Source organism: Electrophorus electricus, chromosome 7 (assembly GCF_041902795.1).
Source record: "Electrophorus electricus isolate QZ-2024a chromosome 7, ASM4190279v1, whole genome shotgun sequence".
NCBI classification, from domain to species: Eukaryota; Metazoa; Chordata; class Actinopteri; order Gymnotiformes; family Gymnotidae; genus Electrophorus; species Electrophorus electricus.
In genome coordinates, this window is record NC_137503.1 from 35,913,233 (window position 1) to 36,037,500 (window position 124,268).

A 124,268-nucleotide genomic window follows, 5' to 3' on the forward strand; every position below is an offset into this window, starting at 1 on the left:
TTCTATGTCACAACTCGTATCGAGTAATTTCTTCAAATACGTACTGCACTTAGTAAAATGCAGCTCTGGAAAAGAGACCAGGTCTCACTGCACCTGAATAAAAACAGCAGTTTTCTTAAGTTTTCATTAGGTAAGTGTGGATCTGGTATCATACATGTAGGAAGGTAAGTAAGTATATTAGTGGTTTCAAGGAGTAGTTTGTGTATGTGTCCATGTGTTATTCATTGTTGTCATGAAGGTGAGTTAACTGTACCTTTTTGGATCCAGGGGGAATTTTCTGTAGGGATGAATACAGCTGTGAATTAAAAAAAAAAATGTAGTTATGGATAAATAAAATGTCATTTGGGTTTAGTAGTTTAGGCATACCAGTTGCATCAATTCTTGGATATTTTCAGGAGGTGATTGATGGGATTTGATTCTTCAGACTCTGAACTTTCGTGATTTGTCGGTCGAATTTGAAGTTGGTATTGAGAGTTCTAATAAGTTTACCAATGCTTCCGCATATGACTTTGGTTGTCCAAAAGGTTTGTTAGTTTGCTTGGTCAAGATTTGGTTAATTGATGTGAATAGTGCAGTAACATCAACAAGACCATCGTTTCCTTTTCATCCACTTTTATTCCTTTTATTCCATTTTTTTCAGAGCTCTTTGGATAGATTGTATGTAGCAGTTCCGGGAAGGAAAATTATTGGTTACAGTGGGATGCCTTCTTTATTAATCTTTTGCCCTCCATATAACTGTGCAATATTACTTTCATTTGCTTTCATCTTCCAGTGTTCGTTTGGTTTTGTGACTTTCTAGCAGTTTTTAAGAGATGTGTTGATCTTGTTAGTCAACCAGACTGTAGAGTCTTTGTTGATGGGCCTATAGGTTGTGGTGTCATTGAGAAGATCCTTTACATTTTGAATATAGCCCGTTTTGTTCATGATGACACTTGCTCGTCCTTTATCGGCTGGCAGTATGAGTATGCTTTTGTCCTTCCTCATGTTTAGTGTGTTTTTGCTCAGTCTTGGTGAGTACATGCATTGTGTGTTGGTGGTATAATGTTGGTGCTATGATTTGTTGTATTTTGTGATGTTTCTTCTGGTATATTCTTTGATTTGACTGTGTATTCAAAGTCAGCCAAGCATTCTCTTTGTTGCCTCCTTGACATTGAAATTTAATCCTTTGATGAGGACTGACTGTTCTATTGTAGAAAGGGGTCATTGGGAGATGTTTGATCCATACATCTTGTTGCCCGTTTTTAGGTTCACTAGCCATTTTTGATGGTTTCATTTTCAATGCCGACCTCTTCTTCTCTAATATTATTAGTTTATAGTTCTATTGCATTTTCCAGTTGTGGTAGCAGTTCTGGGCCAAGTAATTATAAACAAGCATTATTTGTTTGTTGACATTCTCATACTTTTTCAGTCGGTTGTGTGCATCAATGATGAGCATGCGCAGCTTTAGTTTTCCATTTTGTTTCACTATTGTCCATGTTTGCGGGTGGTTGATTGGCGTGTGTGTTGGATACTCTGTGAAAGTGTATGTGTTGGAAGCATTCATGCAGAAAAAATAATTGCTCACCCGATGAAGCTTGCCGGCAGTGGAAGTTCTCCAATCATCCAGCGTTGAGAGTAACGCACCCAAGTGAGTTGGAAATCCAGTTAAATATTGGTAATTCGGCTTGATTAGTTTGATGTTGTGGAGTTCTTCAATCTTGGCATTTTGGCTGCAAACCAGTCGAGGTGACATCTTTCATCACCAGAAGAGGTGACATCTTCAGTGCTAGTATCATTGTGTGTTTGGTCCGTGAGTTCTTGCCATATTATAAGTTTGTATGTGGACCATGTTCGATACTTGAATGCCATTGGTTGCTGTTTTGGTCGTTGATTGGCTGGTTAACTGGGTCTACAGCCCGGTCTGGGTCGCAGGTTGTAGGCTGACATCTCATTGGTTGATGGATTTGATGTAGGTCCCTGGTCTGTTTTCTTAGTGCTAAGCACTGATTGGTGGGCTAGCCAAATGCTGGTTGTTGAGCAGGGAAGCAGGCATCTCACTGATTGGCCTGAGTACTGAGAACTGAATCTTGATTGTGCTCAATAGGTCAACCATACTGTTTGTTTCAAGTTTCAAGTTTCAAGTTTCAAGTTTGGTTTATTCATCACATACATAGTCATGCACAGTATAACTCGCAGTGAAATGGTGGAGAGTGCTCTGTCCAAACTGAGGAAAAGAAAACAGGGGTGCATAGAGAAAAATATATATATGCAAGATAAATATATATATTCTATGTATGTACAAAATATATTAACAATGTATGTACAATATATGTATATTATGATTATATACACAATGTACAATGTATATGGTTGGGTATATATGTACACAATCTACAGAATGTACAGATCCATTTTGTATAATAACATATCTACAGTTGTTGTGTAACAAGGTAATTGAGTATAAATATATATATATATATATATATATATATATATATATATATATATATATATATATATATATATATATATATATATATATATATATATACAGATGTACAGATATACAGTTATGTTACATGGTGGTGGTGGTCCCCACAGTTTATCAGTTTCCCTGATTCAGGGCCCGAATGGCCTGTGGGAAGTTTGATGAATATTTGTCCCTTTTAATTTGATGCCCAAGTCATTTGACTTGAGGTGTACTTAAATATTCTTTTTTTTTTTGTCTGGATCATGGGTCTCACCTTTTTTCACTTTTTTTTCTCTCCTCTCCCTAGGTTTCTCCAAAGGTTGTTTGTAGTAGACAGATATTTCCAACTCACTGGATAAGTCTGGTGAGAAAGAAGCCTCCCTCTAGTTATCATTTTAGGGTTGGGTTTCTCCACAGGGTGTTTGGTGTAGGCAGACGTCTCCCCATCAGTGGAAAGGTCTGGAGTGTAAGCACACAACTCTCCCTTGGTTGACCACTTTGCTCCCTTTTGTCACTACAAATCTGGCACTCTAAAGAAGATAAGGTAGGTTTCAGGTAAGTATAAACATTAGGTGAATGTACACATCATAGTTATGTAACTTATTTACCTCTTAGTTGAGCCATCATGAGTGATTTATTTTGTGCTGCCTTTAAAAAACATTTCTTCAGCTTTGTGACCTCATCAGTGTCTTCGGTTGCTCAAAGTTTGTGAAATTTTGCCATCTTTTTTGCTTCCTGTACTTTTTCTTTAACTGCAGTGACCTTTAAGTTTGAAAGATGTTGAGGGTTAACAAGTCATATTTATTAGCTGTTAGTAATTATGAAGAGTAGAGAGAACGTTTTGGGATTACCTCAAGTTTGTGAAAGTGTAATAAATGCTGATCTAGTCCAAGAAGATCTCTGACTGTGCACATGGGGGCAGCCTACAGCCCTGCTGCATTTGTGATACAAACATCTGTGGTTCTGAAAGCTGGTGATGAACAATTCTGAATGTTACGATGTTTCCATCAGTAGTATTTATGTAGTCTGAAAGCAAAATTACATAAATTCTATCAGCAAGTTAGAAAAGGAAAGGAACAATGAGGGGGTTCTTTGGACAGGTGTGTGTGCTAAAAAAAAAGAAAAAACACAGCAGAATAACTTACAATTTCTGTGAAAGGAGTACAACTTTTTAATGGCATTTTAGAACATTTACATTAATTTTTGTGTCCAGTTATGGAAGGCCTGCCCCCCTGGAGAACTCTAGAGCTCAGGTAAAGACCAGACTTGTATTTACAGAAGGTTTACAGAATCTTTGAAGGAGTTGTAGGGAATTTTACAATTCACTGGCTTTTTGTTGATATTCTAGTGAACTTTTGAATTGTGTGATTGAACTGTAAAATGTTTAATAAACAGTTTTAGGTTCAAGTCTTCTTCCTAGCAGTTCCTCATCTTCTCAACCTCAGCAGTCTTCTCCTTTTCTTTTTCAACATTAGGGACTAATGGTTCTTTTGGGGTTGTCCTTGACCTGCTTGCTTTCAGGTAAAGTATCATTTTTCTAAAGAGGAAAACAAATTCCTCTAGAGGATGTAACACTGAGAGGATTTATTGGTGCCTTATGTATGTACCTGAGGTTGACCTACTGAAAATTGAATCATCGGTCTATGTTCCTTTTTGCTGAAGAAATATTGTCCAATGACTTTCAGTGATGCTACAGGAAAATGACAATTTCTCTTTAATCTCATATTACAATTGTGTAAAGGTTCAGTCTTTTATATTATAGTTACATAAATGTTAAACTTACCAAAGTGTTTGAGGAAGGATGATGCTCTGCTTGATTATTACCCTGCAGTGAAGAGAGAGAAGCATTTTTGAGTTCTATTCATCTTTAACATTACATAAATGGTATTAAACTTATTTCTATGGAGTTTTAGATAATTGATATTTTTTCTATTCACTGACATCCTTGTAGATACACTGGCAGATCCTTAACAGAATATTTCTATACTCACAAAAATTCTTTAATTTTAAAATATTTATGTAATTTTTCAATAACATTAATTGTACTGACAGGGTTTATGATCTAATACCAAAAAAATGAATGTTTTTTTCTTTTTCCAAGAGCACCATCAAGTGGTAAAAGAGGATTTACATGTAATGGAGATTTACATTAGATTTATGTGTGCATCAAAATTTTGTCATTTTTTACTAGAATATCAACAATATTTTGTCACAAAGTTAGTATTTGGCACAAATGTTAGGTTAAAGAACAGCCTGTAAGGGTTTTCTTAAAATGTAATCGTGAGAACTCCTCTGTCCAAGTGTTGGACACCAAAAATGCCTGATAATTTCTATCAACATAAGTGGAAAATGTATGTATTTCATCTGTTTTTAAAAGTAATATTTTTTTTGTTGTTGTAGGACTTATTTCTCACCGCTAAGTGGCAATGTTATGTAATATTTTGTCCTTTATAGATAAAATACTTTTTTTCTGTACACTGGCAGAAATATTATAGAATCTTCATATGGAGTTCTAGAGAATGTCCAAATTTCTCATTTTGGACTCAACCTGAATGGGTTTGGAGTTGGGGGTTTCTCATCGACTGTCAGAAGTTGAGAGCTTGGGTTACTCATTGTATGGTTTAAAGGCGGCTTTTAGGTTTGCAGAAGGAGTAGGAGCACCACCCATGCCTGCCTGGGCTCTTTCCTCTCACTTACCCATCTTCCCTATTCTCACTTCACAAGATAGAAGGTGGGGCAGGTGTGGGGATGTAGATGGGATGTTTCTGATGTCAGGGGTTTATGTGGTTGGTTGGGGTTAGAGGTCAGGTTATGTATTTGAGGGCTTTACAGTGATTATTTTGTTAATTTACAATGGCAACACTTCACCACAGAACAGCCAGGCTTCTACCATCTGCACTCGCCCCACCGCCGTCTCTTTGTTAGCTATGGGGGAGCCTAGCCTACTTTTGGTAGCAGAGAAGCGCCTGGTGTTGTTCAAAACCTGGGGATCTAAATTTTAAGCCTGTACAGTTGCAGGGGAATTGGATGTAGCATGGCTGAGAAATAAGAATTTAAAGTCAAATTGCCCTTTGCCCTTTACCCTTATTGAGTTTGTGTGTGAGAGACGTGCTATGGAGCCTGTTTTTTGTGCACAAAGGGAGGGCTAGTCTCCTGGCACAAAACGGTTTTATCCTTTAATATCTGCAGGGTCCCTGGGAGGAGAAGCTTGAAGGTGGGCTTGTTGGAAAGGTCTGCATCTAAGCACTTAGCCTGTAGAGCATCTGATTTGGAATTAGTTTTCCCACTACCATTTAAAAAAAAAAATGTTCATGGGATAATCACACCACTTGTGTCTGAGGCTTAATTTCTCTCCAGTCCTTAGGTGGGAAGATGTGGAAATGTTATAGTAGGCTTTCATGGCATTTTGTATGGAACACAGGTTCTTTTTCACAATATAAATGGTTCACAATTGTTCAAGAAACCTAGCAAAATAATCACGGACACACACAGCAGGAGCAGACAGAGATTCACTTCTCACAACACTTGAAGAGTGCCAAGTATGGAGTGTGCAAATAATAACATATTCGGACTGTATCTGAGAAACTTGTGTAGAGAGTTGCAGATAGCAAACAACAACAGCAGATTAAATACCTCATGCCAGTCTTTATACTTCTTTAAACAGTATGTTCTCAACATATTCTTTAATGTTAGGTGAACGTGTCAGAGCACTTTGGTCCTCCACGTGGTAAGCACTGGAGAATTGGTGCTGTATACCAAATTCATGTGTCACCTGGGATAACAGGTTTCACGTAAAGTTTGTGCCTTGGTCAGCCATCACACCTGTTACCTTGCAATCTGAAGGTAGTGCAAAATTTAATTACAGCTCTCCTTACTGTTTTGGATTTTAGGGATTGAAGGGGCATAGCCTTGGGCTACCTGCTGGTAACACACATTTCTAGGCAATAGGTATAATTACCAGAACAGGTCTTTGTTGAAAGCCCCACACAATCAACCACCACCTTTTCCAAAGGGCTCACCAACTGCAGAAATGGGGCACAGAGGAGCAGATGGAATGACCTGATTTGGTTTTCCAGGCCAACTGGCATGAATGGCAGTGTACAACATCACTCCTAATCGATGGCCAAAAGAAATGTCGAATTTGTTGAGTGTTTTTTCTGAAGCCTAGGTGTCCAGACAGGGGCTGGTCATGTGATGTGTGATCAGTATAACACAGGAACAACTACCTGGGCTTTGGAGTTGCACTCCTCATTGGAGTGAGACTGACCCCATGTCCTTAAAAACACCATCTCAAATGAATTGCATGCTCTGATAACCTGGCTTTGTTTTCACTGTCAACTAATTTAAAGTAAGGTCAGGGATTCGTTAGATCTCTGAGTAGCAGCTAAATCAAACGGACTCATCAGATCAGGTAACGTGGGGGTGGTTGAAGTGCACACAACGTCGTCGGCCACATGAACAGACATAACTACTTCTGGATCATCGGTTAGCTTCCCCATAAACTTATGAGAGAGACACATCACTTAACCTATGTACCTGAGCACGGGTTAGCACACAAACAGGAAAATGGTCGGAGGTCTCTGATGCTGACTCAGTAACAACAGGGTTCTCTATCAATTACAGCACAGGGAACACACCACCACCAGGGATATCATTTCCCAATATAAAGGAAATGCCACTAACTGGCAATTTCAACCAAACTGCTACCTTGACTGGCTTAGTATATTTGCTAGTGCTCAAATACATTTTATGCAATGGGAGTCTGAGTACAGCTTGCACTAACACATCACTACCGTGCTATGTATCAGTGGAAAAAGGTAAGATCTTGTCTAAAACCAGAGACACAGCTGCCCCTGTATCCCTTAAACCCTTGAGAGGCTGCATCCTTTCATCTGTCTGGGAGAGATACATAAAACCATTAAAAATAAAGGGTCTGAAAACTGGCTCAACAAGTAAGGTTGAGCATGAAGGCAAGGTACTTACAGCATTTACCTTTTTCGCCATATTCACAGTACGCAAATTTAGAGTAGCACAATTGGCTGTGCTCATGACACTTAAAAACACTCGTGTCCCAGAGACTCATGGTAGTCACGTTAGGAGTCAAGGTGTTCTGAAGCTTTGATAGCCTGGCTGTATTACAGCTGTTGGATAAAATGGAAGCAAACAGAGTTTTAGGGGTAAGAACAAATTCATCAGCCAACATAGCTGCCACAGAAAAACTACACCCCTTCTGTTCATTCAAATACACCTTTACATTTTCCCTAAGACAGTTCTTAAATTATACTGCCAAAATCAGCTCTTTGAGCTGTTCAAAAGAGGCAACATTGCTGGCTGCTTTTCTCATTGCTCTCTTTGCTACAATGGAGAAAAAGAAACTCCTTATTTGTCTCCCTCCCTCCCTTCCACCATCACAGAATGAAATAATAGAAAAGTACTGTAAAAACTGATTTAAAACAAAGTTCTATATGTGGTCAAATAGATGGTGAACAGTCACAAAAACTATAATGTGTCAAGAAAGGTGTTTTTATAAAAACAAAATCAAGCCACAGGGCCATTTACCATCAATGAATCTCCAGATGTTTTACAGTGCTATTGAGCTTTAAGGGTCTTGCTTAGGGGCCCAACAGCAGTATCCTGTCAGTGGTAAGACTTGAACTGGCATCCTTCTGATTATTCATCAAGTACCTTAACCACAGAGTTACCACTGCATTCGGCTGATTGCTACTGTTCTGAAAGGTAAAGGCTTCTCTTTTTTAAGTAAGAAGCGGTCTTGATGGCTAAGTGATAAAGTAATCGGACAACTAATTCACTTTGTTTAATCAAATCTTGTCAGTCTTACCCTAGAAAATCCTATTTTGGCTTTTGGACAATGGGGGGAAAAGACACATTGAGTAGGACAGTGAAACACTGTATCTGCTTACATACAAACAAACACACATCAGTTACATATTCCAAGAGCCTGTTGCCAAGAGCCATAACAAGAGTCTCTAGTCTCCCACTGGACCCCTTGCTTTTCTGCTTGATGTCTGTGTTCAATTCATCAAAATGTTGCCTTAATATGGCTGGAGAGGGAACTGGTCTAAAACATTACAATAGGTAAAAAACAAATATCACAAAGTAAAATGTTTTATTTGCCAACATTAAAATAATGTCATTTTTTGTTCAAATACTAAAGCTCTGCAGAAACTGAAAATCAAGGCTGCTATTAATATCATGCACACATACAATCTAAAGTTTAAATGATGTAGCAGTTTTGTCCAAGTGCCATTGTAAACTGCCTTAGTTCACATTTCTCTCTATGACAAATGACTGCAGCATGCAGGTGCACTAAGCCTAGTGGGTTAGTTTGGCCTCCTGTTTCTCGTATGACATTGGAATGTGAGGTTGGCTGACCAACCCTCTCCAACAGGTCACATCAATTCAAACTTTCACTTTCATTAAACATCTGCCATCATTAGGTGTTGCACTGGCCCACATGAAAGCCATCCATGGGAGTAGGTGCCATGCACAAAGTCATGCACACATTCAGTCTAATGATGTAGCAATTTTGTACAAGTGCCATTGTAAACTGCCTTAGTTCACATTTCTCTCTATGACAAATGACTGCAGCATGCAATGCCTGAACATCCCTCTCCTTTTTCTGTATGCTATGTGATGCAATGACTGCTGATTTTTATGAAAACATATTTCCATCACACTGTCTCTGTAAGATACCTGAAAATACATAACAGATATGTGCATATGGGTATGCAACTCAACTACAGTGCTGACTCATCTGCCTTCCACAGTCCACAGATGCAGCAGAGCTCCCGAGAACGGTGATAGATGAGGGCCAGGGTTACAGACAGCCCCGCAGGCCCAACAGGGACTCATCACTGGGATCAAATTCAGCTCACTCTCCTTCCTGTGCACACCTCCAGTGGTCAGCCAAGTTTTGCTCAACACAAGGCACACACAGCACCGAAGCTTCGTATGATTAAATGTTTGACTGTGAAGGTCAACACCTTCTCAATCAGCCCACAATGTAGCATTAACAAAACTACACATCTAAGGGAAGAGAGAAAAAGAAAAAAGACAAAGATCATATTGTAGTATTACCGTCTGAAAATGATGCACAGACAGGTGCATCTCCATAAATGAGAATATCATCGAAAGTTAATATATGTCAGTAATTCAATTGAAAAAGTGAAACTCTTATATAGATTAATTACACACAGAGTGATCTATTTCAAGTGTTTATTTCTTTTAATGTTGATGATTATGGCACACAGCCAATGAAAACCCAAAAGTCGGTATCTCAGAAAATTAGAATATTATATTGGACCAATTAAAAAAATATTTTTAATACATAAATGTTGGCCTTCTGAAAAGTATGTACAATATATGAACTCAATACTTGGTTGGGGCTCCTTTTGCATGAATTACTGCATCTATGCGGCGTGGCAAGGAGGCGATCAGCCTGTGGCACTATTGATGTGGCAGGTGTAATGGAAGCCCAGGTTGCTTTGATAGTGGCCTTCAGCTCATCTGCATTATTGGGTCTGGTGTCTCATCTTCCTCTTGACAATACCCCATAGATTCTCTATGGTGTGTAGGTCAGGTGAGTTTGCTGGCCAATCCAACACAGTGATTAAACCAGGTATTGGTACTTTTGCCAGTGTGGGCAGGTGTCAAGTTCTGCTGGAAAATGAAATCTCTGTAAAGCTTGTCAGCAGAGGGAAGCATGAAGTGCTCTAAAATGTCCTGGTAGACGGCTGCGCTGACTTTGGACTTGATATAACACAATGGACCAACACCAGCAGATCACATGGCTCCCCAAACCATCACCGATTGTGGAAACTTCACACTAGACTTCAAGCAGCTTGGATTGTGTGCCTCTCCACTCTTCCTCCAGACTCTGGGACCTTGATTTCCAAATTAAATGCAAAATTTACTTTCATCTCAAAACAGGACTTTGGACCACTGAGCTACAGTCCAGTTATTTTTCCCCTTGGCCCACTTCTGACATTGTCTCTGGGTCATGAGTGGCTTGACACAAGGGATGTGAAAGTTGTAGGTCACGTACTGGATACATCTGTGTGTAGTGGCTCTTGAAGCACTGACACCAGCAGCAGTCCACTCCTTGTGAATCTCCCCCAAATTCTTGAATCACCTTTTCTTGACAATCCTTTAAAGGCTGCAGTTATCCCTGTTGCTTGTGCACTTTTTTCTACCACACTTTTTCCTTCCACTCAACTTTCCATTTATATGCTTGGATACAGCACTCTGTGAACAGCCAGCTTCTTTAGCAATGACCTTTTGTGGCTTACCCTCCTTGTGGAGGGTTTCAATGACTGCCTTCTGGACAACTCTCAATCAGCAGTCTTCCCCATGATTGTGTAGCCTACTGAACCAGAGGGACCATTTAAAGTCTTAGGAAACCTTTGCAGGTGTTTTGTGCTGATTAGCTGATTAGAGTGTGACACCATGAGTCTACAATATTGAACTTTTCCACAATAATCTAATTTTCTGAGATACTGACCTTTGGGTTTTCATTGGCTATAGGCCATAATCATCAACATTAAAAGAAATGAACGCTTGAATTAGATCGCTCTGTATGTAATGAATCTATATAATATATGAGTTTCACTTTTTGAATTGAATTACTGGCATAAATTAACTTTTCAATGATATTCTCATTTATTTAGATGCCCCTCTATAAAATTAAAAGCAGTTTGTGAGAATTTCAAGTCACTTCTACTCATGTCAAACACATTTGTGTTTGTTCTTTCCAGCAGGATGGATGTCATATTCTCTGTTGGAGGTTGTTCACCTGTAACTCCTCTGTAAATCCAGAAAGAATGAGACTTAAGAACAATGCAACTTCTTTTGTGCCAATCACCTAGGTGTAGGCTCCACTAGATTTTGCTGTTTCTTTATATCTATGAAATATTTGTTAGATAGTTCTACATATACACATTAATTGGGGAAAACAGTACAGACTTTGGTAAATGTAGCTTTAAAATTGTGTTGTAGATTACAGCAGACATAAATAAAGTATTCACATGTATGCAAACCATTCATGAAAATATTCAATCATGTTCCTGCATTGACCAATGGAGAACATGATCTGACACTAGAAAAAACAGTAGTCATCCATCCGCAAATCAATTCTTTATAAAAAATTGGATAAAGCATGCATTTCTGTTGGACTTCACTTACATTTCCAAGAAGTCATTGCTATGGAAATGCATTTGTGTTTAAGTATGAGCACTTGATCAAAGTGCTGAAAGAAGAGCCTTTCTAAAGAATACTACATAAGGCCCAAGACAGCCACATTTTTAATTACATTTTATTTTGGCAGAGTTGGATTGTGATTCACAGTCCACACACACTATGGTGGCTGGGAAGACACATCGCGCTGCAAATACATAAAGCACATTCATCAAAATGACAAAACATGGGCCACATTTCGGAAACGCGGTGAAATTCAGAAAATGCATGCAACTTCAGAAACACTGCAAATTCATTTACAACACAACAGAAGTGCTGTTTTCAGAGGACACGAAGTGGGGGTGGTCTTCAATGAGACCAGCGGGAAGCAGCAACAACTAAGTGAAAAGTATGTTTTTCGGTTACCACAGTTTTACCAATTCAGGCTCTGTTTAAATACTTGGCTAGCTAGCTAAAATAGCTAGCTACTATTTTACAATCCCATTCAACCTAATGAGATGCTGCATAATACAACTCTGGTTTCTGGCTAAATACCTACAATTAGAGTGTTTTGTATGCATGTATCTATAAGCATCACACTTCAGATAAGATAAGAACAAGATGGTTGACCAGAATGACCAATGGCCAAACTAGTTGCCCAGTATAATCAGATTGAGATTTGACCAGTATGACCCTGCTGCTCGATCATACTGATTGAATAGCTTGGTCAAGATGTTTAGGCCGCTGGGTCCGCTGTCTAGTTGGAAATTGTAGTGTATCAGCTAAACCATCAAACTTGAACCAAACATAGCCTTTTCTGGTCTACCAGTTTATTCAGTTGGTTTCACAGCATAAGGTACATCTGTTGCCTGGAAGTCCAGCTTTTCAAATATCTTGACCATATTAGATCATCTGACACCAGCAAATTAGTTGGATTTTGTAGCTAGGGCTGTAGCATGCCTGTTACTGAGGTCACAGTTTACCATAGATATACACATAACTATTCTAACAGTGCAAAAAAATAATAATAGAAAAGTAATAACAATTTAGGTATTTAAAGAAAACAATAGAATTCATGAAATAGAATGTCCCTACAATTTGCACATCCTAAAGACATCGCCTATTCTAAACTGTAAATATTACAATGTCAATGTTCATTCCAGAATGTTTGGTCAGTGTACTCTTGTATTAAATGTTGCATACACTTACAGAGCATTATATTTCCATTTTCTTCTGTTTTCAGATCACAATGTTTTGTCGTTTCTGTTGCTTCAGATTGGAACAAACACCAGTTTTGCAGCTCTTGTGGATGTAATGTACAGTTTTTAGAAGAGGCCAAATCTGCACTGTCTATATCTACAGATGGAGACTGTGGACCATCTCATGGCACCTGTATAGGTTTAATAAGTTAATACATGTGCCATTGTCAAAGGTACTGTTTTGTGCAGCATGAATAAGTGAGCTAGTAACAAACCTCTCACAGGTCATTTTCGGTGCAGGCTGTATGTATATATTATACATTTCAGTGTATTATACATGTATATATTATACATTTCAGTGTATAAACCATTGATGTAATTAAACCAAAAATTATCTGTATACTACTTGCTCAAAGACTAAAGCTAACAGTATGTGTTTGGAAAATAGGTGGTGTTGAGGTAACTAAAAAAGGCTTAACTAAATTTTTATTTTACTAAATCTAGGCCCATATTCTTAAAGCTTCTCAAAGTATGAGTGCTAACCTAAGATCATATTTTTGTCTTATTTACAACACTGACATAAACAAATCCTAGATCAGCTTTGAGAAGCTTGATGAATATGTACCCCGATTAAATCATCTCCATATAATATTTAAATGCTTATTGTAAAATTATTAATGAAAATATAACTTAAGATCAGTTATTTTTAAGGTGAATTTTAGAAAATTCTTAGTGTATGAACATTATCTTCATGAATTAGATATCCAATGCTACATCTGTTAGTGAGCTACAATTGTGCACAGATAAACTCAAGCCTGCTCCAGACCACAGGATGTTTCCACTTCATGAAGATACTGGCATACAAGGAGAACATCATCCATGATTATATTAAATGATATTTCATCTATTGCAACCATTTCTCCATTCAGAGGTATTTTTATGTGTTGTGTTCTGTGTTCATATATTGTGTGATGTATAGGTATACTTTGCACTTTGTTGTGCTTAGCTGAGAATTTCCTTGTGTTGTGTACAGCATCAGCATAACAACCATACTGGAATTATTAGTTTTCATTTTCTCTATTTTCAGTAGATGCCAAGGAAAAGCCTTTGCACATATAATAGAGGTGTTTTTGCAAGAAATCAAACAAAGATCATGTAACTTTTGCTATGCTTCTCACTATGTTACAGTATCTATAAATATATAAATGTAAAAAAATATATGTTTTTTATTTATTAATATTATATATATATATATATTTTAATTTATTTGTTTATTTTTTTGTCTTCTAAGATTTTTTCAGTTCCTTTTTGTATTTACTATTTCAGCAGGTGCTCATGCATTGGTTTAACAGTGTCTAGAATGTTGGCTAAATGTTATTTTTTATGTGTTTATAAGTTATTGTATGCTATTTTGTTTCTATATTTTAGAACAGCATCCATTACTCTTCAAGCCTTTTATGTACTATACTGAAACCAAGCTGACTGCAGATGCTATAGAAAACATGTGAAGCTTGGAGATTGGAGAAACTACCTCCTATATGTACAGGGTATTAAATGTTGGACTATTACGATATGAACAGGTTCTTAAGAAGTGGATGTGGATCCTTAATTTTAGACTTTTTGAGGGATTGTGGCAGTTTTTTTGTTCCTACCTTGGAGTGAATGCGTAACATGTTGTGTCAGATGGAAATAAATCAAATGTGGGTTGTTAACTACCAGAGAACACCCTGCAAGACACCTGCCCTCAATGTGTGATTTGAGGGTTGATATTAGTTATAAGATTTGAACTGTGTACTTCAGTATTACCCACATCCTTTGTTTTTTTTTCAGCAGCCTTTGCCCATTTACTTTTAGAAAACAAGATGGGCCTCTCCTTTCTGGATGTGCTGATGTTCTGAATATCAGCACATCCTGAAAAGTTAAAGGAGGTTCCTGCAGCAATAAGTACCTGGGCAAGTACCTGTGAAAACACAATCAAAACCCCAATCTCACAAAGTGATGAAGACTTTCAAGAAGCTTTGTAATCCAGAATTCTTCTGGGTTTGGCTTTCCGTAAAGGAAAAAAATCTAAGGAAAACCAAGATTCACTTTAAAGTTACCTCTTACTAAGAAGGATTGATCAAATGGTTTATATTTTGTTGTTCTAAATAGCTATAAGTGGGTATAGACATACATTTGTTTTGGCTGTGTTCAACATAAGGATACAAGTACCTTTTTCATTTTTCAGTTTTATATACGTGTCATTTTTTTATGTTTAATTCTTTTTTGGCATTGAGTGAAAGCACTTGTAGACATATATATATATATATATATATATATATATATATATATATATATATATATATATATATATATATATGTATGTGTGCAGTAAGTATATAAAACTGAACCTATATAAAATCTATTTTAATTTCATCTATATTTTAAGGAATTGCATAAAAGCACTTGTAGAGGTATTGATTTATGTTGGAGAAAACTGCTAAAGTTTACCAGCAAATTTTTTCAAGTTATACTAAAGACGTTTTTAAAATCTGAAACCTTGTTATTTTACCTTAAAGTCCAGACAGACTGTTCAGTGTGATGTAACCATCTCCTGCCTTTGCAAGTCCTCAAAATGATGCAGAATTTCATCATCATCTCCACAAGGAGCACACAAGGGAGTTCTGAGCCTCAGGAAATCCTTTAGGTTCAGGTTTGATGGTTTAGCTGATACACTACAATGACCAACTAGACAGCAGGTCCAGCAGCATAAACAATTTGACCAAGATATTTTACCTGTATAATCCAGCAGCATGAGCATACTGGTCAAAACTCAATCTGATTGGGCCACCAGTTTGGTTATTGGTCATGCTGGTCAATTATCTTGTTCTTATCTTATCTGAAGTGTGATGCTTATAGCTACATGTATACAAAACACTCTAATTGTATGTATTAAGCCAGAAACCAGAGTTGTATTATGCAGCATCTCATTGGGTTAAATGAGATTGTAAAATAGTAGCTATCAAGGCAGGTATTTAGACCGAACCTGAATTAGTAAAACCGTGGTAACTGAAACATTTATTTTACAATTGGTTGTTGCTGCTGCCCTAGTTCTTAAGTGTGATATTTATAGTGCATACAAAATGTGATTTGACATAAATAATTTAATTGTAGGTATTTGGCTAGAAACTAGAGTTGTATTATACAGTTTGTTATTAGGTTGAATGGAATTGTAAAATAGTAGCTAGGGTGACCTCTGTGTTCTATCCCACTCAACTTAACTTTTGCTGGGCAGGGGTGCATCAGCAGGGAGTAACAATTACTTTTAGCACGTCTAGCTTGAGTCCTATTGATTTTTCCTCCACAATTTGGCATAGTCGGCAGGATTGCACAGCTCCGTACCCTGCAACTGAGAGGGAGACATCCCTGAGGAAAAAAGATAAATATCCTCATCTCCAAAACCCCATATTTGAAGGGAAAAAGGAGTTCCAGAGGCGGGATCTGGACTTCTGCAATCAACCATAGAGTGAACCGAGGGTAAGGCAGATACGGTGGCTGTTGTAGGGAGGTCTGGGACCTCGAGGGTCTGGGACCTGGCGCAGTGTGATGACACTGGGGCAAAAAGTGTAGACTCCAAAAAGTGGACTGTAAGGAAACAGTGGCACTGGAGTCCCCTCCCATTGATGGACACAAGTGGTAAAGAGTTAACTCCGACGAGCCGCGGATCAGGGCCACTTGGGAAAGTTTGTTTTAGTATGGAGGATGACAGTGTCAGTGTTGTGCGGATGACCGAAGCCAACTGACGTAGAGTAAGTAGTAAATAACTTTCTAATATTGGTATGAAATTGATTGTTTGATGCCTCTGATTGTGTAGAAAAAAAGAAAAAGAGTAATATTATTATTAATCTGTAACACCAATAACACATTTTATTGATGTTTTGATTTTGATTTTATTATTGATGCAGTGATGGGTAACAATAAAAGTAAGACACCAAAAGCTGAAACAGCTGCACCATCAGGGTGTCAGCCTTGAAAATGGAAGTCACAGTTATGTACAGACATGAGAATAAATATGGACCAGACGTAACGGCTCAAATAGCATTATGGAGTAAATGTGGGTTTCCATTGGGAGGTTGTATGGGGATAAATAAACTAAGACGTATACAGTATAATTTGAGGGAGGCAGAAAAGAAAAGACTAATTACAGTCAATTAGGGAGCATGGGAGAATTGGATGGGGGAGGCAGAAGAGAGAGAAAGGAAAAAGAGGGAGGGGGATGTTAACCCCATGTTTCAGATGCTTCAGTCCGTGCAGGTTTCCAAGGTTGAAAACTCCTGCCCACCTATGCCTCGCGCTCCACCGGTAGCAGCGACCCCTGCAGTGCCCGCCCCACCAGCTCAACCGCCAGCCGAAGAGGAATGAGGGGCTGTGACAGGAGCTGCAGCACCGGGAATGAGCCAAGAGCCAAGGCAACTCAGGCCGAGGCCAAAGCAAGACACTCTGGCGATGGTGACGCAAGACTATTCCAAAGTCTCTCCCCCAGCCTACCCAGGATGACCCAGACCTTATGACGATCCCATTGCAGCCGTGCTTCATGAACGGTCTGCAAGACGAAATCAGAAAAGAGGTATGCAAGCTATGTGTCGGGTGGAAAATGGCCCACATGAGCACTATCGAGTAGTATGCCATCCACTCTGAAAAACAGCTGAGAACTGTATCAGAGAAAAAACAAACAAGGAAAGAGAATGAGGCACAATGTATCAAACTGTCACAGGACAAAGAGGCAGAGGCCGTGGTCGAGGACAAGGCCGTGGAAGAGGAAGAAGAAGAGGGGGCTATGAGCAGGACAACATTGAAACAGATGACTGATGCTACACATGTGGAAAGAAAGGGCACTTCGCAAGAGACTGTAAAACATGGAAGGAGATGGGCTGTAATGAGGAAGCAGACTAAGGGGCAGAGTTGGGGATGGGTCAACCGCAGCTACAGATAAGAGCGCACACACACACACATCATGCACACAGCACCCTCCCAGTACACACACACCACATTCTCTCTCCCTCATATCTGAAGTATACCGCACCTCCTTAGTCGTGTTTGCCACAACTATCCCTAACAGTGCAGGGTATACGTATGTCATTCCTGGTGGATGCAGGCACTGCTAAATCTGTAATTCAGGCTAGGGAATTAGACATTCCGTTATCTGGGAAAACATTGACTACAGTAGGGGCCACTAGACACACTGCCCTAGAACATTACTCACACCATCTCCCTTGCCAAACTGAAGGGGGTTGAAATTTCACCCATGCATTCTTTATGTCCACAATGTGTCCAGTAAATCTGATAGGATGAGTTTTCATGCACAAGCTATGCATCATAATCAAGTCCAAACCAAAGGGCCTAAAGGTAATCGAGCCAACAGCGCAACAGATGTACTCTGACAAAATTGAACCACTGTACTCATACTAGTGGCTGATTGCGCAGGAACCCACCAGAACTGACTATGTCAGATATCCTCAAACAAAGTGAACAAAAAGGTGTAGAAGTAATGAAACTAGAAAATCTGCACTGTACCGCATCTGTGTCCAGAGGCCTGATCATGAATATGAAAAGGAGTGGTTTGGCAAGGAGCTCCCAGCAGAGGCAATTTGTCTTGATTATGTGTATTGGGGAAAGGGGAAGTGTGCAGCCTCAGTGATACTAACTGAAGGGCCACCTACTCACCAAAAGGAGTGTTTTGCCATGGTACTTTCACATCCTCATGTGTCAATCACAAAACCAAGAGGCCTCAAATAGGAAAATTTGGGGCCTTGGGTAAGAGCAGAACAGGAAGGTACATGGGAAATTAATGAGCAGGGAGAGGAGGTAAATAGCTGCATGGGAACAAGAAGACAAAAGGTGCAATTTACCCTCAAGGTTAAAAGACATGTAGAGGTGGTAGAAAAACACAAGGGAAAGCAGGAACAGGCTTCCATTCCTCTTCCTGAATCCCCCCTCCTAAGAAAGGTTCCTAATGTGTTGTGGGCATGAGGGAAGAATGATGTAGGGTTGATTAAAGGGGTAACACCAGTAAAAATCACAACTAAGTCAGATTACAGGCCCAAGCAATGTCAGTATGCCCTGAAACCAGAAGCCATAGAAGGCATTAAACCAGTGTTCAAAGACCTCCTGGATGCAGGAGTGATAGTGCCATGCCCAGATTCACCTGTATGAACACGAATTTTCCCTGTTAAAAAACTAGGTCGTAATGAATTGAGGTTTGTACAGGACCTCTAAGCAGTCAATACAGCAATTAGACAAAGAGCAACAAACGTCCCAAACCCGCACAAATCCTCTCATCTATACCAGACGATAGTAAATGGTTCACCATCGTGGACCTAGCTAACGCATTTTTCAGTATTCCAGTGCATAGGGATAGCCAGTATTAGTTTGCCTTTCAGTTCGAGGGAAAAACTTATACGTTCACACGCTTGTGTCAGGGGTATTTTGGAAAAAATACTGCTTTGTTATTTGCGTGTATTGTGTTTTCTAAATGGGTGCAAGTGTTTCCTACAAGGAAGCAGGACGTTGAGGTGGTGGCAAAAGCTTTGTTGACCGAAATTATTCCCAGGTGGGGAATTCCCAACAGAATCTCCAGCGACAATGGTACCCCATTCATGATTCAGGCATTATACATGCTAAGCAAATACTATAGCATAGACATGTGCCAGCATTGTGCCTACCACCCTGCTAGTGGTGGAGCAGTGGAAAGGGAAAATGGCACACTCAAATCCAAATTGGCAAAAACATGTAAGGAGACGAGCCTGGCATGGAGTAAGACGCTCCCACTGGTGCTCATGAGCATGAGGATGGTGCCAAAAACAAAACATGGTCTTAGCCCATATGAGATTCTGTTAAGATGCCCACCAAATGCAGGATTTGGAGGAATGGGAGCAATTAACCAGCTGGAAGGAGCCATATCTGATGTCATGCTTTCTTGTTGTGCTAGACTGCAGGAATCTCTTTTTCAGGTCTGGTTCCAGGTACTGCAGAAGCAGACAGACCACTCCATGACCTGAAATCTAGAGACTGGATGGTGATTAAGGACCTTAGAAGAAGCCGGTGGAACAAACCACGGTGGCTGGGACCAGCGCAGGATCTCCTGACTACTCACACTGTTGTTAAAGTCCAAGGAAGGAAAACTTGGATGCACGTATCGCATTGTAAAATAGCTCCTGATCCTGAAGGGTGATAAAGTAACCAATCTAAGGGGGGAGCAGGGAGGAAAACGCCATGTGCTGCCCTCTCGTCCTGAGCGTCAGTAACCTCAAACTGTCGGGAAATTCGGTGCAAGGCAACCAGGGCACAGTGGAGACCGGGGGTGGGGGATAGTGAGTAGTGACCTCAGGATTTTCAGTCAAAGAAAAGATTGAATTGGAAAATGTTATTCCAGAAATAAATGATCTACCAAAGAGCTAACATGCTGTTAAGAGTTGTGTTCAAATGTACTCTCAGCAGGAGACCATCCCTTACAGAGTCTTGAACTTGATCAAATTAAGAAAATGAAATATGATAACTGATATTTATGAGATATATACGAATGTGATTTAAATGCACTGAAGTTGGAAGGCAATACATGATATTTTTAAAAATGAGAACTCATGGCAGCCACCAATAGTTGAATGGGAGATCTCTTGAACCAAAATCAAATACTCTACCACTTTGATATACCATCAACCTACTTCAAAGCTGAGGAAACTCAGGTTATCAAAAAAGCAATCTCTGGGTACTCGAAAGAAATATATTTTCACAGAATGCACACTAGACCTATTAGTCTGAAAAAAAGAAGAAAATGTCACAAGATATCTACAACGGAAGGTATTCAAATTTTTCCAAGTTGAGACTATCAGTGAGTAAAAGTTGCATAGTGCATATGAAAATATCAAATAGGCACAGGTTGTCTCAATCTTGCTGCAAGAGAGCATCAAGAAGTGACATAAGAATCTGCAGATCTGCAGACAGCATTCACGAACAATGAGCTATACTTCTATAAAAGAGCAGTGTTCAGGATTGATTTTATCAACACACCAGGGCGTATTCAGTGGTGACATTTGTATAAATGTATTAAAATAGCAGAAGATATCTATATCTGACTTCTAAGTTATTGCATTTTTTCGTTAGGCTGCACTGTAATTGCAAAATCGTTTCAAGCGCATGTTCCAATGTTAAGCAGAAAATAGGATTCTGAAGATTTTGATGAAATAGCAACCAATTATGCAGTAGTGACCTCTGGATTTCCAATCAAAGTAAAGATTGCATTGGAACATCTTATTCCTGAATCAAATGATCTTTCACTGATCTCATGTCCTGTTAAGGGCTGTTTTTGTTTATACTCCCATGAGCACATCATCCCTTACAGAGTCCTGACCTTGATCAAATTTAAAAAATGGAATATGCTTACTGACACTGAAGTTACTGGAATTTTTTTAAATGTTATATAAATGCACTAAAGTTGCATGGCAATACATGATATTTTTAGAAATAAGAAATCATTGCAGCCACAAGGGGGCACCCAGAGTTGAACTGGGGACCTCTTGATCTGCAGTCAAATGCTCTACCACTGAGCTATACCCCCATTGAAAGGCATCTCTGAGGTCACTCAATTGACCGCAAAAGCAGTACTTGGGTGCCCAAGTGCATGTTCCAATGTCAAGCAGCCAAAGGGATTGTCAAGATTGCATTGAGATAGCATGCAATTATGCAGTAGTAACCTCAGAATCATCAGTCAAAGAAAAGATTGAATTTGAACATTTTATTCCAGAATCAAATTGTCTGCCACTGAGCTAACATGCTGTAAAGAGTTGTATTCACATTCACTGTCATGTGGACATCATCCCCTACTGAGTCTTGAACTTGATCAAATTAAGAAAGGGAAATATGATTACTGACTGAAGTTACTGGTCTTTTTGGGAATGTGATGTAAATGCATTAAAGTTGCGTGTTGGATGGCAGTACAATATATTTTTAAAAAGCCCTCACCTCAGACACTACGAAGCACCCAAAGTTAAACTGGAGACCTCTTGAACCAAAATCAAATACTCTACCACTAAGAAATTCCATGAACATACTTCAAAGCTGAGGAAGCTCAGGATACCAAGAAAGCAATCGCTGGGTACCCCAAAGAAATATATTTTCACAGAATGCACATTACATCGTTTAATCTGAAAAAGAGAAGAAAATGTGACAAGATATCTGCAATGGCAGGTATTCACATTTTTCCGAGTTGATACTATCAGTGAGTAAAAGTTGCATAGTGCATACCGAAATGTCAAGGAGGACCAGGCTATCTCACTCTTGCTACAACTGAGCACCCAGAATTGACCTGCTCATCTGCAGACAGCATTTATGACCACTGGGCTATAATTCTTTTAAGACCTGTGTTCAGGATTGATTTTATCAACACACCAGGCCTTATTCAGTGGTGACAATTGTGTAAACGTATTAAAATAGCAGAAGATATCTATATTTGACTTCTAAGTTATTGTATGTTTTCCTTAGGGTGCACTGTAATTGCAAAAGTTTTGTCAAGCAAATTTTCCAAAGTCAAGCAACCAATAGCATTCTGAAGATTTTGATGAAATAGCAACCAATTATGCAGTAGTGACCTCTGGATTTCCAATCAAAGTAAAGATTGCATTGGAACATCTTATTCCTGACTCAAATGATCTTTCACTGATCTCACGTCCTGTTAAGGGCTTTGTACGTTTATACTCCCATGAGCACATCATCCCTTACAGAGTCCTGAACTTGATCAAATTTAAAAAATGGAATATGCTTACTGACACTGAAGTTACTGGAATTTTTTTGAATGTTATATAAATGCACTAAAGTTGCATGGCAATACATGATATTTTTAGAAATAAGAAATCATTGGAGCCACAAGGGGACACCCAGAGTTGAACTGGGGACCTCTTGATCTGCAGTCAAATGCTCTACCACTGAGCTATACCCCCATTGAAAGCCATTTCTGAGGTCACTCAATTGACCGTAAAAGCAGTACTTGGGTGCCCAAGTGCATGTTCCAATGTCAAGCAGCCAAAGGGATTGTCAAGATTGCATTGAGATAGCATCCAATTATGCAGTAGTAACCTCAGGATCATCAGTCAAAGAAAAGATTGTATTTGAACATTTCATTCCAGAATCAAATTATCTGCCACTGAGCTAACATGCTGTAATGAGTTGTATTCACATTCACTGTCATGTGGACATCATCCCCTACTGAGTCTTGATCTTGATCAAATTAAGAAAGGGAAATATGATTACTGACTCTGAAGTTATTGGTCTTTTTGGGAATGTGATGTAAATGCATTAAAGTTACGTGTTGGATGGCAGTAGAATATTTTTTTAAAAAGTACTTCACCTCAGACACTAGGGAGCACCAATTGTTAAACTGGAGACGTCTTGAACCAAAATCAAATACTCTACCACTAAGAAATTCCATGAACATACTTCAAAGCTGAGGAAGCTCAGGATAACCAAGAAAGCAATCGCTGGGTACCCCAAAGAAATATATTTTCACAGAATGCACATTACATCTTTTAATCTGAAAAAGAGAAGAAAATGTGACAAGATATCTGCAATGGCAGGTATTCACATTTTTCCGAGTTGATACTATCAGTGAGTAAAAGTTGCATAGTGCATACCGAAATGTCAAGGAGGACCAGGCAATCTCACTTTTGCTACAACTGAGCACCCAGAATTGACCTGCTCATCTGCAGACAGCATTTATGACCACTGGGCTATAATTCTTTTAAGAGCTGTGTTCAGGATTGATTTTTTCAACACACCAGGGCTTATTCAGTGGTGACAATTGTGTAAACGTATTAAAATAGCAGAAGATATCTATATTTGACATCTAAGTTATTGCATGTTTTCCTTAGGGTGCACTGTAATTGCAAACGTTTTCTCTAGCAAATTTTCCAAAGTCGAGCAGCCAATAGCATTCTGAAGATTTTGATGAAATAGCAACCAATTATGCAGTAGTGACCTCTGGATTTCCAATCAAAGCAAAGATTGCTTGGGAACATCTTATTCCTGAATCAAATGATCTTTCACTGATCTCACGTCCTGTTAAGGGCTTTGTACGTTTATACTCCCATGAGCACATCATCCCTTACAGAGTCCTGAACTTGATCAAATTTTAAAAAATGCAATACGCTTACTGACACTGAAGTTACTGGAATTTTTTTGAATGTTATATAAATGCACTAAAGTTGCATGGCAATACATGATATTTTTAGAAATAAGAAATCATTGGAGCCACAAGGGGGCACCCAGAGTTGAACTGGGGACCTCTTGATCTGCAGTCAAATGCTCTACCACTGAGCTATACCCCCATTGAAAGGCATTTCTGAGGTCACTCAATTGACCGCAAAAGCAGTACATGGGTGCCCAAGTGCATGTTCCAATGTCAAGCAGCCAAAGGGATTGTCAAGATTGCATTGAGATAGCATCCAATTATGCAGTAGTAACCTCAGGATCATCAGTCAAAGAAAAGATTGTATTTGAACATTTCATTCCAGAATCAAATTATCTGCCACTGAGCTAACATGCTGTAATGAGTTGTATTCACATTCACTGTCATGTGGACATCATCCCCTACTGAGTCTTGATCTTGATCAAATTAAGAAAGGGAAATATGATTACTGACTCTGAAGTTACTGGTCTTTTTGGGAATGTGATGTAAATGCATTAAAGTTACGTGTTGGATGGCAGTAGAATATTTTTTTTAAAAAGCACTTCACCTCAGACACTAGGGAGCACCAATAGTGAAACTGGAGACCTCTTGAAACAAAATCAAATACTCTACCATTAAGAAATTCCATGAACATACTTCAAAGCTGAGGAAGCTCAGGATACCAAGAAAGCAATCGCTGGGTACCCCAAAGAAATATATTTTCACAGAATGCACATTACATCTTTTAATCTGAAAAAGAGAAGAAAATGTGACAAGATATCTGCAATGGCAGGTATTCAAATTTTTCCGAGTTGATACTATCAGTGAGTAAAAGTTGCATAATCCGTACCGAAATGTCAAGGAGGACCAGGCTATCTCACTCTTGCTACAAGTGAGCACCCAGAATTGACCTGCTCATCTGCAGACAGCATTTATGACCACTGGGCTATAATTCTTTTAAGAGCTGTATTCAGGATTGATTTTTTCAACACACCAGGGCTTATTCAGTGGTGACAATTGTGTAAACGTATTAAAATAGCAGAAGATATCTATATTTGACATCTAAGTTATTGCATGTTTTCCTTAGGGTGCACTGTAATTGCAAACGTTTTCTCAAGCAAATTTTCCAAAGTCAAGCAACCAATAGCATTCTGAAGATTTTGATGAAATAGCAACCAATTATGCAGTAGTGACCTCTGGATTTCCAATCAAAGTAAAGATTGCTTGGGAACATCTTATTCCTGAATCAAATGATCTTTCACTGATCTCACGTCCTGTTAAGGGCTTTGTATGTTTATACTCCCATGAGCACATCATCCCTTACAGAGTCCTGAACTTGATCAAATTTAAAAAAATGCAATATGCTTACTGACACTGAAGTTACTGGAATTTTTTTGAATGTGATATAAATGCACTAAAGTTGCATGGCAATACATGATATTTTTAGAAATAAGAAATCATTGCAGCCACAAGGGGGCACCCAGAGTTGAACTGGGGACCTCTTGATCTGCAGTCAAATGCACTACCACTGAGCTATACCACCATTGAAAGCCGTCTCTGAGGTCACTCAATTGACCGCAAAAGCAGTACTTGGGTGCCCAAGTGCATGTTCCAATGTCAAGCAGCCAAAGGGATTGTCAAGATTGCATTGAGATAGCATGCAATTATGCAGTAGTAACCTCAGAATCATCAGTCAAAGAAAAGATTGAATTTGAACATTTTATTCCAGAATCAAATTGTCTGCCACTGAGCTAACATGCTGTAAAGAGTTGTATTCACATTCACTGTCATGTGGACATCATCCCCTACTGAGTCTTGAACTTGATCAAATTAAGAAAGGGAAATATGTTTACTGACTCTGAAGTTACTGGTCTTTTTGGGAATGTGATGTAAATGCATTAAAGTTGCTTGTTGGATGGCAGTAGAATATTTTTTTAAAAAGCACTTCACCTCAGACACTAGGGAGCACCAATAGTTAAACTGGAAACCTCTTGAACCAAAATCAAATACTCTACCACTAAGAAATTCCATGAACATACTTCAAAGCTGAGGAATCTCAGGATACCAAGAAAGCAATCGCTGGGTACCCCAAAGAAATATATTTTCTCAGAATGCACATTACATCTTTTAATCTGAAAAAGAGAAGAAAATGTGACAAGATATCTGCAATGGCAGGTATTCAAATTTTTCCGAGTTGATACTATCAGTGAGTAAAAGTTGCATAGTGCATACCGAAATGTCAAGGAGGACCAGGCTATCTCACTCTTGCTACAAGTGAGCACCCAGAATTGACCTGCTCATCTGCAGACAGCATTTATGATCACTGGGCTGTAATTCTTTTAAGACCTGTGTTCAGGATTGATTTTATCAACACACCAGGCCTTATTCAGTGGTGACAATTGTGTAAACGTATTAAAATAGCAGAAGATATCTATATTTGACTTCTAAGTTATTGTATGTTTTCCTTAGGGTGCACTGTAATTGCAAAAGTTTTGTCAAGCAAATTTTCCAAAGTCAAGCAACCAATAGCATTCTGAAGATTTTGATGAAATAGCAACCAATTATGCAGTAGTGACCTCTGGATTTCCAATCAAAGTAAAGATTGCATTGGAACATCTTATTCCTGACTCAAATGATCTTTCACTGATCTCACGTCCTGTTAAGGGCTTTGTACGTTTATACTCCCATGAGCACATCATCCCTTACAGAGTCCTGAACTTGATCAAATTTAAAAAATGGAATATGCTTACTGACACTGAAGTTACTGGAATTTTTTTGAATGTTATATAAATGCACTAAAGTTGCATGGCAATACATGATATTTTTAGAAATAAAAAATCATTCCAGCCACAAGGGGGCACCCAGAGGTGAACTGGGGACCTATTGATCTGCAGTCAAATGCTCTGCCACTGACCTATACCACCATTGAAAGCCGTCTCTGAGGTCACTCAATTGACCGCAAAAGCAGTACTTGGGTGCCCAAGTGCATGTTCCAATGTCAAGCAGCCAAAGGGATTGTCAAGATTGCATTGAGATAACATCCAATTATGCAGTAGTAACCTCAGAATCATCAGTCAACGAAAAGATTGAATTTGAACATTTTATTCCAGAATCAAATTGTCTGCCACTGAGCTAACATGCTGTAAAGAGTTGTATTCACATTCACTGTCATGTGGACATCATCCCCTACTGAGTCTTGAACTTGATCAAATTAAGAAAGGGAAATATGATTACTGACTCTGAAGTTACTGGTCTTTTTGGGAATGTGATGTAAATGCATTAAAGTTGCTTGTTGGATGGCAGTAGAATATTTTTTTAAAAAGCACTTCACCTCAGACACTAGGGAGCACCAATAGTTAAACTGGAAACCTCTTGAACCAAAATCAAATACTCTACCACTAAGAAATTCCATGAACATACTTCAAAGCTGAGGAAGCTCAGGATACCAAGAAAGCAATCGCTGGGTACCCCAAAGAAATATATTTTCTCAGAATGCACATTACATCTTTTAATCTGAAAAAGAGAAGAAAATGTGACAAGATATCTGCAATGGCAGGTATTCAAATTTTTCCGAGTTGATACTATCAGTGAGTAAAAGTTGCATAGTGCATACCAAAATGTCAAGGAGGACCAGGCTATCTCACTCTTGCTACAAGTGAGCACCCAGAATTGACCTGCTCATCTGCAGACAGCATTTATGATCACTGGGCTGTAATTCTTTTAAGACCTGTGTTCAGGATTGATTTTATCAACACACCAGGCCTTATTCAGTGGTGTCAATTGTGTAAACGTATTAAAATAGCAGAAGATATCTATATTTGACTTCTAAGTTATTGTATGTTTTCCTTAGGGTGCACTGTAATTGCAAAAGTTTTGTCAAGCAAATTTTCCAAAGTCAAGCAACCAATAGCATTCTGAAGATTTTGATGAAATAGCAACCAATTATGCAGTAGTGACCTCTGGATTTCCAATCAAAGTAAAGATTGCATTGGAACATCTTATTCCTGACTCAAATGATCTTTCACTGATCTCACGTCCTGTTAAGGGCTTTGTACGTTTATACTCCCATGAGCACATCATCCCTTACAGAGTCCTGAACTTGATCAAATTTAAAAAATGGAATATGCTTACTGACACTGAAGTTACTGGAATTTTTTTGAATGTTATATAAATGCACTAAAGTTGCATGGCAATACATGATATTTTTAGAAATAAAAAATCATTCCAGCCACAAGGGGGCACCCAGAGGTGAACTGGGGACCTATTGATCTGCAGTCAAATGCTCTGCCACTGACCTATACCACCATTGAAAGCCGTCTCTGAGGTCACTCAATTGACCGAAAATGCAGTTCTTGGGTGCCCAAGTGCATGTTCCAATGTCAAGCAGCCAAAGGGATTGTCAAGATTGCATTGAGATAGCATCCAATTATGCAGTAGTAACCTCAGAATCATCAGTCAAAGAAAAGATTGAATTTGAACATTTTATTCCAGAATCAAATTGTCTGCCACTGAGCTAACATGCTGTAAAGAGTTGTATTCACATTCACTGTCATGTGGACATCATCCCCTACTGAGTCTTGAACTTGATCAAATTAAGAAAGGGAAATATGATTACTGACTCTGAAGTTACTGGTCTTTTTGGGAATGTGATGTAAATGCATTAAAGTTGCTTGTTGAATGGCAGTAGAATATTTTTTTAAAAAGCACTTCACCTCAGACACTAGGGAGCACCAATAGTTAAACTGGAAACCTCTTGAACCAAAATCAAATACACTACCACTAAGAAATTCCATTAACATACTTCAAAGCTGAGGAAGCTCAGGATACCAAGAAAGCAATCGCTGGGTACCCCAAAGAAATATATTTTCACAGAATGCACATTACATCTTTTAATCTGAAAAAGAGAAGAAAATGTGACAAGATATCTGCAATGGCAGGTGTTAAAATTTTTCCGAGTTGATACTATCAGTGAGTAAAAGTTGCATAGTGCATACCAAAATGTCAAGGAGGACCAGGCTATCTCACTCTTGCTACAAGTGAGCACCCAGAATTGACCTGCTCATCTGCAGACAGCATTTATGATCACTGGGCTGTAATTCTTTTAAGACCTGTGTTCAGGATTGATTTTATCAACACACCAGGCCTTATTCAGTGGTGACAATTGTGTAAACGTATTAAAATAGCAGAAGATATCTATATTTGACTTCTAAGTTATTGTATGTTTTCCTTAGGGTGCACTGTAATTGCAAAAGTTTTGTCAAGCAAATTTTCCAAAGTCAAGCAACCAATAGCATTCTGAAGATTTTGATGAAATAGCAACCAATTATGCAGTAGTGACCTCTGGATTTCCAATCAAAGTAAAGATTGCATTGGAACATCTTATTCCTGACTCAAATGATCTTTCACTGATCTCACGTCCTGTTAAGGGCTTTGTACGTTTATACTCCCATGAGCACATCATCCCTTACAGAGTCCTGAACTTGATCAAATTTAAAAAATGGAATATGTGACAAGATATCTGCAATGGCAGGTATTCACATTTTTCCGAGTTGATACTATCAGTGAGTAAAAGTTGCATAGTGCATACCGAAATGTCAAGGAGGACCAGGCTATCTCACTCTTGCTACAACTGAGCACCCAGAATTGACCTGCTCATCTGCAGACAGCATTTATGACCACTGGGCTATAATTCTTTTAAGAGCTGTGTTCAGGATTGATTTTTTCAACACACCAGGGCTTATTTAGTGGTGACAATTGTGTAAACGTATTAAAATAGCAGATGATATCTGTATTTGACATCTAAGTTATTGCATGTTTTCCTTAAGGTGCACTGTAATTGCAAACGTTTTGTCAAGCAAATTTTCCAAAGTCAAGCAACCAATAGCATTCTGAAGATTTTGATGAAATAGCAACCAATTATGTAGTAGTGACCTCTGGATTTCCAATCAAAGCAAAGATTGCATTGGAACATCTTATTCCTGAATCAAATGATCTTTCACTGATCTCACGTCCTGTTAAGGGCTTTTTACGTTTATACTCCCATGAGCACATCATCCCTTACAGAGTCCTGAACTTGATCAAATTTAAAAAATGGAATACGCTTACTGACAGTGAAGTTACTGGAATTTTTTTGAATGTGATATAAATGCACTAAACTTGCATGGCAATACATGATATTTTTAGACATAAGAAACCATTACAGCCACAAGGGGACACCCAGAGTTGAACTGGGGACCTCTTGATCTGCAGTCAAATGCTCTACCATTGAGCTATACCCCCATTGAAAGCCATTTCTGAGGTCACTCAATTGACCGTAAAAGCAGTACTTGGGTGCCCAAGTGCATGTTCCAATGTCAAGCAGCCAAAGGGATTGTCAAGATTGCATTGAGATAGCATCCAATTATGCAGTAGTAACCTCAGGATCATCAGTCAAAGAAAAGATTGTATTTGAACATTTCATTCCAGAATCAAATTATCTGCCACTGAGCTAACATGCTGTAATGAGTTGTATTCACATTCACTGTCATGTGGACATCATCCCCTACTGAGTCTTGATCTTGATCAAATTAAGAAAGGGAAATATGATTACTGACTCTGAAGTTATTGGTCTTTTTGGGAATGTGATGTAAATGCATTAAAGTTACGTGTTGGATGGCAGTAGAATATTTTTTTAAAAAGTACTTCACCTCAGACACTAGGGAGCACCAATTGTTAAACTGGAGACCTCTTGAACCAAAATCAAATACTCTACCACTAAGAAATTCCATGAACATACTTCAAAGCTGAGGAAGCTCAGGATAACCAAGAAAGCAATCGCTGGGTACCCCAAAGAAATATATTTTCACAGAATGCACATTACATCTTTTAATCTGAAAAAGAGAAGAAAATGTGACAAGATATCTGCAATGGCAGGTATTCACATTTTTCCGAGTTGATACTATCAGTGAGTAAAAGTTGCGTAGTGCATACCGAAATGTCAAGGAGGACCAGGCTATCTCACTCTTGCTAGAACTGAGCACCCAGAATTGACCTGCTCATCTGCAGACAGCATTTATGATCACTGGGCTGTAATTCTTTTAAGACCTGTGTTCAGGATTGATTTTATCAACACACCAGGCCTTATTCAGTGGTGACAATTGTGTAAACGTATTAAAATAGCAGAAGATATCTATATTTGACTTCTAACTTATTGTATGTTTTCCTTAGGGTGCACTGTAATTGCAAAAGTTTTGTCAAGCAAATTTTCCAAAGTCAAGCAACCAATAGCATTCTGAAGATTTTGATGAAATAGCAACCAATTATGCAGTAGTGACCTCTGGATTTCCAATCAAAGTAAAGATTGCATTGGAACATCTTATTCCTGACTCAAATGATCTTTCACTGATCTCACGTCCTGTTAAGGGCTTTGTACGTTTATACTCCCATGAGCACATCAACCCTTACAGAGTCCTGAACTTGATCAAATTTAAAAAAATGCAATATGCTTACTGACACTGAAGTTACTGGAATTTTTTTGAATGTTATATAAATGCACTAAAGTTGCATGGCAATACATGATATTTTTAGAAATAAAAAATCATTCCAGCCACAAGGGGGCACCCAGAGGTGAACTGGGGACCTATTGATCTGCAGTCAAATGCTCTGCCACTGACCTATACCACCATTGAAAGCCGTCTCTGAGGTCACTCAATTGACTGCAAAAGCAGTACTTGAGTGCCCAAGTGCATGTTCCAATGTCAAGCAGCCAAAGGGATTGTCAAGATTGCATTGAGATAGCATCCAATTATGCAGTAGTAACCTCAGAATCATCAGTCAAAGAAAAGATTGAATTTGAACATTTTATTCCAGAATCAAATTGTCTGCCACTGAGCTAACATGCTGTAAAGAGTTGTATTCACATTCACTGTCATGTGGACATCATCCCCTACTGAGTATTGAACTTGATCAAATTAAGAAAGGGAAATATGATTACTGACTCTGAAGTTACTGGTCTTTTTGGGAATGTGATGTAAATGCATTAAAGTTGCTTGTTGAATGGCAGTAGAATATTTTTTTAAAAAGCACTTCACCTCAGACACTAGGGAGCACCAATAGTTAAACTGGAAACCTCTTGAACCAAAATCAAATACTCTACCACTAAGAAATTCCATTAACATACTTCAAAGCTGAGGAAGCTCAGGATACCAAGAAAGCAATCGCTGGGTACCCCAAAGAAATATATTTTCACAGAATGCACATTACATCTTTTAATCTGAAAAAGAGAAGAAAATGTGACAAGATATCTGCAATGGCAGGTATTCAAATTTTTCCGAGTTGATACTATCAGTGAGTAAAAGTTGCATAGTGCATACCAAAATGTCAAGGAGGACCAGGCTATCTCACTCTTGCTACAAGTGAGCACCCAGAATTGACCTGCTCATCTGCAGACAGCATTTATGATCACTGGGCTGTAATTCTTTTAAGACCTGTGTTCAGGATTGATTTTATCAACACACCAGGCCTTATTCAGTGGTGACAATTGTGTAAACGTATTAAAATAGCAGAAGATATCTATATTTGACTTCTAACTTATTGTATGTTTTCCTTAGGGTGCACTGTAATTGCAAAAGTTTTGTCAAGCAAATTTTCCAAAGTCAAGCAACCAATAGCATTCTGAAGATTTTGATGAAATAGCAACCAATTATGCAGTAGTGACCTCTGGATTTCCAATCAAAGTAAAGATTGCATTGGAACATGTTATTCCTGACTCAAATGATCTTTCACTGATATCACGTCCTGTTAAGGGCTTTGTACGTTTATACTCCCATGAGCACATCATCCCTTACAGAGTCCTGAACTTGATCAAATTTAAAAAAATGCAATATGCTTACTGACACTGAAGTTACTGGAATTTTTTTGAATGTTATATAAATGCACTAAAGTTGCATGGCAATACATGATATTTTTAGAAATAAGAATTCATTGGAGCCAAAAGGGGACACCCAGAGTTGAACTGGGGACCTCTTGATCTGCAGTCAAATGCTCTACCATTGAGCTATACCCCCATTGAAAGCCATTTCTGAGGTCACTCAATTGACCGTAAAAGCAGTACTTGGGTGCCCAAGTGCATGTTCCAATGTCAAGCAGCCAAAGGGATTGTCAAGATTGCATTGAGATAGCATCCAATTATGCAGTAGTAACCTCAGGATCATCAGTCAAAGAAAAGATTGTATTTGAACATTTCATTCCAGAATCAAATTATCTGCCACTGAGCTAACATGCTGTAATGAGTTGTATTCACATTCACTGTCATGTGGACATCATCCCCTACTGAGTCTTGATCTTGATCAAATTAAGAAAGGGAAATATGATTACTGACTCTGAAGTTATTGGTCTTTTTGGGAATGTGATGTAAATGCATTAAAGTTACGTGTTGGATGGCAGTAGAATATTTTTTTAAAAAGTACTTCACCTCAGACACTAGGGAGCACCAATTGTTAAACTGGAGACCTCTTGAACCAAAATCAAATACTCTACCACTAAGAAATTCCATGAACATACTTCAAAGCTGAGGAAGCTCAGGATAACCAAGAAAGCAATCGCTGGGTACCCCAAAGAAATATATTTTCACAGAATGCACATTACATCTTTTAATCTGAAAAAGAGAAGAAAATGTGACAAGATATCTGCAATGGCAGGTATTCACATTTTTCCGAGTTGATACTATCAGTGAGTAAAAGTTGCATAGTGCATACCGAAATGTCAAGGAGGACCAGGCAATCTCACTCTTGCTACAACTGAGCACCCAGAATTGACCTGCTCATCTGCAGACAGCATTTATGACCACTGGGCTATAATTCTTTTAAGAGCTGTGTTCAGGATTGATTTTTTTCAACACACCAGGGCTTATTCAGTGGTGACAATTGTGTAAACGTATTAAAATAGCAGAAGATATCTATATTTGACATCTAAGTTATTGCATGTTTTCCTTAGGGTGCACTGTAATTGCAAACGTTTTCTCAAGCAAATTTTCCAAAGTCGAGCAGCCAATAGCATTCTGAAGATTTTGATGAAATAGCAACCAATTATGCAGTAGTGACCTCTGGATTTCCAATCAAAGCAAAGATTGCATTTTAACATCTTGTTCCTGAATCAAATGATCTTTCACTGATCTCACGTCCTGTTAAGGGCTTTGTACGTTTATACTCCCATGAGCACATCATCCCTTACAGAGTCCTGAACTTGATCAAATTTAAAAAAATGCAATACGCTTACTGACACTGAAGTTACTGGAATTTTTTTGAATGTTATATAAATGCACTAAAGTTGCATGGCAATACATGATATTTTTAGAAATAAGAAATCATTGGAGCCACAAGGGGGCACCCAGAGATGAACTGGGGACCTCTTGATCTGCAGTCAAATGCTCTACCACTGAGCTATACCCCCATTGAAAGCCATTTCTGAGGTCACTCAATTGACCGCAAAAGCAGTACTTGAGTGCCCAAGTGCATGTTCCAATGTCAAGCAGCCAAAGGGATTGTCAAGATTGCATTGAGATAGCATCCAATTATGCAGTAGTAACCTCAGAATCATCAGTCAAAGAAAAGATTAAATTTGAACATTTTATTCCAGAATCAAATTGTCTGCCACTGAGCTAACATGCTGTAAAGAGTTGTATTCACATTCACTGTCATGTGGACATCATCCCCTACTGAGTATTGAACTTGATCAAATTAAGAAAGGGAAATATGATTACTGACTCTGAAGTTACTGGTCTTTTTGGGAATGTGATGTAAATGCATTAAAGTTGCTTGTTGAATGGCAGTAGAATATTTTTTTAAAAAGCACTTCACCTCAGACACTAGGGAGCACCAATAGTTAAACTGGAAACCTCTTGAACCAAAATCAAATACTCTACCACTAAGAAATTCCATTAACATACTTCAAAGCTGAGGAAGCTCAGGATACCAAGAAAGCAATCGCTGGGTACCCCAAAGAAATATATTTTCACAGAATGCACATTACATCTTTTAATCTGAAAAAGAGAAGAAAATGTGACAAGATATCTGCAATGGCAGGTATTAAAATTTTTCCGAGTTGATACTATCAGTGAGTAAAAGTTGCATAGTGCATACCGAAATGTCAAGGAGGACCAGGCAATCTCACTCTTGCTACAACTGAGCACCCAGAATTGACCTGCTCATCTGCAGACAGCATTTATGACCACTGGGCTATAATTCTTTTAAGAGCTGTGTTCAGGATTGATTTTTTCAACACACCAGGGCTTATTCAGTGGTGACAATTGTGTAAACGTATTAAAATAGCAGAAGATATCTATATTTGACATCTAAGTTATTGCATGTTTTCCTTAGGGTGCACTGTAATTGCAAACGTTTTCTCTAGCAAATTTTCCAAAGTCGAGCAGCCAATAGCATTCTGAAGATTTTGATGAAATAGCAACCAATTATGCAGTAGTGACCTCTGGATTTCCAATCAAAGCAAAGATTGCATTGGAACATCTTATTCCTGAATCAAATGATCTTTCACTGATCTCACGTCCTGTTAAGGGCTTTGTACGTTTATACTCCCATGAGCACATCATCCCTTACAGAGTCCTGAACTTGATCAAATTTTAAAAAATGCAATACGCTTACTGACACTGAAGTTACTGGAATTTTTTTGAATGTTATATAAATGCACTAAAGTTGCATGGCAATACATGATATTTTTAGAAATAAGAAATCATTGGAGCCACAAGGGGGCACCCAGAGTTGAACTGGGGACCTCTTGATCTGCAGTCAAATGCTCTACCACTGAGCTATACCCCCATTGAAAGCCATTTCTGAGGTCACTCAATTGACCGCAAAAGCAGTACTTGGGTGCCCAAGTGCATGTTCCAATGTCAAGCAGCCAAAGGGATTGTCAAGATTGCATTGAGATAGCATCCAATTATGCAGTAGTAACCTCAGGATCATCAGTCAAAGAAAAGATTGTATTTGAACATTTCATTCCAGAATCAAATTATCTGCCACTGAGCTAACATGCTGTAATGAGTTGTATTCACATTCACTGTCATGTGGACATCATCCCCTACTGAGTCTTGATCTTGATCAAATTAAGAAAGGGAAATATGATTACTGACTCTGAAGTTACTGGTCTTTTTGGGAATGTGATGTAAATGCATTAAAGTTACGTGTTGGATGGCAGTAGAATATTTTTTTTAAAAAGCACTTCACCTCAGACACTAGGGAGCACCAATAGTGAAACTGGAGACCTCTTGAAACAAAATCAAATACTCTACCATTAAGAAATTCCATGAACATACTTCAAAGCTGAGGAAGCTCAGGATACCAAGAAAGCAATCGCTGGGTACCCCAAAGAAATATATTTTCACAGAATGCACATTACATCTTTTAATCTGAAAAAGAGAAGAAAATGTGACAAGATATCTGCAATGGCAGGTATTCAAATTTTTCCGAGTTGATACTATCAGTGAGTAAAAGTTGCATAGTCCGTACCGAAATGTCAAGGAGGACCAGGCTATCTCAGTCTTGCTACAAGTGAGCACCCAGAATTGACCTGCTCATCTGCAGACAGCATTTATGATCACTGGGCTGTAATTCTTTTAAGACCTGTGTTCAGGATTGATTTTATCAACACACCAGGCCTTATTCAGTGGTGACAATTGTGTAAACGTATTAAAATAGCAGAAGATATCTATATTTGACTTCTAACTTATTGTATGTTTTCCTTAGGGTGCACTGTAATTGCAAAAGTTTTGTCAAGCAAATTTTCCAAAGTCAAGCAACCAATAGCATTCTGAAGATTTTGATGAAATAGCAACCAATTATGCAGTAGTGACCTCTGGATTTCCAATCAAAGTAAAGATTGCATTGGAACATCTTATTCCTGACTCAAATGATCTTTCACTGATATCACGTCCTGTTAAGGGCTTTGTACGTTTATACTCCCATGAGCACATCATCCCTTACAGAGTCCTGAACTTGATCAAATTTAAAAAAATGCAATATGCTTACTGACACTGAAGTTACTGGAATTTTTTTGAATGTTATATAAATGCACTAAAGTTGCATGGCAATACATGATATTTTTAGAAATAAGAATTCATTGGAGCCACAAGGGGACACCCAGAGTTGAACTGGGGACCTCTTGATCTGCAGTCAAATGCTCTACCATTGAGCTATACCCCCATTGAAAGCCATTTCTGAGGTCACTCAATTGACCGTAAAAGCAGTACTTGGGTGCCCAAGTGCATGTTCCAATGTCAAGCAGCCAAAGGGATTGTCAAGATTGCATTGAGATAGCATCCAATTATGCAGTAGTAACCTCAGGATCATCAGTCAAAGAAAAGATTGTATTTGAACATTTCATTCCAGAATCAAATTATCTGCCACTGAGCTAACATGCTGTAATGAGTTGTATTCACATTCACTGTCATGTGGACATCATCCCCTACTGAGTCTTGATCTTGATCAAATTAAGAAAGGGAAATATGATTACTGACTCTGAAGTTATTGGTCTTTTTGGGAATGTGATGTAAATGCATTAAAGTTACGTGTTGGATGGCAGTAGAATATTTTTTTAAAAAGTACTTCACCTCAGACACTAGGGAGCACCAATTGTTAAACTGGAGACCTCTTGAACCAAAATCAAATACTCTACCACTAAGAAATTCCATGAACATACTTCAAAGCTGAGGAAGCTCAGGATAACCAAGAAAGCAATCGCTGGGTACCCCAAAGAAATATATTTTCACAGAATGCACATTACATCTTTTAATCTGAAAAAGAGAAGAAAATGTGACAAGATATCTGCAATGGCAGGTATTCACATTTTTCCGAGTTGATACTATCAGTGAGTAAAAGTTGCATAGTCCGTACCGAAATGTCAAGGAGGACCAGGCTATCTCACTCTTGCTACAAGTGAGCACCCAGAATTGACCTGCTCATCTGCAGACAGCATTTATGACCACTGGGCTATAATTCTTTTAAGAGCTGTATTCAGGATTGATTTTTTCAACACACCAGGGCTTATTCAGTGGTGACAATTGTGTAAACGTATTAAAATAGCAGAAGATATCTATATTTGACATCTAAGTTATTGCATGTTTTCCTTAGGGTGCACTGTAATTGCAAACGTTTTCTCAAGCAAATTTTCCAAAGTCAAGCAACCAATAGCATTCTGAAGATTTTGATGAAATAGCAACCAATTATGCAGTAGTGACCTCTGGATTTCCAATCAAAGCAAAGATTGCATTGGAACATTTTATTACTGAATCAAATGATCTTTCACTGATCTCACGTCCTGTTAAGGGCTTTGTACATTTATACTCCCATGAGCACATCATCCCTTACAGAGTCCTGAACTTGATCAAATTTAAAAAAATGCAATATGCTTACTGACACTGAAGTTACTGGAATTTTTTTGAATGTTATATAAATGCACTAAAGTTGCATGGCAATACATGATATTTTTAGAAATAAGAAATCATTGGAACCACAAGGGGGCACCCAGAGTTGAACTAGGGACCTCTTGATCTGCAGTCAAATGCTCTACCACTGAGCTATACCCCCATTGAACACCATTTCTGAGGTCACTCAATTGACCGCAAACGCAGTACTTGGGTGCCCAAGTGCATGTTCCAATGTCAAGCAGCCAAAGGGATTGTCAAGATTGCATTGAGATAGCATGCAATTATGCAGTAGTAACCTCAGAATCATCAGTCAAAGAAAAGATTGAATTTGAACATTTTATTCCAGAATCAAATTGTATGCCAATGAGCTAACATGCTGTAAAGAGTTGTATTCACATTCACTGTCATGTGGACATCATCCCCTACTGAGTCTTGAACTTGATCAAATTAAGAAAGGGAAATATGATTACTGACTCTGAAGTTACTGGTCTTTTTGGGAATGTGATGTAAATGCATTAAAGTTGCTTGTTGGATGGCAGTAGAATATTTTTTTTAAAAAGCACTTCACCTCAGACACTAGGGAGCACCAATAGTTAAACTGGAAACCTCTTGAACCAAAATCAAATACTCTACCACTAAGAAATTCCATGAACATACTTCAAAGCTGAGGAAGCTCAGGATACCAAGAAAGCAATCGCTGGGTACCCCAAAGAAATATATTTTCACAGAATGCACATTACATCTTTTAATCTGAAAAAGAGAAGAAAATGTGACAAGATATCTGCAATGGCAGGTATTCACATTTTTCCGAGTTGATACTATCAGTGAGTAAAAGTTGCATAGTGCATACCGAAATGTCAAGGAGGACCAGGCTATCTCACTCTTGCTACAACTGAGCACCCAGAATTGACCTGCTCATCTGCAGACAGCATTTATGACCACTGGGCTATAATTCTTTTAAGCGCTGTATTCAGGATTGATTTTTTCAACACACCAGGGCTTATTCAGTGGTGACAACTGTGTAAACGTATTAAAATAGCAGAAGATATCTATATTTGACATCTAAGTTATTGCATGTTTTCCTTAGGGTGCACTGTAATTGCAAACGTTTTCTCAAGCAAATTTTCCAAAGTCAAGCAACCAATAGCATTCTGAAGATTTTGATGAAATAGCAACCAATTATGCAGTAGTGACCTCTGGATTTCCAATCAAAGAAAAGATTGCTTGGGAACATCTTATTCCTGAATCAAATGATCTTTCACTGATCTCACGTCCTGTTAAGGGCTTTGTACGTTTATACTCCCATGAGCACATCATCCCTTACAGAGTCCTGAACTTGATCAAATTTAAAAAATGCAATATGCTTACTGACACTGAAGTTACTGGAATTTTTTTGAATGTTATATAAATGCACTAAAGTTGCATGGCAATACATGATATTTTTAGAAATAAGAAATCATTGGAGCAACAAGGGGGCACCCAGAGTTGAAATGGGGACCTCTTGATCTGCAGTCAAATGCTCTACCACTGAGCTATACCCCCATTGAGAGCCATATCTGAGGTCACTCAATTGACTGCAAAAGCAGTACTTGGGTGCCCAAGTGCATGTTCCAATGTCAAGCAGCCAATGGGATTGTCAAGATTGCATTGAGATAGCATGCAATTATGCAGTAGTAACCTCAGGATCATCAGTCAAAGAAAAGATTGAATTTGAACATTTTATTCCAGAATCAAATTATCTGCCACTGAGCTAACATGCTGTAAAGAGTTGTATTCACATTCACTGTCATGTGGACATCATCCCCTACTGAGTCTTGAACTTGATCAAATTAAGAAAGGGAAATATGATTACTGACTCTGAAGTTACTGGTCTTTTTGGGAATGTGATGTAAATGCATTAAAGTTGCTTGTTGGATGGCAGTAGAATATTTTTTTAAAAAGCACTTCACCTCAGACACTAGGGAGCACCAATAGTTAAACTGGAAACCTCTTGAACCAAAATCAAATACTCTACCACTAAGAAATTCCATGAACATACTTCAAAGCTGAGGAAGCTCAGGATACCAAGAAAGCAATCGCTGGGTACCCCAAAGAAATATATTTTCTCAGAATGCACATTACATCTTTTAATCTGAAAAAGAGAAGAAAATGTGACAAGATATCTGCAATGGCAGGTATTCAAATTTTTCCGAGTTGATACTATCAGTGAGTAAAAGTTGCATAGTGCATACCAAAATGTCAAGGAGGACCAGGCTATCTCACTCTTGCTACAAGTGAGCACCCAGAATTGACCTGCTCATCTGCAGACAGCATTTATGATCACTGGGCTGTAATTCTTTTAAGACCTGTGTTCAGGATTGATTTTATCAACACACCAGGCCTTATTCAGTGGTGTCAATTGTGTAAACGTATTAAAATAGCAGAAGATATCTATATTTGACTTCTAAGTTATTGTATGTTTTCCTTAGGGTGCACTGTAATTGCAAAAGTTTTGTCAAGCAAATTTTCCAAAGTCAAGCAACCAATAGCATTCTGAAGATTTTGATGAAATAGCAACCAATTATGCAGTAGTGACCTCTGGATTTCCAATCAAAGTAAAGATTGCATTGGAACATCTTATTCCTGACTCAAATGATCTTTCACTGATCTCACGTCCTGTTAAGGGCTTTGTACGTTTATACTCCCATGAGCACATCATCCCTTACAGAGTCCTGAACTTGATCAAATTTAAAAAATGGAATATGCTTACTGACACTGAAGTTACTGGAATTTTTTTGAATGTTATATAAATGCACTAAAGTTGCATGGCAATACATGATATTTTTAGAAATAAAAAATCATTCCAGCCACAAGGGGGCACCCAGAGGTGAACTGGGGACCTATTGATCTGCAGTCAAATGCTCTGCCACTGACCTATACCACCATTGAAAGCCGTCTCTGAGGTCACTCAATTGACCGAAAATGCAGTTCTTGGGTGCCCAAGTGCATGTTCCAATGTCAAGCAGCCAAAGGGATTGTCAAGATTGCATTGAGATAGCATCCAATTATGCAGTAGTAACCTCAGAATCATCAGTCAAAGAAAAGATTGAATTTGAACATTTTATTCCAGAATCAAATTGTCTGCCACTGAGCTAACATGCTGTAAAGAGTTGTATTCACATTCACTGTCATGTGGACATCATCCCCTACTGAGTCTTGAACTTGATCAAATTAAGAAAGGGAAATATGATTACTGACTCTGAAGTTACTGGTCTTTTTGGGAATGTGATGTAAATGCATTAAAGTTGCTTGTTGAATGGCAGTAGAATATTTTTTTAAAAAGCACTTCACCTCAGACACTAGGGAGCACCAATAGTTAAACTGGAAACCTCTTGAACCAAAATCAAATACACTACCACTAAGAAATTCCATTAACATACTTCAAAGCTGAGGAAGCTCAGGATACCAAGAAAGCAATCGCTGGGTACCCCAAAGAAATATATTTTCACAGAATGCACATTACATCTTTTAATCTGAAAAAGAGAAGAAAATGTGACAAGATATCTGCAATGGCAGGTGTTAAAATTTTTCCGAGTTGATACTATCAGTGAGTAAAAGTTGCATAGTGCATACCAAAATGTCAAGGAGGACCAGGCTATCTCACTCTTGCTACAAGTGAGCACCCAGAATTGACCTGCTCATCTGCAGACAGCATTTATGATCACTGGGCTGTAATTCTTTTAAGACCTGTGTTCAGGATTGATTTTATCAACACACCAGGCCTTATTCAGTGGTGACAATTGTGTAAACGTATTAAAATAGCAGAAGATATCTATATTTGACTTCTAAGTTATTGTATGTTTTCCTTAGGGTGCACTGTAATTGCAAAAGTTTTGTCAAGCAAATTTTCCAAAGTCAAGCAACCAATAGCATTCTGAAGATTTTGATGAAATAGCAACCAATTATGCAGTAGTGACCTCTGGATTTCCAATCAAAGTAAAGATTGCATTGGAACATCTTATTCCTGACTCAAATGATCTTTCACTGATCTCACGTCCTGTTAAGGGCTTTGTACGTTTATACTCCCATGAGCACATCATCCCTTACAGAGTCCTGAACTTGATCAAATTTAAAAAATGGAATATGTGACAAGATATCTGCAATGGCAGGTATTCACATTTTTCCGAGTTGATACTATCAGTGAGTAAAAGTTGCATAGTGCATACCGAAATGTCAAGGAGGACCAGGCTATCTCACTCTTGCTACAACTGAGCACCCAGAATTGACCTGCTCATCTGCAGACAGCATTTATGACCACTGGGCTATAATTCTTTTAAGAGCTGTGTTCAGGATTGATTTTTTCAACACACCAGGGCTTATTTAGTGGTGACAATTGTGTAAACGTATTAAAATAGCAGATGATATCTGTATTTGACATCTAAGTTATTGCATGTTTTCCTTAAGGTGCACTGTAATTGCAAACGTTTTGTCAAGCAAATTTTCCAAAGTCAAGCAACCAATAGCATTCTGAAGATTTTGATGAAATAGCAACCAATTATGTAGTAGTGACCTCTGGATTTCCAATCAAAGCAAAGATTGCATTGGAACATCTTATTCCTGAATCAAATGATCTTTCACTGATCTCACGTCCTGTTAAGGGCTTTTTACGTTTATACTCCCATGAGCACATCATCCCTTACAGAGTCCTGAACTTGATCAAATTTAAAAAATGGAATACGCTTACTGACAGTGAAGTTACTGGAATTTTTTTGAATGTGATATAAATGCACTAAACTTGCATGGCAATACATGATATTTTTAGACATAAGAAACCATTACAGCCACAAGGGGACACCCAGAGTTGAACTGGGGACCTCTTGATCTGCAGTCAAATGCTCTACCATTGAGCTATACCCCCATTGAAAGCCATTTCTGAGGTCACTCAATTGACCGTAAAAGCAGTACTTGGGTGCCCAAGTGCATGTTCCAATGTCAAGCAGCCAAAGGGATTGTCAAGATTGCATTGAGATAGCATCCAATTATGCAGTAGTAACCTCAGGATCATCAGTCAAAGAAAAGATTGTATTTGAACATTTCATTCCAGAATCAAATTATCTGCCACTGAGCTAACATGCTGTAATGAGTTGTATTCACATTCACTGTCATGTGGACATCATCCCCTACTGAGTCTTGATCTTGATCAAATTAAGAAAGGGAAATATGATTACTGACTCTGAAGTTATTGGTCTTTTTGGGAATGTGATGTAAATGCATTAAAGTTACGTGTTGGATGGCAGTAGAATATTTTTTTAAAAAGTACTTCACCTCAGACACTAGGGAGCACCAATTGTTAAACTGGAGACCTCTTGAACCAAAATCAAATACTCTACCACTAAGAAATTCCATGAACATACTTCAAAGCTGAGGAAGCTCAGGATAACCAAGAAAGCAATCGCTGGGTACCCCAAAGAAATATATTTTCACAGAATGCACATTACATCTTTTAATCTGAAAAAGAGAAGAAAATGTGACAAGATATCTGCAATGGCAGGTATTCACATTTTTCCGAGTTGATACTATCAGTGAGTAAAAGTTGCGTAGTGCATACCGAAATGTCAAGGAGGACCAGGCTATCTCACTCTTGCTAGAACTGAGCACCCAGAATTGACCTGCTCATCTGCAGACAGCATTTATGATCACTGGGCTGTAATTCTTTTAAGACCTGTGTTCAGGATTGATTTTATCAACACACCAGGCCTTATTCAGTGGTGACAATTGTGTAAACGTATTAAAATAGCAGAAGATATCTATATTTGACTTCTAACTTATTGTATGTTTTCCTTAGGGTGCACTGTAATTGCAAAAGTTTTGTCAAGCAAATTTTCCAAAGTCAAGCAACCAATAGCATTCTGAAGATTTTGATGAAATAGCAACCAATTATGCAGTAGTGACCTCTGGATTTCCAATCAAAGTAAAGATTGCATTGGAACATCTTATTCCTGACTCAAATGATCTTTCACTGATCTCACGTCCTGTTAAGGGCTTTGTACGTTTATACTCCCATGAGCACATCAACCCTTACAGAGTCCTGAACTTGATCAAATTTAAAAAAATGCAATATGCTTACTGACACTGAAGTTACTGGAATTTTTTTGAATGTTATATAAATGCACTAAAGTTGCATGGCAATACATGATATTTTTAGAAATAAAAAATCATTCCAGCCACAAGGGGGCACCCAGAGGTGAACTGGGGACCTATTGATCTGCAGTCAAATGCTCTGCCACTGACCTATACCACCATTGAAAGCCGTCTCTGAGGTCACTCAATTGACTGCAAAAGCAGTACTTGAGTGCCCAAGTGCATGTTCCAATGTCAAGCAGCCAAAGGGATTGTCAAGATTGCATTGAGATAGCATCCAATTATGCAGTAGTAACCTCAGAATCATCAGTCAAAGAAAAGATTGAATTTGAACATTTTATTCCAGAATCAAATTGTCTGCCACTGAGCTAACATGCTGTAAAGAGTTGTATTCACATTCACTGTCATGTGGACATCATCCCCTACTGAGTATTGAACTTGATCAAATTAAGAAAGGGAAATATGATTACTGACTCTGAAGTTACTGGTCTTTTTGGGAATGTGATGTAAATGCATTAAAGTTGCTTGTTGAATGGCAGTAGAATATTTTTTTAAAAAGCACTTCACCTCAGACACTAGGGAGCACCAATAGTTAAACTGGAAACCTCTTGAACCAAAATCAAATACTCTACCACTAAGAAATTCCATTAACATACTTCAAAGCTGAGGAAGCTCAGGATACCAAGAAAGCAATCGCTGGGTACCCCAAAGAAATATATTTTCACAGAATGCACATTACATCTTTTAATCTGAAAAAGAGAAGAAAATGTGACAAGATATCTGCAATGGCAGGTATTCAAATTTTTCCGAGTTGATACTATCAGTGAGTAAAAGTTGCATAGTGCATACCAAAATGTCAAGGAGGACCAGGCTATCTCACTCTTGCTACAAGTGAGCACCCAGAATTGACCTGCTCATCTGCAGACAGCATTTATGATCACTGGGCTGTAATTCTTTTAAGACCTGTGTTCAGGATTGATTTTATCAACACACCAGGCCTTATTCAGTGGTGACAATTGTGTAAACGTATTAAAATAGCAGAAGATATCTATATTTGACTTCTAACTTATTGTATGTTTTCCTTAGGGTGCACTGTAATTGCAAAAGTTTTGTCAAGCAAATTTTCCAAAGTCAAGCAACCAATAGCATTCTGAAGATTTTGATGAAATAGCAACCAATTATGCAGTAGTGACCTCTGGATTTCCAATCAAAGTAAAGATTGCATTGGAACATGTTATTCCTGACTCAAATGATCTTTCACTGATATCACGTCCTGTTAAGGGCTTTGTACGTTTATACTCCCATGAGCACATCATCCCTTACAGAGTCCTGAACTTGATCAAATTTAAAAAAATGCAATATGCTTACTGACACTGAAGTTACTGGAATTTTTTTGAATGTTATATAAATGCACTAAAGTTGCATGGCAATACATGATATTTTTAGAAATAAGAATTCATTGGAGCCAAAAGGGGACACCCAGAGTTGAACTGGGGACCTCTTGATCTGCAGTCAAATGCTCTACCATTGAGCTATACCCCCATTGAAAGCCATTTCTGAGGTCACTCAATTGACCGTAAAAGCAGTACTTGGGTGCCCAAGTGCATGTTCCAATGTCAAGCAGCCAAAGGGATTGTCAAGATTGCATTGAGATAGCATCCAATTATGCAGTAGTAACCTCAGGATCATCAGTCAAAGAAAAGATTGTATTTGAACATTTCATTCCAGAATCAAATTATCTGCCACTGAGCTAACATGCTGTAATGAGTTGTATTCACATTCACTGTCATGTGGACATCATCCCCTACTGAGTCTTGATCTTGATCAAATTAAGAAAGGGAAATATGATTACTGACTCTGAAGTTATTGGTCTTTTTGGGAATGTGATGTAAATGCATTAAAGTTACGTGTTGGATGGCAGTAGAATATTTTTTTAAAAAGTACTTCACCTCAGACACTAGGGAGCACCAATTGTTAAACTGGAGACCTCTTGAACCAAAATCAAATACTCTACCACTAAGAAATTCCATGAACATACTTCAAAGCTGAGGAAGCTCAGGATAACCAAGAAAGCAATCGCTGGGTACCCCAAAGAAATATATTTTCACAGAATGCACATTACATCTTTTAATCTGAAAAAGAGAAGAAAATGTGACAAGATATCTGCAATGGCAGGTATTCACATTTTTCCGAGTTGATACTATCAGTGAGTAAAAGTTGCATAGTGCATACCGAAATGTCAAGGAGGACCAGGCAATCTCACTCTTGCTACAACTGAGCACCCAGAATTGACCTGCTCATCTGCAGACAGCATTTATGACCACTGGGCTATAATTCTTTTAAGAGCTGTGTTCAGGATTGATTTTTTTCAACACACCAGGGCTTATTCAGTGGTGACAATTGTGTAAACGTATTAAAATAGCAGAAGATATCTATATTTGACATCTAAGTTATTGCATGTTTTCCTTAGGGTGCACTGTAATTGCAAACGTTTTCTCAAGCAAATTTTCCAAAGTCGAGCAGCCAATAGCATTCTGAAGATTTTGATGAAATAGCAACCAATTATGCAGTAGTGACCTCTGGATTTCCAATCAAAGCAAAGATTGCATTTTAACATCTTGTTCCTGAATCAAATGATCTTTCACTGATCTCACGTCCTGTTAAGGGCTTTGTACGTTTATACTCCCATGAGCACATCATCCCTTACAGAGTCCTGAACTTGATCAAATTTAAAAAAATGCAATACGCTTACTGACACTGAAGTTACTGGAATTTTTTTGAATGTTATATAAATGCACTAAAGTTGCATGGCAATACATGATATTTTTAGAAATAAGAAATCATTGGAGCCACAAGGGGGCACCCAGAGATGAACTGGGGACCTCTTGATCTGCAGTCAAATGCTCTACCACTGAGCTATACCCCCATTGAAAGCCATTTCTGAGGTCACTCAATTGACCGCAAAAGCAGTACTTGAGTGCCCAAGTGCATGTTCCAATGTCAAGCAGCCAAAGGGATTGTCAAGATTGCATTGAGATAGCATCCAATTATGCAGTAGTAACCTCAGAATCATCAGTCAAAGAAAAGATTAAATTTGAACATTTTATTCCAGAATCAAATTGTCTGCCACTGAGCTAACATGCTGTAAAGAGTTGTATTCACATTCACTGTCATGTGGACATCATCCCCTACTGAGTATTGAACTTGATCAAATTAAGAAAGGGAAATATGATTACTGACTCTGAAGTTACTGGTCTTTTTGGGAATGTGATGTAAATGCATTAAAGTTGCTTGTTGAATGGCAGTAGAATATTTTTTTAAAAAGCACTTCACCTCAGACACTAGGGAGCACCAATAGTTAAACTGGAAACCTCTTGAACCAAAATCAAATACTCTACCACTAAGAAATTCCATTAACATACTTCAAAGCTGAGGAAGCTCAGGATACCAAGAAAGCAATCGCTGGGTACCCCAAAGAAATATATTTTCACAGAATGCACATTACATCTTTTAATCTGAAAAAGAGAAGAAAATGTGACAAGATATCTGCAATGGCAGGTATTAAAATTTTTCCGAGTTGATACTATCAGTGAGTAAAAGTTGCATAGTGCATACCGAAATGTCAAGGAGGACCAGGCAATCTCACTCTTGCTACAACTGAGCACCCAGAATTGACCTGCTCATCTGCAGACAGCATTTATGACCACTGGGCTATAATTCTTTTAAGAGCTGTGTTCAGGATTGATTTTTTCAACACACCAGGGCTTATTCAGTGGTGACAATTGTGTAAACGTATTAAAATAGCAGAAGATATCTATATTTGACATCTAAGTTATTGCATGTTTTCCTTAGGGTGCACTGTAATTGCAAACGTTTTCTCTAGCAAATTTTCCAAAGTCGAGCAGCCAATAGCATTCTGAAGATTTTGATGAAATAGCAACCAATTATGCAGTAGTGACCTCTGGATTTCCAATCAAAGCAAAGATTGCATTGGAACATCTTATTCCTGAATCAAATGATCTTTCACTGATCTCACGTCCTGTTAAGGGCTTTGTACGTTTATACTCCCATGAGCACATCATCCCTTACAGAGTCCTGAACTTGATCAAATTTTAAAAAATGCAATACGCTTACTGACACTGAAGTTACTGGAATTTTTTTGAATGTTATATAAATGCACTAAAGTTGCATGGCAATACATGATATTTTTAGAAATAAGAAATCATTGGAGCCACAAGGGGGCACCCAGAGTTGAACTGGGGACCTCTTGATCTGCAGTCAAATGCTCTACCACTGAGCTATACCCCCATTGAAAGCCATTTCTGAGGTCACTCAATTGACCGCAAAAGCAGTACTTGGGTGCCCAAGTGCATGTTCCAATGTCAAGCAGCCAAAGGGATTGTCAAGATTGCATTGAGATAGCATCCAATTATGCAGTAGTAACCTCAGGATCATCAGTCAAAGAAAAGATTGTATTTGAACATTTCATTCCAGAATCAAATTATCTGCCACTGAGCTAACATGCTGTAATGAGTTGTATTCACATTCACTGTCATGTGGACATCATCCCCTACTGAGTCTTGATCTTGATCAAATTAAGAAAGGGAAATATGATTACTGACTCTGAAGTTACTGGTCTTTTTGGGAATGTGATGTAAATGCATTAAAGTTACGTGTTGGATGGCAGTAGAATATTTTTTTTAAAAAGCACTTCACCTCAGACACTAGGGAGCACCAATAGTGAAACTGGAGACCTCTTGAAACAAAATCAAATACTCTACCATTAAGAAATTCCATGAACATACTTCAAAGCTGAGGAAGCTCAGGATACCAAGAAAGCAATCGCTGGGTACCCCAAAGAAATATATTTTCACAGAATGCACATTACATCTTTTAATCTGAAAAAGAGAAGAAAATGTGACAAGATATCTGCAATGGCAGGTATTCAAATTTTTCCGAGTTGATACTATCAGTGAGTAAAAGTTGCATAGTCCGTACCGAAATGTCAAGGAGGACCAGGCTATCTCAGTCTTGCTACAAGTGAGCACCCAGAATTGACCTGCTCATCTGCAGACAGCATTTATGATCACTGGGCTGTAATTCTTTTAAGACCTGTGTTCAGGATTGATTTTATCAACACACCAGGCCTTATTCAGTGGTGACAATTGTGTAAACGTATTAAAATAGCAGAAGATATCTATATTTGACTTCTAACTTATTGTATGTTTTCCTTAGGGTGCACTGTAATTGCAAAAGTTTTGTCAAGCAAATTTTCCAAAGTCAAGCAACCAATAGCATTCTGAAGATTTTGATGAAATAGCAACCAATTATGCAGTAGTGACCTCTGGATTTCCAATCAAAGTAAAGATTGCATTGGAACATCTTATTCCTGACTCAAATGATCTTTCACTGATATCACGTCCTGTTAAGGGCTTTGTACGTTTATACTCCCATGAGCACATCATCCCTTACAGAGTCCTGAACTTGATCAAATTTAAAAAAATGCAATATGCTTACTGACACTGAAGTTACTGGAATTTTTTTGAATGTTATATAAATGCACTAAAGTTGCATGGCAATACATGATATTTTTAGAAATAAGAATTCATTGGAGCCACAAGGGGACACCCAGAGTTGAACTGGGGACCTCTTGATCTGCAGTCAAATGCTCTACCATTGAGCTATACCCCCATTGAAAGCCATTTCTGAGGTCACTCAATTGACCGTAAAAGCAGTACTTGGGTGCCCAAGTGCATGTTCCAATGTCAAGCAGCCAAAGGGATTGTCAAGATTGCATTGAGATAGCATCCAATTATGCAGTAGTAACCTCAGGATCATCAGTCAAAGAAAAGATTGTATTTGAACATTTCATTCCAGAATCAAATTATCTGCCACTGAGCTAACATGCTGTAATGAGTTGTATTCACATTCACTGTCATGTGGACATCATCCCCTACTGAGTCTTGATCTTGATCAAATTAAGAAAGGGAAATATGATTACTGACTCTGAAGTTATTGGTCTTTTTGGGAATGTGATGTAAATGCATTAAAGTTACGTGTTGGATGGCAGTAGAATATTTTTTTAAAAAGTACTTCACCTCAGACACTAGGGAGCACCAATTGTTAAACTGGAGACCTCTTGAACCAAAATCAAATACTCTACCACTAAGAAATTCCATGAACATACTTCAAAGCTGAGGAAGCTCAGGATAACCAAGAAAGCAATCGCTGGGTACCCCAAAGAAATATATTTTCACAGAATGCACATTACATCTTTTAATCTGAAAAAGAGAAGAAAATGTGACAAGATATCTGCAATGGCAGGTATTCACATTTTTCCGAGTTGATACTATCAGTGAGTAAAAGTTGCATAGTCCGTACCGAAATGTCAAGGAGGACCAGGCTATCTCACTCTTGCTACAAGTGAGCACCCAGAATTGACCTGCTCATCTGCAGACAGCATTTATGACCACTGGGCTATAATTCTTTTAAGAGCTGTATTCAGGATTGATTTTTTCAACACACCAGGGCTTATTCAGTGGTGACAATTGTGTAAACGTATTAAAATAGCAGAAGATATCTATATTTGACATCTAAGTTATTGCATGTTTTCCTTAGGGTGCACTGTAATTGCAAACGTTTTCTCAAGCAAATTTTCCAAAGTCAAGCAACCAATAGCATTCTGAAGATTTTGATGAAATAGCAACCAATTATGCAGTAGTGACCTCTGGATTTCCAATCAAAGCAAAGATTGCATTGGAACATTTTATTACTGAATCAAATGATCTTTCACTGATCTCACGTCCTGTTAAGGGCTTTGTACATTTATACTCCCATGAGCACATCATCCCTTACAGAGTCCTGAACTTGATCAAATTTAAAAAAATGCAATATGCTTACTGACACTGAAGTTACTGGAATTTTTTTGAATGTTATATAAATGCACTAAAGTTGCATGGCAATACATGATATTTTTAGAAATAAGAAATCATTGGAACCACAAGGGGGCACCCAGAGTTGAACTAGGGACCTCTTGATCTGCAGTCAAATGCTCTACCACTGAGCTATACCCCCATTGAACACCATTTCTGAGGTCACTCAATTGACCGCAAACGCAGTACTTGGGTGCCCAAGTGCATGTTCCAATGTCAAGCAGCCAAAGGGATTGTCAAGATTGCATTGAGATAGCATGCAATTATGCAGTAGTAACCTCAGAATCATCAGTCAAAGAAAAGATTGAATTTGAACATTTTATTCCAGAATCAAATTGTATGCCAATGAGCTAACATGCTGTAAAGAGTTGTATTCACATTCACTGTCATGTGGACATCATCCCCTACTGAGTCTTGAACTTGATCAAATTAAGAAAGGGAAATATGATTACTGACTCTGAAGTTACTGGTCTTTTTGGGAATGTGATGTAAATGCATTAAAGTTGCTTGTTGGATGGCAGTAGAATATTTTTTTTAAAAAGCACTTCACCTCAGACACTAGGGAGCACCAATAGTTAAACTGGAAACCTCTTGAACCAAAATCAAATACTCTACCACTAAGAAATTCCATGAACATACTTCAAAGCTGAGGAAGCTCAGGATACCAAGAAAGCAATCGCTGGGTACCCCAAAGAAATATATTTTCACAGAATGCACATTACATCTTTTAATCTGAAAAAGAGAAGAAAATGTGACAAGATATCTGCAATGGCAGGTATTCACATTTTTCCGAGTTGATACTATCAGTGAGTAAAAGTTGCATAGTGCATACCGAAATGTCAAGGAGGACCAGGCTATCTCACTCTTGCTACAACTGAGCACCCAGAATTGACCTGCTCATCTGCAGACAGCATTTATGACCACTGGGCTATAATTCTTTTAAGAGCTGTATTCAGGATTGATTTTTTCAACACACCAGGGCTTATTCAGTGGTGACAACTGTGTAAACGTATTAAAATAGCAGAAGATATCTATATTTGACATCTAAGTTATTGCATGTTTTCCTTAGGGTGCACTGTAATTGCAAACGTTTTCTCAAGCAAATTTTCCAAAGTCAAGCAACCAATAGCATTCTGAAGATTTTGATGAAATAGCAACCAATTATGCAGTAGTGACCTCTGGATTTCCAATCAAAGAAAAGATTGCTTGGGAACATCTTATTCCTGAATCAAATGATCTTTCACTGATCTCACGTCCTGTTAAGGGCTTTGTACGTTTATACTCCCATGAGCACATCATCCCTTACAGAGTCCTGAACTTGATCAAATTTAAAAAATGCAATATGCTTACTGACACTGAAGTTACTGGAATTTTTTTGAATGTTATATAAATGCACTAAAGTTGCATGGCAATACATGATATTTTTAGAAATAAGAAATCATTGGAGCAACAAGGGGGCACCCAGAGTTGAAATGGGGACCTCTTGATCTGCAGTCAAATGCTCTACCACTGAGCTATACCCCCATTGAGAGCCATATCTGAGGTCACTCAATTGACTGCAAAAGCAGTACTTGGGTGCCCAAGTGCATGTTCCAATGTCAAGCAGCCAATGGGATTGTCAAGATTGCATTGAGATAGCATGCAATTATGCAGTAGTAACCTCAGGATCATCAGTCAAAGAAAAGATTGAATTTGAACATTTTATTCCAGAATCAAATTATCTGCCACTGAGCTAACATGCTGTAAAGAGTTGTATTCACATTCACTGTCATGTGGACATCATCCCCTACTGAGTCTTGAACTTGATCAAATTAAGAAAGGGAAATATGATTACTGACTCTGAAGTTACTGGTCTTTTTGGGAATGTGATGTAAATGCATTAAATTTGCGTGTTGGATGGCAGTAGAATATTTTTTTAAAAAGCACTTCACCTCAGACACTAGGGAGCACCAATAGTTAAAATGGAAACCTCTTGAACCAAAATGAAATACTCTTCCACTAAGAAATTCCATGAACATACTTCAAAGCTGAGGAAGCTCAGGATACCAAGAAAGCAATCGCTGGGTACCCCAAAGAAGTATATTTTCACAGAATGCACATTACATCTTTTAATCTGAAAAAGAGAAGAAAATGTGACAAGATATCTGCAATGGCAGGTATTCAAATTTTTCCGAGTTGATACTATCAGTGAGTAAAAGTTGCATAGTGCATACCGAAATGTCAAGGAGGACCAGGCAATCTCACTCTTGCTACAACTGAGCACCCAGAATTGACCTGCTCATCTGCAGACAGCATTTATGACCACTGGGCTATAATTCTTTTAAGAGCTGTGTTCAGGATTGATTTTTTCAACACACCAGGGCTTATTCAGTGGTGACAATTGTGTAAACGTATTAAAATAGCAGAAGATATCTATATTTGACATCTAAGTTATTGCATGTTTTCCTTAGGGTGCACTGTAATTGCAAACGTTTTCTCTAGCAAATTTTCCAAAGTCGAGCAGCCAATAGCATTCTGAAGATTTTGATGAAATAGCAACCAATTATGCAGTAGTGACCTCTGGATTTCCAATCAAAGCAAAGATTGCATTGGAACATCTTATTCCTGAATCAAATGATCTTTCACTGATCTCACGTCCTGTTAAGGGCTTTGTACGTTTATACTCCCATGAGCACATCATCCCTTACAGAGTCCTGAACTTGATCAAATTTAAAAAAATGCAATACGCTTACTGACACTGAAGTTACTGGAATTTTTTTGAATGTTATATAAATGCACTAAAGTTGCATGGCAATACATGATATTTTTAGAAATAAGAAATCATTGTAGCCACAAGGGGGCACCCAGAGTTGAACTGGGGACCTCTTGATCTGCAGTCAAATGCTCTACCACTGAGCTATACCCCCATTGAAAGCCATTTCTGAGGTCACTCAATTGACCGCAAAAGCAGTACTTGGGTGCCCAAGTGCATGTTCCAATGTCAAGCAGCCAAAGGGATTGTCAAGATTGCATTGAGATAGCATCCAATTATGCAGTAGTAACCTCAGGATCATCAGTCAAAGAAAAGATTGTATTTGAACATTTCATTCCAGAATCAAATTATCAGCCACTGAGCTAACATGCTGTAATGAGTTGTATTCACATTCACTGTCATGTGGACATCATCCCCTACTGAGTCTTGATCTTGATCAAATTAAGAAAGGGAAATATGATTACTGACTCTGAAGTTACTGGTCTTTTTGGGAATGTGATGTAAATGCATTAAAGTTACGTGTTGGATAGCAGTAGAATATTTTTTTTAAAAAGCACTTCACCTCAGACACTAGGGAGCACCAATAGTGAAACTGGAGACCTCTTGAAACAAAATCAAATACTCTACCATTAAGAAATTCCATGAACATACTTCAAAGCTGAGGAAGCTCAGGATACCAAGAAAGCAATCGCTGGGTACCCCAAAGAAATATATTTTCACAGAATGCACATTACATCTTTTAATCTGAAAAAGAGAAGAAAATGTGACAAGATATCTGCAATGGCAGGTATTCAAATTTTTCCGAGTTGATACTATCAGTGAGTAAAAGTTGCATAGTCCGTACCGAAATGTCAAGGAGGACCAGGCTATCTCACTCTTGCTACAAGTGAGCACCCAGAATTGACCTGCTCATCTGCAGACAGCATTTATGACCACTGGGCTATAATTCTTTTAAGAGCTGTATTCAGGATTGATTTTTTCAACACACCAGGGCTTATTCAGTGGTGACAATTGTGTAAACGTATTAAAATAGCAGAAGATATCTATATTTGACATCTAAGTTATTGCATGTTTTCCTTAGGGTGCACTGTAATTGCAAACGTTTTCTCAAGCAAATTTTCCAAAGTCAAGCAACCAATAGCATTCTGAAGATTTTGATGAAATAGCAACCAATTATGCAGTAGTGACCTCTGGATTTCCAATCAAAGCAAAGATTGCATTGGAACATTTTATTACTGAATCAAATGATCTTTCACTGATCTCACGTCCTGTTAAGGGCTTTGTACATTTATACTCCCATGAGCACATCATCCCTTACAGAGTCCTGAACTTGATCAAATTTAAAAAAATGCAATATGCTTACTGACACTGAAGTTACTGGAATTTTTTTGAATGTTATATAAATGCACTAAAGTTGCATGGCAATACATGATATTTTTAGAAATAAGAAATCATTGGAACCACAAGGGGGCACCCAGAGTTGAACTGGGGACCTCTTGATCTGCAGTCAAATGCTCTACCACTGAGCTATACCCCCATTGAACACCATTTCTGAGGTCACTCAATTGACCGCAAACGCAGTACTTGGGTGCCCAAGTGCATGTTCCAATGTCAAGCAGCCAAAGGGATTGTCAAGATTGCATTGAGATAGCATGCAATTATGCAGTAGTAACCTCAGAATCATCAGTCAAAGAAAAGATTGAATTTGAACATTTTATTCCAGAATCAAATTGTCTGCCAATGAGCTAACATGCTGTAAAGAGTTGTATTCACATTCACTGTCATGTGGACATCATCCCCTACTGAGTCTTGAACTTGATCAAATTAAGAAAGGGAAATATGATTACTGACTCTGAAGTTACTGGTCTTTTTGGGAATGTGATGTAAATGCATTAAAGTTGCTTGTTGGATGGCAGTAGAATATTTTTTTTAAAAAGCACTTCACCTCAGACACTAGGGAGCACCAATAGTTAAACTGGAAACCTCTTGAACCAAAATCAAATACTCTACCACTAAGAAATTCCATGAACATACTTCAAAGCTGAGGAAGCTCAGGATACCAAGAAAGCAATCGCTGGGTACCCCAAAGAAATATATTTTCACAGAATGCACATTACATCTTTTAATCTGAAAAAGAGAAGAAAATGTGACAAGATATCTGCAATGGCAGGTATTCACATTTTTCCGAGTTGATACTATCAGTGAGTAAAAGTTGCATAGTGCATACCGAAATGTCAAGGAGGACCAGGCTATCTCACTCTTGCTACAACTGAGCACCCAGAATTGACCTGCTCATCTGCAGACAGCATTTATGACCACTGGGCTATAATTCTTTTAAGAGCTGTATTCAGGATTGATTTTTTCAACACACCAGGGCTTATTCAGTGGTGACAACTGTGTAAACGTATTAAAATAGCAGAAGATATCTATATTTGACATCTAAGTTATTGCATGTTTTCCTTAGGGTGCACTGTAATTGCAAACGTTTTCTCAAGCAAATTTTCCAAAGTCAAGCAACCAATAGCATTCTGAAGATTTTGATGAAATAGCAACCAATTATGCAGTAGTGACCTCTGGATTTCCAATCAAAGAAAAGATTGCTTGGGAACATCTTATTCCTGAATCAAATGATCTTTCACTGATCTCACGTCCTGTTAAGGGCTTTGTACGTTTATACTCCCATGAGCACATCATCCCTTACAGAGTCCTGAACTTGATCAAATTTAAAAAATGCAATATGCTTACTGACACTGAAGTTACTGGAATTTTTTTGAATGTTATATAAATGCACTAAAGTTGCATGGCAATACATGATATTTTTAGAAATAAGAAATCATTGGAGCAACAAGGGGGCACCCAGAGTTGAAATGGGGACCTCTTGATTTGCAGTCAAATGCTCTACCACTGAGCTATACCCCCATTGAGAGCCATATCTGAGGTCACTCAATTGACTGCAAAAGCAGTACTTGGGTGCCCAAGTGCATGTTCCAATGTCAAGCAGCCAATGGGATTGTCAAGATTGCATTGAGATAGCATGCAATTATGCAGTAGTAACCTCAGGATCATCAGTCAAAGAAAAGATTGAATTTGAACATTTTATTCCAGAATCAAATTATCTGCCACTGAGCTAACATGCTGTAAAGAGTTGTATTCACATTCACTGTCATGTGGACATCATCCCCTACTGAGTCTTGAACTTGATCAAATTAAGAAAGGGAAATATGATTACTGACTCTGAAGTTACTGGTCTTTTTGGGAATGTGATGTAAATGCATTAAATTTGCGTGTTGGATGGCAGTAGAATATTTTTTTAAAAAGCACTTCACCTCAGACACTAGGGAGCACCAATAGTTAAAATGGAAACCTCTTGAACCAAAATGAAATACTCTTCCACTAAGAAATTCCATGAACATACTTCAAAGCTGAGGAAGCTCAGGATACCAAGAAAGCAATCGCTGGGTACCCCAAAGAAGTATATTTTCACAGAATGCACATTACATCTTTTAATCTGAAAAAGAGAAGAAAATGTGACAAGATATCTGCAATGGCAGGTATTCACATTTTTCCGAGTTGATACTATCAGTGAGTAAAAGTTGCATAGTGCATACCGAAATGTCAAGGAGGACCAGGCTATCTCACTCTTGCTACAACTGAGCACCCAGAATTGACCTGCTCATCTGCAGACAGCATTTATGACCACTGGGCTATAATTCTTTTAAGAGCTGTATTCAGGATTGATTTTTTCAACACACCAGGGCTTATTCAGTGGTGACAACTGTGTAAACGTATTAAAATAGCAGAAGATATCTATATTTGACATCTAAGTTATTGCATGTTTTCCTTAGGGTGCACTGTAATTGCAAACGTTTTCTCAAGCAAATTTTCCAAAGTCAAGCAACCAATAGCATTCTGAAGATTTTGATGAAATAGCAACCAATTATGCAGTAGTGACCTCTGGATTTCCAATCAAAGAAAAGATTGCTTGGGAACATCTTATTCCTGAATCAAATGATCTTTCACTGATCTCACGTCCTGTTAAGGGCTTTGTACGTTTATACTCCCATGAGCACATCATCCCTTACAGAGTCCTGAACTTGATCAAATTTAAAAAATGCAATATGCTTACTGACACTGAAGTTACTGGAATTTTTTTGAATGTTATATAAATGCACTAAAGTTGCATGGCAATACATGATATTTTTAGAAATAAGAAATCATTGGAGCAACAAGGGGGCACCCAGAGTTGAAATGGGGACCTCTTGATTTGCAGTCAAATGCTCTACCACTGAGCTATACCCCCATTGAGAGCCATATCTGAGGTCACTCAATTGACTGCAAAAGCAGTACTTGGGTGCCCAAGTGCATGTTCCAATGTCAAGCAGCCAATGGGATTGTCAAGATTGCATTGAGATAGCATGCAATTATGCAGTAGTAACCTCAGGATCATCAGTCAAAGAAAAGATTGAATTTGAACATTTTATTCCAGAATCAAATTATCTGCCACTGAGCTAACATGCTGTAAAGAGTTGTATTCACATTCACTGTCATGTGGACATCATCCCCTACTGAGTCTTGAACTTGATCAAATTAAGAAAGGGAAATATGATTACTGACTCTGAAGTTACTGGTCTTTTTGGGAATGTGATGTAAATGCATTAAATTTGCGTGTTGGATGGCAGTAGAATATTTTTTTAAAAAGCACTTCACCTCAGACACTAGGGAGCACCAATAGTTAAAATGGAAACCTCTTGAACCAAAATGAAATACTCTTCCACTAAGAAATTCCATGAACATACTTCAAAGCTGAGGAAGCTCAGGATACCAAGAAAGCAATCGCTGGGTACCCCAAAGAAGTATATTTTCACAGAATGCACATTACATCTTTTAATCTGAAAAAGAGAAGAAAATGTGACAAGATATCTGCAATGGCAGGTATTCAAATTTTTCCGAGTTGATACTATCAGTGAGTAAAAGTTGCATAGTGCATACCGAAATGTCAAGGAGGACCAGGCTATCTCACTCTTGCTACAACTGAGCACCCAGAATTGACCTGCTCATCTGCAGACAGCATTTATGACCACTGGGCTATAATTCTTTTAAGAGCTGTGTTCAGGATTGATTTTTTCAACACAACAGGGCTTATTCAGTGGTGACAATTGTGTAAACGTATTAAAATAGCAGAAGATATCTATATTTGACATCTAAGTTATTGCATGTTTTCCTTAGGGTGCACTGTAATTGCAAACGTTTTCTCAAGCAAATTTTCCAAAGTCAAGCAACCAATAGCATTCTGAAGATTTTGATGAAATAGCAACCAATTATGCAGTAGTGACCTCTGGATTTCCAATCAAAGCAAAGATTGCATTGGAACATCTTATTCCTGAATCAAATGATCTTTCACTGATCTCACATCCTGTTAAGGGCTTTGTACGATTATACTCCCATGAGCACATCATCCCTTACAGAGTCCTGAACTTGATCAAATTTTAAAAAATGCAATATGCTTACTGACACTGAAGTTACTGGAATTTTTTTGAATGTTATATAAATGCACTAAAGTTGCATGGCAATACATGATATTTTTAGAAATAAGAAATCATTGGAGCCACAAGGGGGCACCCAGAGTTGAACTGGGGACCTCTTGATCTGCAGTCAAATGCTCTACCACTGAGCTATACCCCCATTGAAAGCCATTTCTGAGGTCACTCAATTGACCGCAAAAGCAGTACTTGGGTGCCCAAGTGCATGTTCCAATGTCAAGCAGCCAAAGGGATTGTCAAGATTGCATTGAGATAGCATGCAATTATGCAGTAGTAACCTCAGAATCATCAGTCAAAGAAAAGATTGAATTTGAACATTTTATTCCAGAATCAAATTGTCTGCCACTGAGCTAACATGCTGTAAAGAGTTGTATTCACATTCACTGTCATGTGGACATCATCCCCTACTGAGTCTTGAATTTGATCAAATTAAGAAAGGGAAATATGATTACTGACTCTGAAGTTACTGGTCTTTTTGGGAATGTGATGTAAATGCATTAAAGTTGCTTGTTGGATGGCAGTAGAATATTTTTTTAAAAAGCACTTCACCTCAGACACTAGGGAGCACCAATAGTTAAACTGGAAACCTCTTGAACCAAAATCAAATACTCTACCACTAAGAAATTCCATGAACATACTTCAAAGCTGAGGAAGCTCAGGATACCAAGAAAGCAATCGCTGGGTACCCCAAAGAAATATATTTTCACAGAATGCACATTACATCTTTTAATCTGAAAAAGAGAAGAAAATGTGACAAGATATCTGCAATGGCAGGTATTCAAATTTTTCCGAGTTGATACTATCAGTGAGTAAAAGTTGCATAGTGCATACCGAAATGTCAAGGAGGACCAGGCTATCTCACTCTTGCTACAACTGAGCACCCAGAATTGACCTGCTCATCTGCAGACAGTATTTATGACCACTGGGCTATAATTCTTTTAAGAGCTGTATTCAGGATTGATTTTTTCAACACACCAGGGCTTATTCAGTGGTGACAATTGTGTAAACGTATTAAAATAGCAGAAGATATCTATATTTGACATCTAAGTTATTGCATGTTTTCCTTAGGGTGCACTGTAATTGCAAACGTTTTCTCAAGCAAATTTTCCAAAGTCAAGCAACCAATAGCATTCTGAAGATTTTGATGAAATAGCAACCAATTATGCAGTAGTGACCTCTGGATTTCCAATCAAAGCAAAGATTGCATTGGAACATCTTATTCCTGAATCAAATGATCTTTCACTGATCTCACATCCTGTTAAGGGCTTTGTACGATTATACTCCCATGAGCACATCATCCCTTACAGAGTCCTGAACTTGATCAAATTTTAAAAAATGCAATATGCTTACTGACACTGAAGTTACTGGAATTTTTTTGAATGTTATATAAATGCACTAAAGTTGCATGGCAATACATGATATTTTTAGAAATAAGAAATCATTGGAGCCACAAGGGGGCACCCAGAGTTGAACTGGGGACCTCTTGATCTGCAGTCAAATGCTCTACCACTGAGCTATACCCCCATTGAAAGCCATTTCTGAGGTCACTCAATTGACCGCAAAAGCAGTACTTGGGTGCCCAAGTGCATGTTCCAATGTCAAGCAGCCAAAGGGATTGTCAAGATTGCATTGAGATAGCATGCAATTATGCAGTAGTAACCTCAGAATCATCAGTCAAAGAAAAGATTGAATTTGAACATTTTATTCCAGAATCAAATTGTCTGCCACTGAGCTAACATGCTGTAAAGAGTTGTATTCACATTCACTGTCATGTGGACATCATCCCCTACTGAGTCTTGAATTTGTTCAAATTAAGAAAGGGAAATATGATTACTGACTCTGAAGTTACTGGTCTTTTTGGGAATGTGATGTAAATGCATTAAAGTTGCTTGTTGGATGGCAGTAGAATATTTTTTTAAAAAGCACTTCACCTCAGACACTAGGGAGCACCAATAGTTAAACTGGAAACCTCTTGAACCAAAATCAAATACTCTACCACTAAGAAATTCCATGAACATACTTCAAAGCTGAGGAAGCTCAGGATACCAAGAAAGCAATCGCTGGGTACCCCAAAGAAATATATTTTCACAGAATGCACATTACATCTTTTAATCTGAAAAAGAGAAGAAAATGTGACAAGATATCTGCAATGGCAGGTATTCAAATTTTTCCGAGTTGATACTATCAGTGAGTAAAAGTTGCATAGTGCATACCGAAATGTCAAGGAGGACCAGGCTATCTCACTCTTGCTACAACTGAGCACCCAGAATTGACCTGCTCATCTGCAGACAGTATTTATGACCACTGGGCTATAATTCTTTTAAGAGCTGTATTCAGGATTGATTTTTTCAACACACCAGGGCTTATTCAGTGGTGACAATTGTGTAAACGTATTAAAATAGCAGAAGATATCTATATTTGACATCTAAGTTATTGCATGTTTTCCTTAGGGTGCACTGTAATTGCAAACGTTTTCTCAAGCAAATTTTCCAAAGTCAAGCAACCAATAGCATTCTGAAGATTTTGATGAAATAGCAACCAATTATGCAGTAGTGACCTCTGGATTTCCAATCAAAGCAAAGATTGCATTGGAACATCTTATTCCTGAATCAAATGATCTTTCACTGATCTCACGTACTGTTAAGGGCTATGTACGTTTATACTCCCATGAGCACATCATCCCTTACAGAGTCCTGAACTTAATCAAATTTTAAAAAATGCAATATGCTTACTGACACTGAAGTTACTGGAATTTTTTTGAATGTTATATAAATGCACTAAAGTTGCATGGCAATACATGATATTTTTAGAAATAAGAAATCATTGGAGCCACAAGGGGGCACCCAGAGTTGAAATGGGGACCTCTTGATCTGCAGTCAAATGCTCTACCACTGAGCTATACCCCCATTGAAAGCCATTTCTGAGGTCACTCAATTGACCGCAAAAGCAGTACTTGGGTGCCCAAGTGCATGTTCCAATGTCAAGCAGCCAAAGGGATTGTCAAGATTGCATTGAGATAGCATGCAATTATGCAGTAGTAACCTCAGAATCATCAGTCAAAGAAAAGATTGAATTTGAACATTTTATTCCAGAATCAAATTGTCTGCCACTGAGCTAACATGCTGTAAAGAGTTGTATTCACATTCACTGTCATGTGGACATCATCCCCTACTGAGTCTTGAATTTGATCAAATTAAGAAAGGGAAATATGATTACTGACTCTGAAGTTACTGGTCTTTTTGGGAATGTGATGTAAATGCATTAAAGTTGCTTGTTGGATGGCAGTAGAATATTTTTTTAAAAAGCACTTCACCTCAGACACTAGGGAGCACCAATAGTTTAACTGGAAACCTCTTGAACCAAAATCAAATACTCTACCACTAAGAAATTCCATGAACATACTTCAAAGCTGAGGAAGCTCAGGATACCAAGAAAGCAATCGCTGGGTACCCCAAAGAAATATATTTTCACAGAATGCACATTACATCTTTTAATCTGAAAAAGAGAAGAAAATGTGACAAGATATCTGCAATGGCAGGTATTCAAATTTTTCCGAGTTGATACTATCAGTGAGTAAAAGTTGCATAGTGCATACCGAAATGTCAAGGAGGACCAGGCTATCTCACTCTTGCTACAACTGAGCACCCAGAATTGACCTGCTCATCTGCAGACAGTATTTATGACCACTGGGCTATAATTCTTTTAAGAGCTGTATTCAGGATTGATTTTTTCAACACACCAGGGCTTATTCAGTGGTGACAATTGTGTAAACGTATTAAAATAGCAGAAGATATCTATATTTGACATCTAAGTTATTGCATGTTTTCCTTAGGGTGCACTGTAATTGCAAACGTTTTCTCAAGCAAATTTTCCAAAGTCAAGCAACCAATAGCATTCTGAAGATTTTGATGAAATAGCAACCAATTATGCAGTAGTGACCTCTGGATTTCCAATCAAAGCAAAGATTGCATTGGAACATCTTATTCCTGAATCAAATGATCTTTCACTGATCTCACGTACTGTTAAGGGCTATGTACGTTTATACTCCCATGAGCACATCATCTCTTACAGAGTCCTGAACTTAATCAAATTTTAAAAAATGCAATATGCTTACTGACACTGAAGTTACTGGAATTTTTTTGAATGTTATATAAATGCACTAAAGTTGCATGGCAATACATGATATTTTTAGAAATAAGAAATCATTGGAGCCACAAGGGGGCACCCAGAGTTGAACTGGGGACCTCTTGATCTGCAGTCAAATGCTCTACCTCTGAGCTATACCCCCATTGAAAGCCATTTCTGAGGTCACTCAATTGACCGCAAAAGCAGTACTTGGGTGCCCAAGTGCATGTTCCAATGTCAAGCAGCCAAAGGGATTGTCAAGATTGCATTGAGATAACATCCAATTATGCAGTAGTAACCTCAGAATCATCAGTCAAAGAAAAGATTGAATTTGAACATTTTATTCCAGAATCAAATTGTCTGCCACTGAGCTAACATGCTGTAAAGAGTTGTATTCACATTCACTGTCATGTGGACATCATCCCCTACTGAGTCTTGAACTTGATCAAATTAAGAAAGGGAAATATGATTACTGACTCTGAAGTTACTGGTCTTTTTGGGAATGTGATGTAAATGCATTAAAGTTGCTTGTTGGATGGCAGTAGAATATTTTTTTAAAAAGCACTTCACCTCAGACACTAGGGAGCACCAATAGTTAAACTGGAAACCTCTTGAACCAAAATCAAATACTCTACCACTAAGAAATTCCATGAATATACTTCAAAGCTGAGGAAGCTCAGGATACCAAGAAAGCAATCGCTGGGTACCCCAAAGAAATATATTTTCACAGAATGCACATTACATCTTTTAATCTGAAAAAGAGAAGAAAATGTGACAAGATATCTGCAATGGCAGGTATTCAAATTTTTCCGAGTTGATACTATCAGTGAGTAAAAGTTGCATAGTGCATACCGAAATGTCAAGGAGGACCAGGCTATCTCACTCTTGCTACAACTGAGCACCCAGAATTGACCTGCTCATCTGCAGACAGCATTTATGACCACTGGGCTATAATTCTTTTAAGAGCTGTGTTCAGGATTGATTTTTTCAACACACCAGGGCTTATTCAGTGGTGACAATTGTGTAAACGTATTAAAATAGCAGAAGATATCTATATTTCACATCTAAGTTATTGCATGTTTTCCTTAGGGTGCACTGTAATTGCAAACGTTTTGTCAAGCAAATTTTCCAAAGTCAAGCAACCAATAGCATTCTGAAGATTTTGATGAAATAGCAACCAATTATGCAGTAGTTACCTCTGGATTTCCAATCAAAGTAAAGATTGCTTGGGAACATCTTATTCCTGAATCAAATGATCTTTCACTGATCTCACGTCCTGTTAAGGGCTTTGTACGTTTATACTCCCATGAGCACATCATCCCTTACAGAGTCTTGAACTTGATCAAATTTTAAAAAATGCAATATGCTTACTGACACTGAAGTTACTGGAATTTTTTTGAATGTTATATAAATGCACTAAAGTTGCATGGCAATACATGATATTTTTAGAAATAAGAAATCATTGGAGCCACAAGGGGGCACCCAGAGTTCAACTGGGGACCTCTTGATCTGCAGTCAAATGCTCTACCACTGAGCTATACCCCCATCGAAAGCCATTTCTGAGGTCACTCAATTGACCGCAAAAGCAGTACTTGGGTGCCCAAGTGCATGTTCCAATGTCAAGCAGCCAAAGGGATTGTCAAGATTGCATTGAGATAGCATGCAATTATGCAGTAGTAACCTCAGAATCATCAGTCAAAGAAAAGATTGAATTTGAACATTTTATTCCAGAATCAAATTGTCTGCCACTGAGCTAACATGCTGTAAAGAGTTGTATTCACATTCACTGTCATGTGGACATCATCCCCTACTGAGTCTTGAATTTGATCAAATTAAGAAAGGGAAATATGATTACTGACTCTGAAGTTACTGGTCTTTTTGGGAATGTGATGTAAATGCATTAAAGTTGCTTGTTGGATGGCAGTAGAAAATTTTTTTAAAAAGCACTTCACCTCAGACACTAGGGAGCACCAATAGTTAAACTGGAAACCTCTTGAACCAAAATCAAATACTCTACCACTAAGAAATTCCATGAACATACTTCAAAGCTGAGGAAGCTCAGGATACCAAGAAAGCAATCGCTGGGTACCCCAAAGAAATATATTTTCACAGAATGCACATTACATCTTTTAATCTGAAAAAGAGAAGAAAATGTGACAAGATATCTGCAATGGCAGGTATTCAAATTTTTCCGAGTTGATACTATCAGTGAGTAAAAGTTGCATAGTGCATACCGAAATGTCAAGGAGGACCAGGCTATCTCACTCTTACTACAACTGAGCACCCAGAATTGACCTGCTCATCTGCAGACAGTATTTATGACCACTGGGCTATAATTCTTTTAAGAGCTGTATTCAGGATTGATTTTTTCAACACACCAGGGCTTATTCAGTGGTGACAATTGTGTAAACGTATTAAAATAGCAGAAGATATCTATATTTGACATCTAAGTTATTGCATGTTTTCCTTAGGGTGCACTGTAATTGCAAACGTTTTGTCAAGCAAATTTTCCAAAGTCAAGCAACCAATAGCATTCTGAAGATTTTGATGAAATAGCAACCAATTATGCAGTAGTGACCTCTGGATTTCCAATCAAAGCAAAGATTGCATTGGAACATCTTATACTTGAATCAAATGATCTTTCACTGATCTCACGTACTGTTAAGGGCTATGTACGTTTATACTCCCATGAGCACATCATCCCTTACAGAGTCCTGAACTTAATCAAATTTTAAAAAATGCAATATGCTTACTGACACTGAAGTTACTGGAATTTTTTTGAATGTTATATAAATGCGCTAAAGTTGCATGGCAATACATGATATTTTTAGAAATAAGAAATCATTGGAGCCACAAGGGGCACCCAGAGTTCAACTGGGGACCTCTTGATCTGCAGTCAAATGCTCTACCACTGAGCTATACCCCCATCGAAAGCCATTTCTGAGGTCACTCAATTGACCGCAAAAGCAGTACTTGGGTGCCCAAGTGCATGTTCCAATGTCAAGCAGCCAAAGGGATTGTCAAGATTGCATTGAGATAGCATGCAATTATGCAGTAGTAACCTCAGAATCATCAGTCAAAGAAAAGATTGAATTTGAACATTTTATTCCAGAATCAAATTGTCTGCCACTGAGCTAACATGCTGTAAAGAGTTGTATTCACATTCACTGTCATGTGGACATCATCCCCTACTGAGTCTTGAATTTGATCAAATTAAGAAAGGGAAATATGATTACTGACTCTGAAGTTACTGGTCTTTTTGGGAATGTGATGTAAATGCATTAAAGTTGCTTGTTGGATGGCAGTAGAATATTTTTTTAAAAAGCACTTCACCTCAGACACTAGGGAGCACCAATAGTTAAACTGGAAACCTCTTGAACCAAAATCAAATACTCTACCACTAAGAAATTCCATGAATATACTTCAAAGCTGAGGAAGCTCAGGATACCAAGAAAGCAATCGCTGGGTACCCCAAAGAAATATATTTTCACAGAATGCACATTACATCTTTTAATCTGAAAAAGAGAAGAAAATGTGACAAGATATCTGCAATGGCAGGTATTCAAATTTTTCCGAGTTGATACTATCAGTGAGTAAAAGTTGCATAGTGCATACCGAAATGTCAAGGAGGACCAGGCTATCTCACTCTTGCTACAACTGAGCACCCAGAATTGACCTGCTCATCTGCAGACAGCATTTATGACCACTGGGCTATAATTCTTTTAAGAGCTGTGTTCAGGATTGATTTTTTCAACACACCAGGGCTTATTCAGTGGTGACAATTGTGTAAACGTATTAAAATAGCAGAAGATATCTTTATTTCACATCTAAGTTATTGCATGTTTTCCTTAGGGTGCACTGTAATTGCAAACGTTTTGTCAAGCAAATTTTCCAAAGTCAAGCAACCAATAGCATTCTGAAGATTTTGATGAAATAGCAACCAATTATGCAGTAGTTACCTCTGGATTTCCAATCAAAGTAAAGATTGCTTGGGAACATCTTATTCCTGAATCAAATGATCTTTCACTGATCTCACGTCCTGTTAAGGGCTTTGTACGTTTATACTCCCATGAGCACATCATCCCTTACAGAGTCTTGAACTTGATCAAATTTTAAAAAATGCAATATGCTTACTGACACTGAAGTTACTGGAATTTTTTTGAATGTTATATAAATGCACTAAAGTTGCATGGCAATACATGATATTTTTAGAAATAAGAAATCATTGGAGCCACAAGGGGGCACCCAGAGTTCAACTGGGGACCTCTTGATCTGCAGTCAAATGCTCTACCACTGAGCTATACCCCCATCGAAAGCCATTTCTGAGGTCACTCAATTGACCGCAAAAGCAGTACTTGGGTGCCCAAGTGCATGTTCCAATGTCAAGCAGCCAAAGGGATTGTCAAGATTGCATTGAGATAGCATGCAATTATGCAGTAGTAACCTCAGAATCATCAGTCAAAGAAAAGATTGAATTTGAACATTTTATTCCAGAATCAAATTGTCTGCCACTGAGCTAACATGCTGTAAAGAGTTGTATTCACATTCACTGTCATGTGGACATCATCCCCTACTGAGTCTTGAATTTGATCAAATTAAGAAAGGGAAATATGATTACTGACTCTGAAGTTACTGGTCTTTTTGGGAATGTGATGTAAATGCATTAAAGTTGCTTGTTGGATGGCAGTAGAAAATTTTTTTAAAAAGCACTTCACCTCAGACACTAGGGAGCACCAATAGTTAAACGGGAAACCTCTTGAACCAAAATCAAATACTCTACCACTAAGAAATTCCATGAACATACTTCAAAGCTGAGGAAGCTCAGGATACCAAGAAAGCAATCGCTGGGTACCCCAAAGAAATATATTTTCACAGAATGCACATTACATCTTTTAATCTGAAAAAGAGAAGAAAATGTGACAAGATATCTGCAATGGCAGGTATTCAAATTTTTCCGAGTTGATACTATCAGTGAGTAAAAGTTGCATAGTGCATACCGAAATGTCAAGGAGGACCAGGCTATCTCACTCTTACTACAACTGAGCACCCAGAATTGACCTGCTCATCTGCAGACAGTATTTATGACCACTGGGCTATAATTCTTTTAAGAGCTGTATTCAGGATTGATTTTTTCAACACACCAGGGCTTATTCAGTGGTGACAATTGTGTAAACGTATTAAAATAGCAGAAGATATCTATATTTGACATCTAAGTTATTGCATGTTTTCCTTAGGGTGCACTGTAATTGCAAACGTTTTGTCAAGCAAATTTTCCAAAGTCAAGCAACCAATAGCATTCTGAAGATTTTGATGAAATAGCAACCAATTATGCAGTAGTGACCTCTGGATTTCCAATCAAAGCAAAGATTGCATTGGAACATCTTATACTTGAATCAAATGATCTTTCACTGATCTCACGTACTGTTAAGGGCTATGTACGTTTATACTCCCATGAGCACATCATCCCTTACAGAGTCCTGAACTTAATCAAATTTTAAAAAATGCAATATGCTTACTGACACTGAAGTTACTGGAATTTTTTTGAATGTTATATAAATGCGCTAAAGTTGCATGGCAATACATGATATTTTTAGAAATAAGAAATCATTGGAGCCACAAGGGGCACCCAGAGTTCAACTGGGGACCTCTTGATCTGCAGTCAAATGCTCTACCACTGAGCTATACCCCCATCGAAAGCCATTTCTGAGGTCACTCAATTGACCGCAAAAGCAGTACTTGGGTGCCCAAGTGCATGTTCCAATGTCAAGCAGCCAAAGGGATTGTCAAGATTGCATTGAGATAGCATGCAATTATGCAGTAGTAACCTCAGAATCATCAGTCAAAGAAAAGATTGAATTTGAACATTTTATTCCAGAATCAAATTGTCTGCCACTGAGCTAACATGCTGTAAAGAGTTGTATTCACATTCACTGTCATGTGGACATCATCCCCTACTGAGTCTTGAATTTGATCAAATTAAGAAAGGGAAATATGATTACTGACTCTGAAGTTACTGGTCTTTTTGGGAATGTGATGTAAATGCATTAAAGTTGCTTGTTGGATGGCAGTAGAATATTTTTTTAAAAAGCACTTCACCTCAGACACTAGGGAGCACCAATAGTTAAACTGGAAACCTCTTGAACCAAAATCAAATACTCTACCACTAAGAAATTCCATGAACATACTTCAAAGCTGAGGAAGCTCAGGATACCAAGAAAGCAATCGCTGGGTACCCCAAAGAAATATATTTTCACAGAATGCACATTACATCTTTTAATCTGAAAAAGAGAAGAAAATGTGACAAGATATCTGCAATGGCAGGTATTCAAATTTTTCCGAGTTGATACTATCAGTGAGTAAAAGTTGCATAGTGCATACCGAAATGTCAAGGAGGACCAGGCTATCTCACTCTTACTACAACTGAGCACCCAGAATTGACCTGCTCATCTGCAGACAGTATTTATGACCACTGGGCTATAATTCTTTTAAGAGCTGTATTCAGGATTGATTTTTTCAACACACCAGGGCTTATTCAGTGGTGACAATTGTGTAAACGTATTAAAATAGCAGAAGATATCTATATTTGACATCTAAGTTATTGCATGTTTTCCTTAGGGTGCACTGTAATTGCAAACGTTTTGTCAAGCAAATTTTCCAAAGTCAAGCAACCAATAGCATTCTGAAGATTTTGATGAAATAGCAACCAATTATGCAGTAGTGACCTCTGGATTTCCAATCAAAGCAAAGATTGCATTGGAACATCTTATACTTGAATCAAATGATCTTTCACTGATCTCACGTACTGTTAAGGGCTATGTACGTTTATACTCCCATGAGCACATCATCCCTTACAGAGTCCTGAACTTAATCAAATTTTAAAAAATGCAATATGCTTACTGACACTGAAGTTACTGGAATTTTTTTGAATGTTATATAAATGCGCTAAAGTTGCATGGCAATACATGATATTTTTAGAAATAAGAAATCATTGGAGCCACAAGGGGCACCCAGAGTTGAACTGGGGACCTCTTGATCTGCAGTCAAATGCTCTATCTCTGAGTTATACCCCCATTGAAAGCCATTTCTGAGGTCACTGAATTGACCGCAAAAGCAGTACTTGGGTGCCCAAGTGCATGTTCCAATGTCAAGCAGCCAAAGGGATTGTCAAGATTGCATTGAGATAGCATCCAATTATGCAGTAGTACCCTCAGGATCATCAGTCAAAGAAAAGATTGAATTTGAACATTTTATTCCAGAATCAAATTATCTGCCACTGAGCTAACATGCTGTAATGAGTTGTATTCACATTCACTGTCATGTGGACATCATCCCCTACTGAGTCTTGAACTTGATCAAATTAAGAAAGGGAAATATGATTACTGACTCTGAAGTTACTAGTCTTTTTGGGAATGTGATGTAAATGCATTAAAGTTACGTGTTGGATGGCAGTAGAATATTTTTTTAAAAAGCACTTCACCTCAGACACTAGGGAGCACCAATTGTTAAACTGGAGACCTCTTGAACCAAAATCAAATACTCTACCACTAAGAAATTCCATGAACATACTTCAAAGCTGAGGAAGCTCAGGATACCAAGAAAGCAATCGCTGGGTACCCCAAAGAAATATATTTTCACAGAATGCACATTACATCTTTTAATCTGAAAAAGAGAAGAAAATGTGACAAGATATCTGCAATGGCAGGTATTCACATTTTTCCGAGTTGATACTATCAGTGAGTAAAAGTTGCATAGTGCATACCGAAATGTCAAGGAGGACCAGGCTATCTCACTCTTGCTACAACTGAGCACCCAGAATTGACCTGCTCATCTGCAGACAGCATTTATGACCACTGGGCTATAATTCTTTTAAGAGCTGTATTCAGGATTGATTTTTTCAACACACCAGGGCTTATTCAGTGGTGACAATTGTGTAAACGTATTAAAATAGCAGAAGATATCTATATTTCACATCTAAGTTATTGCATGTTTTCCTTAGGGTGCACTGTAATTGCAAACGTTTTGTCAAGCAAATTTTCCAAAGTCAAGCAACCAATAGCATTCTGAAGATTTTGATGAAATAGCAACCAATTATGCAGTAGTGACCTCTGGATTTCCAATCAAAGTAAAGATTGCTTGGGAACATCTTATTCCTGAATCAAATGATCTTTCACTGATCTCACGTCCTGTTAAGGGCTTTGTACGTTTATACTCCCATGAGCACATCATCCCTTACAGAGTCTTGAACTTGATCAAATTTTAAAAAATGCAATATGCTTACTGACACTGAAGTTACTGGAATTTTTTTGAATGTTATATAAATGCACTAAAGTTGCATGGCAATACATGATATTTTTAGAAATAAGAAATCATTGGAGCCACAAGGGGGCACCCAGAGTTGAACTGGGGACCTCTTGATCTGCAGTCAAATGCTCTACCACTGATCTATACCCCCATTGAATGCCATCTCTGAGGTCACTCAATTGACCGCAAAAGCAGTACTTGGGTGCCCAAGTGCATGTTCCAATGTCAAGCAGCCAAAGGGATTGTCAAGATTGCATTGAGATAGCATGCAATTATGCAGTAGTAATCTCAGAATCATCAGTCAAAGAAAAGATTGATTTTGAACATTTTATTCCAGAATCAAATTGTCTGCCACTGAGCTAACATGCTGTAAAGAGTTGTATTCACATTCACTGTCATGTGGACATCATCCCCTACTGAGTCTTGAACTTGATCAAATTAAGAAAGGGAAATATGATTACTGACTCTGAAGTTACTGGTCTTTTTGGGAATGTGATGTAAATGCATTAAAGTTGCTTGTTGGATGGCAGTAGAATATTTTTTTAAAAAGCACTTCACCTCAGACACTAGGGAGCACCAATAGTTAAACTGGAAACCTCTTGAACCAAAATCAAATACTCTACCACTAAGAAATTCCATGAACATACTTCAAAGCTGGGGAAGCTCAGGATACCAAGAAAGCAATCGCTGGGTACCCCAAAGAAATATATTTTCACAGAATGCACATTACATCTTTTAATCTGAAAAAGAGAAGAAAATGTGACAAGATATCTGCAATGGCAGGTATTCACATTTTTCCGAGTTGATACTATCAGTGAGTAAAAGTTGCATAGTGCATACCGAAATGTCAAGGAGGACCAGGCTATCTCACTCTTGCTACAACTGAGCACCCAGAATTGACCTGCTCATCTGCAGACAGCATTTATGACCACTGGGCTATAATTCTTTTAAGAGCTGTGTTCAGGATTGATTTTTTCAACAACACCAGGGCTTATTTAGTGGTGACAATTGTGTAAACGTATTAAAATAGCAGATGATATCTGTATTTGACATCTAAGTTATTGCATGTTTTCCTTAAGGTGCACTGTAATTGCAAACGTTTTGTCAAGCAAATTTTCCAAAGTCAAGCAACCAATAGCATTCTGAAGATTTTGATGAAATAGCAACCAATTATGTAGTAGTGACCTCTGGATTTCCAATCAAAGCAAAGATTGCATTGGAACATCTTATTCCTGAATCAAATGATCTTTCACTGATCTCACGTCCTGTTAAGGGCTTTTTACGTTTATACTCCCATGAGCACATCATCCCTTACAGAGTCCTGAACTTGATCAAATTTTAAAAAATGCAATATGCTTACTGACACTGAAGTTACTGGAATTTTTTTGAATGTTATATAAATGCACTAAAGTTGCATGGCAATACATGATATTTTTAGAAATAAGAAATCATTGGAGCCACAAGGGGGCACCCAGAGTTGAACTGGGGACCTCTTGATCTGCAGTCAAATGCTCTACCACTGAGCTATACCCCCATTGAAAGCCATCTCTGAGGTCACTCAATTGACCGCAAAAGCAGTACTTGGGTGCCCAAGTGCATGTTCCAATGTCAAGCAGCCAAAGGGATTGTCAAGATTGCATTGAGATAGCATGCAATTATGCAGTAGTAATCTCAGAATCATCAGTCAAAGAAAAGATTGAATTTGAACATTTTATTCCAGAATCAAATTGTCTACCACTGAGCTAACATGCTGTAAAGAGTTGTATTCACATTCACTGTCATGTGGACATCATCCCCTACTGAGTCTTGAACTTGATCAAATTAAGAAAGGGAAATATGATTACTGACTCTGAAGTTACTGGTCTTTTTGGGAATGTGATGTAAATGCATTAAAGTTGCTTGTTGGATGGCAGTAGAATATTTTTTTAAAAAGCACTTCACCTCAGACACTAGGGAGCACCAATAGTTAAACTGGAAACCTCTTGAACCAAAATCAAATACTCTACCACTAAGAAATTCCATGAGCATAGTTCAAAGCTGAGGAAGCTCAGGATACCAAGAAAGCAATCGCTGGGTACCCCAAAGAAATATATTTTCACAGAATGCACATTACATCTTTTAATTTGAAAAAGAGAAGAAAATGTGACAAGATATCTGCAATGGCAGGTATTCAAATTTTTCCGAGTTGATACTATCAGTGAGTAAAAGTTGCATAGTGCATACCGAAATGTCAAGGAGGACCAGGCTATCTCACTCTTGCTACAACTGAGCACCCAGAATTGACCTGCTCATCTGCAGACAGCATTTATGACCACTGGGCTATAATTCTTTTAAGAGCTGTGTTCAGGATTGATTTTTTCAACACACCAGGGCTTATTTAGTGGTGACAATTGTGTAAACGTATTAAAATAGCAGATGATATCTGTATTTGACATCTAAGTTATTGCATGTTTTCCTTAAGGTGCACTGTAATTGCAAACGTTTTGTCAAGCAAATTTTCCAAAGTCAAGCAACCAATAGCATTCTGAAGATTTTGATGAAATAGCAAGCAATTATGTAGTAGTGACCTCTGGATTTCCAATCAAAGCAAAGATTGCATTGGAACATCTTATTCCTGAATCAAATGATCTTTCACTGATCTCACGTCCTGTTAAGGGCTTTGTACGTTTATACTCCCATGAGCACATCATCCCTTACAGAGTCCTGAACTTGATCAAATTTAAAAAAATGCAATATGCTTACTGACACTGAAGTTACTGGAATTTTTTTGAATGTTATATAAATGCACTAAAGTTGCATTGAAATACATGATATTTTTAGAAATAAGAAATCATTGCAGACACAAGGGGGCACCCAGAGTTGAACTGGGGACCTCTTGATCTGCAGTCAAATGCTCTACCACTGAGCTATACCCCCTTTGAAAACCATTTCTGAGGTCACTCAATTGACCGCAAAAGCAGTACTTGGGTGCCTAAGTGCATGTTCCAATGTCAAGCAGCCAATGGGATTGTCAAGATTGCATTGAGATAGCATCCAATTATGCAGTAGTAACCTCAGGATCATCAGTCAAAGAAAAGATTGAATTTGAACATTTTATTCCAGAATCAAATTATCTGCCACTGAGCTAACATGCTGTAATGAGTTGTATTCACATTCACTGTCATGTGGACATCATCCCCTACTGAGTCTTGAACTTGATCAAATTAAGAAAGGGAAATATGATTACTGACTCTGAAGTTACTGGTCTTTTTGGGAATGTGATGTAAATGCATTAAAGTTGCTTGTTGGATGGCAGTAGAATATTTTTTTTAAAAAGCACTTCACCTCAGACACTAGGGAGCACCAATAGTTAAAATGGAAACCTCTTGAACCAAAATCAAATACTCTACCACTAAGAAATTCCATGAACATACTTCAAAGCTGAGGAAGCTCAGGATACCAAGAAAGCAATCGCTGGGTACCCCAAAGAAATATATTTTCACAGAATGCACATTACATCTTTTAATCTGAAAAAGAGAAGAAAATGTGACAAGATATCTGCAATGGCAGGTATTCACATTTTTCCGAGTTGATACTATCAGTGAGTAAAAGTTGCATAGTGCATACCGAAATGTCAAGGAGGACCAGGCTATCTCACTCTTGCTACAATTGAGCACCCAGAATTGACCTGCTCATCTGCAGACAGCATTTATGACCACTGGGCTATAATTCTTTTAAGAGCTGTGTTCAGGATTGATTTTTTCAACACACCAGGGCTTATTTAGTGGTGACAATTGTGTAAACGTATTAAAATAGCAGATGATATCTGTATTTGACATCTAAGTTATTGCATGTTTTCCTTAAGGTGCACTGTAATTGCAAACGTTTTGTCAAGCAAATTTTCCAAAGTCAAGCAACCAATAGCATTCTGAAGATTTTGATGAAATAGCAAGCAATTATGTAGTAGTGACCTCTGGATTTCCAATCAAAGCAAAGATTGCATTGGAACATCTTATTCCTGAATCAAATGATCTTTCACTGATCTCACGTCCTGTTAAGGGCTTTTTACGTTTATACTCCCATGAGCACATCATCCCTTACAGAGTCCTGAACTTGATCAAATTTAAAAAATGGAATACGCTTACTGAGAGTGAAGTTACTGGAATTTTTTTGAATGTGATATAAATGCACTAAACTTGCATGGCAATACATGATATTTTTAGACATAAGAAACCATTACAGCCACAAGGGGGTACCCAGAGCTGAACTGGGGACTTCTTGATCTGCAGTCAAACGCTCTACCACTGAACTATACCCCCATTGAAAGCCGTCTCTGAGGTCACTCAATTGACTGCAAAAGCAGTACTTGGGTGCCTAAGTGCATGTTCCAATGTCAAGCAGCCAATGGGATTGTCAAGATTGCATTGAGATAGCATCCAATTATGCAGTAGTAACCTCAGGATCATCAGTCAAAGAAAAGATTGAATTTGAACATTTTATTCCAGAATCAAATTATCTGCCACTGAGCTAACATGCTGTAATGAGTTGTATTCACATTCACTGTCATGTGGACATCATCCCCTACTGAGTCTTGAACTTGATCAAATTAAGAAAGGGAAATATGATTACTGACTCTGAAGTTACTGGTCTTTTTGGGAATGTGATGTAAATGCATTAAATTTGCGTGTTGGATGGCAGTAGAATATTTTTTTAAAAAGCACTTCACCTCAGACACTAGGGAGCACCAATAGTTAAACTGGAGACCTCTTGAACCAAAATCAAATACTCTACCACTAAGAAATTCCATGAACATGCTTCAAAGCTGAGGAAGCTCAGGATACCAAGAAAGCAATCGCTGGGTACCCCAAAGAAATATATTTTCACAGAATGCACATTACATCTTTTAATCTGAAAAAAAGAAGAAAATGTGACAAGATATCTGCAATGGCAGGTATTCAAATTTTACCGAGTTGATACTATCAGTGAGTAAAAGTTGCATAGTGCATACCGAAATGTCAAGGAGGACCAGGCTATCTCACTCTTGCTACAACTGAGCACCCAGAATTGACCTGCTCATCTGCAGACAGCATTTATGACCACTGGGCTGTAATTCTTTTGAAGACCTGTGTTCAGGATTGATTTTATCAACACACCAGGCCTTATTCAGTGGTGACAATTGTGTAAACGTATTAAAATAGCAGAAGATATCTATATTTGACTTCTAAGTTATTGAATGTTTTCCTTAGGGTGCACTGTAATTGCAAACGTTTTCTCAAGCAAATTTTCCAAAGTCAAGCAACCAATAGCATTCTGAAGATTTTGATGAAATAGCAACCAATTATGCAGTAGTGACCTCTGGATTTCCAATCAAAGCAAAGATTGCATTGGAACATCTTATTCCTGAATCAAATGATCTTTCACTGATCTCACGTCCTGTTAAGGGCTTTGTACATTTATACTCCCATGAGCACATCATCCCTTACAGAGTCCTGAACTTGATCAAATTTAAAAAAATGCAATATGCTTACTGACACTGAAGTTACTGGAATTTTTTTGAATGTTATATAAATGCACTAAAGTTGCATGGCAATACATGATATTTTTAGAAATAAGAAATCATTGGAACCACAAGGGGGCACCCAGAGTTGAACTAGGGACCTCTTGATCTGCAGTCAAATGCTCTACCAATGAGCTATACCCCCATTGAACACCATTTCTGAGGTCACTCAATTGACCGCAAACGCAGTACTTGGGTGCCCAAGTGCATGTTCCAATGTCAAGCAGCCAAAGGGATTGTCAAGATTGCATTGAGATAGCATGCAATTATGCAGTAGTAACCTCAGAATCATCAGTCAAAGAAAAGATTGAATTTGAACATTTTATTCCAGAATCAAATTGTCTGCCAATGAGCTAACATGCTGTAAAGAGTTGTATTCACATTCACTGTCATGTGGACATCATCCCCTACTGAGTCTTGAACTTGATCAAATTAAGAAAGGGAAATATGATTACTGACTCTGAAGTTACTGGTCTTTTTGGGAATGTGATGTAAATGCATTAAAGTTGCTTGTTGGATGGCAGTAGTATATTTTTTTTAAAAAGCACTTCACCTCAGACACTAGGGAGCACCAATAGTTAAACTGGAAACCTCTTGAACCAAAATCAAATACTCTACCACTAAGAAATTCCATGAACATACTTCAAAGCTGAGGAAGCTCAGGATACCAAGAAAGCAATCGCTGGGTACCCCAAAGAAATATATTTTCACAGAATGCACATTACATCTTTTAATCTGAAAAAGAGAAGAAAATGTGACAAGATATCTGCAATGGCAGGTATTCACATTTTTCCGAGTTGATACTATCAGTGAGTAAAAGTTGCATAGTGCATACCGAAATGTCAAGGAGGACCAGGCTATCTCACTCTTGCTACAACTGAGCACCCAGAATTGACCTGCTCATCTGCAGACAGCATTTATGACCACTGGGCTATAATTCTTTTAAGAGCTGTGTTCAGGATGGATTTTTTCAACACACCAGAGCTTATTCAGTGGTGACAATTGTGTAAACGTATTAAAATAGCAGAAGATCTCTATATTTGACATCTAAGTTATTGCATGTTTTCCTTAGGGTGCACTGTAATTGCAAACGTTTTGTCAAGCAAATTTTCCAAAGTCAAGCAACCAATAGCATTCTGAAGATTTTGATGAAATAGCAACCAATTATGCAGTAGTGACCTCTGGATTTCCAATCAAAGTAAAGATTGCTTGGGAACATCTTATTCCTGAATCAAATGATCTTTCACTGATCTCACGTCTTGTTAAGGGCTTTGTACGTTTATACTCCCATGAGCACATCATCCCTTACAGAGTCCTGAACTTGATCAAATTTAAAAAATGGAATATGCTTACTGACACTGAAGTTACTGGAATTTTTTTGAATGTTATATAATTGCACTAAAGTTGCATGGCAATACATGATATTTTTAGAAATAAGAAATCATTGGAGCCACAAGGGGGCACCCAGAGTTGAAATGGGGACCTCTTGATCTGCAGTCAAATGCTCTACCACTGAGCTATACCCCCATTGAACACCATTTCTGAGGTCACTCAATTGACCGCAAACGCAGTACTTGGGTGCCCAAGTGCATGTTCCAATGTCAAGCAGCCAAAGGGATTGTCAAGATTGCATTGAGATAGCATGCAATTATGCAGTAGTAACCTCAGAATCATCAGTCAAAGAAAAGATTGAATTTGAACATTTTATTACTGAATCAAATGATCTTTCACTGATCTCACGTCCTGTTAAGGGCTTTGTACATTTATACTCCCATGAGCACATCATCCCTTACAGAGTCCTGAACTTGATCAAATTTAAAAAAATGCAATATGCTTACTGACACTGAAGTTACTGGAATTTTTTTGAATGTTATATAAATGCACTAAAGTTGCATGGCAATACATGATATTTTTAGAAATAAGAAATCATTGGAACCACAAGGGGGCACCCAGAGTTGAACTAGGGACCTCTTGATCTGCAGTCAAATGCTCTACCACTGAGCTATACCCCCATTGAACACCATTTCTGAGGTCACTCAATTGACCGCAAACGCAGTACTTGGGTGCCCAAGTGCATGTTCCAATGTCAAGCAGCCAAAGGGATTGTCAAGATTGCATTGAGATAGCATGCAATTATGCAGTAGTAACCTCAGAATCATCAGTCAAAGAAAAGATTGAATTTGAACATTTTATTCCAGAATCAAATTGTCTGCCAATGAGCTAACATGCTGTAAAGAGTTGTATTCACATTCACTGTCATGTGGACATCATCCCCTACTGAGTCTTGAACTTGATCAAATTAAGAAAGGGAAATATGATTACTGACTCTGAAGTTACTGGTCTTTTTGGGAATGTGATGTAAATGCATTAAAGTTGCTTGTTGGATGGCAGTAGAATATTTTTTTTAAAAAGCACTTCACCTCAGACACTAGGGAGCACCAATAGTTAAACTGGAAACCTCTTGAACCAAAATCAAATACTCTACCACTAAGAAATTCCATGAACATACTTCAAAGCTGAGGAAGCTCAGGATACCAAGAAAGCAATCGCTGGGTACCCCAAAGAAATATATTTTCACAGAATGCACATTACATCTTTTAATCTGAAAAAGAGAAGAAAATGTGACAAGATATCTGCAATGGCAGGTATTCACATTTTTCCGAGTTGATACTATCAGTGAGTAAAAGTTGCATAGTGCATACCGAAATGTCAAGGAGGACCAGGCTATCTCACTCTTGCTACAACTGAGCACCCAGAATTGACCTGCTCATCTGCAGACAGCATTTATGACCACTGGGCTATAATTCTTTTAAGAGCTGTATTCAGGATTGATTTTTTCAACACACCAGGGCTTATTCAGTGGTGACAACTGTGTAAACGTATTAAAATAGCAGAAGATATCTATATTTGACATCTAAGTTATTGCATGTTTTCCTTAGGGTGCACTGTAATTGCAAACGTTTTCTCAAGCAAATTTTCCAAAGTCAAGCAACCAATAGCATTCTGAAGATTTTGATGAAATAGCAACCAATTATGCAGTAGTGACCTCTGGATTTCCAATCAAAGAAAAGATTGCTTGGGAACATCTTATTCCTGAATCAAATGATCTTTCACTGATCTCACGTCCTGTTAAGGGCTTTGTACGTTTATACTCCCATGAGCACATCATCCCTTACAGAGTCCTGAACTTGATCAAATTTAAAAAATGCAATATGCTTACTGACACTGAAGTTACTGGAATTTTTTTGAATGTTATATAAATGCACTAAAGTTGCATGGCAATACATGATATTTTTAGAAATAAGAAATCATTGGAGCCACAAGGGGGCACCCAGAGTTGAAATGGGGACCTCTTGATCTGCAGTCAAATGCTCTACCACTGAGCTATACCCCCATTGAACACCATTTCTGAGGTCACTCAATTGACCGCAAACGCAGTACTTGGGTGCCCAAGTGCATGTTCCAATGTCAAGCAGCCAAAGGGATTGTCAAGATTGCATTGAGATAGCATGCAATTATGCAGTAGTAACCTCAGAATCATCAGTCAAAGAAAAGATTGAATTTGAACATTTTATTCCAGAATCAAATTGTCTGCCACTGAGCTAACATGCTGTAAAGAGTTGTATTCACATTCACTGTCATGTGGACATCATCCCCTCCTGAGTCTTGAACTTGATCAAATTAAGAAAGGGAAATATGATTACTGACTCTGAAGTTACTGGTCTTTTTGGGAATGTGATGTAAATGCATTAAAGTTGCTTGTTGGATGGCAGTAGAATATTTTTTTTAAAAAGCACTTCACCTCAGACACTAGGGAGCACCAATAGTTAAACTGGAAACCTCTTGAACCAAAATCAAATACTCTACCACTAAGAAATTCCATGAACATACTTCAAAGCTGAGGAAGCTCAGGATACCAAGAAAGCAATCGCTGGGTACCCCAAAGAAATATATTTTCACAGAATGCACATTACATCTTTTAATCTGAAAAAGAGAAGAAAATGTGACAAGATATCTGCAATGGCAGGTATTCAAATTTTTCCGAGTTGATACTATCAGTGAGTAAAAGTTGCATAGTGCATTCCGAAATGTCAAGGAGGACCAGGCTATCTCACTCTTGCTACAACTGAGCACCCAGAATTGACCTGCTCATCTGCAGACAGCATTTATGACCACTGGGCTATAATTCTTTTAAGAGCTGTGTTCAGGATTGATTTTTTCAACACACCAGGGCTTATTCAGTGGTGACAATTGTGTAAACGTATTAAAATAGCAGAAGATATCTATATTTGACATCTAAATTATTGCATGTTTTCCTTAGGGTGCACTGTAATTGCAAACGTTTTGTCAAGCAAATTTTCCAAAGTCAAGCAACCAATAGCATTCTGAAGATTTTGATGAAATAGCAACCAATTATGCAGTAGTGACCTCTGGATTTCCAATCAAAGTAAAGATTGCTTGGGAACATCTTATTCCTGAATCAAATGATCTTTCACTGATCTCACGTCCTGTTAAGGGCTTTGTACGTTTATACTCCCATGAGCACATCATCCCTTACATAGTCCTGAACTTGATCAAATTTAAAAAAATGCAATATGCTTACTGACACTGAAGTTACTGGAATTTTTTTGAATATTATATAAATGCACTAAAGTTGCATGGCAATACATGATATTTTTAGAAATAAGAAGCCATTGGAGCCACAAGGGGGCACCCACAGTTGAACTGGGAATCTCTTGATCTGCAGTCAAATGCACTACCACTGAGCTATACCCCCATTGAAAACCATTTCTGAGGTCACTCAATTTACCGGAAACGCAGTACTTGGGTGCCCAAGTGCATGTTCCAATGTCAAGCAGCCAAAGGGATTGTCAAGATTGCATTGAGATAGCATCCAGTTATGCAGTAGTAACCTCAGGATCATCAGTCAAAGAAAAGATTGTATTTGAACATTTCATTCCAGAATCAAATTATCTGCCACTGAGCTAACATGCTGTAATGAGTTGTATTCACATTCACTGTCATGTGGACATCATCCCCTACTGAGTCTTGAACTTGATCAAATTAAGAAAGGGAAATATGATTACTGACTCTGAAGTTACTGGTCTTTTTGGGAATGTGATGTAAATGCATTAAAGTTACGTGTTGGATGGCAGTAGAATATTTTTTTAAAAAGCACTTCACCTCAGACACTAGGGAGCACCAATAGTTAAACTGGAGACCTCTTGAACCAAAATCAAATACTCTACCACTAAGAAATTCCATGAACATACTTCAAAGCTGAGGAAGCTCAGGATACCAAGAAAGCAATCGCTGGGTACCCCAAAGAAATATATTTTCACAGAATGCACATTACATCTTTTAATCTGAAAAAGAGAAGAAAATGTGACAAGATATCTGCAATGGCAGGTATTCACATTTTTCCGAGTTGATACTATCAGTGAGTAAAAGTTGCATAGTGCATACTGAAATGTCAAGGAGGACCAGGCTATCTCACTCTTGCTACAACTGAGCACCCAGAATTGACCTGCTCATCTGCAGACAGCATTTATGACCACTGGGCTATAATTCTTTTAAGAGCTGTATTCAGGATTGATTTTTTCAACACACCAGGGCTTATTCAGTGGTGACAATTGTGTAAACGTATTAAAATAGCAGAAGATATCTATATTTGACATCTAAGTTATTGCATGTTTTCCTTAGGGTGCAATGTAATTGCAAACGTTTTGTCAAGCAAATTTTCCAAAGTCAAGCAACCAATAGCATTCTGAAGATTTTGATGAAATAGCAACCAATTATGCAGTAGTGACCTCTGGATTTCCAATCAAAGTAAAGATTGCTTGGGAACATCTTATTCCTGAATCAAATGATCTTTCACTGATCTCACGTCTTGTAAAGGGCTTTGTACGTTTATACTCCCATGAGCACATCATCCCTTACAGAGTCCTGAACTTGATCAAATTTAAAAAAATGCAATATGCTTACTGACACTGAAGTTACTGGAATTTTTTTGAATGTTATATAAATGCACTAAAGTTGCATGGCAATACATGATATTTTTAGAAATAAGAAATCATTGGAGCCACAAGGGGGCACCCAGAGTTGAAATGGGGACCTCTTGATCTGCAGTCAAATGCTCTACCACTGAGCTATACCCCCATTGAACACCATTTCTGAGGTCACTCAATTGACCGCAAACGCAGTACTTGGGTGCCCAAGTGCATGTTCCAATGTCAAGCAGCCAAAGGGATTGTCAAGATTGCATTGAGATAGCATGCAATTATGCAGTAGTAACCTCAGAATCATCAGTCAAAGAAAAGATTTTATTTGAACATTTCATTCCAGAATCAAATTATCTGCCACTGAGCTAACATGCTGTAATGAGTTGTATTCACATTCACTGTCATGTGGACATCATCCCCTACTGAGTCTTGAACTTGATCAAATTAAGAAAGGGAAATATGATTACTGACTCTGAAGTTACTGGTCTTTTTGGGAATGTGATGTAAATGCATTAAAGTTACGTGTTGGATGGCAGTAGAATATTTTTTTAAAAAGCACTTCACCTCAGACACTAGGGAGCACCAATAGTTAAACTGGAGACCTCTTGAACTAAAATCAAATACTCTACCACTAAGAAATTCCATGAACATACTTCAAAGCTGAGGAAGCTCAGGATACCAAGAAAGCAATCGCTGGGTACCCCAAAGAAATATATTTTCACAGAATGCACATTACATCTTTTAATCTGAAAAAGAGAAGAAAATGTGACAAGATATCTGCAATGGCAGGTATTCAAATTTTTCCGAGTTGATACTATCAGTGAGTAAAAGTTGCATAGTGCATTCCGAAATGTCAAGGAGGACCAGGCTATCTCACTCTTGCTACAACTGAGCACCCAGAATTGACCTGCTCATCTGCAGACAGCATTTATGACCACTGGGCTATAATTCTTTTAAGAGCTGTGTTCAGGATTGATTTTTTCAACACACCAGGGCTTATTCAGTGGTGACAATTGTGTAAACGTATTAAAATAGCAGAAGATATCTATATTTGACATCTAAATTATTGCATGTTTTCCTTAGGGTGCACTGTAATTGCAAACGTTTTGTCAAGCAAATTTTCCAAAGTCAAGCAACCAATAGCATTCTGAAGATTTTGATGAAATAGCAACCAATTATGCAGTAGTGACCTCTGGATTTCCAATCAAAGTAAAGATTGCTTGGGAACATCTTATTCCTGAATCAAATGATCTTTCACTGATCTCACGTCCTGTTAAGGGCTTTGTACGTTTATACTCCCATGAGCACATCATCCCTTACATAGTCCTGAACTTGATCAAATTTAAAAAAATGCAATATGCTTACTGACACTGAAGTTACTGGAATTTTTTTGAATATTATATAAATGCACTAAAGTTGCATGGCAATACATGATATTTTTAGAAATAAGAAGCCATTGGAGCCACAAGGGGGCACCCACAGTTGAACTGGGAACCTCTTGATCTGCAGTCAAATGCTCTACCACTGAGCTATACCCCCATTGAAAACAATTTCTGAGGTCACTCAATTTACCGCAAATGCAGTACTTGGGTGCCCAAGTGCATGTTCCAATGTCAAGCAGCCAAAGGGATTGTCAAGACTGCATTGAGATAGCATCCAGTTATGCAGTAGTAACCTCAGGATCATCAGTCAAAGAAAAGATTGTATTTGAACATTTCATTCCAGAATCAAATTATCTGCCACTGAGCTAACATGCTGTAATGAGTTGTATTCACATTCACTGTCATGTGGACATCATCCCCTACTGAGTCTTGAACTTGATCAAATTAAGAAAGGGAAATATGATTACTGACTCTGAAGTTACTGGTCTTTTTGGGAATGTGATGTAAATGCATTAAAGTTACGTGTTGGATGGCAGTAGAATATTTTTTTAAAAAGCACTTCACCTCAGACACTAGGGAGCACCAATAGTTAAACTGGAGACCTCTTGAACCAAAATCAAATACTCTACCACAAAGAAATTCCATGAACATACTTCAAAGCTGAGGAAGCTCAGGATACCAAGAAAGCAATCGCTGGGTACCCCAAAGAAATATATTTTCACAGAATGCACATTACATCTTTTAATCTGAAAAAGAGAAGAAAATGTGACAAGATATCTGCAATGGCAGGTATTCACATTTTTCCGAGTTGATACTATCAGTGAGTAAAAGTTGAATAGTGCATACCGAAATGTCAAGGAAGACCAGGCTATCTCACTCTTGCTACAACTGAGCACCCAGAATTGACCTGCTCATCTGCAGACAGCATTTATGACCACTGGGCTATAATTCTTTTAAGAGCTGTATTCAGGATTGATTTTTTCAACACACCAGGGCTTATTCAGTGGTGACAATTGTGTAAACGTATTAAAATTGCAGAAGATATCTATATTTGACATCTAAGTTATTGCATGTTTTCCTTAGGGTGCACTGTAATTGCAAACGTTTTCTCAAGCAAATTTTCCAAAGTCAAGCAACCAATAGCATTCTGAAGATTTTGATGAAATAGCAACCAATTATGCGATAGTGAACTTTGGATTTCCAATCAAAGCAAAGATTGCATTGGAACATCTTATTCCTGAATCAAATGATCTTTCACTGATCACACGTCCTGTTAAGGGCTTTGTACGTTTATTTTCTCCTTGAGCACATCATCCCTTACAGAGTCCTGAACTTGATCAAATTTAAAAAAATGCAATATGCTTACTGACACTGAAGTTACTGGAATTTTTTTGAATGTTATATAAATGCACTAAAGTTGCATGGCAATACATGATATTTTTAGAAATAAGAAATCATTGCAGACACAAGGGGGCAACCAGAGTTGAACTGGGGACCTCTTGATCTGCAGTCAAATGCTCTACCACTGAGCTATACCCCCATTGAAAGCTATCTCTGAGGTCACTCAATTGACCGCAAAAGCAGTACTTGGGTGCCCAAGTGCATGTTCCAATGTCAAGCAGCCAAAGGGATTGTCAAGATTGCATTGAGATAGCATGCAATTATGCAGTAGTAACCTCAGAATCATCAGTCAAAGAAAAGATTGTATTTGAACATTTCATTCCAGAATCAAATTATCTGCCACTGAGCTAACATGCTGTAATGAGTTGTATTCACATTCACTGTCATGTGGACATCATCCCCTACTGAGTCTTGAACTTGATCAAATTAAGAAAGGGAAATATGATTACTGACTCTGAAGTTACTGGTCTTTTTGGGAATGTGATGTAAATGCATTAAAGTTACGTGTTGGATGGCAGTAGAATATTTTTTTAAAAAGCACTTCACCTCAGACACTAGGGAGCACCAATAGTTAAACTGGAGACCTCTTGAACCAAAATCAAATACTCTACCACTAAGAAATTCCATGAACATACTTCAAAGCTGAGGAAGCTCAGGATACCAAGAAAGCAATCGCTGGGTACCCCAAAGAAATATATTTTCACAGAATGCACATTACATCTTTTAATCTGAAAAAGAGAAGAAAATGTGACAAGATATCTGCAATGGCAGGTATTCACATTTTTCCTAGTTGATACTGTCAGTGAGTAAAAGTTGCATAGTGCATACCGAAATGTCAAGGAGGACCAGGCTATCTCACTCTTGCTACAACTGAGCACCCAGAATTGACCTGCTCATCTGCAGACAGCATTTATGACCACTGGGCTATAATTCTTTTAAGAGCTGTATTCAGGATTGATTTTTTCAACACACCAGGGCTTATTCAGTGGTGACAATTGTGTAAACGTATTAAAATAGCAGAAGATATCTATATTTGACATCTAAGTTATTGCATGTTTTCCTTAGGGTGCACTGTAATTGCAAACGTTTTCTCAAGCAAATTTTCCAAAGTCAAGCAACCAATAGCATTCTGAAGATTTTGATGAAATAGCAACCAATTATGCGATAGTGACCTTTGGATTTCCAATCAAAGCAAAGATTGCATTGGAACATCTTATTCCTGAATCAAATGATCTTTCACTGATCACACGTCCTGTTAAGGGCTTTGTACGTTTATTTTCTCCTTGAGCACATCATCCCTTACAGAGTCCTGAACTTGATCAAATTTAAAAAAATGCAATATGCTTACTGACACTGAAGTTACTGGAATTTTTTTGAATGTTATATAAATGCACTAAAGTTGCATGGCAATACATGATATTTTTAGAAATAAGAAATCATTGCAGACACAAGGGGGCACCCAGAGTTGAACTGGGGACCTCTTGATCTGCAGTCAAATGCTCTACCACTGAGCTATACCCCCATTGAAAGCTATCTCTGAGGTCACTCAATTGACCGCAAAAGCAGTACTTGGGTGCCCAAGTGCATTTTCCAATGTCAAGCAGCCAAAGGGATTGTCAAGATTGCATTGAGATAGCATGCAATTATGCAGTAGTAACCTCAGAATCATCAGTCAAAGAAAAGATTGAATTTGAACATTTTATTCCAGAATCAAATGGTCTGCCACTGAGCTAACATGCTGTAAAGAGTTGTATTCACATTCACTGTCATGTGGACATCATCCCCTACTGAGTCTTGAACTTGATGAAATTAAGAAAGGGAAATATGATTACTGACTCTGAAGTTACTGGTCTTTTTGGGAATGTGATGTAAATGCATTAAAGTTGCTTGTTGGATTGCAGTAGAATATTTTTTTAAAAAGCACTTCACCTCAGACACTAGGGAGCACCAATAGTTAAACTGGAAACCTCTTGAACCAAAATCAAATACTCTACCACTAAGAAATTCCATGAACATACTTCAAAGCTGAGGAAGCTCAGGATACCAAGAAAGCAATCGCTGGGTACCCCAAAGAAATATATTTTCACAGTATGCACATTACATCTTTTAATCTGAAAAAGAGAAGAAAATGTGACAAGATATCTGCAATGGCAGGTATTCACATTTTTCCGAGTTGATACTATCAGTGAGTAAAAGTTGCATAGTGCATACCGAAATGTCAAGGAGGACCAGGCTATCTCACTCTTGCTACAACTGAGCACCCAGAATTGACCTGCTCATCTGCAGACAGCATTTATGACCACTGGGCTATAATTCTTTTAAGAGCTGTATTCAGGATTGATTTTTTCAACACACCAGGGCTTATTCAGTGGTGACAATTGTGTAAACGTATTAAAATAGCAGAAGATATCTATATTTGACATCTAAGTTATTGCATGTTTTCCTTAGGGTGCACTGTAATTGCAAACGTTTTCTCAAGCAAATTTTCCAAAGTCAAGCAACCAATAGCATTCTGAAGATTTTGATGAAATAGCAACCAATTATGCAGTAGTGACCTTTGGATTTCCAATCAAAGCAAAGATTGCATTGGAACATCTTATTCCTGAATCAAATGATCTTTCACTGATCACACGTCCTGTTAAGGGCTTTGTACGTTTATACTCCCATGAGCACATCATCCCTTACAGAGTCCTGAACTTGATCAAATTTCAAAAAATGCAATATGCTTACTGACACTGAAGTTACTGGAATTTTTTTGAATGTTATATAAATGCACTAAAGTTGCATGGCAATACATGATATTTTTAGAAATAAGAAATCATTGCAGACACAAGGGGGCACCCAGAGTTGAACTGGGGACCTCTTGATCTGCAGTCAAATGCTCTACCACTGAGCTATACCCCCATTGAAAGCTATCTCTGAGGTCACTCAATTGACCGCAAAAGCAGTACTTGGGTGCCCAAGTGCATGTTCCAATGTCAAGCAGCCAAAGGGATTGTCAAGATTGCATTGAGATAGCATGCAATTATGCAGTAGTAACCTCAGAATCATCAGTCAAAGAAAAGATTGAATTTGAACATTTTATTCCAGAATCAAATGGTCTGCCACTGAGCTAACATGCTGTAAAGAGTTGTATTCACATTCACTGTCATGTGGACATCATCCCCTACTGAGTCTTAAACTTGATCAAATTAAGAAAGGGAAATATGACAACTGACTCTGAAGTTACTGGTCTTTTTGGGAATGTGATGTAAATGCATTAAAGTTGCTTGTTGGATGGCAGTAGAATATTTTTTTAAAAAGCACTTCACCTCAGACACTAGGGAGCACCAATGGTTAAACTGGAAACCTCTTGAACCAAAATCAAATACTCTACCACTAAGAAATTCCATGAACATACTTCAAAGCTGAGGAAGCTCAGGATACCAAGAAAGCAATCGCTGGGTACCCCAAAGAAATATATTTCCCAGAATGCACATTACATCTTTTAATCTGAAAAAGAGAAGAAAATGTGACAAGATATCTGCAATGGCAGGTATTCACATTTTTCCGAGTTGATACTATCAGTGAGTAAAAGTTGCATAGTGCATACCGAAATGTCAAGGAGGACCAGGCTATCTCACTCTTGCTACAACTGAGCACCCAGAATTGACCTGCTCATCTGCAGACAGCATTTATGACCACCGGGCTATAATTCTTTTAAGAGCTGTATTCAGGATTGATTTTTTCAACACACCAGGGCTTATTCAGTGGTGACAATTGTGTAAACGTATTAAAATAGCAGAAGATATCTATATTTGACATCTAAGTTATTGCATGTTTTCCTTAGGGTGCACTGTAATTGCAAACGTTTTCTCAAGCAAATTTTCCAAAGTCAAGCAACCAATAGCATTCTGAAGATTTTGATGAAATAGCAACCAATTATGCAGTAGTGACCTTTGGATTTCCAATCAAAGCAAAGATTGCATTGGAACATCTTATTCCTGAATCAAATGATCTTTCACTGATCTCACGTCCTGTTAAGGGCTTTGTACGTTTATACTCCCATGAGCACATCATCCCTGACAGAGTCCTGAACTTGATCAAATTTAAAAAAATGCAATATGCTTACTGACACTGAAGTTACTGGAATTTTTTTGAATGTTATATAAATGCACTAAAGTTGCATGGCAATACATGATATTTTTAGAAATAAGAAATTATTGCAGACACAAGGGGGCACCCAGAGTTGAACTGGGGACCTCTTGATCTGCAGTCAAATGGTCTACCACTGAGCTATACCCCCTTTGAAAGCCATCTCTGAGGTCACTCAATTGAACGCAAAAGCAGTACTTGGGTGCCCAAGTGCATGTTCCAATGTCAAGCAGCCAAAGGGATTGTCAAGATTGCATTGAGATAGCATGCAATTATGCAGTAGTAACCTCAGAATCATCAGTCAAAGAAAAGATTGTATTTGAACATTTCATTCCAGAATCAAATTATCTGCGACTGAGCTAACATGCTGTAATGAGTTGTATTCACATTCACTGTCATGTGGACATCATCCCCTACTGAGTCTTGAACTTGATCAAATTAAGAAAGGGAAATATGATTACTGACTCTGAAGTTACTGGTCTTTTTGGGAATGTGATGTAAATGCATTAAAGTTGCTTGTTGGATTGCAGTAGAATATTTTTTTAAAAAGCACTTCACCTCAGACACTAGGGAGCACCAATAGTTAAACTGGAAACCTCTTGAACCAAAATCAAATACTCTACCACTAAGAAATTCCATGAACATACTTCAAAGCTGAGGAAGCTCAGGATACCAAGAAAGCAATCGCTGGGTACCCCAAAGAAATATATTTTCACAGTATGCACATTACATCTTTTAATCTGAAAAAGAGAAGAAAATGTGACAAGATATCTGCAATGGCAGGTATTCACATTTTTCCGAGTTGATACTATCAGTGAGTAAAAGTTGCATAGTGCATACCGAAATGTCAAGGAGGACCAGGCTATCTCACTCTTGCTACAACTGAGCACCCAGAATTGACCTGCTCATCTGCAGACAGCATTTATGACCACTGGGCTATAATTCTTTTAAGAGCTGTATTCAGGATTGATTTTTTCAACACACCAGGGCTTATTCAGTGGTGACAATTGTGTAAACGTATTAAAATAGCAGAAGATATCTATATTTGACATCTAAGTTATTGCATGTTTTCCTTAGGGTGCACTGTAATTGCAAACGTTTTCTCAAGCAAATTTTCCAAAGTCAAGCAACCAATAGCATTCTGAAGATTTTGATGAAATAGCAACCAATTATGCAGTAGTGACCTTTGGATTTCCAATCAAAGCAAAGATTGCATTGGAACATCTTATTCCTGAATCAAATGATCTTTCACTGATCACACGTCCTGTTAAGGGCTTTGTACGTTTATACTCCCATGAGCACATCATCCCTTACAGAGTCCTGAACTTGATCAAATTTCAAAAAATGCAATATGCTTACTGACACTGAAGTTACTGGAATTTTTTTGAATGTTATATAAATGCACTAAAGTTGCATGGCAATACATGATATTTTTAGAAATAAGAAATCATTGCAGACACAAGGGGGCACCCAGAGTTGAACTGGGGACCTCTTGATCTGCAGTCAAATGCTCTACCACTGAGCTATACCCCCATTGAAAGCTATCTCTGAGGTCACTCAATTGACCGCAAAAGCAGTACTTGGGTGCCCAAGTGCATGTTCCAATGTCAAGCAGCCAAAGGGATTGTCAAGATTGCATTGAGATAGCATGCAATTATGCAGTAGTAACCTCAGAATCATCAGTCAAAGAAAAGATTGTATTTGAACATTTCATTCCAGAATCAAATTATCTGCGACTGAGCTAACATGCTGTAATGAGTTGTATTCACATTCACTGTCATGTGGACATCATCCCCTACTGAGTCTTGAACTTGATCAAATTAAGAAAGGGAAATATGATTACTGACTCTGAAGTTACTGGTCTTTTTGGGAATGTGATGTAAATGCATTAAAGTTACGTGTTGGATGGTAGTAGAATATTTTTTTAAAAAGCACTTCACCTCAGACACTAGGGAGCACCAATAGTTAAACTGGAGACCTCTTGAACCAAAATCGAATACTCTACCACTAAGAAATTCCATGAACATACTTCAAAGCTGAGGAAGCTCAGGATACCAAGAAAGCAATCGCTGGGTACCCCAAAGAATTATATTTTCACAGAATGCACATTACATCTTTTAATCTGAAAAAGAGAAGAAAATGTGAAAAGATATCTGCAATGGCAGGTATTCACATTTTTCCGAGTTGATATTATCTGTGAGTAAAAGTTGCATAGTGCATACCGAAATGTCAAGGAGGACCAGGCTATCTCACTCTTGCTACAACTGAGCACCCAGAATTGACCTGCTCATCTGCAGACAGCATTTATGACCACTGGGCTATAATTCTTTTAAGAGCTGTATTCAGGATTGATTTTTTCAACACACCAGGGCTTATTCAGTGGTGACAATTGTGTAAACGTATTAAAATAGCAGAAGATATCTATATTTGACATCTAAGTTATTGCATGTTTTCCTTAGGGTGCACTGTAATTGCAAACGTTTTCTCAAGCAAATTTTCCAAAGTCAAGCAACCAATAGCATTCTGAAGATTTTGATGAAATAGCAACCAATTATGCAGTAGTGACCTTTGGATTTCCAATCAAAGCAAAGATTGCATTGGAACATCTTATTCCTGAATCAAATGATCTTTCACTGATCACACGTCCTGTTAAGGGCTTTGTACGTTTATACTCCCATGAGCACATCATCCCTTACAGAGTCCTGAACTTGATCAAATTTCAAAAAATGCAATATGCTTACTGACACTGAAGTTACTGGAATTTTTTTGAATGTTATATAAATGCACTAAAGTTGCATGGCAATACATGATATTTTTAGAAATAAGAAATCATTGCAGACACAAGGGGGCACCCAGAGTTGAACTGGGGACCTCTTGATCTGCAGTCAAATGCTCTACCACTGAGCTATACCCCCATTGAAAGCTATCTCTGAGGTCACTCAATTGACCGCAAAAGCAGTACTTGGGTGCCCAAGTGCATGTTCCAATGTCAAGCAGCCAAAGGGATTGTCAAGATTGCATTGAGATAGCATGCAATTATGCAGTAGTAACCTCAGAATCATCAGTCAAAGAAAAGATTGAATTTGAACATTTTATTCCAGAATCAAATGGTCTGCCACTGAGCTAACATGCTGTAAAGAGTTGTATTCACATTCACTGTCATGTGGACATCATCCCCTACTGAGTCTTAAACTTGATCAAATTAAGAAAGGGAAATATGACAACTGTTCTGAAGTTACTGGTCTTTTTGGGAATGTGATGTAAATGCATTAAAGTTGCTTGTTGGATGGCAGTAGAATATTTTTTTAAAAAGCACTTCACCTCAGACACTAGGGAGCACCAATGGTTAAACTGGAAACCTCTTGAACCAAAATCAAATACTCTACCACTAAGAAATTCCATGAACATACTTCAAAGCTGAGGAAGCTCAGGATACCAAGAAAGCAATCGCTGGGTACCCCAAAGAAATATATTTCCCAGAATGCACATTACATCTTTTAATCTGAAAAAGAGAAGAAAATGTGACAAGATATCTGCAATGGCAGGTATTCACATTTTTCCGAGTTGATACTATCAGTGAGTAAAAGTTGCATAGTGCATACCGAAATGTCAAGGAGGACCAGGCTATCTCACTCTTGCTACAACTGAGCACCCAGAATTGACCTGCTCATCTGCAGACAGCATTTATGACCACCGGGCTATAATTCTTTTAAGAGCTGTATTCAGGATTGATTTTTTCAACACACCAGGGCTTATTCAGTGGTGACAATTGTGTAAACGTATTAAAATAGCAGAAGATATCTATATTTGACATCTAAGTTATTGCATGTTTTCCTTAGGGTGCACTGTAATTGCAAACGTTTTCTCAAGCAAATTTTCCAAAGTCAAGCAACCAATAGCATTCTGAAGATTTTGATGAAATAGCAACCAATTATGCAGTAGTGACCTTTGGATTTCCAATCAAAGCAAAGATTGCATTGGAACATCTTATTCCTGAATCAAATGATCTTTCACTGATCTCACGTCCTGTTAAGGGCTTTGTACGTTTATACTCCCATGAGCACATCATCCCTGACAGAGTCCTGAACTTGATCAAATTTAAAAAAATGCAATATGCTTACTGACACTGAAGTTACTGGAATTTTTTTGAATGTTATATAAATGCACTAAAGTTGCATGGCAATACATGATATTTTTAGAAATAAGAAATTATTGCAGACACAAGGGGGCACCCAGAGTTGAACTGGGGACCTCTTGATCTGCAGTCAAATGCTCTACCACTGAGCTATACCCCCTTTGAAAGCCATCTCTGAGGTCACTCAATTGAACGCAAAAGCAGTACTTGGGTGCCCAAGTGCATGTTCCAATGTCAAGCAGCCAAAGGGATTGTCAAGATTGCATTGAGATAGCATGCAATTATGCAGTAGTAACCTCAGAATCATCAGTCAAAGAAAAGATTGTATTTGAACATTTCATTCCAGAATCAAATTATCTGCGACTGAGCTAACATGCTGTAATGAGTTGTATTCACATTCACTGTCATGTGGACATCATCCCCTACTGAGTCTTGAACTTGATCAAATTAAGAAAGGGAAATATGATTACTGACTCTGAAGTTACTGGTCTTTTTGGGAATGTGATGTAAATGCATTAAAGTTACGTGTTGGATGGCAGTAGAATATTTTTTTAAAAAGCACTTCACCTCAGACACTAGGGAGCACCAATAGTTAAACTGGAGACCTCTTGAACCAAAATCAAATACTCTACCACTAAGAAATTCCATGAACATACTTCAAAGCTGAGGAAGCTCAGGATACCAAGAAAGCAATCGCTGGGTACCCCAAAGAAATATATTTTCACAGAATGCCCATTACATCTTTTAATCTGAAAAAGAGAAGAAACTGTGACAAGATATCTGCAATGGCAGGTATTCACATTTTTCCGAGTTGATACTATCAGTGAGTAAAAGTTGCGTAGTGCATACCGAAATGTCAAGTAGGACCAGGCTATCTCACTCTTGCTACAACTGAGCACCCAGAATTGACCTGCTCATCTGCAGACAGCATTTATGAGCACTGGGCTATAATTCTTTTAAGAGCTGTGTTCAGGATTGATTTTTTCAACACACCAGGGCTTATTCAGTGGTGACAATTGTGTAAACGTATTAAAATAGCAGAAGATATCTATATTTGACATCTAAGTTATTGCATGTTTTCCTTAGGGTGCACTGTAATTGCAAACGTTTTCTCAAGCAAATTTTCCAAAGTCAAGCAACCAATAGCATTCTGAAGATTTTGATGAAATAGCAACCAATTATGCAGTAGTGACCTCTGGATTTCCAATCAAAGCAAAGATTGCATTGGAACATCTTATTCCTGAATCAAATGATCTTTCACTGATCTCACGTCCTGTTAAGGGCTTTGTACGTTTATACTCCCATGAGCACATCATCCCTTACAGAGTCCTGAACTTGATCAAATTTATAAAAATGCAATATGCTTACTGACACTGAAGTTACTGGAATTTTTTTGAATGTTATATAAATGCACTAAAGTTGCATGGCAATACATGATATTTTTAGAAATAAGAAATCATTGGAGCCACAAGGGGGCACACAGAGTTGAACTGGGGACCTCTTGATCTGCAGTCAAATGCTCTACCACTGAGCTATACCCCCATTGAGCACCATTTCTGAGGTCACTCAATTGACCGCAAACGCAGTACTTGGGTGCCCAAGTGCATGTTCCAATGTCAAGCAGCCAAAGGGATTGTCAAGATTGCATTGAGATAGCATGCAATTATGCAGTAGTAACCTCAGAATCATCAGTCAAAGAAAAGATTGAATTTGAACATTTTATTCCAGAATCAAATTGTCTGCCACTGAGCTAACATGCTGTAAAGAGTTGTATTCACATTCACTGTCATGTGGACATCATCCCCTACTGAGTCTTGAACTTGATCAAATTAAGAAAGGGAAATATGATTACTGACTCTGAAGTTACTGGTCTTTTTGGGAATGTGATGTAAATGCATAAAAGTTGCTTGTTGGATGGCAGTAGAATATTTTTTTAAAAAGCACTTCACCTCAGACACTAGGGAGCACCAATGGTTAAACTGGAAACCTCTTGAACCAAAATCAAATACTCTACCACTAAGAAATTCCATGAACATACTTCAAAGCTGAGGAAGCTCAGGATACCAAGAAAGCAATCGCTGGGTACCCCAAAGAAATATATTTTCACAGAATGCACATTACATCTTTTAATCTGAAAAAGAGAAGAAAATGTGACAAGATATCTGCAATGGCAGGTATTCAAATTTTTCCGAGTTGATACTATCAGTGAGTAAAAGTTGCATAGTGCATACCGAAATGTCAAGGAGGACCAGGCTATCTCACTCTTGCTACAACTGAGCACCCAGAATTGACCTGCTCATCTGCAGACAGCATTTATGACCACTGGGCTATAATTCTTTTAAGAGCTGTGTTCAGGATTGATTTTTTCAACACACCAGGGCTTATTCAGTGGTGACAATTGTGTAAACGTATTAAAATAGCAGAAGATATATATATTTGACATCTAAGTTATTGCATGTTTTCCTTAGGGTGCACTGTAATTGCAAACGTTTTGTCAAGCAAATTTTCCAAAGTCAAGCAACCAATAGCATTCTGAAGATTTTGATGAAATAGCAACCAATTATGCAGTAGTGACCTCTGGATTTCCAATCAAAGCAAAGATTGCATTGGAACATCTTATTCCTGAATCAAATGATCTTTCACTGATCTCACGTCCTGTTAAGGGCTTTGTACGTTTATACTCCCATGAGCACATCATCCCTTACAGAGTCCTGAACTTGATCAAATTTAAAAAAATGCAATATGCTTACTGACACTGAAGTTACTGGAATTTTTTTGAATGTTATATAAATGCACTAAAGTTGCATGGCAATACATGATATTTTTAGAAATAAGAAATTATTGCAGACACAAGGGGGCACCCAGAGTTGAACTGGGGACCTCTTGATCTGCAGTCAAATGCTCTACCACTGAGCTATACCCCCATTGAAAGCCATCTCTGAGGTCACTCAATTGAACGCAAAAGCAGTACTTGGGTGCCCAAGTGCATGTTCCAATGTCAAGCAGCCAAAGGGATTGTCAAGATTGCATTGAGATAGCATCCAGTTATGCAGTAGTAACCTCAGGATCATCAGTCAAAGAAAAGATTGTATTTGAACATTTCATTCCAGAATCAAATTATCTGCCACTGAGCTAACATGCTGTAATGAGTTGTATTCACATTCACTGTCATGTGGACATCATCCCCTACTGAGTCTTGAACTTGATCAAATTAAGAAAGGGAAATATGATTACTGACTCTGAAGTTACTGGTCTTTTTGGGAATGTGATGTAAATGCATTAAAGTTACGTGTTGGATGGCAGTAGAATATTTTTTTAAAAAGCACTTCACCTCAGACACTAGGGAGCACCAATAGTTAAACTGGAGACCTCTTGAACCAAAATCAAATACTCTACCACTAAGAAATTCCATGAACATACTTCAAAGCTGAGGAAGCTCAGGATACCAAGAAAGCAATCGCTGGGTACCCCAAAGAAATATATTTTCACAGAATGCACATTACATCTTTTAATCTGAAAAAGAGAAGAAAATGTGACAAGATATCTGCAATGGCAGGTATTCACATTTTTCCGAGTTGATACTATCAGTGAGTAAAAGTTGCATAGTGCATACCGAAATGTCAAGGAGGACCAGGCTATCTCACTCTTGCTACAACTGAGCACCCAGAATTGACCTGCTCATCTGCAGACAGCATTTATGACCACTGGGCTATAATTCTTTTAAGAGCTGTATTCAGGATTGATTTTTTCAACACACCAGGGCTTATTCAGTGGTGACAATTGTGTAAACGTATTAAAATAGCAGAAGATATCTATATTTGACATCTAAGTTATTGCATGTTTTCCTTAGGGTGCACTGTAATTGCAAACGTTTTCTCAAGCAAATTTTCCAAAGTCAAGCAACCAATAGCATTCTGAAGATTTTGATGAAATAGCAACCAATTATGCAGTAGTGACCTCTGGATTTCCAATCAAAGCAAAGATTGCATTGGAACATCTTATTCCTGAATCAAATGATCTTTCACTGATCTCACGTCCTGTTAAGGGCTTTGTACGTTTATACTCCCATGAGCACATCATCCCTTACAGAGTCCTGAACTTGATCAAATTTATAAAAATGCAATATGCTTACTGACACTGAAGTTACTGGAATTTTTTTGAATGTTATATAAATGCACTAAAGTTGCATGGCAATACATGATATTTTTAGAAATAAGAAATCATTGGAGCCACACAGAGTTGAACTGGGGACCTCTTGATCTGCAGTCAAATGCTCTACCACTGAGCTATACCCCCATTGAGCACCATTTCTGAGGTCACTCAATTGACCGCAAACGCAGTACTTGGGTGCCCAAGTGCATGTTCCAATGTCAAGCAGCCAAAGGGATTGTCAAGATTGCATTGAGATAGCATGCAATTATGCAGTAGTAACCTCAGAATCATCAGTCAAAGAAAAGATTGAATTTGAACATTTTATTCCAGAATCAAATTGTCTGCCACTGAGCTAACATGCTGTAAAGAGTTGTATTCACATTCACTGTCATGTGGACATCATCCCCTACTGAGTCTTGAACTTGATCAAATTAAGAAAGGGAAATATGATTACTGACTCTGAAGTTACTGGTCTTTTTGGGAATGTGATGTAAATGCATAAAAGTTGCTTGTTGGATGGCAGTAGAATATTTTTTTAAAAAGCACTTCACCTCAGACACTAGGGAGCACCAATGGTTAAACTGGAAACCTCTTGAACCAAAATCAAATACTCTACCACTAAGAAATTCCATGAACATACTTCAAAGCTGAGGAAGCTCAGGATACCAAGAAAGCAATCGCTGGGTACCCCAAAGAAATATATTTTCACAGAATGCACATTACATCTTTTAATCTGAAAAAGAGAAGAAAATGTGACAAGATATCTGCAATGGCAGGTATTCAAATTTTTCCGAGTTGATACTATCAGTGAGTAAAAGTTGCATAGTGCATACGGAAATGTCAAGGAGGACCAGGCTATCTCACTCTTGCTACAACTGAGCACCCAGAATTGACCTGCTCATCTGCAGACAGCATTTATGACCACTGGGCTATAATTCTTTTAAGAGCTGTGTTCAGGATTGATTTTTTCAACACACCAGGGCTTATTCAGTGGTGACAATTGTGTAAACGTATTAAAATAGCAGAAGATATATATATTTGACATCTAAGTTATTGCATGTTTTCCTTAGGGTGCACTGTAATTGCAAACGTTTTCTCAAGCAAATTTTCCAAAGTCAAGCAACCAATAGCATTCTGAAGATTTTGATGAAATAGCAACCAATTATGCAGTAGTGACCTCTGGATTTCCAATCAAAGCAAAGATTGCATTGGAACATCTTATTCCTGAATCAAATGATCTTTCACTGATCTCACGTCCTGTTAAGGGCTTTGTACGTTTATACTCCCATGAGCACATCATCCCTTACAGAGTCCTGAACTTGATCAAATTTAAAAAAATGCAATATGCTTACTGACACTGAAGTTACTGGAATTTTTTTGAATGTTATATAAATGCACTAAAGTTGCATGGCAATACATGATATTTTTAGAAATAAGAAATTATTGCAGACACAAGGGGGCAGCCAGAGTTGAACTGGGGACCTCTTGATCTGCAGTCAAATGCTCTACCACTGAGCTATACCCCCATTGAAAGCCATCTCTGAGGTCACTCAATTGAACGCAAAAGCAGTACTTGGGTGCCCAAGTGCATGTTCCAATGTCAAGCAGCCAAAGGGATTGTCAAGATTGCATTGAGATAGCATCCAGTTATGCAGTAGTAACCTCAGGATCATCAGTCAAAGAAAAGATTGTATTTGAACATTTCATTCCAGAATCAAATTATCTGCCACTGAGCTAACATGCTGTAATGAGTTGTATTCACATTCACTGTCATGTGGACATCATCCCCTACTGAGTCTTGAACTTGATCAAATTAAGAAAGGGAAATATGATTACTGACTCTGAAGTTACTGGTCTTTTTGGGAATGTGATGTAAATGCATTAAAGTTACGTGTTGGATGGCAGTAGAATATTTTTTTAAAAAGCACTTCACCTCAGACACTAGGGAGCACCAATAGTTAAACTGGAGACCTCTTGAACCAAAATCAAATACTCTACCACTAAGAAATTCCATGAACATACTTCAAAGCTGAGGAAGCTCAGGATACCAAGAAAGCAATCGCTGGGTACCCCAAAGAAATATATTTTCACAGAATGCCCATTACATCTTTTAATCTGAAAAAGAGAAGAAACTGTGACAAGATATCTGCAATGGCAGGTATTCACATTTTTCCGAGTTGATACTATCAGTGAGTAAAAGTTGCGTAGTGCATACCGAAATGTCAAGGAGGACCAGGCTATCTCACTCTTGCTACAACTGAGCACCCAGAATTGACCTGCTCATCTGCAGACAGCATTTATGACCACTGGGCTATAATTCTTTTAAGAGCTGTGTTCAGGATTGATTTTTTCAACACACCAGGGCTTATTCAGTGGTGACAATTGTGTAAACGTATTAAAATAGCAGAAGATATCTATATTTGACATCTAAGTTATTGCATGTTTTCCTTAGGGTGCACTGTAATTGCAAACGTTTTCTCAAGCAAATTTTCCAAAGTCAAGCAACCAATAGCATTCTGAAGATTTTGATGAAATAGCAACCAATTATGCAGTAGTGACCTCTGGATTTCCAATCAAAGCAAAGATTGCATTGGAACATCTTATTCCTGAATCAAATGATCTTTCACTGATCTCACGTCCTGTTAAGGGCTTTGTACGTTTATACTCCCATGAGCACATCATCCCTTACAGAGTCCTGAACTTGATCAAATTTATAAAAATGCAATATGCTTACTGACACTGAAGTTACTGGAATTTTTTTGAATGTTATATAAATGCACTAAAGTTGCATGGCAATACATGATATTTTTAGAAATAAGAAATCATTGGAGCCACAAGGGGGCACACAGAGTTGAACTGGGGACCTCTTGATCTGCAGTCAAATGCTCTACCACTGAGCTATACCCCCATTGAACACCATTTCTGAGGTCACTCAATTGACCGCAAACGCAGTACTTGGGTGCCCAAGTGCATGTTCCAATGTCAAGCAGCCAAAGGGATTGTCAAGATTGCATTGAGATAGCATGCAATTATGCAGTAGTAACCTCAGAATCATCAGTCAAAGAAAAGATTGAATTTGAACATTTTATTCCAGAATCAAATTGTCTGCCACTGAGCTAACATGCTGTAAAGAGTTGTATTCACATTCACTGTCATGTGGACATCATCCCCTACTGAGTCTTGAACTTGATCAAATTAAGAAAGGGAAATATGATTACTGACTCTGAAGTTACTGGTCTTTTTGGGAATGTGATGTAAATGCATTAAAGTTACGTGTTGGATGGCAGTAGAATATTTTTTTAAAAAGCACTTCACCTCAGACACTAGGGAGCACCAATAGTTAAACTGGAGGCCTCTTGAACCAAAATCAAATACTCTACCACTAAGAAATTCCATGAACATACTTCAAAGCTGAGGAAGCTCAGGATACGAAGAAAGCAATCGCTGGGTACCCCAAAGAAATATATTTTCACAGAATGCCCATTACATCTTTTAATCTGAAAAAGAGAAGAAAATGTGACAAGATATCTGCAATGGCAGGTATTCACATTTTTCCGAGTTGATACTATGAGTGAGTAAAAGTTGCGTAGTGCATACCGAAATGTCAAGGAGGACCAGGCTATCTCACTCTTGCTACAACTGAGCACCCAGAATTGACCTGCTCATCTGCAGACAGCATTTATGACCACTGGGCTATAATTCTTTTAAGAGCTGTGTTCAGGATTGATTTTTTCAACACACCAGGGCTTATTCAGTGGTGACAATTGTGTAAACGTATTAAAATAGCAGAAGATATCTATATTTGACATCTAAGTTATTGCATGTTTTCCTTAGGGTGCACTGTAATTGCAAACGTTTTCTCAAGCAAATTTTCCAAAGTCAAGCAACCAATAGCATTCTGAAGATTTTGATGAAATAGCAACCAATTATGCAGTAGTGACCTCTGGATTTCCAATCAAAGCAAAGATTGCATTGGAACATCTTATTCCTGAATCAAATGATCTTTCACTGATCTCACGTCCTGTTAAGGGCTTTGTACGTTTATACTCCCATGAGCACATCATCCCTTACAGAGTCCTGAACTTGATCAAATTTATAAAAATGCAATATGCTTACTGACACTGAAGTTACTGGAATTTTTTTGAATGTTATATAAATGCACTAAAGTTGCATGGCAATACATGATATTTTTAGAAATAAGAAATCATTGGAGCCACAAGGGGGCACACAGAGTTGAACTGGGGACCTCTTGATCTGCAGTCAAATGCTCTACCACTGAGCTATACCCCCATTGAACACCATTTCTGAGGTCACTCAATTGACCGCAAACGCAGTACTTGGGTGCCCAAGTGCATGTTCCAATGTCAAGCAGCCAAAGGGATTGTCAAGATTGCATTGAGATAGCATGCAATTATGCAGTAGTAACCTCAGAATCATCAGTCAAAGAAAAGATTGAATTTGAACATTTTATTCCAGAATCAAATTGTCTGCCACTGAGCTAACATGCTGTAAAGAGTTGTATTCACATTCACTGTCATGTGGACATCATCCCCTACTGAGTCTTGAACTTGATCAAATTAAGAAAGGGAAATATGATTACTGACTCTGAAGTTACTGGTCTTTTTGGGAATGTGATGTAAATGCATTAAAGTTACGTGTTGGATGGCAGTAGAATATTTTTTTAAAAAGCACTTCACCTCAGACACTAGGGAGCACCAATAGTTAAACTGGAGGCCTCTTGAACCAAAATCAAATACTCTACCACTAAGAAATTCCATGAACATACTTCAAAGCTGAGGAAGCTCAGGATACGAAGAAAGCAATCGCTGGGTACCCCAAAGAAATATATTTTCACAGAATGCCCATTACATCTTTTAATCTGAAAAAGAGAAGAAAATGTGACAAGATATCTGCAATGGCAGGTATTCACATTTTTCCGAGTTGATACTATGAGTGAGTAAAAGTTGCGTAGTGCATACCGAAATGTCAAGGAGGACCAGGCTATCTCACTCTTGCTACAACTGAGCACCCAGAATTGACCTGCTCATCTGCAGACAGCATTTATGACCACTGGGCTATAATTCTTTTAAGAGCTGTGTTCAGGATTGATTTTTTCAACACACCAGGGCTTATTCAGTGGTGACAATTGTGTAAACGTATTAAAATAGCAGAAGATATCTATATTTGACATCTAAGTTATTGCATGTTTTCCTTAGGGTGCACTGTAATTGCAAACGTTTTCTCAAGCAAATTTTCCAAAGTCAAGCAACCAATAGCATTCTGAAGATTTTGATGAAATAGCAACCAATTATGCAGTAGTGACCTCTGGATTTCCAATCAAAGCAAAGATTGCATTGGAACATCTTATTCCTGAATCAAATGATCTTTCACTGATCTCACGTCCTGTTAAGGGCTTTGTACGTTTATACTCCCATGAGCACATCATCCCTTACAGAGTCCTGAACTTGATCAAATTTATAAAAATGCAATATGCTTACTGACACTGAAGTTACTGGAATTTTTTTGAATGTTATATAAATGCACTAAAGTTGCATGGCAATACATGATATTTTTAGAAATAAGAAATCATTGGAGCCACAAGGGGGCACACAGAGTTGAACTGGGGACCTCTTGATCTGCAGTCAAATGCTCTACCACTGAGCTATACCCCCATTGAACACCATTTCTGAGGTCACTCAATTGACCGCAAACGCAGTACTTGGGTGCCCAAGTGCATGTTCCAATGTCAAGCAGCCAAAGGGATTGTCAAGATTGCATTGAGATAGCATGCAATTATGCAGTAGTAACCTCAGAATCATCAGTCAAAGAAAAGATTGAATTTGAACATTTTATTCCAGAATCAAATTGTCTGCCACTGAGCTAACATGCTGTAAAGAGTTGTATTCACATTCACTGTCATGTGGACATCATCCCCTACTGAGTCTTGAACTTGATCAAATTAAGAAAGGGAAATATGATTACTGACTCTGAAGTTACTGGTCTTTTTGGGAATGTGATGTAAATGCATTAAAGTTACGTGTTGGATGGCAGTAGAATATTTTTTTAAAAAGCACTTCACCTCAGACACTAGGGAGCACCAATAGTTAAACTGGAGACCTCTTGAACCAAAATCAAATACTCTACCACTAAGAAATTCCATGAACATACTTCAAAGCTGAGGAAGCTCAGGATACGAAGAAAGCAATCGCTGGGTACCCCAAAGAAATATATTTTCACAGAATGCCCATTACATCTTTTAATCTGAAAAAGAGAAGAAAATGTGACAAGATATCTGCAATGGCAGGTATTCACATTTTTCCGAGTTGATACTATCAGTGAGTAAAAGTTGCGTAGTGCATACCGAAATGTCAAGGAGGACCAGGCTATCTCACTCTTGCTACAACTGAGCACCCAGAATTGACCTGCTCATCTGCAGACAGCATTTATGACCATTGGGCTATAATTCTTTTAAGAGCTGTGTTCAGGATTGATTTTTTCAACACACCAGGGCTTATTTAGTGGTGACAATTGTGTAAACGTATTAAAATAGCAGAAGATATCTATATTTGACATCTAAGTTATTGCATGTTTTCCTTAGGGTGCACTGTAATTGCAAACGTTTTCTCAAGCAAATTTTCCAAAGTCAAGCAACCAATAGCATTCTGAAGATTTTGATGAAATAGCAACCAATTATGCAGTAGTGACCTCTGGATTTCCAATCAAAGCAAAGATTGCATTGGAACATCTTATTCCTGAATCAAATGATCTTTCACTGATCTCACGTCCTGTTAAGGGCTTTGTACGTTTATACTCCCATGAGCACATCATCCCTTACATAGTCCTGAACTTGATCAAATTTTAAAAAATGCAATATGCTTACTGACACTGAAGTTACTGGAATTTTTTTGAATGTTATATAAATGCACTAAAGTTGCATGGCAATACATGATATTTTTAGAAATAAGAAATCATTGGAGCCACAAGAGGGCACACAGAGTTGAACTGGGGACCTCTTGATCTGCAGTCAAATGCTCTACCACTGAGCTATACCCCCATTGAACACCATTTCTGAGGTCACTCAATTGACCGCAAACGCAGTACTTGGGTGCCCAAGTGCATGTTCCAATGTCAAGCAGCCAAAGGGATTGTCAAGATTGCATTGAGATAGCATGCAATTATGCAGTAGTAACCTCAGAATCATCAGTCAAAGAAAAGATTGAATTTGAACATTTTATTCCAGAATCAAATTATCTGCCACTGAGCTAACATGCTGTAATGAGTTGTATTCACATTCACTGTCATGTGGACATCATCCCCTACTGAGTCTTGAACTTGATCAAATTAAGAAAGGGAAATATGTTTACTGACTCTGAAGTTACTGGTCTTTTTGGGAATGTGATGTAAATGCATTAAAGTTACGTGTTGGATGGCAGTAGAATATTTTTTTAAAAAGCACTTCACCTCAGACACTAGGGAGCACCAATAGTTAAACTGGAGACCTCTTGAACCAAAATCAAATACTCTACCACTAAGAAATTCCATGAACATACTTCAAAGCTGAGGAAGCTCAGGATACCAAGAAAGCAATCGCTGGGTACCCCAAAGAAATATATTTTCACAGAATGCACATTACATCTTTTAATCTGAAAAAGAGAAGAAAATGTGACAAGATATCTGCAATGGCAGGTATTCCCATTTTTCCGAGTTGATACTATCAGTGAGTAAAAGTTGCATAGTGCATACCGAAATGTCAAGGAGGACCAGGCTATCTCACTCTTGCTACAACTGAGCACCCAGAATTGACCTGCTCATCTGCAGACAGCATTTATGACCACTGGGCTATAATTCTTTTAAGAGCTGTATTCAGGATTGATTTTTTCAACACACCAGGGCTTATTCAGTGGTGACAATTGTGTAAACGTATTAAAATAGCAGAAGATATCTATATTTGACATCTAAGTTATTGCATGTTTTCCTTAGGGTGCACTGTAATTGCAAACGTTTTCTCAAGCAAATTTTCCAAAGTCAAGCAACCAATAGCATTCTGAAGATTTTGATGAAATAGCAACCAATTATGCAGTAGTGACCTCTGGATTTCCAATCAAAGCAAAGATTGCATTGGAACATCTTATTCCTGAATCAAATGATCTTTCACTGATCTCACGTCCTGTTAAGGGCTTTGTACGTTTATACTCCCATGAGCACATCATCCCTTACAGAGTCCTGAACTTGATCAAATTTAAAAAATGGAATATGCTTACTGACACTGAAGTTACTGGAATTTTTTTGAATGTTATATAAATGCACTAAAGTTGCATGGCAATACATGATATTTTTAGAAATAAGAAATCATTGCAGACACAAGGGGGCACCCAGAGTTGAACTGGGGACCTCTTGATCTGCAGTCAAATGCTCTACCACTGAGCTATACCCCCATTGAAAGCCATCTCTGAGGTCACTCAATTGACCGCAAAAGCAGTACTTGGGTGCCCAGGTGCATGTTCCAATGTCAAGCAGCCAAAGGGATTGTCAAGATTGCATTGAGATAGCATGCAATTATGCAGTAGTAACCTCAGAATCATCAGTCAAAGAAAAGATTGAATTTGAACATTTTATTCCAGAATCAAATTATCTGCCACTAAGCTAACATGCTGTAAAGAGTTGTATTCACATTCACTGTCATGTGGACATCATCCCCTACTGAGTCTTGAACTTGATCAAATTAAGAAAGGGAAATATGATTACTGACTCTGAAGTTACTGGTCTTTTTGGGAATGTGATGTAAATGCATAAAAGTTGCTTGTTGGATGGCAGTAGAATATTTTTTTAAAAAGCACTTCACCTCAGACACTAGGGAGCACCAATGGTTAAACTGGAAACCTCTTGAACCAAAATGAAATACTCTACCACTAAGAAATTCCATGAGCATACTTCAAAGCTGAGGAAGCTCAGGATACCAAGAAAGCAATCGCTGGGTACCCCAAAGAAATATATTTTCACAGAATGCACATTACATCTTTTAATCTGAAAAAGAGAAGAAAATGTGACAAGATATCTGCAATGGCAGGTATTCAAATTTTTCCGAGTTGATACTATCAGTGAGTAAAAGTTGCATAGTGCATACCGAAATGTCAAGGAGGACCAGGCTATCTCACTCTTGCTACAACTGAGCACCCAGAATTGACCTGCTCATCTGCAGACAGCATTTATGACCACTGGGCTATAATTCTTTTAAGAGCTGTGTTCAGGATTGATTTTTTCAAAACACCAGGGCTTATTCAGTGGTGACAATTGTGTAAACGTATTAAAATAGCAGAAGATATCTATATTTGACATCTAAGTTATTGCATGTTTTCCTTAGGGTGCACTGTAATTGCAAACGTTTTCTCAAGCAAATTTTCCAAAGTCAAGCAACCAATAGCATTCTGAAGATTTTGATGAAATAGCAACCAATTATGCAGTAGTGACCTCTGGATTTCCAATCAAAGCAAAGATTGCATTGGAACATCTTATTCCTGAATCAAATGATCTTTCACTGATCTCACGTCCTGTTAAGGGCTTTGTACGTTTATACTCCCATGAGCACATCATCCCTTACAGAGTCCTGAACTTGATCAAATTTATAAAAATGCAATATGCTTACTGACACTGAAGTTACTGGAATTTTTTTGAATGTTATATAAATGCACTAAAGTTGCATGGCAATACATGATATTTTTAGAAATAAGAAATCATTGGAGCCACAAGGGGCACACAGAGTTGAACTGGGGACCTCTTGATCTGCAGTCAAATGCTCTACCACTGAGCTATACCCCCATTGAACACCATTTCTGAGGTCACTCAATTGACCGCAAACGCAGTACTTGGGTGCCCAAGTGCATGTTCCAATGTCAAGCAGCCAAAGGGATTGTCAAGATTGCATTGAGATAGCATGCAATTATGCAGTAGTAACCTCAGAATCATCAGTCAAAGAAAAGATTGAATTTGAACATTTTATTCCAGAATCAAATTGTCTGCCACTGAGCTAACATGCTGTAAAGAGTTGTATTCACATTCACTGTCATGTGGACATCATCCCCTACTGAGTCTTGAACTTGATCAAATTAAGAAAGGGAAATATGATTACTGACTCTGAAGTTACTGGTCTTTTTGGGAATGTGATGTAAATGCATTAAAGTTGCTTGTTGGATGGCAGTAGAATATTTTTTTTAAAAAGCACTTCACCTCAGACACTAGGGAGCACCAATAGTTAAACTGGAAACCTCTTGAACCAAAATCAAATACTCTACCACTAAGAAATTCCATGAACATACTTCAAAGCTGAGGAAGCTCAGGATACCAAGAAAGCAATCGCTGGGTACCACAAAGAAATATATTTTCACAGAATGCACATTACATCTTTTAATCTGAAAAAGAGAAGAAAATGTGACAAGATATCTGCAATGGCAGGTATTCACATTTTTCCGAGTTGATACTATCAGTGAGTAAAAGTTGCATAGTGCATACCGAAATGTCAAGGAGGACCAGGCTATCTCACTCTTGCTACAACTGAGCACCCAGAATTGACCTGCTCATCTGCAGACAGCATTTATGACCACTGGGCTATAATTCTTTTAAGAGCTGTGTTCAGGATTGATTTTTTCAACACACCAGGGCTTATTCAGTGGTGACAATTGTGTAAACGTATTAAAATAGCAGAAGATATCTATATTTCACATCTAAGTTATTGCATGTTTTCCTTAGGGTGCACTGTAATTGCAAACGTTTTGTCAAGCAAATTTTCCAAAGTCAAGCAACCAATAGCATTCTGAAGATTTTGATGAAATAGCAACCAATTATGCAGTAGTGACCTCTGGATTTCCAATCAAAGCAAAGATTGCATTGGAACATCTTATTCCTGAATCAAATGATCTTTCACTGATCTCACGTCCTGTTAAGGGCTTTGTACGTTTATACTCCCATGAGCACATCATCCCTTACAGAGTCCTGAACTTGATCAAATTTATAAAAATGCAATATGCTTACTGACACTGAAGTTACTGGAATTTTTTTGAATGTTATATAAATGCACTAAAGTTGCATGGCAATACATGATATTTTTAGAAATAAGAAATCATTGGAGCCACAAGGGGCACACAGAGTTGAACTGGGGACCTCTTGATCTGCAGTCAAATGCTCTACCACTGAGCTATACCCCCATTGAACACCATTTCTGAGGTCACTCAATTGACCGCAAACGCAGTACTTGGGTGCCCAAGTGCATGTTCCAATGTCAAGCAGCCAAAGGGATTGTCAAGATTGCATTGAGATAGCATGCAATTATGCAGTAGTAACCTCAGAATCATCAGTCAAAGAAAAGATTGAATTTGAACATTTTATTCCAGAATCAAATTGTCTGCCACTGAGCTAACATGCTGTAAAGAGTTGTATTCACATTCACTGTCATGTGGACATCATCCCCTACTGAGTCTTGAACTTGATCAAATTAAGAAAGGGAAATATGATTACTGACTCTGAAGTTACTGGTCTTTTTGGGAATGTGATGTAAATGCATTAAAGTTGCTTGTTGGATGGCAGTAGAATATTTTTTTTAAAAAGCACTTCACCTCAGACACTAGGGAGCACCAATAGTTAAACTGGAAACCTCTTGAACCAAAATCAAATACTCTACCACTAAGAAATTCCATGAACATACTTCAAAGCTGAGGAAGCTCAGGATACCAAGAAAGCAATCGCTGGGTACCACAAAGAAATATATTTTCACAGAATGCACATTACATCTTTTAATCTGAAAAAGAGAAGAAAATGTGACAAGATATCTGCAATGGCAGGTATTCACATTTTTCCGAGTTGATACTATCAGTGAGTAAAAGTTGCATAGTGCATACCGAAATGTCAAGGAGGACCAGGCTATCTCACTCTTGCTACAACTGAGCACCCAGAATTGACCTGCTCATCTGCAGACAGCATTTATGACCACTGGGCTATAATTCTTTTAAGAGCTGTGTTCAGGATTGATTTTTTCAACACACCAGGGCTTATTCAGTGGTGACAATTGTGTAAACGTATTAAAATAGCAGAAGATATCTATATTTGACATCTAAGTTATTGCATGTTTTCCTTAGGGTGCACTGTAATTGCAAACGTTTTGTCAAGCAAATTTTCCAAAGTCAAGCAACCAATAGCATTCTGAAGATTTTGATGAAATAGCAACCAATTATGCAGTAGTGACCTCTGGATTTCCAATCAAAGTAAAGATTGCTTGGGAACATCTTATTCCTGAATCAAATGATCTTTCACTGATCTCACGTCCTGTTAAGGGCTTTTTACGTTTATACTCCCATGAGCACATCATCCCTTACAGAGTCCTGAACTTGATCAAATTTAAAAAAATGCAATATGCTTACTGACACTGAAGTTACTGGAATTTTTTTGAATGTTATATAAATGCACTAAAGTTGCATGGCAATACATGATATTTTTAGAAATAAGAAATCATTGCAGACACAAGGGGGCACCCAGCGTTGAACTGGGGACCTCTTGATCTGCAGTCAAATGCTCTACCACTGAGCTATACCCCCATTGAACACCATTTCTGAGGTCACTCAATTGACCGCAAACGCAGTACTTGGGTGCCCAAGTGCATGTTCCAATGTCAAGCAGCCAAAGTGATTGTCAAGATTGCATTGAGATAGCATGCAATTATGCAGTAGTAACCTCAGAATCATCAGTGAAAGAAAAGATTGAATTTGAACATTTTATTCCAGAATCAAATTGTCTGCCACTGAGCTAACATGCTGTAAAGAGTTGTATTCACATTCACTGTCATGTGGACATCATCCCCTACTGAGTCTTGAACTTGATCAAATTAAGAAAGGGAAATATGATTACTGACTCTGAAGTTACTGGTCTTTTTGGGAATGTGATGTAAATGCATTAAAGTTGCTTGTTGGATGGCAGTAGAATATTTTTTTTAAAAAGCACTTCACCTCAGACACTAGGGAGCACCAATAGTTAAACTGGAAACCTCTTGAACCAAAATCAAATACTCTACCACTAAGAAATTCCATGAACATAGTTCAAAGCTGAGGAAGCTCAGGATACCAAGAAAGCAATCGCTGGGTACCCCAAAGAAATATATTTTCACAGAATGCACATTACATCTTTTAATCTGAAAAAGAGAAGAAAATGTGACAAGATATCTGCAATGGCAGGTATTCAAATTTTTCCGAGTTGAAACTATCAGTGAGTAAAAGTTGCATAGTGCATACCGAAATGTCAAGGAGGACCAGGCTATCTCACTCTTGCTACAACTGAGCACCCAGAATTGACCTGCTCATCTGCAGACTGCATTTATGACCACTGGGCTATAATTCTTTTAAGAGCTGTGTTCAGGATTGATTTTTTCAACACACCAGGGCTTATTTAGTGGTGACAATTGTGTAAACGTATTAAAATAGCAGAAGATATCTATATTTGACATCTAAGTTATTGCATGTTTTCCTTAGGGTGCACTGTAATTGCAAACGTTTTCTCAAGCAAATTTTCCAAAGTCAAGCAACCAATAGCATTCTGAAGATTTTGATGAAATAGCAACCAATTATGCAGTAGTGACCTCTGGATTTCCAATCAAAGTAAAGATTGCTTGGGAACATCTTATTCCTGAATCAAATGATCTTTCACTGATCTCACGTCCTGTTAAGGGCTTTGTACGTTTATACTCCCATGAGCACATCATCCCTTACAGAGTCCTGAACTTGATCAAATTTAAAAAAATGCAATATGCTTACTGACACTGAAGTTACTGGAATTTTTTTGAATGTTATATAAATGCACTAAAGTTGCATTGAAATACATGATATTTTTAGAAATAAGAAATCATTGCAGACACAAGGGGGCACCCAGAGTTGAACTGGGGACCTCTTGATCTGCAGTCAAATGCTCTACCACTGAGCTATACCCCCATTGAACACCATTTCTGAGGTCACTCAATTGACCGGAAACGCAGTACTTGGGTGCCCAAGTGCATGTTCCAATGTCAAGCAGCCAAAGGGATTGTCAAGATTGCATTGAGATAGCATGCAATTATGCAGTAGTAACCTCAGAATCATCAGTCAAAGAAAAGATTGAATTTGAACATTTTATTCCAGAATCAAATTGTCTGCCACTGAGCTAACATGCTGTAAAGAGTTGTATTCACATTCACTGTCATGTGGACATCATCCCCTACTGAGTCTTGAACTTGATCAAATTAAGAAAGGGAAATATGATTACTGACTCTGAAGTTACTGGTCTTTTTGGGAATGTGATGTAAATGCATTAAAGTTGCTTGTTGGATGGCAGTAGAATATTTTTTTTAAAAAGCACTTCACCTCAGACACTAGGGAGCACCAATAGTTAAACTGGAAACCTCTTGAACCAAAATCAAATACTCTACCACTAAGAAATTCCATGAACATACTTCAAAGCTGAGGAAGCTCAGGATACCAAGAAAGCAATCGCTGGGTACCCCAAAGAAATATATTTTCACAGAATGCACATTACATCTTTTAATCTGAAAAAGAGAAGAAAATGTGACAAGATATCTGCAATGGCAGGTATTCAAATTTTTCCGAGTTGATACTATCAGTGAGTAAAAGTTGCATAGTGCATACCGAAATGTCAAGGAGGACCAGGCTATCTCACTCTTGCTACAACTGAGCACCCAGAATTGACCTGCTCATCTGCAGACAGCATTTATGACCACTGGGCTATAATTCTTTTAAGAGCTGTGTTCAGGATTGATTTTTTCAACACACCAGGGCTTATTCAGTGGTGACAATTGTGTAAACGTATTAAAATAGCAGAAGATATCTATATTTGACATCTAAGTTATTGCATGTTTTCCTTAGGGTGCACTGTAATTGCAAACGTTTTGTCAAGAAAATTTTCCAAAGTCAAGCAACCAATAGCATTCTGAAGATTTTGATGAAATAGCAACCAATTATGCAGTAGTGACCTCTGGATTTCGAATCAAAGTAAAGATTGCTTGGGAACATCTTATTCCTGAATCAAATGATCTTTCACTGATCTCACGTCCTGTTAAGGGCTTTGTACGTTTATACTCCCATGAGCACATCATCCCTTACATAGTCCTGAACTTGATCAAATTTTAAAAAATGCAATATGCTTACTGACACTGAAGTTACTGGAATTTTTTTGAATGTTATATAAATGCACTAAAGTTGCATGGCAATACATGATATTTTTAGAAATAAGAAACCATTGGAGCCACAAGGGGGCACCCACAGTTGAACTGGGGACCTCTTGATCTGCAGTCAAATGCTCTACCACTGAGCTATACCCCCTTTGAAAACCATTTCTGAGGTCACTCAATTGACCGCAAACGCAGTACTTGGGTGCCCAAGTGCATGTTCCAATGTCAAGCAGCCAAAGGGATTGTCAAGATTGCATTGAGATAGCATCCAATTATGCAGTAGTAACCTCAGGATCATCAGTCAAAGAAAAGATTGTATTTGAACATTTCATTCCAGAATCAAATTATCTGCCACTGAGCTAACATGCTGTAATGAGTTGTATTCACATTCACTGTCATGTGGACATCATCCCCTACTGAGTCTTGAACTTGATCAAATTAAGAAAGGGAAATATGATTACTGACTCTGAAGTTACTGGTCTTTTTGGGAATGTGATGTAAATGCATTAAAGTTACGTATTGGATGGCAGTAGAATATTTTTTTAAAAAGCACTTCACCTCAGACACTAGGGAGCACCAATAGTTAAACTGGAGACCTCTTGAACCAAAATCAAATACTCTACCACTAAGAAATTCCATGAACATACTTCAAAGCTGAGGAAGCTCAGGATACCAAGAAAGCAATCGCTGGGTACCCCAAAGAAATATATTTTCACAGAATGCACATTACATCTTTTAATCTGAAAAAGAGAAGAAAATGTGACAAGATATCTGCAATGGCAGGTATTCACATTTTTCCGAGTTGATACTATCAGTGAGTAAAAGTTGCGTAGTGCATACCGAAATGTCAAGGAGGACCAGGCTATCTCACTCTTGCTACAAGTGAGCACCCAGAATTGACCTGCTCATCTGCAGACAGCATTTATGACCACTGGGCTATAATTCTTTTAAGAGCTGTGTTCAGGATTGATTTTTTCAACACACCAGGGCTTATTTAGTGGTGACAATTGTGTAAACGTATTAAAATAGCAGAAGATCTCTATATTTGACATCTAAGTTATTGCATGTTTTCCTTAGGGTGCACTGTAATTGCAAACGTTTTGTCAAGCAAATTTTCCAAAGTCAAGCAACCAATAGCATTCTGAAGATTTTGATGAATTAGCAACCAATTATGCAGTAGTGACCTCTGGATTTCCAATCAAAGTAAAGATTGCTTGGGAACATCTTATTCCTGAATCAAATGATCTTTCACTGATCTCACGTCCTGTTAAGGGCTTTGTACGTTTATACTCCCATGAGCACATCATCCCTTACAGAGTCCTGAACTTGATCAAATTTAAAAAAATGCAATATGCTTACTGATAATGAAGTTACTGGAATTTTTTTGAATGTGATATAAATGCACTAAAGTTGCATGGCAATACATGATATTTTTAGAAATAAGAAATCATTGCAGACACAAGGGGGCACCCAGAGTTGAACTGGGGACCTTTTGATCTGCAGTCAAATGCTCTACCACTGAGCTATAGCCCCATTGAAAGCTATCTCTGAGGTCACTCAATTGACCACAAAAGCAGTACTTGGGTGCCCAAGTGCATGTTCCAATGTCAAGCAGCCAAAGGGATTGTCAAGATTGCATTGAGATAGCATGCAATTATGCAGTAGTAACCTCAGAATCATCAGTCAAAGAAAAGATTGAATTTGAACATTTTATTCCAGAATCAAATGGTCTGCCACTGAGCTAACATGCTGTAAAGAGTTGTATTCACATTCACTGTCATGTGGACATCATCCCCTACTGAGTCTTGAACTTGATCAAATTAAGAAAGGGAAATATGATTACTGACTCTGAAGTTACTGGTCTTTTTTGGGAATGTGATGTAAATGCATTAAAGTTGCTTGTTGGATGGCAGTAGAATATTTTTTTAAAAAGCACTTCACCTCAGACACTAGGGAGCACCAATGGTTAAACTGGAAACCTCTTGAACCAAAATCAAATACTCTACCACTAAGAAATTCCATGAACATACTTCAAAGCTGAGGAAGCTAAGGATACCAAGAAAGCAATCGCTGGGTACCCCAAAGAAATATATTTTCACAGAATGCACATTACATCTTTTAATCTGAAAAAGAGAAGAAAATGTGACAAGATATCTGCAATGGCAGGTATTCACATTTTTCCGAGTTGATACTATCAGTGAGTAAAAGTTTCATAGTGCATACCGAAATGTCAAGGAGGACCAGGCTATCTCACTCTTGCTACAACTGAGCACCCAGAATTGACCTGCTCATCTGCAGACAGCATTTATGACCACTGGGCTGTAATTCTTTGAAGACCTGTGTTCAGGATTGATTTTATCAACACACCAGGCCTTATTCAGTGGTGACAATTGTGTAAACGTATTAAAATAGCAGAAGATATCTATATTTGACTTCTAAGTTATTGCATGTTTTCCTTAGGGTGCACTGTAATTGCAAACGTTTTCTCAAGCAAATTTTCCAAAGTCAAGCAACCAATAGCATTCTGAAGATTTTGATGAAATAGCAACCAATTATGCAGTAGTGACCTCTGGATTTCAAATCAAAGCAAAGATTGCATTGGAACATCTTATTCCTGAATCAAATGATCTTTCACTGATCTCACGTCCTGTTAAGGGCTTTGTACGTTTATACTCCCATGAGCACATCATCCCTTACAGAGTCCTGAACTTGATCAAATTAAGAAAGGGAAATATGATTACTGACTCTGAAGTTACTGGTCTTTTTGGGAATGTGATGTAAATGCATTAAAATTGCGTGTTAGGGTTAGGGTTAGGGTTAGGGTTAGGCTGCTTCTCAGACCACAGCAGGGTTAGGGTTAGGGTTAGGGTTAGGTTAGGGTTAGGGTTAGGGTTAGCGTTTAGGGTTAGAGTTTAGGGTTAGGATTAGGGTTAGGGTTAGGTTAGGGTCAGGGTCAGGGTTACGGGTCAGGGTTTGGGGTCAGGGTTAGGGTCAGGTTTAGGTTAGGATTAGGGTGAGTTAGGGTCAGGGTCAGGTTAGGGTCAGGGGTTAGGATTAGCATTAGGGTTAGGGTCAGGGTCAGGGGCTAGGGTTAGGGGTTAGTGTGAGTTAGGTTTAGGGTCAGGGTCAGGGGTTAGGGTCAGGGTTAGGAGTTAGGGTGAGTTAGGTTTAGGGTCAGGTCAGGGTCATGGGTTAGGGTTAGGTTTACGATTAGTTTAGGGTCAGGGTTAGGGTTAGGGTTCAGGTTAGGTTAGCGTTAGGGATTAGGGATTGTGTGACCTCTTGGCCCAGGAAGTCTGTTTCTAGTTTTATTTAAACGGTCAAACTGCGTGAAGTTTGCCCAGGCCCAGTGCTACTTTGCTGGGCATGACTGTGTGACCTCTTGTGCCTGGAAGTCTGGTTGTAGTATTATTTAAAGGGTCAAACTGCGTGAAGTGTGCCCAGGCCCAGAGCTACTTTGATGGGCATGATTCTGTGACCTCTTGGGCCTTGAAATGTGGTGCTATGAATTATTTAAAGAGTGAAACGATCTGAAGTATGCCCACGTTTAAAGCAACGTTGCTGGGCATGACTGTGTGACCTCTTGTGCCAGGAAGTCTGTTTCTAGTTTTATTTAAACGGTCAAACTGCGTGAAGTGTGCCCAAGCCCAGAGCTACTTTGCTGGGCATGACTGTGTGGGTTAGGGTTAGGGTTAGGATTTGGGGTTAGGGTCAGGGTCAGGGTTTAGGGTTACGGTCAGGGTCAGGTTAGGGTCAGGGTCAGGGGTTAGGGTTAGGATTAGGTTAGGGTTAGGGTTCAGGTTAGGTTAGGATAGGGTTAAGGTCAGGGTTAGGGTTGGGGTTAGGGGTTAGGTTTAGGGATTAGGGTCAGGGTCAGGGTTAGGTTTGGGGTTAGGGTTAGGTTAGGGTTAGGGTTGAGGGTCTGGGTAGGTTAGGGTTAGGGTAAGGGTCAGGGGTTAGGATTAGGATAGGGTTAGGGTTAGCGTTCAGGTTAGGTTAGGGTTAAGGTCAGGGTTAGGGTTGGGGTTGGGGTTAGGGGTTAGGTTTAGGGATTAGGGTCAGGGTCAGGGTGAGTTAGGATTAGGCTCAGGGTTAGGGTCAGGGTCAGAGGCTAGGGTTAGGGTTGGGGTTTGGGGTTAGGGTTAGGGTCAGGGTCATGGTCAGGGTCATGGTCAAGTGTGATGTGTAACCAGGCCCAGAGCTACTTTGCTGGGCATGACTGTGTGACCTCTTGCGCCTGGAAGTCTGGTTGTAGTATTATTTAAAGGGTCAAACTGCGTGAAGTGTGCCCAGGCCCAGAGCTCCTTTGATGGGCATGATTCTGTGACCTCTTGGGCCTTGAAATGTGGTGCTATGAATTATTTAAAGAGTGAAACGATCTGAAGTATGCCCACATTTAAAGCAACGTTGCTGGGCATGACTGTGTGACCTCTTGTGCCAGGAAGTCTGTTTCTAGTATTATTTAAACGGTCAAACTATGTGAAGTGTGTCCAAGCCCAGAGCTACTTTGCTGGGCATGACTGTGTGACCTCTTGTGCCTGGAAGTCTGGTTGTAGTATTATTTAAAGGGTCAAACGGTGCCCTGTAAACCGCACTGTGCCCTTCTGCGAAGAGCAACGATGGTAAGGAAATCTCACAATTAATATCGTGATATGTCATCAGCTTGGCAAATGTCACATCCGGGTCACCCCAACACCATCTCAGCCTGCAGATGGCGTAAGTTTACACGACAGATTCTTTTATTCTCTTCAACGACAAAACTCAGGTCTTCGATTTCATCATTTAGAATTTGCTAGTTCCTCCACTCATGTGCCTGAAATGTTACTAAACCGTGTTGTAAATTAGTAGATTCATTCCTGTTTGAGGAATTCTGGCTTGTGTTTATTGTCTGTGGGCAGACAAGGCTTTCCTAGATGCCAACTGGCTAAATGTTCCAAGATTTCTAAGAAATTATTGAACTTCCCTAAAAAAAACCACACAAAAAAAACCCCAAATAAGTAAGCTGAGAGAACTAAAACGAAAGCTATAAATACAACTTGACAGTTTTCAGCAGCAGGCGAATTTGTACGATTACTGAGCTGCTAGCTAGCTGGCTAGCTAGCTACCGGCTGCAAGGTTAACAGTGCAAAGCTACTACTAGCTACTGACTTTGCACTGTTAAAAGTGCTTCCGCTAGCTAGATAGCTAGCTAGGTAGCTTGGTAATGGCTTTGCACTGTTAACCGTGCAGCCGGTAACTAGCGGTATCTAGTGGTTTAAATGCTTACGGTTTAAATGCTTGGTGGACATTTGATTGTATGGTTTACTGAGCTGAAAGCTAGCTAGCTACCTTACTGGGTATGATTCTGTGACCTCCTGGGCTTGGAGGTCTGTTTCTAGTTTTGGTTAAAGGGTCAAACTGCATGGTCTGCCCAGGCCCAGAGCTCCTTTGCTGGGCATGACTGTGTGACCTGGTGGGCCTGGAAGTCTGGTTGTAGTATGATTTAAAGGGTCAAATGGTCTCCATTGTGTGTCCAGGTTTAAGGCTACTTTGCTGGGCATGTGATTTGGACCCATCGGGTACGGAAGCCTTTCCGTCACGTGCTCGTTTTCCACGCCTTCAGCGCAGGTAGCATGCGAATTTAAAACCGACGCGCATTTTATTCTTTTCCCATTTTATCCTTTCATACCTCTCCGCTACCTTGGAGAAGAGAGACGCACGCGGGCTCGTTGGAAAGCTCTGGATAGCAGGATCCAGCCCGTGCTAGCGACATCCGGATCGGACCCGCCGTTCTCACGCTACGATTTTTTTAAACGTGGCGGGCGGCGGAGAAAAGTCGCGCGCCGGACGTCTTTGCGGCTTAATATCTTTGGGCTCCTTGGGAGTAGAAAGTCTGTTCATGGCTCTTTGGAAAGGGCTGCATCTCCCCTGTAATCAACTTTGAGCGGCACGCGGATCGGACCCACCGTTCTCACGCTACGATTTTTTTAAAGCCGCCAGGGACGGGACAAACGCGTGGCAGGTGGCGTTCGTCAGGGACAGTCATGGAGGTGATGCGCACCGAGTTGCAGGCCATTTGGACCTGGCCCGGCCTAGATGTGAGTATTCAAAGTCAGCGCGTTTGTTTCAAAGTTCTCCTCCAATTCGATGTAATTGCGTATGCGCGCGCGTGTGTGTGTGACTCGCGGTGACGCAACTTCTCGCTCGTCTGTCTTGAGCATAACGCTTTATCGGTTAATATCTCTGGGCTCCGTTGGAGTAGAAAGTCGATCGATGGCTCGTTGGAAAGGTCTGGAGCTCGGGTTTAAGCCTGTCTGAGCGGTATCCGTATCGGACCTAGCCTTTTCACGCTACGGGTTTTTAAATCCAAAACCCTGTGGGATGAGTTTCCCCACCATTTTTGCCACCCAGAACCCAAGTCACAAAATGAAACAGTGGCTGGACTCTTTGGACATGTACCAGTGGCCTGTAGCTTGAGCGGGGCGGGCTTAAACGGTTTAGTCCGAGGAGGGGTGCTTAAGTCTGGGCCCAAAAGTTTCGGCTGGTGCGCCAGGTTTGTGGAGGGGTGCGTCCCTTGACCGTATAAGGGGAGACGGTGTGTGGCCTGGCTGGGTGAAGTTGCAGTAGTTTGCTGTGCATGAGAGATTGGCGTGTGGTGCCCTGGAGGTGTGGTTGTTCCAGGAGGGGCAAGGTGGCGTAGTGTGGCTGGGTGAGGGTGCACTTCACTGGGCATGTGGTTGTGAGTTGGAGGCCCATTGCTTTGAATGACAGAAAGGGTCTGATTTGTTCCCAGGTTTAAACGTACTTTGCTGGGCATGACTGCGAGACCTCTTGGGCCAGGAATTCTGGTTGTAGTATTATTTAAAGGGTCAAACTGCGTGACGTGTGTCCAGGCCCAGAGCTGCTTTGCTGGGCATGACTGTGTGACCTCTTGGGCCTGGAAGTCTGGTTGTAGTGTTATTTAAAGGGTCAAATGTGATGGTGTGCCCAGGCCCAGAGCTCCTTTGCTGGGCATGACTATGTGACCTGGTGGGCCTGGAAGTCTGGTTGTAGTATGATTTAAAGGGTCAAATGGTCTCCATTGTGGGTCCAGGTTTAAGGCTACTTTGCTGGGCATGTGATTTAGAGAGCGTTGGAAGTCTGGATCCTGTATTATTTAAAGGCTCAAATCACAAGAAAGTGTGCCCAGGGACGAAGCCACTTTGCCCTGCATGGTCGATGTGACACGGTGGGCCTGGAAGTATGTGTCCCCCCCCCCCCCCCCCCATCTATCCATTCACTTGAAGGGGGTCAAAGTGCCCGAATTGTGCCCAGGCACGGAGCTAGGTCGCCGGTCATCAGCACGTGCGCACTTCGACCCTTGAAAACGTGAGCCCCAGGGGCTGCGCGGCATCGAATGTGCCAGGCCTTCGAGCTACCGACTGGCCACGAGAGCTGGACCCATCGGGTACGGAAGCCTTTCCGTCACGTGCTCGTTTTCCACGCCTTCAGCGCAGGTAGCCTGCGAATTTAAAACCGACGCGCATTTTATTCTCTTCCCCTTTTATCCTTTCATACCTCTCCGCTACCTTGGAGAAGAGAGACGCACGCGGGTAAATAAAATATAAATATCTGTATAATATGTAAATAAAAGGAAGAAGTGGTTGTATAGTGTAGTCGTTTGATTATAAATAATCTCATAATAATTTTATCCACAAATTCTCTATTTTATCGTTTTTTTCCTGATCAATAATACAAAAAAAGAAAAGAAAAAAAAAGAAAAAAAGATGAACAGCACCCTCTAGCGATGAACCTCAATTATTTCAAGATAACTGTAAAACATGGCTAGGTTAAGTCGGTGTTAGAACAAAAAATGCTCAGATTAACTTCTCATGGCACGCAGCTGAGTTTAAAATTAAACACAATGAAATCAAATTAAATTGACCCAGCTGCAACAGGCTCAGCAACCACATTTAATTTCACTGATTGGTCAGTTAGCCAGGCTATACAAAACAGGCTATTGTTAGAAATTCTGCACATGTGCTTCGCTTAGCTTCACATCTCACACTGCTTATAATTATAAGATAACGTATCCACGTTCGTAATAACGTGGTGAAATCTGCCAAAAATGGTGAGACTGAGTATAATAAGTAATAAGACAATCTGAGCACTTAGCCCACATATTTCTAAATGAGAAGAAAAAGTTCCTCCAAACAATATAAAGCACACAATTCTATATGGGAAAACAGTTGCGTTTGTCATTAAGAGAAGCACTACTCATTACACAAATGTCAATAACCGTCCTAATATTAATAGTTCAACAGTCTTCCTCTGTCTATTATACGCACTGTACACATGTTAAACATCTGCCTTGAAATTACAATGAAATGACTTCCGGGCGCACTGAAAATTGTTATATACACACAGACACCCCCATACCAACATAAGCATAGTGCAACTCTTTGTTTACGCACCAGAGATTGAGTGGGCAAGTGCGTGTATATGCGAGTTTAAATTATTATACACAAATGTAAGTAGTAGGCTATTTATGTGAAAATGTTTCATATGTATGTACAAGTAGTGTTTCCCTGATTTCTCCCTAAATGGCCCCTCATAGTTCAGCAGTAATGAGGCTAGTTAGATTTTACTCAGAATTAAGTACACTTTGGGATGTTATACGTATCACAGTCTCCGGTGAGCCGTACATGGTTGATCAATCCAGGTTGAGGTAGAGTCACTGCATTAATGACACGTCTGTTTGCATTGCCAGTTGTTGCTATGGCAGCAATGAAATTAGGAAATTAAAAGAAAAACAACTCATCTACACTCTTGGAACTTTAGAACCCCATATGTCCTGTGGCCCAATGTCACACGTGAGGGGAATCCCATGAACACCTTTACAGATCAGTCTGTGGAAAGACACTGAAGAGGACAGAGGAAAAATGAGGCGTTTCTGGAGATGGTGTGCTGGACGCATCGAGGACAAATACACAGACACAAAGGATGTGGAGGGTAAATGTAAATATAATGCCACTCACACCTGTGGTTGCTGGTGCTGCCACTCATACCTGTGGTTAAAATTCCTTTTTTGTCTTTAGCGCTGCATTGTCGCCTCTATCTCCCAATAATTCATACTCGAGGCTTTAGAAATATAAGTTTTTGGGGGGTATATGCCATTTCCTGTTATTTGTGCAGAATACACACACTTTCACTTTGGAATCCACAAAGTTTTATAAATGAGGTCCCTGAATAACATCAATCTATTTCTACACTATATGGCTTGCTAATTTGTGTGTGTGTGTGTGTGTGTGTGTGTGTGTGTTATACCAGCCCATAGAGGAGGACATGAGTCTGAAAGTGGTGCTGGAGATGAAGAACCAGGAGATCAAAGATCAGCACGATCTTTTGGTAAAACTGTATACTCTGTATGTATACTATATACTCTGTATGTAGTACCTGGTTTAACACTATATCCTCTGTATATATACTATATACTGTTTATGTAGTACCTGGTTTAACACTATACCCTCAGCTTACTCTAGTCTGCAGATGTAAAGAAATTAAACAGAATGTGTATCTGTGTATATGTGCGCACCCTGTATGTGTCTGGTTGTAGTATTATTTAAAGGGTCAAACTGCGTGAAGTGTGCCCAGGCCCAGAGCTACTTTGATGGGCATGATTCTGTGACCTCTTGGGCCTTGAAATGTGGTGCTTTGAATGATTTAAAGAGTGAAACGGTCTGAAGTGTGCCCACGTTTAAAGCAACCTTGCTGGGCATGACTGTGTGACCTCTTGGGCCAGAAAGTCTGTTTCTAGTTTTATTTAAACGGTCAAACTGTGCCCTGTAAACCGCACTGTGCCCTTCTGCGAAGAGCAAAGATGGTAAGGAAATCTCACAATTAATATCGCGATATGTCATCAGCCTGGCAAATGTCACATCCGGGTCACCCCAACACCATCTCAGCCTGCAGACGGATTCTTTTATTCTCTTCAACGACAAAACTCAGGTGTGTACACCAAAAATATGGCTGATTGAAATGCACGTAAATTATATTTTGAGTCAATAAAATGCATATGAATTGACGCTTTGACTGATAAGTAGTTTTATTTGACTCAAGTTTAATCAACTTATCTTTCAACTTTATCCATTT

At 38.5% G+C, this 124,268-nt stretch overlaps 62 non-coding genes across 62 annotated transcripts; all 62 read right to left on the reverse strand.

The window, feature by feature from the left end:
• Window positions 1–21,361: 21,361 nt before the first annotated feature.
• trnac-gca (transfer RNA cysteine (anticodon GCA)) lies at window positions 21,362–21,433 on the reverse strand. The gene has a single exon. It is a non-coding gene; the product is annotated as a tRNA-Cys (tRNA).
• Window positions 21,434–22,739: 1,306 nt separating this feature from the next.
• Window positions 22,740–22,811, reverse strand: trnac-gca (transfer RNA cysteine (anticodon GCA)). The gene has a single exon. It is a non-coding gene; the product is annotated as a tRNA-Cys (tRNA).
• A 1,311-nt stretch (window positions 22,812–24,122) lies between these two features.
• Window positions 24,123–24,194, reverse strand: trnac-gca (transfer RNA cysteine (anticodon GCA)). The gene has a single exon. It is a non-coding gene; the product is annotated as a tRNA-Cys (tRNA).
• Window positions 24,195–25,505: 1,311 nt separating this feature from the next.
• Window positions 25,506–25,577, reverse strand: trnac-gca (transfer RNA cysteine (anticodon GCA)). The gene has a single exon. It is a non-coding gene; the product is annotated as a tRNA-Cys (tRNA).
• A 4,664-nt stretch (window positions 25,578–30,241) lies between these two features.
• On the reverse strand, window positions 30,242–30,313 carry trnac-gca (transfer RNA cysteine (anticodon GCA)). Its single transcript has one exon. It is a non-coding gene; the product is annotated as a tRNA-Cys (tRNA).
• Window positions 30,314–33,006: 2,693 nt separating this feature from the next.
• Window positions 33,007–33,078, reverse strand: trnac-gca (transfer RNA cysteine (anticodon GCA)). Its single transcript has one exon. It is a non-coding gene; the product is annotated as a tRNA-Cys (tRNA).
• A 1,312-nt stretch (window positions 33,079–34,390) lies between these two features.
• Window positions 34,391–34,462, reverse strand: trnac-gca (transfer RNA cysteine (anticodon GCA)). The gene has a single exon. It is a non-coding gene; the product is annotated as a tRNA-Cys (tRNA).
• A 1,310-nt stretch (window positions 34,463–35,772) lies between these two features.
• Window positions 35,773–35,844, reverse strand: trnac-gca (transfer RNA cysteine (anticodon GCA)). Its single transcript has one exon. It is a non-coding gene; the product is annotated as a tRNA-Cys (tRNA).
• Window positions 35,845–37,155: 1,311 nt separating this feature from the next.
• Window positions 37,156–37,227, reverse strand: trnac-gca (transfer RNA cysteine (anticodon GCA)). The gene has a single exon. It is a non-coding gene; the product is annotated as a tRNA-Cys (tRNA).
• A 1,311-nt stretch (window positions 37,228–38,538) lies between these two features.
• On the reverse strand, window positions 38,539–38,610 carry trnac-gca (transfer RNA cysteine (anticodon GCA)). Its single transcript has one exon. It is a non-coding gene; the product is annotated as a tRNA-Cys (tRNA).
• Window positions 38,611–39,920: 1,310 nt separating this feature from the next.
• Window positions 39,921–39,992, reverse strand: trnac-gca (transfer RNA cysteine (anticodon GCA)). Its single transcript has one exon. It is a non-coding gene; the product is annotated as a tRNA-Cys (tRNA).
• A 3,283-nt stretch (window positions 39,993–43,275) lies between these two features.
• On the reverse strand, window positions 43,276–43,347 carry trnac-gca (transfer RNA cysteine (anticodon GCA)). The gene has a single exon. It is a non-coding gene; the product is annotated as a tRNA-Cys (tRNA).
• A 2,693-nt stretch (window positions 43,348–46,040) lies between these two features.
• Window positions 46,041–46,112, reverse strand: trnac-gca (transfer RNA cysteine (anticodon GCA)). Its single transcript has one exon. It is a non-coding gene; the product is annotated as a tRNA-Cys (tRNA).
• A 1,312-nt stretch (window positions 46,113–47,424) lies between these two features.
• Window positions 47,425–47,496, reverse strand: trnac-gca (transfer RNA cysteine (anticodon GCA)). The gene has a single exon. It is a non-coding gene; the product is annotated as a tRNA-Cys (tRNA).
• Window positions 47,497–48,806: 1,310 nt separating this feature from the next.
• Window positions 48,807–48,878, reverse strand: trnac-gca (transfer RNA cysteine (anticodon GCA)). The gene has a single exon. It is a non-coding gene; the product is annotated as a tRNA-Cys (tRNA).
• A 1,311-nt stretch (window positions 48,879–50,189) lies between these two features.
• Window positions 50,190–50,261, reverse strand: trnac-gca (transfer RNA cysteine (anticodon GCA)). Its single transcript has one exon. It is a non-coding gene; the product is annotated as a tRNA-Cys (tRNA).
• A 1,311-nt stretch (window positions 50,262–51,572) lies between these two features.
• On the reverse strand, window positions 51,573–51,644 carry trnac-gca (transfer RNA cysteine (anticodon GCA)). Its single transcript has one exon. It is a non-coding gene; the product is annotated as a tRNA-Cys (tRNA).
• A 1,310-nt stretch (window positions 51,645–52,954) lies between these two features.
• trnac-gca (transfer RNA cysteine (anticodon GCA)) lies at window positions 52,955–53,026 on the reverse strand. Its single transcript has one exon. It is a non-coding gene; the product is annotated as a tRNA-Cys (tRNA).
• Window positions 53,027–54,336: 1,310 nt separating this feature from the next.
• On the reverse strand, window positions 54,337–54,408 carry trnac-gca (transfer RNA cysteine (anticodon GCA)). Its single transcript has one exon. It is a non-coding gene; the product is annotated as a tRNA-Cys (tRNA).
• A 1,311-nt stretch (window positions 54,409–55,719) lies between these two features.
• trnac-gca (transfer RNA cysteine (anticodon GCA)) lies at window positions 55,720–55,791 on the reverse strand. Its single transcript has one exon. It is a non-coding gene; the product is annotated as a tRNA-Cys (tRNA).
• Window positions 55,792–57,101: 1,310 nt separating this feature from the next.
• trnac-gca (transfer RNA cysteine (anticodon GCA)) lies at window positions 57,102–57,173 on the reverse strand. Its single transcript has one exon. It is a non-coding gene; the product is annotated as a tRNA-Cys (tRNA).
• Window positions 57,174–58,482: 1,309 nt separating this feature from the next.
• trnac-gca (transfer RNA cysteine (anticodon GCA)) lies at window positions 58,483–58,554 on the reverse strand. The gene has a single exon. It is a non-coding gene; the product is annotated as a tRNA-Cys (tRNA).
• Window positions 58,555–59,864: 1,310 nt separating this feature from the next.
• Window positions 59,865–59,936, reverse strand: trnac-gca (transfer RNA cysteine (anticodon GCA)). The gene has a single exon. It is a non-coding gene; the product is annotated as a tRNA-Cys (tRNA).
• Window positions 59,937–61,246: 1,310 nt separating this feature from the next.
• On the reverse strand, window positions 61,247–61,318 carry trnac-gca (transfer RNA cysteine (anticodon GCA)). Its single transcript has one exon. It is a non-coding gene; the product is annotated as a tRNA-Cys (tRNA).
• A 1,310-nt stretch (window positions 61,319–62,628) lies between these two features.
• On the reverse strand, window positions 62,629–62,700 carry trnac-gca (transfer RNA cysteine (anticodon GCA)). Its single transcript has one exon. It is a non-coding gene; the product is annotated as a tRNA-Cys (tRNA).
• Window positions 62,701–64,010: 1,310 nt separating this feature from the next.
• On the reverse strand, window positions 64,011–64,082 carry trnac-gca (transfer RNA cysteine (anticodon GCA)). The gene has a single exon. It is a non-coding gene; the product is annotated as a tRNA-Cys (tRNA).
• Window positions 64,083–65,392: 1,310 nt separating this feature from the next.
• Window positions 65,393–65,464, reverse strand: trnac-gca (transfer RNA cysteine (anticodon GCA)). The gene has a single exon. It is a non-coding gene; the product is annotated as a tRNA-Cys (tRNA).
• Window positions 65,465–66,773: 1,309 nt separating this feature from the next.
• trnac-gca (transfer RNA cysteine (anticodon GCA)) lies at window positions 66,774–66,845 on the reverse strand. Its single transcript has one exon. It is a non-coding gene; the product is annotated as a tRNA-Cys (tRNA).
• A 1,310-nt stretch (window positions 66,846–68,155) lies between these two features.
• On the reverse strand, window positions 68,156–68,227 carry trnac-gca (transfer RNA cysteine (anticodon GCA)). Its single transcript has one exon. It is a non-coding gene; the product is annotated as a tRNA-Cys (tRNA).
• A 1,309-nt stretch (window positions 68,228–69,536) lies between these two features.
• On the reverse strand, window positions 69,537–69,608 carry trnac-gca (transfer RNA cysteine (anticodon GCA)). Its single transcript has one exon. It is a non-coding gene; the product is annotated as a tRNA-Cys (tRNA).
• A 2,691-nt stretch (window positions 69,609–72,299) lies between these two features.
• Window positions 72,300–72,371, reverse strand: trnac-gca (transfer RNA cysteine (anticodon GCA)). The gene has a single exon. It is a non-coding gene; the product is annotated as a tRNA-Cys (tRNA).
• A 1,311-nt stretch (window positions 72,372–73,682) lies between these two features.
• trnac-gca (transfer RNA cysteine (anticodon GCA)) lies at window positions 73,683–73,754 on the reverse strand. The gene has a single exon. It is a non-coding gene; the product is annotated as a tRNA-Cys (tRNA).
• A 1,310-nt stretch (window positions 73,755–75,064) lies between these two features.
• Window positions 75,065–75,136, reverse strand: trnac-gca (transfer RNA cysteine (anticodon GCA)). Its single transcript has one exon. It is a non-coding gene; the product is annotated as a tRNA-Cys (tRNA).
• A 1,310-nt stretch (window positions 75,137–76,446) lies between these two features.
• On the reverse strand, window positions 76,447–76,518 carry trnac-gca (transfer RNA cysteine (anticodon GCA)). Its single transcript has one exon. It is a non-coding gene; the product is annotated as a tRNA-Cys (tRNA).
• A 1,311-nt stretch (window positions 76,519–77,829) lies between these two features.
• On the reverse strand, window positions 77,830–77,901 carry trnac-gca (transfer RNA cysteine (anticodon GCA)). The gene has a single exon. It is a non-coding gene; the product is annotated as a tRNA-Cys (tRNA).
• Window positions 77,902–79,211: 1,310 nt separating this feature from the next.
• trnac-gca (transfer RNA cysteine (anticodon GCA)) lies at window positions 79,212–79,283 on the reverse strand. The gene has a single exon. It is a non-coding gene; the product is annotated as a tRNA-Cys (tRNA).
• Window positions 79,284–79,696: 413 nt separating this feature from the next.
• On the reverse strand, window positions 79,697–79,768 carry trnac-gca (transfer RNA cysteine (anticodon GCA)). Its single transcript has one exon. It is a non-coding gene; the product is annotated as a tRNA-Cys (tRNA).
• Window positions 79,769–81,078: 1,310 nt separating this feature from the next.
• Window positions 81,079–81,150, reverse strand: trnac-gca (transfer RNA cysteine (anticodon GCA)). The gene has a single exon. It is a non-coding gene; the product is annotated as a tRNA-Cys (tRNA).
• A 2,693-nt stretch (window positions 81,151–83,843) lies between these two features.
• trnac-gca (transfer RNA cysteine (anticodon GCA)) lies at window positions 83,844–83,915 on the reverse strand. The gene has a single exon. It is a non-coding gene; the product is annotated as a tRNA-Cys (tRNA).
• Window positions 83,916–85,225: 1,310 nt separating this feature from the next.
• Window positions 85,226–85,297, reverse strand: trnac-gca (transfer RNA cysteine (anticodon GCA)). Its single transcript has one exon. It is a non-coding gene; the product is annotated as a tRNA-Cys (tRNA).
• Window positions 85,298–86,608: 1,311 nt separating this feature from the next.
• Window positions 86,609–86,680, reverse strand: trnac-gca (transfer RNA cysteine (anticodon GCA)). The gene has a single exon. It is a non-coding gene; the product is annotated as a tRNA-Cys (tRNA).
• Window positions 86,681–87,991: 1,311 nt separating this feature from the next.
• trnac-gca (transfer RNA cysteine (anticodon GCA)) lies at window positions 87,992–88,063 on the reverse strand. Its single transcript has one exon. It is a non-coding gene; the product is annotated as a tRNA-Cys (tRNA).
• Window positions 88,064–89,373: 1,310 nt separating this feature from the next.
• trnac-gca (transfer RNA cysteine (anticodon GCA)) lies at window positions 89,374–89,445 on the reverse strand. The gene has a single exon. It is a non-coding gene; the product is annotated as a tRNA-Cys (tRNA).
• Window positions 89,446–90,754: 1,309 nt separating this feature from the next.
• On the reverse strand, window positions 90,755–90,826 carry trnac-gca (transfer RNA cysteine (anticodon GCA)). The gene has a single exon. It is a non-coding gene; the product is annotated as a tRNA-Cys (tRNA).
• Window positions 90,827–92,136: 1,310 nt separating this feature from the next.
• On the reverse strand, window positions 92,137–92,208 carry trnac-gca (transfer RNA cysteine (anticodon GCA)). The gene has a single exon. It is a non-coding gene; the product is annotated as a tRNA-Cys (tRNA).
• A 1,310-nt stretch (window positions 92,209–93,518) lies between these two features.
• Window positions 93,519–93,590, reverse strand: trnac-gca (transfer RNA cysteine (anticodon GCA)). Its single transcript has one exon. It is a non-coding gene; the product is annotated as a tRNA-Cys (tRNA).
• A 1,308-nt stretch (window positions 93,591–94,898) lies between these two features.
• trnac-gca (transfer RNA cysteine (anticodon GCA)) lies at window positions 94,899–94,970 on the reverse strand. The gene has a single exon. It is a non-coding gene; the product is annotated as a tRNA-Cys (tRNA).
• A 1,310-nt stretch (window positions 94,971–96,280) lies between these two features.
• On the reverse strand, window positions 96,281–96,352 carry trnac-gca (transfer RNA cysteine (anticodon GCA)). The gene has a single exon. It is a non-coding gene; the product is annotated as a tRNA-Cys (tRNA).
• A 1,310-nt stretch (window positions 96,353–97,662) lies between these two features.
• trnac-gca (transfer RNA cysteine (anticodon GCA)) lies at window positions 97,663–97,734 on the reverse strand. The gene has a single exon. It is a non-coding gene; the product is annotated as a tRNA-Cys (tRNA).
• Window positions 97,735–99,034: 1,300 nt separating this feature from the next.
• trnac-gca (transfer RNA cysteine (anticodon GCA)) lies at window positions 99,035–99,106 on the reverse strand. Its single transcript has one exon. It is a non-coding gene; the product is annotated as a tRNA-Cys (tRNA).
• A 1,310-nt stretch (window positions 99,107–100,416) lies between these two features.
• trnac-gca (transfer RNA cysteine (anticodon GCA)) lies at window positions 100,417–100,488 on the reverse strand. Its single transcript has one exon. It is a non-coding gene; the product is annotated as a tRNA-Cys (tRNA).
• A 1,310-nt stretch (window positions 100,489–101,798) lies between these two features.
• trnac-gca (transfer RNA cysteine (anticodon GCA)) lies at window positions 101,799–101,870 on the reverse strand. Its single transcript has one exon. It is a non-coding gene; the product is annotated as a tRNA-Cys (tRNA).
• A 1,310-nt stretch (window positions 101,871–103,180) lies between these two features.
• Window positions 103,181–103,252, reverse strand: trnac-gca (transfer RNA cysteine (anticodon GCA)). Its single transcript has one exon. It is a non-coding gene; the product is annotated as a tRNA-Cys (tRNA).
• A 1,310-nt stretch (window positions 103,253–104,562) lies between these two features.
• trnac-gca (transfer RNA cysteine (anticodon GCA)) lies at window positions 104,563–104,634 on the reverse strand. The gene has a single exon. It is a non-coding gene; the product is annotated as a tRNA-Cys (tRNA).
• Window positions 104,635–105,944: 1,310 nt separating this feature from the next.
• trnac-gca (transfer RNA cysteine (anticodon GCA)) lies at window positions 105,945–106,016 on the reverse strand. Its single transcript has one exon. It is a non-coding gene; the product is annotated as a tRNA-Cys (tRNA).
• A 1,309-nt stretch (window positions 106,017–107,325) lies between these two features.
• Window positions 107,326–107,397, reverse strand: trnac-gca (transfer RNA cysteine (anticodon GCA)). The gene has a single exon. It is a non-coding gene; the product is annotated as a tRNA-Cys (tRNA).
• Window positions 107,398–108,706: 1,309 nt separating this feature from the next.
• Window positions 108,707–108,778, reverse strand: trnac-gca (transfer RNA cysteine (anticodon GCA)). The gene has a single exon. It is a non-coding gene; the product is annotated as a tRNA-Cys (tRNA).
• A 1,310-nt stretch (window positions 108,779–110,088) lies between these two features.
• trnac-gca (transfer RNA cysteine (anticodon GCA)) lies at window positions 110,089–110,160 on the reverse strand. The gene has a single exon. It is a non-coding gene; the product is annotated as a tRNA-Cys (tRNA).
• Window positions 110,161–111,471: 1,311 nt separating this feature from the next.
• On the reverse strand, window positions 111,472–111,543 carry trnac-gca (transfer RNA cysteine (anticodon GCA)). The gene has a single exon. It is a non-coding gene; the product is annotated as a tRNA-Cys (tRNA).
• Window positions 111,544–112,854: 1,311 nt separating this feature from the next.
• trnac-gca (transfer RNA cysteine (anticodon GCA)) lies at window positions 112,855–112,926 on the reverse strand. Its single transcript has one exon. It is a non-coding gene; the product is annotated as a tRNA-Cys (tRNA).
• A 1,311-nt stretch (window positions 112,927–114,237) lies between these two features.
• Window positions 114,238–114,309, reverse strand: trnac-gca (transfer RNA cysteine (anticodon GCA)). Its single transcript has one exon. It is a non-coding gene; the product is annotated as a tRNA-Cys (tRNA).
• A 1,310-nt stretch (window positions 114,310–115,619) lies between these two features.
• Window positions 115,620–115,691, reverse strand: trnac-gca (transfer RNA cysteine (anticodon GCA)). Its single transcript has one exon. It is a non-coding gene; the product is annotated as a tRNA-Cys (tRNA).
• Between the last annotated feature and the right edge of the window lie 8,577 nt (window positions 115,692–124,268).